Here is a 144,179-nt window from a genome sequence, read left to right as displayed (position 1 = left end):
AGGAAAGCAGGTACCTGGTAGCAGAACAATTGCAGAATCATCTGATCTGTGGGGTGGCAGAGAAGCAGCGCGTGTCTTTCTGAAAACTTCACAGAGGTCTGCATATTCTGAGGGGACTCAATTTGCTCTCAGGGCTCATTGGTCCCAACTGCTCTCTGTGGCTAACATGCGGAACTCTATAGCAAATTTGGCTACACTTCTTGTCCCTTGAGAGATGTGAAGCAGCCTGTGGTCAACCTCTACCCCACTAGCAGGGTGATGAAAGACGCTGCTCATCTCTGCAACAAATAGGTCACAGTTGTCAGTAAGTGGGGATTGTTGTTTCTACAGAGCCGTAGCCCAGTCCAGTGCTTTTTTGGTGATGCTGGGTACACACCACAAGATAATTGGGCTGATTTTGGGCCGATTTCCCCCTTCCGACAACCCTAGCGATGTCCTGATTATCTTGATGGTTTTACAGAATATTTTATCAGATTTTCCCTTGGTGTGAGGTGTGTTAAGAGTGTCCAAACCTGAGCGGAAGAACGTTGGAGCTGCCCCGAGTGTGAATTGTAAGTATTCAAACTGTTTAATATTTAATATCAGAAACCCTGATGTGTGGGGGAACCCAGAGGACAAACGCGTGCATGCTCTGGAGATTATAACATGAAACAAAAAAAATTCCAGTCAGAATGTGAGATGATGGAAGCAGTGATGGCGCAGCACAAAGTTAAATTGATGTGGACCGCAGAGATGGAGGATCAGCTTGTTGATTTGTGGAAACAACACAAATCTTTATACAACATGTATAAAATAATTCCAAACACTATCGTTGCAATTTCTTCCTGCGTCCTGCATCGTCCGACATGCTTATTCTGAAGTCTTGCAAGATTTTGCAAGATATCCTGTGTTCACAGTTGAGACTCTGGTTGAAAATCTGTGTGGTGTGCTGTCTTTGTCACATCGTGGCACAACACACACTCTAGGAGCAAAATCTAGGATTATTTATCCCAGGGCCGTGCACAGACCTTTTGAGGGGCATGTGCTGAAACTGAAAAAGGGCACCCCCCCCCTTTTTTATATCAAGATTATTTAGTAAGCCTGCATAAAAGGAAGAAATGGTCACATCTTCATGACAAATTCAATAACACAAAATAATAGTCTCAAAAGCTTTAGATTTATTCACGATTAATAACAACCATAATAATAATATTAGATAATATAGATAAACAGGGTTTTAAGGGCTTCTTTAAACCTAATACAACAGCAACCTTCTGTGAGCCATGTATCTGGCAAAAATTTGATACTGTGGTGGACCAGGGATGTTGGTCTCTCGAAGGTCTCTTATTCACTACAGTTTCCATAAAATAAGCCAGCAATGAAAAAATAAATAAAAATAGTGTGAAAAGTACAGTTGCAGTGAAAAGCATTTCTGAAGGATCACGTGACACTGAAGAGAACTGGACTGGAGTAATGATGCTGAAAATTCAGCTTTGATCACAAAAATAAATTACATTTTAAAATATATTCAAATAGAAAACAGTTATTTAAAATTGTAAAAATATTACACAATATTACTGATTTTGCTGTATTTTGGATCAAATAAATGAACCCTGGGAATGAATCATGAATTACATTCTGTATGATAAAATATAAAGATTTCAGTGATCTTCTGTAATTTTTTTTTTTTTAGTTACTACTACATTACTGTAGTAAAACCATGTTTTACAACATTTTATAAAGAGAGTATACAGAGAGTATACCATAACATGATTAGCCTAAATGTTAATAAATTAAGTGTATCAGCAATCATAAATCAAAGAAGAAATTTCTTAGAAATATGTTATCTAGGTGACGAGGATCACTCGTCGCTTTGTGTAAGTTCCAGTACGAAACAGCGGGGGGCGCACCTGTTATGATTTCCCGATAGTAAAAACAAATTATATGTTGTTGTATTACTTATCAATATATCGTTTTTGACCAGCGAATGTGTGCAAATGTGATTTTTTTTTCTGTCCGTCATTTAAACGGCGATGGCGCCTGCCGCTGCGGGCATCACATTACATTTTCATCTAGGTTACAAACTAGTTTTTTTTAGCTATATAGACGGAGCGCTCAGTATTTCCTGTGGTAAAATGCATTTGGCCAAATTAGCATTTTATAAAAGATGAAATGCTACTATCTGCACAGGCTATTTAAGTGTTGGCTATATATTGGCTATGACTAGATGGCAAATGCTAGCCCTCTCTCTCAGGCGACGTCCCACATGTCTCAGTCAGTCAGACATCAAATAAATAAAATATGAGCCTTTATAGACAGTGTTTAGTAGTACTTATTCAAACAACAAGATATTTATTTACCCTTCGCAAAACTTTGTTCAGCTCAGCTGTTGTCTACTGTGCGGCTGCTGTGGAACTTCAGTTGATTCAATGAGAGGGGGCGGAGTTATCAGCTTATTGACAGCTTGATGATCGAATAAGATTTACACAAGCTCGTTTTAAGAACTTTCATTTGGTAAAACAGACAGACAGATGTAAAGGGTGACCAATAGCATTGATTTAAAAAAAAAAAAACACCACCAAGAAAAGGGCACTTCGGAGTGTAAGGGCAAAAAGGGCATGTGCTCTGCACAGGTTGAGCCCTACCTGTGCACGTGCCTGATTTATCCTCATGTTTGTGGTCTATCACATTTTGAAAAATCTTATAAGATGTAAAAAATCTTTTGTGCAATCAACTCAAATCGTGCATGTTGCCAATGGAGACAACACGCTGTGGTGGTGATTAAACGATTACAACTAAATTAGTAGGCCTACTACTATACACAAAGTCTTTCGTTAAGCGTTTTCCTCCTGTAGAAAAAAAACAAACACTTAAAATGGCATAATGTATTAGGAAACGTTAAGTTCAATTAAAAGACCAAATTCGATATATAGTTTTATTTAATGTGCAACAAGACAAGCAGATGGCTATGAACACAATGCGAACGCTTAATGTGGCCTAATAACAGACTAAGATGATAAAGACAATTCAGCAGGCATAGCCTAACTGTCTTGTTGTTGACTCAACATATATACAGACCAGCAAATATGAACGTGCATTATGAAATGCAATAAGTGATTTTAAAAGGATCAGCTCCGTACAGGCAAGCAGATGATTACAGAACGCAGTGCGTTAAATTGTACATTAAACGTTTTCCTCCTATAGAAAATCATTATAAATAAAACACATAATGTAGATTAATGGACAAAGACAGCGAAATAAATGAGTTGCAGACTCTTTATTCTATATGGAAAAATGTTTAACGCGAAACTTTGAACGTTGCGTTTATTCACCACCACAGCTTGTCTCCATTGGCAACAAGCACGATTTGTGTCGATTGCAAGTGTCACAGGTAGCAGAGAGTGCAAGTAGCGATTGCAAGTGACATTGTAATTTAGTTTATTTTTTTCTTGTCTTCGCCACCTGGCTACTGTTATAAAATGTTAAGAAATTCAAACAAAAAGTAAAAAATAACCCAATAAAATAAAAAATAAAGACTGCAAGTGACGTCACTAGCGGAAGTGCAAGTGTCTGAGAGTGCAAGTGCAAGTCTACAGCCAGACCCTCTTGGGCAGTTCACACCTCACCACCACGCTCCCTTCTCAGTCATTTTCCCCATCCTTTCTCTCTCCCCTAAAACTCACTCTAAATCTATGCAATGCTAAGTGTATACAACAGGTGACAATATATGTTTGGTATCATTTGAAATGTCTCATTATGCCTGGTAAAATGGTCTCATTTTCTTGACTCCCAAGAATCATGCAAACTGCCTTCTGTATGTAAATAATTGCCCTCCTCTACAAGTATCCATTCAAATTCTGATTGCCCACTTGTGACCTCCTGAATAGGGGACCAAAACGTAATCATAATGACAGACACCACCATTTGGCAAGATTGAATTATCTGAGTATTTAAGGAGAGATGGCAAAGGGTTCAGGCAATCTGTAAACAGATCTCCCGCACAACTGCTATGTGTAGTCCTTTTCATTGCCAGGTAAATACATTTATATTCTCTGATTTCTGAATTTATGTATATAATGGATTTATGTTTTGTTCTTGGAATTGGATTTGAATTATTTTTCTATTGCCTGGTTAATAAATTGTTATATAATTGAATTTATTCTAATTGACTCTGAAATGATTAACTCTAGTATATTATATTAAGCCAGTAATATCACAAATCTATGCTCAGGTTAGTAAGGGACTAAAACTCAGTTTGTGGAACATTGGGGCACGTTGACTGAAGTTTTAGAGCTCCGACTAACACATTGGCATTAGTCATGTGTACTTAATAGTGGCTAATAGTGGGTTTTCCGTTCAGAACAACAGAGTGTTGTTAGATCAATCTTAACAGGGTGAGCCTCAACCTCTGGTTATTGTAATGTTATTGTAACTAAGTGTACATGCGAAACTACGGCATAATTATGTAATGTTACCATTAGAGGAAGTTAAATTGATCAGCTTGGTTCTATGGTAATGGTCATGACCTCTGGATAGATATAGTCTTACTTTAATTAAGTGTGTACAGATCTGGGGACTGAATAACATACTTTTAGAAATAAGCAAGCATGGTGCAGCTTATAAAAGTATCAGTCAATTGCCTCTGTCTAATGACCAAGACTGGCAAATTTGTGATTAAGAGATCCTAATCCCAATTTGTGCGAGACTCAAAAAGGTTATACGTTTCCAAATGAACAAGTATAATTCAAACTAAGGGTTAAATAGAATAATCAAACACTTAGTCAATTTGATAAATAACTAAATGTGGTTAAACCCTTTTTTTAATTGTAGTCAGATGTAATCACAGAGGTAATATACATACAGAGATGTATTGAATTTAATTTTGTGCGTTGCATAAATGAAGACAGTGACATGCAGGAACCCTTCGACCATGCCATTGGCTACCATCCTTAGACCAGTGGACGGACCTTACACCTGTGTCCCCACATTTTGCTTACTACTGGGTAGGGAACATGTGCAAATTCTCATAGGTAAAATATTTGGGTGATATTCCCAAGGTGGTGTAGTCAGGCATTGTGTCCCTGGATTGGGGTCAAAATTAATAATAAATCTTGTAGTGACACAGTAAAGAGGCAATCGCTTCAGGATTGGGCAATGCCAAAATAATAAACAAAACGTATAACTAACTAAACCCAGGGACTCTAAGTAGAGTATGCCAAAGAAAAAGCAAACAAATGTCAGCAGTCTTCCCCGAATCCCAATCTAAAGCATAAACAGGAGAAAAAATGACATTTACAATAAAGAAAACTGGCACTGAATCCCTACAGTAGCATTTACAATATTTACAAGAAACAAAAGAATAGTGGCACACTAACCAGCTCGCAAAACTCAGCAGAGAGAAAAAAATGGGGATTTAAAAAAGTAACTGAATGGCTTAGGCCAGTGATCCTCAAATCTGGCCAGCGAGAGCCACTTTCCTGCGAAGTTTAGCTCTAACCATAATCAAACACGCATGAGTTTGCTAATGAGTGTCTTCAGGATCATTAGAAAATCACAGGCAGGTGTGTTTAATTAGAGTCGGAGCTAAACTCTGCAGGAAACTGGATCTCGCGAGCCAGATTTGAGGATCACTGGCTTAGGCAATAAAAACACAAAGAAAAATAAAGGTCTAGATAATCTCAGACAGGGATGTACTGGGACTTAAAACGGCCCTGGACTTTGATTAGGTTAACTACGTTCCAACGTAATTGTGCATTGCTGCCACCTACAGTACTGGAGTGTAGAAACAGATTAGTGGGGGGGAAAAAACAGGTGATGACTGCACGTGTGGCAGTCTCCAGATCACACAGATGGCCAGTCTGCCCCTGATCTCAGATATACACAACAGAATTCTCAACACAATAATAATATGAGAGTCTAATTTCCAACAATTCTGCTCTCTTCTCCTCCACCTCGTTACATTCTGATATTTCAAAAGATGCTGGACTTCAGGTGATGAATCTGCAGGTGCCTCTTTTAACACCCAATTTGGGCGCAGTCAAGTGCAAGGAGAGAAAGACAAATATAAACAGAGATCTATAAACTAATACAATCACCAGATGTATCAGATGGAAATTCTTGTAACATCTATGCAAATCACCAAGAACAAAGTGTAGACATCTGTAAAAACATGATTTTGTAATGGGTCAAATTAGTGTTGTCATACCGATACCTAGTCAAGAATTGCGATTTCGATACTTTTTCGATACTTTTTCGATACTTTAACTGAAAAGGGAAAATACACTCTCAAATATCATTGGTGTGCTTTATTTTAAAACCGGGACAACATTCTAATTATATAACACACTAATAAATGAACATATGGAAAGCAGATATATTAAACATTAGAACAAAATATGAAATATCAAAATATAAAAAATAAATTAGAGCAATGGCATTCAAGTGTAAAGAAAGAATCAATTTAGCAGCATTATCTCAGTTATTATAAGAAACATAAGAGTAATAAATGTATCTTGTCTCTGAACTTTGAATAAAAATATGAACAGCGATTATATTAAACAATGTTTCTGAACTCAGAAGATTAAAATGTCAAAATATAAATAATATCAATTTAAGCAATGGCATTCAAGTAAAAAAAAAAATATTGTAACTTATTCTGTCAGTTGTGCAACCTTTTCTTTCAGAGGAGAAAACTCAGCCAGTGAGCTTTAATGACCATCATCTTTAGTGAGCGTCATGTTTTTCTACAGTTGTGGACCGGCAGCCACAACAGTATCACTTGTGAACAGCTCTGTGAACTGTTTCATCCTGTACTCAAGATTGTGACGGAGCATGTGATTTGTTGAATGTAGTGAACGAATCTGCCCTTCAATGAACGAGATCGAGAGATCTTCTCATTCATGAAGAGTTGAATGAACTGATACATCTCGTTTATGAACGAAATGAATGAGTATACAGGGTCAATGTATGTAGCATGTAAATCTCGATCAGCAATCAGCAGATACAAAGCACAGTTATAGGTGCTGTGCAGATACGCTCGCTTTCATATTTAGCATACAAAACATAACTCCACATTTAATCGCAGATTAATGTGAATATTATATATGAACTGTCTGACCAAACAATTAAAATGTTAATTATGCAAGAAAACCTCGTGCTTTGTTCATCTGAACAACTTATTTATACTATTTAATGCATTTATACACACATTTTAGTAAAGCCAAATCAGTTTAGTAAAGCCACTAATGGAGCATCTCGCTGTAGTGTTTTTTTCTGCTTGCGTGAGGAGAAAAAACAGACGTCCATAGGGAGGCACTGGAAGTGTGCATTGCACACACCAACATAAAATACGTCTATTACAAATCTGGAACGCAGTCATTCTTTGAAGTACCGATACTAATAAATTTAAGAATCATGACGTTTTTAATTTCCGAGAATCGCGATACTTTTGAAGTATCGGTGCACCGTGCAACACTAAGTCAAATGATGAATTAGACTGCATGTCATAATATCTTCTGTATGTTGACTAGGGTTGCCACCTTCAATACAGAAAAATAAGGGACACCCCTTGGGGCCACTATTCACTTGTTAAGCCTGATGTCACATAGCAGCGCTTCCGTGTCCAAATGCTCTATCTGTTACCATGAGACAACAACAAAAGGTGCTAATTTAAACTCACAGTGTGATAGAACACTAGCGAAAAAGTTATAATCTTAACCTTTAACTCCATACCGAAGTCCCAGATAGCCAGACAATGAAAATATAAATATAAAAAAAATATCTAAAAATTATTTGTGTTTGGGACGCTGTGAGCACGGAGACTGTAGTGTATACCGTAAGTTTGAAAGCGTTTAGCTTAAATTATTAATATGAATAAACAGTGCTCATAAACGGCTGCTGAGGTCATATTCTCAAGTGAAGCGAGTTGAGGCCTGGACCCGGAAACAGCGCTTCTTACGTCATAAATTAACCGAATAACCACAGGTCTGATGACATGCCAGTGGTGGTAAATCACAACTTAAAACATGTTTTCATAAAAATATTAACTGCTAATGAACTTTAGTAATTGTATAAGGTGGCATGAACACATATTTTGGATAAAATATTTGTCATTTTTTGCAGACAGTAACACCATCCAAACAGTGAAACTACATAATAAATAACCGATCTATAAACATTTCTAAATTCATGTAAAACACACAATTTTTTAAATTATTATTAGTAAGTTAATGTTTTTATATAGTGTATTGTTAATTCTACAGTAGCATGTTGAAGCCTATTGCAATCATTTAAATTAGTTAAGTTGTTTATTTGCTTCACATGAGCACTGTATATTTATTATTAAATATATCTGTCTTATCTCTTATTAAAATAATGCTTATACTGTACACCCTAACCATAATAAACAAACCGCTAACACTTTAAAATAAGGTTAATTAGTTAAGTACATTAATTAACATTAACTAATAATGAACTGCACTTATACAGCAATTGTTCATCTTTGTTCATGTTAATTTCCACATTTAATGATACTTTATTAAAATCTTGTTAATAGTATTTAATGCCCTGTGAAGTAACATGCAAACATTTCTATTAACTAACATTAACAAAGATTAATAAATACTGTAACAAATGTATTTCTTACTCATTGTTAGTTCATGTTAGTTAATATGCCAATGTTTAATAAATGAACCTTATTGTAAACCGCATGAATGTTGTTCTCCCGAGGCATGCTATCGCACATCTGACAAGCCACCGTGCGCAACAGGAACATTCAACGATGAATTGTGAAATTGGCTTGATACACATTTCCGCGGACACTTTCCAGCCAAGTATTCGATTCCTCCCACTTTCGTCTCCCACTTTTGCATCCGCATTCTTTTTAGCGCTGGAAGAGGGGGGTATCTGGAGCAGCCTCCGCCATTCTTTCAAATCGCTCTCTGCCAAGAGACCTGCCCTCCTCTGACTCTGATTGGCTGTGAACCTGAAACAAACCAATCAATCCACTGATGGCAGCGAGTATTACCCAATCGGGGCAGAATAGGACGAGTCTTCACAGAATGTCGTTGGGATGATTTGTATGGGATGCTGCATCGAAGCAACTCCGAAAATATGGGACAAACCCCATCCCGTATTGATTCAAAATGGGACGCGATATTTTATTCTCAAATACGGGACGATTCCGTATTTTAAGGGACGGGTGGCCACCTTAATGTTGACTTGACTCTGTGTCAGAACAAAACTCAGCAGAGCTCCGGCCCTCGAGGAATTGAGTTTGACACCCCTGCTCTAGATGAACCCACAGACCTTTAGTTCATGATTTCCACTCCATCAGTCTGATCACTGATCATTTCCATGTTGTTTTGTGTGTATTGAAATGATCTCAGGCAGGATGTAAATCAAGAGCTCCACAGGAGTCCATCATCTGCTCAAAGCTCAAACCAAGTGTCGTCACTTCACACAGATCTCAGACTTTACTGTGTTTTGCCTCAAACATACATTAGTATTCACATTAGTGGTCAGAAAAAAAATGAACTGGAATGTTTTCTTTCAACATTATTTTCTTTCACATGACTGATTTTTTTTTTGTGAGGTCAATCGCACATCATTCAAAATATGTTTAGGTCTAAACTGAAGATTTATGTTTTTGAATTACAGTTTTAACATTAAATTATAAACGTATTTGCCATAAATAAAACAGTAAAGTTTTTATCTCTAAAAAACTACAACAACGTGGTATTGTTTATTATTAACTATTTATATATATTTGATCCAGTTAAATATTATGCAAAAAAAAATATGAGTTAAAACTATTGTGTTTAAAACATGTTCATTTTATTAGTACGATTACAGAAATGTGACCTGTTTCATGTATGACCAACAAATATGCATTACATTAAGTTTGTTAATTTGTTAAAACAGTACTATTCAAATGAAGGGTAATTTTATATGCAATTCAAATACATAAATCTGTGCAACTTCATTAAAATTTGATTGTTTTTTTATAGTTTTATTAGTTCATACTATAACTAAAAAGCATAATTCTCATGCCAGCTTGTGCTTGTCTAATCATTTGTAGAACTATTCTGAGGTTCTTCTCATGTCATCATTATCTTGTGTTGGAGTACTTCTCATTGGTACAGGTGTGTTTTCCATCCTACAATCAATTTCAGATGTAAAAGAGAACTCTTTTGAAGATATCCCAAGCATTTTTGCAGCTCATAATTAAAATAAATTGAGAGAAATTCAGTTGAAGAGCTGTTAGCATCATTACAGTGTTAGATCCTGATTATGCATAATTTTAATGCATTTCAGAATTTCTGCAGCTAGAGGATTTACCTGTAAAACTGTGTCACTAAATGTGCCTTGACCTGTGACCTTTCAAACTGTAACTTGGAGCAATTACGTGTGGACCTGAGGTGATTGTTTAAAGCCTGTGATGATCAATGAAGTATCTGCTGACACAAACAGAATCGTTCTCAGAAACATTTTTCTCATTCTGGAGTGAAATTGCTGACACTGAATTCAATTTAAGGAAAAGGAAAAGGCATACATCTTGTGTTTCATGCATGTCATCAGCAGTCTTTTTCTCAGCTTGCTTCTTAACTATCAATAAAGGAAGTGAACATTATTTACATAGGCAAAATAATTTGAGCTAACTTTTACATCCAGTCCAATGATTTGCACAATCAGGTGCAAAAAAATAAAAAAAATAAAAAAAGTGTAGGGAAATGTTCACATGGATGGTGCGGCCAAATGAGGACAAGATCACAGGAACCTTGTGATCATGCTGCATTTGATTACCTGTGCCCTGAAGGACAAAACAGCTTATTCAAATTTGATCAGAGAACACTTGAGAATGTTTGCTGAATATTATGTCATGTAATAACTAATCAAAATATATTTGGTAAAATACAAATACTAATTTCTGCACCAAAAACATTTCCAAGACCCTTCAATTTGTTGCCATGTAATATCTCATTAATATAACTGCTGATGTAAAAAAGAACCTGATGGAGCGTGTAATTTTTTTTTAATTCATGCAAAACCCTACACACGCACGCACACACACACACACACACACACACACACACACACACACACACACACACACACACATACACACACACACACATACACAATATAATATGCTGTTATACTCCATATAGCTTCATATACTAGTCAGAAACTAAGCTTTTTTGCAGGCCTATCTAAAGGGTTAATGGTCCCACCTAGTGATCAACTGTAAAAATAAAAAAATGTACCTCTTCCCAAAAGGGAAAACCACCAACCATCAAGAATGCATGATTTTGTGGTGTCATGGCTTTGCAATAAAAAAAATTGTTATAATGGAAGTCAACGGGGCAAAAACAGGCACGAACAATAAATAAAGGAGAAAAAATTTAAATCTAATGCTGCACAAAAACTAACAATGCATCAAAGTCAATGTTGCTACTAATCTTTGACATTTCCAAGCCTATAAAAAGTAATAATAATAATAATAATAATTTCCAGCCGCAATAACTTTTATATTGAAAATAAGTTTTTCAAATCAGTGACATAATTTATGAACTTGGGAATTAAAGAGTTAAAATCTTGGAAACATTTGGTAGTTTTGATCAGAACTGAGGATGATTAATATATTTATGAATATATATTTATGAATAAATATATTTATGAATACATATATTTATGAATATATATACATATATATATATATATATATATATATATATAGGTAGATCTTAATGCTGTTAGCAATTCTTCAATAGAATGCTAGAAGTCTGATTTCAAATGGTCAATAATTTAAGAAATTTGTGGCAGATATTAGTGATTAAACCTCAGGTCATTTGTATTCTAGAGTCATGGCTTAAGCCTCATTTGATCTTTGTGTTAAAGGGTATTCAGTAGTTAGAAGGGATAGGGAAATTGTTACTGGTGGCGGAGTGATAACGTTTATAAAATCTGAGGTAGTGTATAAGAAAGCTGATGTGGAGGAAGAATGCGAGTCAGTAGTAGTAGACATTTGGGCAGGAACACAAAAAGATTTGAATAATAGATTTTGAATAATAGAATCTTTGTAAATGATTAAATAATGAAGCTTTGTGGAGATTTTAACACACACAACACATAATAGGGTAGTAGCATATAAACAGATAATAACAGAAGAGAAGTGGAGGAATTTTTGGAAACAAATATTCTGGTATGTATAAATGATGGAAGTGCTACTCGGTTGGATCTATCCAAAATGAAATATTCTGTTTTCGATTTAACAATTATGTCAGACTATCTAGCCAAAAGAAGTATGTGGAACATAATTGATCACAACATCATTTTCCAATTAATTGAGTTAGAAATATCTAAAATGGATATTAACTTAATTTGTTTAATAGAAGATGTAGAGTAATATAAATATATCTGTGAAAGTCTTTGTAATGTTTCAGAGAAGGCACTAGGAAAAAGTATAGGGAGAATAAAGAAGAAAAATGTACCTTGGTGGACTGTTGAGTGTAATGAGGTAATTAAAATAAGGAATCGATATGTAAAGAGAGCAAGGAAATCATATTCATTTGATATTTTTATATTGTATGAGCACTGGCTTTAGTAAGGAAAGTTTTACGTGAGGCTAAAAGAAAGTACTTGAAAGAATACTGTGCAAAATAGGTAAAAATATAAATATTTGTGAAATATGGGGAATGATAAGGAAAATGGTGGGAATGCAAAAATCGAATAGAATTCCTGTTTTAGTAAGTGGAAATAATCATATTATTAGTAATAAAGAAATGGCTGAGGTGTTGGCAGAAGCATTTGTAAAGATGCATAGCAATAGCAATGTATCAGATGATATGAGGGAATTAAGAGAGAAAAGGGAAAGAGATAATCAAAACATGTTGGATAAAAAAAGAATTATCAGAAGGCACTATGGATGCTGTTTTACATTATATGAACTCAAGCAGGCCTTGGAAGGAGTTAGGCATACGTCACTGGGAAAACATGAAGTATGTTATGAAATGATAAAAAAATATTTTAGATAACGGATTAAATGTTATTTAAAGACTTTATTATGAAATATGGAGGTAAGGGAGACTTCCTAACTTGTGGAAATTAGGTCTAGTGGTGCCAGTAGCTAAACCTGGGAAAGATAATACTGTTCCAACAAATTATAGACCAATAGCTTTAACATCTAATCTTTGTAAAATAATGGAAAAAAATTGTTATATCGCGTTTATTGTATATTTTGGAAACTAGAAAGTTATTAAAAGCATTTCAGAGTGGGTTCAGGAAAGGACACAGTACGATTGGATTATGAATTTCTTAAAAGAACGATAAATACAGATAGAGTAGGTAAAGAATACTCTGATACCTACATAATTGATAACGGAACTCTGCAAGATAACATTTGCAGTCCTGTACTTTTCAGTACTATGATAAATGGTATATTTGAGGAAATAGGATCAGAAATAGCAAGGTCATTATATGCAGATGATGGAGCCTTATGGGCAGTGTTTGGAAAAATGCTGTTTAAAAGAACGGCATTAGGTAACGACGTTATTTTTCAGTAATGGAGTAATCTAATTAATTACTTTTCCCGTTATTATAATGCCGTTAACATTACTAGACGTTAAATGCGGTGCGTTACTATGCATTGAGTGAATAAACCAAACGCACCCCTGGCTCACACAGCTAGTGAGGTTAATAATGAGATAAACAATTATGATTGGCTAAGGCAGAGTCATGCGTTTCATGGTAGCCAATCAGAGCCAGTGTTTTTACACACATGCCAGCACACGCGCCAGCAGCGGTACACACACACGCAACAGCTAAATAGTGTTGGGAAGTTTGATTCTTTTCCGCGAACTGGTTCTTTCGGACGGTTCGATCCAATAAACGGAAGAAAACGGTTCTGCGGTTCTTTTACACTGAACGTAATGACGTCATTGGCGATGACGTAATGGCGTCACATCTATCAAACATTCAAATATATAAAGTTAGTAATCATAACTTTAGTCAGTTAAAAACCTCATAATCATGAAAAGTTTACATTTGAGTTTTGCAACAAAACCCAAATACAGTAACAGCAATAATGTGCATATGAGGATTTAAGTCTTGAAGATATAAAGTAAATAAATTAGGTGTCATCACCGCAGAAACCATGATCCACTTACTAAACATAATCCATTGCGATGTATTTGTTATTAAATGAACTTACGTTTCGCCAGATTCCCCTTCATCCAAGCCCTGATTACCCACGCTCATAACATTAGCACAGAATCAGAATCAATCACCAAAATAATCACTTCGGTTCAGACATGCTGTTTGTCAGTTGGCTTCTTGCTGAATCGCGCATGCGCAGTATAATCAGCTCCTGGGTTTTAGAATCGGACGCGTCCGAAAGGAATGGTTTTCGGTTGAGTGTATTGGTGACCCGAAAACCGATGCAACCAGTTCTTGACACGAGAATGAGGATCAGCCCATCGGTTCTCAAATCGGACTCGTCCGACAGTAACGATTCACGGTTGAGTGTACTGGTGATCCGAAGACCGAAGCAACCGGTTCTTGACTCGAGAACGAGAACTGCTCCAGCAGTGGGCATGTTCGTTCATTATCTGGCTCGGCTAGGTGTTCATATTCAGTTCAGTCTTCACAGCAGTTCAGTCAGTGTACTGTTTGAGTAAATGAATTAAAATTGAACGATTCGTTCACGAATCGGCCATCACTAACAGACATTCGCAGCAGAGATGGGGAGTCTGGAGCAATCTGAAGAAAAGTTGGCATTTTCAAGTTGGAGATTTAAGCAATAGATATTGTTGAACGCTGGACTAACCAGTGGGGATTTCTTATTTCAGTAGCAAAGAATTTTATTTTTTTTTCTCAAAAAAAAAAGAAACTCCTGAAGTAAAATTAAAATTGTATGAGCAAACTTTAAAGCACATATTTTTTATTAGATATTTAGGAGTATGGATGGACTCGAAAGGTTCAAAATTCAAAAGGTAATTGATAAATGTAAGAAAGGGGTTAATGTACAGTATTGAGATGTTTGGCAGGACTGGACTGGGTTGCCACAAGACACTCACTAAAGAGATTATATTGTGCATTAATTAGATCATCGATTGATTATGGTAGGTTAATTTATGGATCAGCATCAAACGCTTTGCTAATAAAAACGGATACAATTCTAAGTCAAGCACTAAGAGTTTGCTGTGGAGCTGTTAGATCATCTCCTGTAGCATCACTGCAGGTAGAGATGGGAGAAATGCCTGTGGAATTAAGTGAGCTACAGCTTATACATGCTATACAGATCAGTTTTTCAAATCATCCAGTTAAAATTTTTTTGGGATACTGCTGGGAATATGAACAATAGAAAAGCAAACTCAGGAAACAGGTATTAAGAATGTTAATATTAGTCCTACAGTAGCATTGACAGTATCTCCACCTTGGTTTCTCTCAGTGCCTTCTGTGGATCTCAAGATATTTAAAAATATAAAGGGTAAACAAAATCAAGTTCCACTTTTTACAAATATATACAGATGATTCCAAAGACCCAGTAACTGGAAGAACAGCTGCAGCTATGTATATCCCTCTTTCTAAGTATAAAACTGCCAAAAGAATCACTAATAATATATCTGTATATACTGAAGAGATGGTGGGAACTTGTTGACCTCTTCAAAAGTTGCACTGTGGCTTAAATTCAGGCACACACACACACACACACAAAATAACAAAAAAAAAATAGGGCAAGTAATACACTAAATCGAAGTATCACAGAAGTTTGATATTTATTTTATTATTTTCAAAGATTCTCTGAGATGTAATAACATTTTTCAGAGAATCATGCTTATGAATCAACTTTTTTTTTTTGTTCTTTCTATTTATGACGAATTATGTTCATACCAAATAATATTGCCTTTTAATGTAAAATGGTAATTTGTAACATTAATATTTAGCAACAATTCTCAATAATTCAGTAAAACTAAACAGTTGATCCTTATTTTTCATCATTACAAAAGGACAAATGTAATCAGTGTTAACATTAAAAATATAGAACCCAGTAGGCTACCTCTCGCTATTGTGTTTTGAATGGTCCGTCAAACCAGCAATGCACATCAGGCTGAATGAATTGTGTCAAACGGAGGATTCTGAATCCATTTTTAATGGTCTAGTATTTATATGCATTGTGAGTTTTTATGCATTTTTTATTGTGATGCTCATATATGCAATATGATATATTTTTGAAAAGGTGAAACAAACCTTTCCAAAGCTTTGAATCATTTTAACCAATTTCTCCACAAAAGGATTCACTTTGAGGAGATCGGATGATGACAGAGTGGCTGCTGACACCTGCTGCTCAAAACAAAGAAAATGTTACAAAACTGGCTGAATTAAAAAAAATAATAATAATAATAAAAAAAAAATAACGCTTTTACAAACCAATTGAAATGTTTAATTTAAAGTGTAATCTACTACATGCAACCACAAATCAACAAATACCATTAAATATGAAGTATCTGTATAATATGTACTATAGGGCTTGCTTTGTGTTAATGAGAGTTTGGTTAATCAGGCTAAGACTATTAACTACAAATCTTTTTTTTTCATTATATATGTATCATTAAAATGCCTACAAGTTTAGAAATGATCTAGGATCAGTTAAAAACCATATATACATTGGTCCATGGGTTCATAGAGATTGCCCTAGTGCCGAACTATTGACATGACATAACAGTTGTGTTTAGGAATTGTGGTTAAAATCTTCAAACTCAATCGTTTGAAATGGTTTTGTGTTTATTGAAAGCACAAGTATCATGCAGACGTATGGAAAAGTATAAACGGCATGCAAACAGCTTTTCAGAAGACTTGGAATATAACTTTGCACAGGTTGCATGGAATCTAACTCTCTGTTAACACATTCTGTTTTGTGTAAGGGAAATATGACGTCAATTCTGTACTCATCAAGGAATATTACACAGTCTGGTACTAAACACTTCAACTTTATTAATCAAGAGTGATATACAGAGAAGCTGTAGTGATTTATTTAGCGTCCCACTGTGGAGGTTTGTGATAACTTGAGTGAGAGAAATCTATATTAATTTAAATTCATAAAATGAAGTTCTTGTAAAATATGCATGGTAATTTATTGACTATTATATTTGCTTTCTTTCTTTATTTATTAAGCACTTTTACACTACTTGTCATTGAACAAAGTGCTGTACAAACACATAAGCAATCATTAAAACATACATCATTAACACCACATATAAATAATGAAATAAACTCTCAGTTTGATAACCTAAAAATGTAACTACTATACCCCATTGAATGCTAGAGCTAGGAGATATTCGTTAAGCTTATGTTTAATAACAGTAAATGTACGTTCCAATCTGATAGAAAGGGATAGATCATTGCAGAGTTTAGGAGCTATCACTACTTCTCGGCTTTGTTCTTGTAGTCGTTAAAACCAGCTGGTCAGCTGACCTCAAGGACTGTTTTGGTTTGTATCATTCGAAGAATCACTGTGGAAACTTTTGTTGCCCTCTGAAGACATCTGTGCATCCAGGTTATTGGATTCTTTGACATGGACCTGTAAAAGAAGCATGTTAAGGTTTAAATAATTATGCACCAAATAATAATTATAAACTTTAACCAAATAATGTTTTTCAAGAGCTGGGTTTTATAAATGTGTTTACCTTGCTCAGTGTCCCGTTGCACCTCTTGCTTTGGAGGTTTTGTCCAGGACAGTTTGACATTTTGGATCCCTCTTACTTCCAGAGCAGACTGCAACTAAACAACAACAACAAAACCAAAAACATTTTCATTAATATTTTCTGGTAAGTAATTGTACTTGTCAAACATGCTGTATTAGGATTACTTCTAAAGGGCATTTATGAAATGGATCTGCAAACAGCTGACCTCTGATTTTAACAGTCTGAGGTTGTTCAGTAATTTATTCAGCAGATACTTTTATTCAAACAAGGAACACTGTGAGTAAGTTGTTAGTAAGTGAGTAAGTGACTCAGTTAATGATTGTGGATTAGATGGAAGAGATGTATTCAGTTGTTTCTGTAAACTTTTAATGGTCTCAGCAGATCAGGAGAAGCAGCTCGTTTCACCACAGAGGAACAGAGAGAGTGAAGTGTCTGGAAAGTGACTTCATCATTGAAGCTCAAATTGTTTTATACATCTTTCTTTTCTTTTCTCAAAATTGTAAGGACTGTAAACCAATCATTCATGAATTGGTGCAGGGGCGTAGCCATCTTTTCAGAAGTGAGGGGGACATAAATTATATAAATATATACAGTACAGACCAAAAGTTTGGACACACCTTCTCATTCAAAGAGTTTTCTTTATTTTCATGACTATGAAAATTGTAGATTCACACTGAAGGCATCAAGGGATATTTGACCAAGAAGGAGAGTGATGGGGTGCTGCGCCAGATGACATGACCTCCACAGTCACCGGACCTGAACCCAGTCGAGATGGTTTAGGGGTGAGCTGGACCGCAGACAGAAGGCAAAAGGGCCAAAAAGTGCTAAGCATCTCTCGGGGAACTCCTTCAAGACTGTTGGAAGACCATTTCAGGTGACTACCTCTTGAAGCTCATCAAGAGAATGCCAAGAGTGTGCAAAGCAGTCATCAAAGCAAAAAGTGGCTACTTTGAAGAACCTACAATATAACATATTTTCAGTTGTTTCACACTTTTTTGTTATGTATATTATTCCATATATAATTCCACATGTGTTAATTCATAGTTTGGATGCCTTCAGTGTGAATCTACAATTTTCGTAGTCACGAAAATAAATATATATATATATATATATACACACACACACTGTATATATATATATACACACACAATGTATATATACACACACACACACACACACACACACAAACACAATATAATATTAAAGCTGCAAGCAGCATTTACGGGGTTCAAGCATTTAAGGCATCTTAGGTGGTCAGAGCCAACCTGGACGTATGGATGACCGTTAAACACATCCAAAATGGAGAATAGGCTAACAGACAGACACACACACTGAAATTAAATGATTAAACTTGTTTTTAAGATTTTAGATGTCATTTTCAGGTTTCACTGTAATCATAATGTGGCAAAATTTTAAAAACTGATATGTCTGAATGAACAAAATGGAAAAATTTAACTCAATGAGATTTGAAATGTTGTAAGAGTGTTTTTTTTTTATTGTTTAGGCATTAATTCATACATCCTTTCAACTGTACTGTTTAAGTTAGCTGAATGAGCCCATTAGTGGTTTTCCGCTGCCATCTAGTGGTTATAAATGGCAATTTCTCATACATCCATGTGTTAATCCTTTATAACTCTTAGTGTTTTTTTGCCCAATCTCTCTTAAATTTTGCATGCTTGTTTAGAATGAAATTATGCATTATTTTACACAGTTTTGATAACTTGTGGACATTCTGTTTGTATTAATAGGCCTTTGTGTACACTATGCAAATAACATATTATAAAATACTGGTTTATAGTTGTCCAAATGCAATTGTTCAACATGTTTTTGATAATTATTGACCTTCAGAGTCTAGAGAATTGTACTTCAGTGGTTTTATTGATTTTCATCTTAAATCCTATCAGTAGTATGCCAAAGTAACTTTTTAAAATAATCTTGAATATTTAATTAACAGCTTTATTGACAACATTGGTCAAAGAGGCAAAGTTGTTCAGAATGAGGAGATTTATCAAATGATATGAAGATTTAATGTTTTTGAGTGAATATATGAGCATTTTCAAACAATTTGTGGCCATTTACCATATAAATCTTGTGTTTTGAGACCTTTTCTACTGTTATAGCGCCACCTATGGTCTGATCTCCATAAAACTTTGCATGCTTGTTAAGAGTCACCTGTTACATGATTTACCCGAGTTTCATAAAGTTTTGAGTTTTCGTTTAGGTTTTATAGGCTTTGGGGTATGTTTGGCCACACCCCTTTTTCTAAATTACCCCTTTACAGCTAACCAAAGGACAAAATTCAATTTTTTTTTGATGATTATTGATCTAGAGAGTCCACAGAATATTACTGCTGTGGTTTGATTCCGATCGGGCAAAAAACCTAGGACTAGTTCGCAAAAGTAGGTTTTTAACATATTTGTGAATAACAATTGAACGATTTGATTGACAGCAATGGTTCTTGAGGCAAAGTTGTGCATTATGAGGAGATCTATCAAATGATATGCATATTGTGTTGATATGTGAAACACCACGTGATAACAGAGCCATAAAACTCGTTAGCGCCAACTAGTGGCCGATTTCTTTCAAAATTCTTACAGACCTTAAGGTTCATGAGTTGAACGTACCCAGCGAGTTTCGTTCCGATCAACATCCATTAACCCTTTCAAATAGGAGCTTAAAATTGTTTGGCCAATGGCGGCCATGTTTTTTGAGATATGCAAATGTCCTCATAGGTACTTGTGCCCGTTCAGACCAAGACACTGCATACCAATTTTCAAGTCGATCGAGCCAACGGTTGCCTAGTTATAGCCATTTATGTGTTTTTTCTATCTTATTGCGCCCCCAAGTGGCAGAGATGCGCAATTTTTTTTATTTCACCAAAGATTGAGCTCATACATATGTGTACCAAGTTTGGTGAAGATATTTCATTCCGTTCAAGAGTTATAGTTAAAATAGCATTTGGCTAACGTTAGCATAGACGCTTTTTGGCGTATAGTTTTGCGTAAAAATTGAAATTTCAACTTTTTTTTGATAATTATTGATATTGAGTGTCGAGGGAATATTTCTGCAGTGGTTTGGTTTCGAATGGTTGAAAATCCTAGGACTAGTTCGCAAAAGTAGGTTTCGGATATAGCTCGATTTTGCACGAAAACGGTGCGTCGTAGAGCAAAAAATGCAGCTGTGCACTTTTGTTCGGACTAACCCAAGGATTGCAATGATGCCATGTTTTTGAGTCTACGACTAACGGTTTACGTCCTGCGGCCAAAAATGTCAAAAATTTTAGTTTTTTGCGCTGTAGCGCCCCCGTTAGGCCGATTGGGCCGGTTTTTTGTATCTGAGTAGCGAGCAGGACTACTACCATCTGACCAAGTTTCAGCTCTCTAGGCCTTACGGTTTGGGCTGCACATTCAGTTTTAAGGCGGAAGAATAATAATAATAATAATTAAAGCTGCAAGCAGCATTTTACCGGGGTTCAAGCATTTAAGGCATCTGAGGTGGTCAGAGCCAACCTGGATGTTTGGATGACATTTAAACACATCCAAAATGGAGAACAGGTTAACAGACAGACACACACACTGAAAGTAAATGATTAGACTAATATATGTATACTCTATAAGCATATGCACACACACACACACAAAGACACACATATACATGCACAAACATTTTGTTGCAGATATAGGTATTTGAAATAAGTGATAGGTGACATACAATTATTGCAAGTCTTCTCTTTTTCAGAGTTTAGATGTCATTTTCAGGTTAAACTGTAATCATAATGTGGCAAAACTGATACATCTGTATAAACAAAATGGAAAACATCAATTCAATGAGATTTAAAATGTTATAACAGTTCATTTATTAATGTTATGGCATGAATTCATGAAAACAGTACTGTTCAACTAGCTGAATGAGCCCATTAGTGGTCTTCCGCTGCCATCTAGTGGTTATAAATTGCATTTACTTAAACAACACTGTGTTTTAAAACATAACTGTTATAGTGTTGTAATTTTTTTTTTGCCCAATCTCTCTTAAATTTTGCATGCTTGTTTAGAATGAAATCATGCATTATTTTACACAGTTTTGATAATTTGTGGGCTTTCTGTTTGTATAAATAGGCCTTTGTGTACACTATGCAAATAACATATTATAAAATTATTGGTTTATAGTTGCCCAAATGCAATTGTTCAACATGTTTTTGATAATTATTGACCTTCAGAGTCTAGAGAATTGTACTTCAGTGGTTTTATTGATTTTCATCTTAAACCGTATCACAAGTATGCCAAAGTAACTTTTTTCAATAATCTTGAATATTTAATTAACAGCTTTATTGACAACATTGGTCCCAGAGGCAAAGTTGTTCAGAATGAGGAGATTTATCATATGATATGAAGATTTAGTGTTTTTGAGTGAATATATGAACATTTTCAAACAATTTGAGGCCATTTACCATATAAATCTTGTGTTTTGAGACCTTTTCTACTGTTATAGCGCCACCTATGGTCTGATCTCCATGAAACTTTGCATGCTTGTTAAGAGTCACATGTTACATGATTTCACTGAGTTTCATAAAGTTTTGAGTTTTCCTTTAGGTTTTATAGGCTTTGGGGTATGTTTGGCCACACCCCTTTTTCTAAATTACGCCGTTACAGCTAACCAAAGGACAAAATTCAACATTTTTTTAATAATTATTGATCTAGAGAGTCCACAGAATGTTACTGCAGTGGTTTGGTTCCGATCGGGCAAAAAACCTAGGACTAGTTCGCAAAAGTAGGTTTTTAACATATTTGTGAATAACAATTGAACGATTTGATTGACAGCAATGGTTCTTGAGGCAAAGTTGTGCATTATGAGGAGATCTATCAAATGATATGCATATTGTGTTGATATGTGAAACACCACGTGATTACAGAGCCATAAAACTCGTTAGCGCCAACTAGTGGCCGATTTATTTCAAAATTCTTACAGTCCTTTAGGGCTATGAGTCAAACATGCCCACCGATTTTCGTTCCGATTGACATCCGTTAACCTTGTTAAATAGGTGCTCAAACTTCTTTGGCCAATGGCGGCCATGTTTTTTGAGATACGCGAATGTCCTCATAGATACTTGTGCCACTTCTGACAAAGACATGACATGCCAATTTTCAAGTCGATCGGACCAACGGTTGCTTAGTTATAGCCATTTATGTGTTTTTTCTGTCTTATAGCGCCCCCAAGTGGCAGAGGTGTGCAATTTTTTTTATTTGACCAAAGTTTTTGCTCTTACAAATGTCCAGCAAGTTTGGTTAAGATATCTCATTTAATTCACAAGTTATAGCCTGTTGCGTAAAATTGGTCCTCGACTTTCGAACGTTTTGGCAGCCCATTACAACAGTAAGTCGAAATTTCAACTTTTTTTTGATAATTATTGATATTCACTGTCCAGAGAAAACTTCTGCAGTAGTTTGGTTCCGATTGGGTGAAAAACCTAGGACTAGTTCGCAAAAGTAGGTTTTGGACATACTTCAAGTTTGCGAAAAAACGAGGCCTCCTAGACCCCAAATCAGAGTGACCGTTTTTAATTTCGCTTGACCCAAGGATTCCAGAAATGTTAAATTTTTGAGTCTACGACAAGCGGTTTAGGAGCTATTAGCAAAAACGCATTTTTGATCGCTGTAGCGCCCCCCACTGGCCGAATGGGCTGGATCTTTGTATCTGAGTAGCGAGCAAGACTACTACCTTTTGACCAAGTTTGAGCTCTCTAGGCCTTACGGTTTGGGCTGCCCGTTCAGTTTTAAGGCGGAAGAATAATAATAATAATAATAATTAAAGCTGCAAGCAGCATTTTACCGGGGTTCAAGCACATTAAGGCCTCTGAGGTGGTCAGAGCCAACCTGGATGCATGGATGACAGTTAAACACATCCAAAATGGAGAACAGGCTAACAGACAGACACACACTGAAAGTAAATGATTAGACTAATATATTAATACTCTATAAGCATATGCACACACACACATAAACACACACACACACAAAGACTCACGTATACATGCACAAACATTTTGTTGCAGATATAGGTATTTGAAATAAGTGATAGGTGATAATAAACTTATTGCAAGTCTTCTCTTTTTAAGAGTTTAGATGTCATTTTTTAGGTTAAACTGTAATCATAATGTGGCAAAATTTTAAAAACTGATATATCTGTATGAAAAAAATGGAAAACATTGACTCAATTAGATTTAAAATGTTATAACAGTTCATTTTTTAATGTTTTGGCATGTATTCATGAATCATTTCAACAGTACTGTTCAACTTTACTGAATGAGCCCATTAGTGGTCTTCCGCTGCCATCTAGTGGTTATAAATTGCATTTACTCCAACAACACTGTGTTTTTAAACATAACTGTTATAGCGTTAATTTTTTTTTTGCCCAATCTCTCCTAAATTTTGCATGCTTGTTTAGAATGAAATTATGCATTATTTTACACAGTTTTGATAATTTGTGGGCTTTCTGATTGTATTAATAGGCCTTTGTGTGCACTATGAAAAGAACATATCATAAAATGACTGGTTTATAGTTGCCCAAATGCAATTGTTCAACATGTTTTTGATAATTATTGACCTTCAGAGTCTAGAGAATTGTACTTCAGTGGTTTTATTGATTTTCATCTTAAACCGTATCACAAGTATGCCAAAGTAACTTTTTCAAATAATCTTGAATATTTAATTAACAGCTTTATTGACAACATTGGTCCCAGAGGCAAAGTTGTTCAGAATGAGGAGATCTATCATATGATATGAAGATTTAGTGTTTTTGAGTGAATATATGAGCATTTTCAAACAATTTGAGGCCATTTACCATATAAATCTTGTGTTTTGAGACCTTTTCTACTGTTATAGCGCCACCTATGGTCTGATCTCCATGAAACTTTGCATGCTTGTTAAGAGTCATCTGTTACATGATTTCTCGAAGGCTAATAAAGTTTTGAGTTTTCGTTTAGGTTTTATAGGCTTTGGGGTATGTTTGGCCACACCCCTTTTCCTAACTTACCCCTTTACAGCTAACCAAAGGACAAAATTCAACATTTTTTTAATAATTATTGATCTAGAGAGTCCACAGAATATTACTGCAGTGGTTTGGTTCCGATCGGACAAAAAACCTAGGACTAGTTCGCAAAAGTAGGTTTTTAACATATTTGTGAATAACAATTGAACGATTTGATTGACAGCAATGGTTCTTGAGGCAAAGTTGTGCATTATGAGGAGATCTATCAAATGATATGCATATTGTGTTGATATGTGAAACACCACGTGATTACAGAGCCATAAAACTCGTTAGCGCCAACTAGTGGCCGATTTCTTTCAAAATTCTTACAGACCTTAAGGTTCATGAGTCGAACGTACCCAGTGAGTTTCGTTCCGATAAACATCCGTTAACCCTTTCAAATAGGTGCTTAAAATTGTTTGACCAATGGCGGCCATGTTTTTTTGAGATATGGAAATGTCCTCACAGGTACTTGTGCCCCTTCAGACCAAGACATTGCATACCAATTTTCAAGTCGATCGAGCCAACGGTTGCCTAGTTATAGCCATTTATGTGTTTTTTCTATCTTATAGCGCCCCCAAGTGGCAGAGATGCGCAATTTTTTTTATTTGACCAAAGATTGAGCTCATACATATGTATACCGAGTTTGGTGAAGATATCTCATTCCGTTCAATAGTTATAGTTAAAATAGCATTTGGCTAACGTTAGCATAGACGCTTTTTGGTGTACTGTTTCGTGTATGAATTGAAATTTCAACTTTTTTTTGATAATTATTGATATTGAGTGTCCAGGGAATATTTATGAAGTGGTTTGGTTCTGATTGGTTGAAAATCCTAGGACTAGTTCGCAAAAGTAGGTTTTGGATATAGCTCGATTTTGCGAGAAAACGGTGCGTCGTAGACCCCAAAAAGGCGCCTTGCACTTTTGTTCGGGCTAACCCAAGGATTGCAACAATGCCATGTTTTTGAGTCTACGGCTAACGGTATACGATTTACGGCCAAAAATGTCCAAAATTTTTGTTTTTTGCGCTGTAGCGCCCCCGTTAGGCCGATTGGGCTGAGACTTTGATAAGTTCTCCCCAAATTGAGCTCTACGATCTGTCCAAATTTCAGCTCTCTAGGCCTTACGGTTTGGGCTGCACGTTCAGTTCTAGGGCAGAAGAATAATAATAATAATAATAATTAAAGCTGCAAGCAGCATTTACCGGGGTTCAAGCACATTAAGGCCTCTGAGGTGGTCAGAGCCAACCTGGATGTATGGATGACAGTTAAACACATCCAAAATGGAGAACAGGCTAACAGACAGACACGCACACTGAAAGTAAATGATTAGACTAATATATGTATACTCTATAAGCATATGCACACACACACACACACACACACACACACACACACACACAAAGACACACAAAGATACACATATACATGCACAAACATTTTGTTGCAGATATAGGTATTTGATAAAAAGTGATAGGTGACAATAAGCTTATTGCAAGTCTTCTCTTTTTTTAGAGTTTAGATGTCATTTTCAGATTAAACTGTAATCATAATGTGGCAAAATTGTTAAAACTGATACATCTGTATGAACAAAATGGAAAACATCAATTCAATGAGATACAAAATGTTATAACAGTTAATTTATTAATGTTTTGGCATGAATTCATAAAAACAGTACTAGCTGAAAGAGCCCATTAGTGGTCTTCCGCTGCCTTCTAGTGGTTATAAATTGCATTTACTCAAACAACACTGTGTTTTTAAACATAACTGTTAAAGTGTTGTTGTTGGGTTTTTTTGCCCTATCTCTCTTAAATGTTGCATGCTTGTTTAGAATGAAATTATGCATTACTTTACACAGTTTTGATAATTTGTGGGATTTCTGTTTGTATTAATAGGTCTTTGTGCCTCTGGGGTGGTCTCGGCCAACCAGGATGTATGGATGACATTTAAATACATCCAAAAGACAGACACACACACACTGAAATTAAATGATTAAACTAGTTTTTAAGAGTTTAGATGTCATTCAGGTTTCACTGTAATCACAATGTGGCAAAATTGTAAAAAATTATGTGTCTGTATGAACAAAATGGAAAACATTGATTCAATAAGATGTAACATGTTATAACAGTTAATTTATTAATGTTTTGGCATGAATTCATGAATCCTTTCTACAGTACTGTTCATTTTAACTGAATGAGCCCATTAGTGATCTTCCGCTGCCATCTAGTGGTTATAAATTGCATTTACTGAAACAACACTGTGTTTCTAAACATAACTGTTATAGTGTTGTTATTTTTTTTATTTTTGCCCAATCTCTCTTAAATTTTGCATGCTTGTTTAGAATGAAATCATGCATTATTTTACACAGTTTTGATCATTTGTGGGATTTCTGTTTGTATTAATAGGCCTTTGTGTACACTATGCAAATAACATAATATAAAATTACTGGTTTATAGTTGTCTAAATGCAATTGTTCAACATGTTTTTGATAATTATTGACCTTCAGAGTCTAGAGAATTGTACTTCAGTGGTTTTATTGATTTTCATCTTATACCCGATCACTAGTTTGCCAAAGTACCTTTTTAAAATAATCTTGAATGTTTAGAGGCAAAGTTGTTCAGAATGAGGATATTTATCAAATGATATAAAGATTTAGTGTTTTTGAGTGAATATATGAGCATTTACAAACAATTTGAGGCCATTTACCATATAAATCTTGTGTTTTGAGACCTTTTCTACTGTTATAGCGCCACCTATGGTCTGATCTCCATGAAACTTTGCATGCTTGTTAAGAGTCATCTGTTACATGATTTCACTGAGTTTCATAAAGTATTGAGTTTTCGTTAAGGTTTTATAGGCTTTGGGGTATGTTTGGCCACACCCCTTTTTCTAAATTACCCCTTTACAGCTGACCAAAGGACAAAATTCAACATTTTTTTAATAATTATTGATCTAGAGAGTCCACAGAATATTACTGCAGTGGTTTGGTTCCGATCGGACAAAAAACCTAGGACTAGTTCGCAAAAGTAGGTTTTTAACATATTTGTGAATAACAATTGAATGATTTGATTGACAGCAATGGTTCTTGAGGCAAAGTTGTGCATTATGAGGAGATCTATCAAATGATATGCATACTGTGTTGATATGTGAAACACCACGTGATTACAGAGCCATAAAACTCGTTAGCGCCAACTAGTGGCCGATTTCTTTCAAAATTCTTACAGACCTTAAGGTTCATGAGTCGAACGTACCCAGCGAGTTTCGTTCCGATCAACATCCGTTAACCCTTTCAAATAGGTGCTTAAAATTGTTTGGCCAATGGCGGCCATGTTTTTTTTAGATATGCAAATGTCCTCATATGTACTTGTGCCCCTTCAGACCGAGACATTGCATACCAATTTTCAAGTCGATCGAGGCAACAGTTGCCTAGTTATAGCCATTTATGTGTTTTTTCTATCTTATAGCGCCCCCAAGTGGCAGAGATGCGCAATATTTTTGATTTGACCAAAGATTGAGCTTATACATATGTATACCGAGTTTGGTGAAGATATCTCATTCCGTTCAAGAGTTATAGTTAAAATAGCATTTGGCTAACGTTAGCATAGACGCTTTTTGGTGTACTGTTTCGCGTAAGAATTGAAATTTCAACTTTTTTTTGATAATTATTGATATTGAGTGTCCAGGGAATATTTATGAAGTGGTTTGGTTCTGATTGGTTGAAAATCCTAGGACTAGTTCGCAAAAGTAGGTTTCGGATTTAGCTCGATTTTGCGAGAAAACGGTGCGTCGTAGACCCCAAAAAGGCGCCGTGCACTTTTGTTCGGGCTAACCCAAGGATTGCAACAATGCCATGTTTTTGAGTCTATGGCTAACGGTTTACACTTTACGGCCAAAATTGTCCAAAATTTTTGTTTTTTGCGCTGTAGCGCCCCCGTTAGGCCGATTGGGCCGGTTCATTGTATCTGAGTAGCGAGCAAGACTACTACCATCTGACCAAGTTTCAGCTCTCTAGGCCTTACGGTTTGGGCTGCACGTTCAGTTTTAAGGCGGAAGAATAATAATAATAATAATTAAAGCTGCAAGCAGCATTTACCGGGGTTCAAGCACATTAAGGCCTCTGAGGTGGTCTGAGCCAACCTGGATGCATGGATGACATTTAAACACATCCAAAATGGAGAACAGGTTAACAGACAGACACACACACTGAAAGTAAATGATTAGACTAATATATGTATACTCTATAAGTATATGCACACACACACACACAGAAAGACACACATATACATGCACAAACATTTTGTTGCAGATATAGGTATTTGAAATAAGTGATAGGTGACAATAAACTTATTGCAAGTCTTCTCTTTTTAAGAGTTTAGATGTCATTTTCAGGTTAAACTGTAATCACAATGTGGCAAAATAGTAAAAACTGATATATCTGTAAGAACAAAATGGAAAACATTGACTCAATGAGATTTAAAATGTTATAACAGTTACATTTTTAATGTTTTGGGATGAATTCATGAATCCTTTCAACAGTACTGTTCAACTTAACTGAATGAGCCCATTAGTGGTCTTCCACTGCCATCTAGAGGTTATAAATTGCATTTACTCAAGCAACACTGTTTTTAAACATAACTGTTATAGTGTTTTTTTTTTTTTTTTGCCCAATCTCTCTTAAATTTTGCATGCTTGTTTAGAATGAAATTATGCATTGTTTTACACAGTTTTGATAATGTGTGGGCTTTCTGTTTGTATTAATAGGCCTTTGTGTACACTATGAAAAGAACATATTATAAAATTACTGGTTTATAGTTGTCCAAATGCAATTGTTCAACATGTTTTTGATAATTATTGACCTTCAGAGTCTAGAGAATTGTACTTCAGTGGTTTTATTTATTTTCAGCTTATACCCAATCACTAGTTTACCAGAGTAACTTTTTAAAATAATCTTGAATATTTAATTAACAGCTATATTGACAACATTGGTCCCAGAGGCAAAGTTGTTCAGAATGAGGAGATCTATCATATGATATGAAGATTTAGTGTTTTTGAGTGAATATATGAACATTTTAAAACAATTTGAGGCCATTTACCATATAAATCTTGTGTTTTGAGACCTGTTGTACTGTTATAGCGCCACCTATGGTCTGATCTCCATGAAACTTTGCATGCTTGTTAAGAGTCATCTGTTACATAATTTTACAAAGGTTCATAAAGTTTTGAGTTTTTGTTTAGGTTTTATAGGCTTTGGGGTATGTTTGGCCACACCTCTTTTTCTAAATTACCCTGTTACAGCTAACCAAAGGACAAAATTCAACATTTTTTTAATAATTATTGATCTAGAGAGTCCACAGAATATTACTGCAGTGGTTTGGTTCCGATCGGACAAAAAACCTAGGACTAGTTCGCAAAAGTAGGTTTTTAACATATTTGTGAATAACAATTGAACGATTTGATTGACAGCAATAGTTCTTGAGGCAAAGTTGTGCATTATGAGGAGATCTATCAAATGATATGCATATTGTGTTGATATGTGAAACACCACGTGATTACAGAGCCATAAAACTCGTTAGCGCCAACTAGTGGCCGATTTCTTTCAAAATTCTTACAGCCCTTAAGGTTCATGAGTCGAACATACCCAATGAGTTTCGTTCCGATCAACATCCGTTAACCCTTTCAAATAGGTGCTTAAATTTGTTTGGCCAATGGCGGCCATGTTTTTTGAGATATGCAAATGTCCTCATAGGTACTTGTGCCCCTTCAGACCAAGACACTGCATACCAATTTTCAAGTCGATCGAGCCAACGGTTGCCTAGTTATAGCAATTAATGTGTTTTTTCTATCTTATAGCACCCCCAAGTGGCAGAAATGCGCAATTTTTTTTATTTGACCAAAGATTGAGCTTATACATATGTGTACCGAGTTTGGTGAAGATATCTCATTCTGTTCAAGAGTTATAGTCAAAATAGCATTTGGCTAACGTTAGCATAGACGCTTTTTGGTGTACTGTTTCGCGTAAGAATTGAAATTTCAACTTTTTTTTGATAATTATTGATATTGAGTGTCCAGGGAATATTTATGAAGTGGTTTGGTTCTGATTGGTTGAAAATCCTAGGACTAGTTCGCAAAAGTAGGTTTCGGATATAGCTCGATTTTGCGAGAAAACGGTGTGTCGTAGACCCCAAAAAGGCGCCGTGCACTTTTGTTCGGGCTAACCCAAGGATTGCTATGATGCCATGTTTTTGAGTTTATGGCTAACAGTTTACGATTCACGGCCAAAAACGTCCAAAATTTTTGTTTTTTGCGCTATAGCGCCCCCGTTTGGCCGATTGGGCTGAGACTTTGATAAGTTCTCCCCAAAATGAGCTCTACGATCTGTCCAAATTTCAGCTCTCTAGGCCTTACGGTTTGGGCTGCACGTTCAGTTCTAGGGCGGAAGAATAATAATAATAATAATAATAATAATAATAATAATAAAAATCCTAACAATTACAATAGGGTTTCAGCACTGCGTGCTTGAACCCCTAATAATTAAAGCTGCAAGCAGCATTTACCGGGGTTCAAGCACATTAAGGCCTCTGAGGTGGTCTGAGCCAACCTGGATGCATGGATGACATTTAAACACATCCAAAATGGAGAACAGGTTAACAGACAGACACACACACTGAAAGTAAATGATTAGACTAATATATGTATACTCTATAAGCATATGCACACACACACACACAGAAAGACACACATATACATGCACAAACATTTTGTTGCAGATATAGGTATTTGAAATAAGTGATAGGTGACAATAAAATTATTGCAAGTCTTCTCTTTTTAAGAGTTTAGATGTCATTTTCAGGTTAAACTGTAATCACAATGTGGCAAAATAGTAAAAACTGATATATCTGTAAGAACAAAATGGAAAACATTGACTCAATGAGATTTAAAATGTTATAACAGTTACATTTTTAATGTTTTGGGATGAATTCATGAATCCTTTCAACAGTACTGTTCAACTTAACTGAATGAGCCCATTAGTGGTCTTCCACTGCCATCTAGAGGTTATAAATTGCATTTACTCAAGCAACACTGTTTTTAAACATAACTGTTATAGTGTTTTGTTTTGTTTTTTGCCCAATCTCTCTTAAATTTTGCATGCTTGTTTAGAATGAAATTATGCATTGTTTTACACAGTTTTGATAATGTGTGGGCTTTCTGTTTGTATTAATAGGCCTTTGTGTACACTATGAAAAGAACATATTATAAAATTACTGGTTTATAGTTGTCCAAATGCAATTGTTCAACATGTTTTTGATAATTATTGACCTTCAGAGTCTACAGAATTGTACTTCAGTGGTTTTATTGATTTTCATCTTAAACCGTATCACAAGTATGCCAAAGTAACTTTTTAAAATAATCTTGAATATTTAATTAACAGCTTTATTGACAACATTGGTCCCAGAGGCAAAGTTGTTCAGAATGAGGAGATCTATCATATGATATGAAGATTTAGTGTTTTTGAGTGAATATATGAGCATTTTCAAACAATTTGGGGCCATTTACCATATAAATCTTGTGTTTTGAGACCTTTTCTACTGTTATAGCGCCACCTATGGTCTGATCTCCATGAAACTTTGCATGCTTGTTAAGAGTCACCTGATACATGATTTCACTGAGTTTCATACAGTTTTGAGTTTTCCTTTAGGTTTTATAGGCTTTGGGGTATGTTTGGCCACACCCCTTTTTCTAAATTACCCGGTTACAGCTAACCAAAGGACAAAATTCAACATTTTTTTAATAATTATTGATCTAGAGAGTCCACAGAATATTACTGCAGTGGTTTGGTTCCGATCGGGCAAAAAACCTAGGACTAGTTCGCAAAAGTAGGTTTTTAACATATTTGTGAATAACAATTGAACGATTTGATTGACAGCAATGGTTCTTGAGGCAAAGTTGTGCATTACGAGGAGATCTATCAAATGATATGCATATTGTGTTGATATGTGAAACACCACGTGATTACAGAGCCATAAAACTCGTTAGCGCCAACTAGTGGCCGATTTCTTTCAAAATTCTTACAGACCTTAAGGTTCATGAGTCGAACGTACCCAGCGAGTTTCGTTCCGATCAACATCCGTTAACCCTTTCAAATAGGTGCTTAAATTTGTTTGGCCAATGACGGCCATGTTTTTTGAGATATGCAAATGTCCTCATAAGTACTTGTGCCCCTTCAGACCAAGACACTGCATACCGATTTTCAAGTTGATCGAGCCAATGGTTGCCTAGTTATAGCAATTTATGTGTTTTTTCTATCTTATAGCGCCCCCAAGTGGCAGAGATGCGCAATTTTTTTGATTTGACCAAAGATTGAGCTCATACATATGTGTACCGAGTTTGGTGAAGATATCTCATTCCGTTCAAGAGTTATAGTCAAAATAGTATTTGGCTAACGTTAGCATAGACGCTTTTTGGCGTACTGTTTCGCGTAAGAATTGAAATTTCAACTTTTTTTTAATAATTATTGATATGGAGTGTCCAGGGAATATTTATGAAGTGGTTTGGTTCTGATTGGTTGAAAATCCTAGGACTAGTTCGCAAAAGTAGGTTTCGGATATAGCTCGATTTTGCGAGAAAACGGTGCGTCGTAGACCCCAAAAAGGCGCCGTGCACTTTTGTTCGGGCTAACCCAAGGATTGCAACAATGCCATGTTTTTGAGTCTATGGCTAACGGTATACGATTTACGGCCAAAAATGTCCAAAATTTTTGCTTTTTGCGCTGTAGCGCCCCCGTTAGGCCGATTGGGTCGAGACTCAGTATCTGAAAAGAAGGCCGGACTACTACAATCTGACCAAGTTTCAGCTTTCTAGCCCTTACGGTTTAGGCTGCACGATCAGTTTGAGTGGAGAATAATAATAATAATAATAATAATAATAATAATAATTAAAGCTGCAAGCAGCATTTACGGGGTTCAAGCACATTAAGGCCTCTGAGGTGGTCTGAGCCAACCTGGATGTACGGATGACAGTTAAACACATCCAAAACGGAGAATAGGCTGACAGACAGACACACGCACTGAAATTAAATGATTAAACTAGTTTTAAGAGTTTGGATGTCATTTTCAGGTTTCACTGTAATCATAATGTGGCAAAATTGTAAAAACTGGTAAGTCTGTATGAACAAAATGGAAAACTTTAACTCAGTGAGATTTAAAATGTTGTAACAGTGTTTTTTTTTTTTATTGTTTAGGCATGAATTCATAAATCTTCTCAAAAGTACTGTTTCAATTTGCTGAATGAGCCCATTAGTGGTCTTCCGCTGCCATCTAGTGGTTGCATTTACTCAAACAACACTGTTTTTAAACATAACTGTTATAGTGTAAAGTTTTTTGCCCAATCTCTCTTAAATTTTGCATGCTTGTTTAGAATGAAATTAGGCTTTATTTTACACAGTTTTGATAGTTTGTGGGCTTTCTGTTTGTATTAATAGGCCTTTGTGTACACTGTGAAAAGAACATATTATACAATCACTGGTTTATAGTTGTCCAAATGCAATTTTTCAACATGTTTTTCATTATTATTGACCTTCAGAGTCTAGAGAATTGTACTTCAGTGGTTTTATTGATTTTCAGCTTAAAGCCTTGGACTACTTTGCCAAAGTAACTTTTTTAAATAATCTTCAATATTTAATTAACAGCTTTATTGACAACATTGGTCCCAAAAGTTGTTCAGAATGAGGAGATCTATCATATGATATGAAGATCTAGTGTTCATGTGAATATATGAGCATTTTCAGACAATTTGAGGCCATTTACCATATCAATCTTATGTTTTGAGACCTTTTCTACTGTCATAGCGCCACCTGTGGTCCGATCTCCATGAAAATTTGCATGCTTGTTAAGAGTCACCTGTTACATGTTTTCACCAAGTTTCATAAAGTTTTGAGTTTTCGTTTAGGTTTTATATGCTTTTGGGTATTTTGGTCACGCCCCTTTTCTAATTTAGCCAGTTAAAGCTAACCAAAGGACAAAATTCAACATTTTTTTGATAATTATTGATCTAGAGAGTCCAGAGAAAATTACTGCAGTGGTTTGGTTTCGATCGGGTAAAAAATCTGGGACTAGTTCGCAAAAGTAAGTTTTTAACATATTTGTGAATAACAATTGAACGATTTGATTGACATCTTCGCTCCTTGAGGCAAAGTTGTTCACAAAGAGGAGATCTATCATATGATATGAAGATCTAGTGTTTGTGTGAATGTATGAACATGTCCTACAAATTGTGATCATTTTCTATTGAAAATGTTTGTTTTTGAGGCTTTTTCAACTGTTATAGCGCCACCTATGATCCGATCTCCATGAAACTTTGCATGCTTGTTAAGAGTCACCTGATACATGATTCCACGAAGTTTCATAAAGTTTTGAGTTTTCGTTTAGGTTTTATAGGCTTTGGGGTATGTTTGGCCACACTCCTTTTACTAAATTACCCCTTTACAGCTAACCAAAGGACAAAATTCAACATTTTTTTGATAATTATTGATCTAGAGAGTCCACAGAATATTACTGCAGTAGTTTGGTTCCGATCGGACAAAAAACCTAGGACTAGTTCGTAAAAGTAGGTTTTTAACATATTTGTGAATAACATTTGAACAATTTGATTGACAGCAATGGTTCTTGAGGCAAAGTTGTGCATTATGAGGAGATCTATCAAATGATATGCATATTTCGTTGATATGTGAAACACCACGTGATTACAGAGCCATAAAACTCGTTAGCGCCAACTAGTGGCCGATTTCTTTCAAAATTCTTACAGACCTTAAGGTTCACGAGTTGAACGTACCCAGCGAGTTTCGTTCCGATCAACATCCGTTAACCCTTTCAAATAGGTGCTTAAAATTGTTTGGCCAATGGCGGCCATGTTTTTTTGAGATATGCAAATGTCCTCATAGGTACTTGTGCCCCTTCAGACCAAGACACTGCATACCAATTTTCAAGTCGATCGAGCCAACGGTTGCCTAGTTATATTAATTTATGTGTTTTTTCTATCTTATAGCGCCCCCAAGTGGCAGAGATGCGCAATTTTTTTTATTTGACCAAAGATTGAGCTCATACATCTGTATACCGAGTTTGGTGAAGATATCTCATTCCGTTCAAGAGTTATAGTCAAAATAGCATTTGGCTAACGTTACCTTAGACGCTTTTCGGCGTACTGTTTCGCGTAAGAATCGAAATTTCAACTTTTTTTTGATAATTTTTGATATTGAGTGGACAGTGGAGATTTCTGCAGTGGTTTGGTTCTGATTGGTTGAAAATCCTAGGACTAGTTCGCAAAAGTAGGTTTCGGATATAGCTCGATTTTGCGAGAAAACGGTGCGTCGTAGACCCCAAAAAGGCGCCGTACACTTTTGTTCGGTCTAACCCAAGGATTGCAACAATGCCATGTTTTTGAGTTTATGGGTAACGGTTTACGATTTACGGCCAAAAATGTCCAAAATTTTTGTTTTTTGCACTGTAGCGCCCCCGTTTGGCCGATTGGGGTGAGACTTTGTCAGAATGTCCCCTCGGGGAGCTCTACAATCTGGCCAAGTTTCAGCTCTCTAGGCCTTACGGTTTGGTCTGCACGATCAGTTTTAGCGGAGAAAAATAATAATAATAAAAAAAATCCTTACAATTACAATAGGGTTTCAGCACTGCGTGCTTGAACCCCTAAAAATCCTAACAAATACAATAGGGTTTCAGCACTGCGTGCTTGAACCCCTAATAATAATAATAATAATAAAAATCCTAACAAATACAATAGGGTTTCAGCACTGCGTGCTTGAACCCCTAATTAAAGCTGCAAGCAGCATTTACCGGGGTTCAAGCACATTAAGGCCTCTGAGGTGGTCTGAGCCAACCTGGATGCATGGATGACATTTAAACACATCCAAAATGGAGAACAGGCTAACAGACAGACACACACACTGAAAGTAAATGATTAGACTAATATATGTATACTCTATAAGCATATGCACACACACACACACACACAGAAAGACACACATATACATGCACAAACATTTTGTTGCAGATATAGGTATTTGAAATAAGTGATAGGTGACAATAAACTTATTGCAAGTCTTCTCTTTTTAAGAGTTTAGATGTCATTTTCAGGTTAAACTGTAATCACAATGTGGCAAAATAGTAAAAACTGATATATCTGTAAGAACAAAATGGAAAACATTGACTCAATGAGATTTAAAATGTTATAACAGTTACATTTTTAATGTTTTGGGATGAATTCATGAATCCTTTCAACAGTACTGTTCAACTTAACTGAATGAGCCCATTAGTGGTCTTCCACTGCCATCTAGAGGTTATAAATTGCATTTACTCAAGCAACACTGTTTTTAAACATAACTGTTATAGTGTTTTTTTTTTTTTTTTTGCCCAATCTCTCTTAAATTTTGCATGCTTGTTTAGAATGAAATTATGCATTGTTTTACACAGTTTTGATAATGTGTGGGCTTTCTGTTTGTATTAATAGGCCTTTGTGTACACTATGAAAAGAACATATTATAAAATTACTGGTTTATAGTTGTCCAAATGCAATTGTTCAACATGTTTTTGATAATTATTGACCTTCAGAGTCTACAGAATTGTACTTCAGTGGTTTTATTGATTTTCATCTTAAACCGTAACACAAGTATGCCAAAGTAACTTTTTAAAATAATCTTGAATATTTAATTAACAGCTTTATTGACAACATTGGTCCCAGAGGCAAAGTTGTTCAGAATGAGGAGATCTATCATATGATATGAAGATTTAGTGTTTTTGAGTGAATATATGAGCATTTTCAAACAATTTGGGGCCATTTACCATAGAAATCTTGTGTTTTGAGACCTTTTCTACTGTTATAGCGCCACCTAAGGTCTGATCTCCATGAAACTTTGCATGCTTGTTAAGAGTCACCTGATACATGATTTCACTGAGTTTCATACAGTTTTGAGTTTTCCTTTAGGTTTTATAGGCTTTGGGGTATGTTTGGCCACACCCCTTTTTCTAAATTACCCGGTTACAGCTAACCAAAGGACAAAATTCAACATTTTTTTAATAATTATTGATCTAGAGAGTCCACAGAATATTACTGCAGTGGTTTGGTTCCGATCGGGCAAAAAACCTAGGACTAGTTCGCAAAAGTAGGTTTTTAACATATTTGTGAATAACAATTGAACGATTTGATTGACAGCAATGGTTCTTGAGGCAAAGTTGTGCATTACGAGGAGATCTATCAAATGATATGCATATTGTGTTGATATGTGAAACACCACGTGATTACAGAGCCATAAAACTCGTTAGCGCCAACTAGTGGCCGATTTCTTTCAAAATTCTTACAGGCCTTAAGGTTCATGAGTCGAACGTACCCAGCGAGTTTCGTTCCGATCAACATCCGTCAACCCTTTCAAATAGGTGCTTAAATTTGTTTGGCCAATGACGGCCATGTTTTTTTAGATATGCAAATGTCCTCATAAGTACTTGTGCCCCTTCAGACCAAGACACTGCATACCGATTTTCAAGTCGATCGAGCCAACGGTTGCCTAGTTATAGCAATTTATGTGTTTTTTCTATCTTATAGCGCCCCCAAGTGGCAGAGATGCGCAATTTTTTTGATTTGACCAAAGATTGAGCTCATACATACGTGTACCGAGTTTGGTGAAGATATCTCATTCCGTTCAAGAGTTATAGTCAAAATAGTATTTGGCTAACGTTAGCATAGACGCTTTTTGGCGTACTGTTTCGCGTAAGAATTGAAATTTCAACTTTTTTTTAATAATTATTGATATTGAGTGTCCAGGGAATATTTATGAAGTGGTTTGGTTCTGATTGGTTGAAAATCCTAGGACTAGTTCGCAAAAGTAGGTTTCGGATATAGCTCGATTTTGCGAGAAAACGGTGCGTCGTAGACCCCAAAAAGGCGCCGTGCACTTTTGTTCGGGCTAACCCAAGGATTGCAACAATGCCATGTTTTTGAGTCTACGGCTAACGGTATACGATTTACGGCCAAAAATGTCCAAAATTTTTGCTTTTTGCGCTGTAGCGCCCCCGTCAGGCCGATTGGGCTGAGACTTTGATAAGTTCTCCCCAAATTGAGCTCTACGATCTGTCCAAATTTCAGCTCTCTAGGCCTTACGGTTTGGGCTGCACGTTCAGTTCTAGGGCAGAATAATAATAATAATAATAATAATAATAATAATTAAAGCTGCAAGCAGCGTTTACCGGGGTTCAAGCACATTAAGGCCTCTGAGGTGGTCTCGGCCAACCTGGATGTATGGATGACAGTTAAACACATCCAAAATGGAGAACAGGCTAACAGACAGACACACAAACTGAAAGTAAATGATTAGACTGATATATTTATACTCTATAAGCATATGCAAACACACACATACAAAGACAAAGACACACATATACATGCATACACATTTTGTTGCAGATATAGGTATTTGAAATAAGTGATGGGTGATAATGAACTTATTGCAATTATTCTCTTTTTAAGAGTTTGGATGTCATTTTCAGGTTAAACTGTAACCATAATGTGGCAAAATTTTAAAAACTGATATATATGTATGAACAAAATGGAAAACATCAATTCAATGAGATTTAAACATTTTGTAACAGTTAATTTATTAATGTTTTGGCATGAATTCATGAAAACAGTACTGTTTAACTTAGCTGAATGAGCCCATTAGTGGTCTTCCGCTGCCATCTAGTGGTTATAAATTGCATTTACTCAAACAACACTGTGTTTTTAAACATAACTGTTATAGTGTTGTTTTTTTGCCCAATCTCTCTTAAATTTTGCATGCTTGTTAAGAATGAAATTATGCATTATTTTACAATGTTTTGAAAATTTTTGGGCTTTCTGTTTGTATTAATAGGCCTTTGTGTACACTATGAAAATAATATATTATAAAATTACTGGTTTATAGTTGTCCAAATGCAAATGTTCAACATGTTTTTGATAATTATTGAACTTCAGAGTCTAAAGAATTGTATCTCAGTGGTTTTATTAATTTTCAGCTGAAAGACTTGGACTAGTTTGCCAAAGTAACTTTTTAAAATAATCTTGAATATTTAATTAACAGCTTTATTGACAACATTGGTCCCAGAGGCAAAGTTGTTCAAAATGAGGAAATCTATCATATGATATGAAGATCAAGTGTTTCTGTGAATATATGACGTCACAATATCAAACAGCTTGATTTGAGACAGGAGGAAACATACAAGATAAAAAAAAAAAAAAAAAACACTGGATGGATTTTTATCATTTTATGATGGTTGTGTACAGGCACTGCCAACACACTTCTCAGTACGATCAACTTGTAAAAGTGCATGTACAATTATATGACCACTTTAAAGTAACATTGACACAAATTTTAACTGTAATGCAAAATGGTTATTACAATATTTGGCATTATTTAAACGTGAGATTTCTTTTTTTTAGCAAATGTAGTAAACAGTTGAAAGTAAAACAAACTGTGTTTGGACAAAATGTTTGTGAAGGAGTTTAAAGAAAATATTGTGACATTGAATATTGTTGTTTAATTTTTTTTATTTTTCAGAAACAGATCATTTATGAACATTAAATAACATTAAGGAACACATGAATTATCAAGTTATCAAAATGAATGGAAAAGCAAAGTGTTAGTTTAAACAATTGTGTAAAAAAAAAAAAGAAAGAAAAAATATTCATTGCCAGGGTAAAATTGGAATCACTTCAAATATTAAGTGAACAGAAGTTATAATAAAACGATAAATTAAAGTGTAAGAATTAAAGTGATAGAACAAAAAACATTTGTACATTAACATAGACTGAATTATAAAACATACAATTATAGAACACGTTAGTTTTATGTATCAGAGTATAATCAAAACAGTTTAACAGTTAATAATAATAATAATTTTCAGGTTGTACAATAAAATAAAATACCATGAATATGTATTAATGTATGTTTGTGTATGTTATGTCTGTAATGTGTATGTCTAAAGGGTTAGTTCACTACTAACTCTAACCCTAACTAAAACCTTTTTTGTGCCTTAAAGGGATTGGTCACCTAACCATGGTGACGTCTAGTGATCTTTGGGGGTTTTTGTTTGTTTTGGTTCTACTTCTATGTGTTGTGTAGGAAAATAATTTCTTTTATCACCTGGTACTTTTGATTCTGATGTTTGAGAGAATGACACTAAATCTGTGACGGTGCAAAGTTCGTCATCTATGTCATGTGTTGAGGTGACTTCAATTGTGTTGATTGATTTATTAATTTCTATGACATGATTGTCATCTGTGTAAGTCACAGTCACAGGTCCACATGTTAAAAGAAATTCTTCAATGTCCTGTGCATCTAGGAATTGTGTGTTTTGTTTTCTAATGAATCTAGTCAGCACAGAATTTGCAATTGTCAATGACAGCTCATTTTCTTCAAGCTTGAAAATCAATGTGCCATTACATTTTGAAATGTAACTCTCCTGTTTCCTCAGTATCTTACAGGTAGTGCACCTGTGAAAATTTAACTTTGTGTTGAAGTCTAATTGTGTGCTGTGACACTTAGGACACAGTTTTTTCATGGAAATTGTGCTGCCCTCTATTGTTTGTGTTATTGTGTTTGTTTGTGTATCAACATCTTCTGTGTCTGATGTGGTAGGCAATAAAACTGCTGTGTTTTGTTGTGTAATTTTTGTGTTTCTTGTGGTTGTCAAGTATGTTTTTCCACTAAATGTTCTGGTTGACAGGTTTGTAAATTCGTAAGTTGTACCAATTTTTACCATATCTATCTGATTGTCCCATAGGGACAGCTGAATCATTCCTGTTTGGTCTCCTATTCTGCAGGACTTGACTTCGCTCTCTGTGTCCCGGATGGTCATCATGGTGCTTGGTTTGTTGAGGCTCGAAATTGTTGCGTTGAGTTTCAAAACCTGTAAAGTAGAGTAAATAGTTAATAATGTATTTAAAACAAACAACCTATAACCAGTGTGTTTGAGTGCCACATTTTAAACTATAAGGTGTCACTGAAGAACAGTGAGCAGTGAAATTCCTCAGGATAAACATGTTATTCACAACTATCAGAAATCATAAAAGCTGTGGTACTTGGATAAACCACAGCTATTATGGTTTTTGATATTTGTGTGCAGTTTACTACTATATATATATATATATATATATATATATATATATATATATATATATATATATATATATATATATATATATATATATATACACACAAAATTATTTTAATGAAGACTGTTTTTTGTGGACTAACATTTGTGAAATACTTTATTCAAGGCATACTGTAAGTTAAAACCATGTAGTTTTTTTATGCCTCTTTACAAACATTTTGCAGATTCTGTAAATTGTATGTAAACATTTGTTACAATTTGTATTTCAATTTAAAGCAGTACAGTTATGATGGTTAAATATTATGGTTTGGTTTAAAAGATAGGGTTAAAACTAAGCCAGGATTAGGCTTTAGTTCAAATAGGAGTTTCAAGTAGCTTTTATAATTGTGCCTTTTTAAAAACATACTGGTGTGCGTCTTGAGACAAAACAATGGCACTGACCTATTTTAATGTCCTATTTGTTTTCTAAAGTAAGGCATAATTCTGGCTTAATATAAGCCCTGTTTGTGAAACTTTGTTTGAAAGTTTTAGTATATAAACATTACATAATATTAATAATAAAAAAATCATATTATAAAACATTTATTGTATCTAGGCTACAGCTTTATAATATATTAGTTAAATGGATCGTTTAATAAGCTTTATTTTTTAGTTCTACATTATTATATCACAACTTTTCACTTACCGATTGGCGACTTGGCATTTTGGATATGTCAGCTATGTTCAGCTGAGTCTCTTGAGGAGGTTTGCAGGGGAAGTCCAGTCCACTTGTCACATCTACAGTTGTTTCTCGTGTGCATTGTATGTCGAAATCTTCGTTGTGAGCTAAAAAGTAGAGTACGTAGATGTATTGTGAGTTCATTTATATGGGAACAATAAGAAAACAGGTAACTTAGTCCATTTTGTAATTGTATTCATTATAAATGTAGCATTTATACTGGGTACAGAAATGTAAATGTAACAACTGATCAGTATTAATTTAATATAGAATAAGCTTTGCAGCTTTGTTTGATTAACATAAATTACAGTAAGACAGTAGGTATTTATATTGTGAAGGCAATTAAGATAGAATTAATGCACAGATTAATACACCTGATTTATTTTTGAACACTTCGCGATCACTTGAGTCAAAATAATTGCAGATATGCGTATTTTGACATGTTGTGTGTCCATCAATGTACATGGATACGCAAAAGATAATCAATTCGGACTTCGCGCTCTATCTGAATGTGATCCACTTTGTGAGTGAGCGCGCTTTTGGGTGCGGTTGTGAGCGAGTAATTAAACACCACTGTCTTTTCTAGATGTAGTGTCGTTTCAAATCATTAAATGGGTAACAGTTAACCGACTAAGAAAAAAAATTCAAATGATAACGTTTCTTGAATCACATGCTGAACCGCAAGTGGTTCACGGATCAAGTATGACCGTTTAACTCCTTATTGAAAGTGGTACAGTTTGCAGGAACTATTCAAAAAAAAAGCCCACTGTGTAATAACGAAGAGATATTCGTTGGATAAAACAACTGTTGGATAAAACCGTGGTTTCTTGTAAAGACAAAAAAGTTCGTTTGACTTTCCCAATGCTAGACATATATCGTGTTTAATAGCTTTACAAAATATGTAGGTTATTTCTTGTAATTTAGGTTAATTGTGTATTAGTTAATAAACATTTAAATGTGTATTGTTTTTGGTACCAATTAATACATTTGTAATAGTTTGCATAGAATAAAATATTATGTAGACTAATGTTGATAAATGGGATAATAAAAAAAATTATTATTATTATTGTAAAGTTATAGAACACATACTTACCAATTGTTTTTCTTGCATTTCTGAGTTTGATCGGGGTCTTGTTTCTCTCAGCTGTGATGATGCTGTTATGTTTTTCAGGCGTGAAGAATACAGCCTGATGGTATTCTTGTCTCGATGTTTGTATTGTACAATTAAAATACCGGTTATTTTTTTTAGATGTTTTTATTGGCGAAACTGAATGAAAATATCCAGTTATTGGGTCGTCGTCTTTGTTTGCGTTCTTCTCCATTTCTAAATGTTTCTTTAGAAGTGTTGGCGATTTGGCGGGCTGGTGTCTTCTCGAGCGCAATTGAAGCTGTTTTTGAATATCGCGGGTTTTATATTCGTTTTTTTCAAATTGAGATGACGTATACGCGTGCTTGTTTTTGATTCGCTGAAATCCAGTTAATGTTTTTTTGTAAAGAAATGGTAGCCTATCAGATTAAAACTACGTTAGTTTGAATATAACATGGTAAGATTTACCGTTGAAATTACGTTTATAAAATGGATACAGTTTAAGAATAATGTATTTAATTGAAGTGTTTTTTAGTTTTTTCAATGTAGATTTAAAAAAAAGGTATATGTTTGATTTAGGCTATTTGATTTGTTATCAGATAAACTGATGTTAAACATTTTATAAAAAAAAAAAAGTTTTTGGGTTATTGGTGATGGAAGATTCGCATAAAATAGGACACAGGTTTGTATTATAAGAATGGGATAAATTTGAAATATTTGAGTAAGGTATAATGTCTTGGTGGACCACTTATGGCTCACTTTAATTTTAAGCGTTTCCCTGCTAACACACGACATAACATGTTACGTAACGTATTGGTAATTTTGGTAATTCCATGATTTACCAATTGACAAGGTAACTACAACGTCGCATGCCGGTAATTGTATTGTATTACCATCACATTACCAACTCACAACGTCGTCAGTACCTCCTTTCAACGTAACAAGATAACCAAGAACATCCCAGATAGGTCCTCTATTCGTAATATATTGGTAACTTCATGACTTACTGGCAACGTAACTACAACGTCGTATGCACTTAATTTTAATTAGGCTACCATAATTTTTGTACATTCTTTATATGCTCCCTGAGTATAGTGCTATTTATAAAGTGTAATTAAACTTCAGACACACGATTAAACGTTCCTTAAAGATGAAATGTGTTTCTTTTCACCAAGTCAGAATATGGACATGCTTTTAATATATAGTGACGTGCCATACAGCGCGCGCGCGTTTCCACAACTGACGCACCCGCGCGCACAATATTGACAAGAAAGGAAATACATTTTTCGGAGTTGGGAAACTTTATATTTCGTAAGTAGTTGTGAACTTGAAATAATGACAGACTGACTACACCATCTCATCTGCCGCAGATACAAGTATCAGGAGCACAGCGCGTTTGTTTGAAGCACTTTTCACTTCAACTGTGTCTGACAGGAGAATTGGCTTTTCTGAGGTGAGTCTTACAATGTATAATAAATAAAGAGGTTGATAAAATTTATGAAACAAAAGTCTTGATCTCCGTAAAGACGCTAAAACCATTTTTTTATATTTTTGTTTTTATTAGGCTACTAGCCGTTGAGAGTTACCATGGCAACCGCGGACACATCAGCTGCTGGAGAGGACTCGTCTGACAGTTTCTCTGTTTCTTGTCAGTTTGGTTATACCAAAGAAAAGTTAAACAACTGCGACAGATTGGTTAAGTAACATATGTTAATATTATCCAGAGTGTACTTTAAATACTTTTGTTAACATTATGGCATCTTAATTATCTGATATGTCTGCTAGCGAGGGTTGTCTTCAATGAGCCAAAAAAAAGCTCATGTTACTCCTCTCCTCATCAGGTTACACTGGCTACCAGTAGCTGCTCGCATCAGTCTTTACTCATTTTCAAGAGACATCTAAAGATTCATCTTTTTCGCCTGCACTTAACCTACTAACACCAGTACTTTTCCTTTTCTTGTCTTTTTCATTTGATAAAAAAAAAAAAAAAAAAAAAAAAAAAAATTATATATACCTGGCTATGCGTTCTATACTAGACTAACTGAGACTTGTCATGGCACTTGTATTCTGTTGTTGTTCTCTTTTTGACCTGACTGCTTCTATTGTTCTCATTTGTAAGTCGCTTTGGATAAAAGCGTCTGCTGAATGATTAAATGTAAATGTAAATGCTAGCAAATATTATGCTAGCTTAGAAGCGTAAGTATAACATAACAGATTTGAGCTCTTATTAATAAAAATTTGGGCTTTTAATCACATCTTATGTGTAAAGGAGCGGTTTTGATAGCTTTGTAAACGTTTTTGATGATAATATGTCAAAAGATAAATGGAAGTAAGCTAATTAATTAAACCTAAAAGTGTGCACTGTAGAGTCTATCAGTGACGTCACTTGTGGTCTAAAATGGGCTGACACTATTTCAAACCAGTGTTTCAAACACGTTTAGATTTTTCATTGTAAACACATATTGATTAAAATTGTACTGTGATTTCAGGAGTGTCTTAAAAACCCTCTAAAACAGAGGGGAAGTTCCAGGAAAATTTGTAATGGAAGCTCCTGACAGATAGAAAACACAGGTGATTCGAGGAAGCTTATTAAATAACTTATATTTATATTTATTTTAAACAACATATCATCATGCATCTGTAACATCAATGTGAATACTGGTATCTTAAGATTTTTATTTATGTTTTACATTTTGTTATTTTTCTTTTCTGTATTTCCCCTATTCTCTAGTTTGTTTATTTCTAATAAGGAGCTGGAGGCTGTGCAGAAGCAGATCCGTGACCTTGTGGAGAAGCAGGCTCAGCTGAGCGAGTGGAGAGCTGTTATGGAAATATTCTGGGGTTGATGCTCATAAGTCCAGGGTAAGTATATAGCTAACCCTACTACCACCTCTACTCTGTGTGGTTCTCTGCACAGGTTCGGTGCACCGAGGACGCGATCTTCCCAAATGTCTTCAGCATTAAGACATGAGCCAGGAACTGGGCGATGACCTCTCTACTTCCAACGCCTCCAGTCTTGAGGATCTCCACCCGCAGGAGCTTCACTTCACGAGACAGAACACGACACTGTGATCATCGGAGACTCCATCGTCCGACACGTCCGTGCTACGTTAGCCGAAGATAAAGTGCACACTCATTGTTTCCCTGGTGCTCATGTTCTCCATGTTTCTGTGCAGATACCTGTGATCCTGAAGGCCGACGAGAGCCCCAGAGCGTTCGTGCTTCACGCCGGGGTTAATGACACCACGCCGCGGCAGACGGAGACGCTGAAGAGGGACTTCAGGAGTCTGATCGAGACGGTTCATGTCAGGACCACTGTTCACATATCGACGAGGACACGAAAGGTTCAGTAGACTTGTTGCTTTAAATGAATGGTTGTTGTCATAGTATAGATATCATACCTCAAAATGTAGTTACTGACCACTTCCTTGTATCGTGCATGCTGCATATTACTGATATTAAGTAGATTTCCAAAATGAGCATTATGAATGTAAGAGCCTTACGTTACATTTATAACAATCATTGTTAATGTTTGAATTGTATTTCAGGGCAGTTTGTGAAGACAGATAATCAAGAGAAGTCAGTTCCAGATCCACCCTCCACACCAGACCTCTCTCTCACGAGGATTGCTGTCTACTAGCATATTGTGTTCTCTTCAGACTTCGGGGGATGCAGATATTACTCAGGGACACGAACACTTGAATATTGAAAGAATAAAGAAAGTAAGAATTACTTAAGATTTTAGAATTTAATGTTAATTTCTTAATCATATATATATATATATATATATATATATATATATATATATATATATATATATATATATATATATATATATATTATTTTTTTGGCAGTTTGAACTGGCCATAATGTTGTATGATAGGTGTGAGATTCATTAAACTTGATTTGCTATAATACATCTGTTCATAAGCTATTGCATATTATTTTCAATGAATTATTTGTAGTGGTTTGGTTAAGGGTGTGATTAGCTGACGTATTATTGTGGGAGCTTGTGATTAGTTACCCAGATAGCCTATCGATCACCGCTTTAAAACTACAGCAAACTACGTCAAGTCATCAAAATATAAAACACTTTTTTTTCGTGGTGGTTCTACAAATGGTACAATTACATACTGGTAGTTTAAGTGTTTAAAAATATAATTTGTTTATAATTTAATTATATATTTAAGTTTTATGTTGTTATTACATATATTTTCTATATAATCTAATTTAGCAGTGTTGCTGATGTCATTGAAATGAAAATAAAGTACTTTTAATAATATTAATGTTAAGTATTAATTTGTCCCAAAAGGGATAGTTAACACAAAAATCTAAATATAAATTCTGTTATTTACTCATTTTCAAGTGGTTTTAAATGCGTATGAATTTTTTCTTCTGGTGACCACACAAGATATTGTGAAGAATGTTAAAGGGATAGTTCACCCAAAAACGAAAATGATGGCATCATTTACTCTCTCTTAAATTGTTCTAAACCTGTATGACTTTCTTTCTTCTGCTGAACACAAAAGAAGATATTTTGAAGAAAGTCGGTAATCAAACGACTGATGGACTCCAATGACTTCCATAGTAGGAAAAAAAAGTCAATAGGGACCAGCAACTGTTTAATTACCAACCTTCTTTAAAATATCTTCTTTTGTGTTCAGCAGAAGAAAGAAAGTCATACAGGTTTGTAACAACTTGAGGGAGAGTAAACGATGAAAGAATTTTTATTTTTGGGTGAACTATCCCTTTAATAATGAAATAGTTGACAGTAGCCTTTGAATGCCATAATATTTTATGGCTGCTGTCAACTCTTTGATTACCATAATACTTCAAAAGTTTTTCTTTTTTGTTCAATTGAATGGAAAATAAATGATAACTGACTGTTCATTTTTGAGTGAAATAAACCTTTAGACTTGTTCTATAACATGCATTGGTATGTACAATGGATTGAGTTAAATTAAAATGCAGGACTTGGTACTATAATGTCATTCCTGTCTGTGTATTGCACATAAATAGTTTAAATAAAGTTATTTGACATTTTTTATGGATGCTGTTTTATTCTATTAGACTATTTATATGACATATAATGAATCAATTTGTCCTATAGCCTAGATAATAGGTGTATTTGTGTTCAGCCAATATAAAATTTAATTCTGTAATTCATTAGGTAAACATGATTATGTTGTCATAATTTATGATTTTAATGTAATATTTCAAGTTGTGTAAAGTTCAGTCTCTGTGTAGTTAACTTAAAGAGTTTGTGATGTGATGCCATATAATTTAAAGCTGGCAACTTTTTTTACAGCTCAATAATGTAAGGGGTTAAAGAATATTACTTGATACACACTTAACATGTGTGCACTTTTGTGTGCTTACACACACATATGTTGGTACACTCATTATTAGGATATTTAGGTATAATGTGTTATGCTAATGACATTTTCTTGCCCCTTAAGTGCACATCCCAGAAAACTTGACCATTTTCATCCACTAGATGGCGCGAGCTGTATTGTTCTTCCGTTTTTACCGGAAAGGGAGCCATTTTGTGTACTTTCGGGAAAGGTAAGGCATGCGGTGTGGTTGATCTGTTTGTAATCTTAATCATCTGTGTATTAATCTTTATAATATTTAACATTTTAGGGCAGTGTAAGTTGTTTTTTGTCTGTTTGAATGTTTAGTGGTTGTATTTTGTGATTAATTGTATAAAGGAAGCGTTTTGTTACCGTGCTAAATTAATCTTTATTCATTTTGTCAGCATTTTGACTAGAACAAGAAATAAGTTACTGTTTGAAACATGTTTGGTGTTGCGGTTGTTCTTATTAGTTTAAACGTTAAATTAGTTGAAATTAAAATTTCGATTCCTCTTATCGATTCCTTTGTGAGCATTTCAATATGACAATATTTCAATTCAAGTGCAAGACTCGCGACTGTTTTTTGTGCTGTCTGCTGTGCACACATCCACAGCTAGCTCACAGAAAAAGTTATTTTATAAAATTGATCTTAAACGATTCAAGCGCGGTTGAAGACTCCTGCGTTGTTTTCTATGATGTAGCCTATGCACATGTCAAGTACGTGAGCGCGAGTGTGTGAGTCTTCAGTGCTGTAGGCGTATTGGCCAAGTCTTAAAGTGAAAGCTGTCTTTTTAATAACAGTAATCAAAGGACAAAGATAAAATTCACTCGTTCTTGACTAAATAACTTTTGTAACTGTGTTTGTACCTTATTTATATAAAAAAGTGTACTGTTATTTTACCTGTGGCAGAACTCTTTGCAGTATAACTTAAGTAGTTGAAATAAAAAAATCAATGTATATTTAATTCATGCATGCACAGATTATAATTCTATTATGTATAATAATGGGGGAATATTAGTGGGTCCTGATAATGCTTATGTTATAAGTATTATGTTACCAGTAAAAAGTGGCCTACATTATTTCAAATATAGCTAGCCAGTGACAGAGTGCAAGCATATTAGTCTAAAATAATTCTGTATTTTCAGGTTCAGAATCATGAATATTTATTCTGGTGTCACCATTGTCCAAGCCTATTCATTTACACCCACAATGTTATATCAAATTTAGCATTTAATCAACATTACGTTTTTTCTTAATCTTTTATTATATGTCTTGGAGTATTGCAATAATATCGTATCGTGAGTTCAGTATCGTGATATGTATTGAATCGTGAAATTAGGGTATCGTTACACCCCTAATATTTTTGTAAAATGTAATGCTTTTGTTTTAATCAAATTGTGTGTTTTTTTTTTTTTCTTTTATGTTGCAGAAAAGTGAAACCTGATTTTGAGGTAAGATGATACTTTTTTGATAAAATATAGTTATAACAGTCAATAGTGTATAGTATAAGGAAACAGATCTCGGTCCCCATTGACTACCATATAATATATTTTTTCCTACTATGGAAGTCAATAGCGACCGAGATCTGTTTGATTACAAACATTCTTCCAAATATCTTCCTTTGTGTTCAGCACAACAAAGAAACTCATAAAAGTTTGGAACAACTTGAGGGTGAACTATCCCTTTAATTGTGCAGCAATAGTTGAGGTTATAGATAGATAAATAAATATGGGAAAAATTGATTTATGGCGTTTGAGAATCGATTTTAAATCATTTTGAAAAACGATTAATCGAAAAAAAAAAAATTAGTCGTATGTGCACGGTAAAGCTTTAATCAGTCGTTTCAAATTATAGCTCAGAATAACACATTTCAGTGGAGAAACTAACAGATGAAACGGAGTGAGCTTCTGCTGTAAACGTGCGTGATCCAAGCTGATCAAAACATGAGGAAAAATGATTTGTAGCTGAACTAATGCATTAACTTAATGTTAAAGGAATAGGTCACCTCAAAATGAAAATTTCCTGATAATGATTTATATATAGTATATACAATTTTTTTTTTTTTTTTTTTTTTTTTTGGTAAATGATTGAAGGGTTTGCTAGATAAGACACTGTTCCTAAGCTGGGATCATGCGGAGCCATTTGTTTGACACACGTTTATATTTTAGGACAAACAAACTTTATTTTTTTAATATGCCATGTGCAATGCATGTCTATTTCATAGCACAATACTGTTATTTGGTAATTTTATTTTGTGAATAGGGGTGCGTCAAAATATCGATCTGGTGATATCTTGCGATATTTTCTCCTGCGATTGAGATCAAATTAAACAGCAAAATTATTGTAATTAATAAAAGACCTTGTTTTAATGTGAACAAACACTAATTGATATTTTAATGCATTTTTTTTTTTTTTTTTTTATTCTTTATTGTACTGTTTGTGAATTGTGATGCCCAGTGTAATTTAATTTGTTTTTATGTTTTTGTGTGTACAGATGCCTCGCACAAAGCAAACCCGGCGCTCCCAGGCCGCAAAGAAGAGGATGGCAGACCGGATGGCTGCTGATCCTGAAGAGGCTCTGCCACCTCTTAAAAAATTGGCAGAAGTAACAGAACGTTGTGTACATCACAACGGGGCTATAAAACTGGGTCATAACAGTGGTCATAACCGTGGTCATAACCTTGGGCAAACAAGTGGTCAAACAAGTGGTCAAACAAGTGGTCAAACAAGTGGTCTAACAAGTGGTCAAACAAGTGGTCAAACAAGTGGTCAAACAAGTGGTCAAACAAGTGGTCAAACAAGTGGTCAAACAAGTGGTCAAACAACTGGTCAAACAACTGGTCTAAACAATGATGCTAAAAACACGGATCATAATAGTACTGTTAACATGACCATGAAAGCTGTTTCTGATTTGTGTCCACAGAAATCGTACATCAGTGGCTCTTTCCATCAAGGAGATTACCGTTTTGGCCGGAATAGGGGAAGTCAATGTGGTGCAAACTGTTTAACTGCAATTGTGATGTGTAAGATGAAAAATGTGTTGCAGTGGACGAGAAGTGACCTGGATGCTGTTTTGATCCATGGAGATGACCTGTACAGTGCCATGAGAGACGCAGGGAAAATCAACGATCCTGAATCCGGCTTCATAGCTGTTCATGAGCTACCAGACACACACACACTTAAAGATTGTCGGTTTTCAATAAACTATGGTGAAACATTGACTGGCTTGTTTGGTATCAATAAATATGATGGGGAACTACAAGGGTATGCTATGTCATTTGATGAAGCAGTAAATCGAGCATTCCAGAGGTTTGATACTGTTTTAGTTAATATTAAGCTAACCATATGTGCAGCTGTCAGAGAAGGTTCCTGGTATGCAGTGATTGATCCACATTCAAGACGAGGTGATGGCAGATGTGTAGCTGACGGTAAGAGTGTAGTGGTTTACCATCGTGACTTGCACTCGCTGATTGTTCATTTCCGGAAACTTGCCGCATCTATAAAGGCACGTTATCAGGAGTTTGAGGTAACTGGGGTCAATGCGGTTATGACTGGCGGAAAACGTCCATTTTGGCAAGTGATAGAGAACGCTGGTCCAGCAGAAAATGAGCGTGAAGGTGATGTTAAGTGCAGTCAATCTCCGGGTGATTTCATGGACGTAGATGAAACATCTGTGAAAGAAACTTGTGCACGACAGAGACCAAAAACACCATACCCATCTGATGAAAACGAAGGTGATGTTGAATTTATTTCACAAGCTGCTAGTGCTTCTTTACAGTTTAGTCCATTAACACATGAGAAGCAAAGGGCTGTTTGCTTAAAGCTAAACATTGCAAACATTGTAAAACAACAAAACAATCCACCTGAGACTCTTGAAGTGGTTGAGCCTTGTGAAACAAAGAAGATTTTTGAAGATAGAAACTCTTTTTTTAGAGCATTAGCCTTTGCTGTAAGTGGAACGGAACGAGAACACAGAAAAGTGAGACGGGCTGTCGTTACACACATACTGCAGAATGAAGAAAAGTACCTACAGTATCTCAGACAAGGATACAGCTCTGTACCAGACTACATTGCCAAAACAAGAATGAAATTCGTTGGAAATCGGGCAACAGAGATGGAAATACAAGCAGCCAGTGATTTAATTGGCACAGACATATTTACATACAGTCGAGAGAAATGGTTTAGATTTTTATCTTCAAATGCTTCCTTTAATGCACATGGTTGTCAAGACAGTGGCATATATTTGAAATATGTAAACAGCTGCCATTATGAAGTTGTTGTATGTGGAAAGAGCAAGGATGGTAACTGTGCCTTAATTTGTCAATCACCATCTCAACATTCACTGTCTGATGCTTTAAAGTCACTTGAGGATTCTAGTGAGAAACTTGACTGCAACAATATTCCCAAGTTCAAAGAAAAACAAATGAAGCCAAAGAAAAGATCCCATGAGGATGAAACTTACATTTCAATGATGAAATCCATCAATAAAAAATACAAGAAAAATGAACAGCATAAAGGAAAACTGAAGAAAAGTGTGAACAACTCAAATGATTTACACTGCAAAGCTGTGTCAGAAATGGAATCGTATGTTGACGGTAGTCAATCTTTGACTGATTTCACAAACACAGATAAGATATCTGGGAATGAAACCTGTGTAGAACAGAAAACAGAAACGCCTTCTTTATATCCAACAAAAGAAAATTCAGGTGATGTTGAATTTGTTTCAGAAACTGTCAATGTTTCTTTAAAGTTTAGTCCATTGACATTACAGCAACAAAAGAATGTTTGCTTGAAGCTAAACATCGTAAACATCATAAAAGAAGACAATAATTCAAATGAGATTATTGACATGGCTGAACCTTGTGAAACAAAAAGTATTTTGGCCGATGGTAATTGCTTTTTTAGATCAGTAGCTTTTGCTGTAAGTGGAAGTGAAGAAGAACACCGAAAAGTGAGACGAGCTGTAGTTACACACATACTGCAAAATGAAGAAAAGTATGTACAGAGTCTCAGACAAGGATACAGCTCTGTACCCGAGTACATTGCCACATCAAGAATGAAATATGTTGGAACTTGGGCGACAGAGATGGAAATACAAGCAGCCAGTGATTTAATTGGTGTAGACATATTTACATACAGTCGAGAGAAATGGCTTAAATTTTCATCTTCAAATGTGTCCTCTAATAGACACAGCTGTCAACACCATGGAATTTATTTGAAACATGTTAACAGCTGCCATTATGAAGTTGTTGTATGTGTAAAGAGCAAGGATGGTAACTGTGGCTCCTTTTGTAAATCAACATTTCATAATTCAATGTTTAATGCATCATTAAAAGGTTCATTATATGCATATAGCCTTAACAAAAAGAAACTCCAATATGCTACTAATATTAATGTAAAAGAGAGGAAAAAAATTCAAGTAAACAAGAGATATCATGATGATGAAACTTACAGAGTAAAAGTAATGACATCCAGCACTGAAAAGTACAAAACAAATGAACAACAACGAGAAAAAGTAAGGAAGTGTAGCATAGATAAATACAATTCAAATGATTTGCATCGTGAGGCTGTTAAAAAATATAGCATCTCAAAGTACAATACAGATGAGGTACACAAAGAATCTGTGAAACGCTACAGTAGTCAAAAATACAGTAAAATCGAAAGACACAAGGAGTCTGTTAAGCAGTACAGCATGGACAAGTATCAACAGGACGAGACCCATAGAGAATCTGTTAAGCAGTACAGCATGGACAAGTATCAACAGGACGAGACTCATAGAGAATCTGTTAAGCAGTACAGCATGGACAAGTATCAACAGGACGAGACTCATAGAGAATCTGTTAAGCAGTACAGCATGGACAAGTATAAAGAGAACGAGTCACACAGAGAGTCTGTGAAACAGCAAAGTGTCCAAAAATATAATAGAAATGAAATACATAAAGACATGGTGATACATTACAATATAGAAAAATATAAAAATGATATAAATTTTGCCAATAGCATTAAAATGAGAAATATTAAAACACAACATGAAGCAGAAATCAAAAGAAAGGTAATAGACTATGTAATTGAAGAGTTTAAACAAAAAATATCTTCAGGTCCTGAATATGTTTGTGCAGTGTGTCATCGTTGCTGCTTCAAAACACAGGTCAAACGCTGCAGTAAAAATAAATATTATCAAAAGTCAAATCAAGTTGGCTGTATTGCAGAAAAATGTATAACACTTAATTATGTTCATAAATGTAACAAACACTGTACTCACAATTGTGTATATAAAAATAGCCCTGCTGAATCTCTGTGGATTTGCCACACATGTGACAGAAAAATTTGTGAAGGTAAAGTACCTGCTGAAAGTGTTGCAAACAATCTTGCTCTGGATCCTATTCCTTCTGAACTGAACTGTTTAAACTCTCTTGAGCATCATTTAATAGCAAAGAATATTCCATTTATGAAAATGCTGGCTTTACCACGAGGAGGACAAAATGGAGTCCATGGGCCTATAAGCTGTATTCCATCTAATGTTACAGAAGTGGTGAATGTTTTACCTAGATCTGAAAATGATTTGATGATACGTGTAAAGCTTAAGAGAAAACTGACATATAAAGGGCATTACGAATATAAATATGTGCAGTCAGAGAAGATAAAAAAAGCTTTGGCATACTTGAAAGAAAATAATAAATGGTATACAGATGTGGAGTTTAACGACAGTTGGACCAATCCTCTGAGTAAAACAGAAGAAGACAGTAATGATAAAAGCAATAATGTGTCTGATTTAGACATTTGTCAGGATGTGTGTGTTGATAATGAACACAATACTGAAAATGAAGATGAAATCACTGATGAAACGCTTCATGATCGACAACAGCATGGTCTATTTATGGATTCATGTTTGCAGCCAGTGGATATTGCACAAGAAGTTTTAGATCAACATTTTGATGGAGTTATGTCACTTGCACCAGCAGAGGGCAATAATCCAGTGAGAATGTTAATGGATGAAACTAATGAAGCCAAATGTTTTCCAGTTCTTTTTCCAAAAGGAACAGGCACATTTCATGATTCACGACCTGAAAAATTAACACTTTCTAGGTATTTAAACAACAGAATTTTAAATGCAGATGGACGTTTTGCACAAAATCTTGACTATATCTTTTATGGACAATACTTATCTGAGCTCAATCAAGTTATCTCTAATGTATCTATTGCTTTGAGGAAAGGCTATGATCCGAGCAACAAAACAACAATTACCTCAGAAATGTTGACAAACAAAGACTCACTTCAAAGGATTTTGAATTATGACGAGGGTTATAAATTTTTAAAGCCAGTGAGAGGCAGTCCTGTTTTTTGGCAATCTGTTCAAAAAGATTTGTTTGCAATGGTGAGGCAACTTGGGATCCCAACATGGTTTTGCTCATTTTCCTCAGCTGACTTGCGATGGCAAGAGTTATTGCAGTGTATTGTGAAACAAGAGGGTTGTCAAACTCCTATTGATGAACTGGATTGGTCTGACAGATGTGGGATGCTGAAACGAAACCCAGTAACTGCTGCCAGAATGTTTGATCATCGATTCCACTGTTTTCTGAAAGATGTGATTATGTCACCAGCTCAACCTATTGGAAAAGTAATAGATTATTTCTATCGAATTGAATTTCAACAACGTGGATCACCTCACACACACTGTCTGTTTTGGGTTGAGAATGCACCTCAAGTGGACAGAGAGGATGATGATGAAGTTGTAGAATTTGTTGATCGTTATGTCACTTGTGAAATGCCACCTGAAGATGAAACAGAAATGCATGAAATTGTGAGCACTGTCCAACAGCACAGCAAAAGACATGCAAAAACGTGTAGAAAGAAAGGTACTACATGTAGATTTAACTTTCCACGTCCACCGAGCCAAAATACGTTCATTTCAAGAAGCAGACAAACAGATAAGAATGAAAAAACAACAGATGATGGACAATGTGAAAGTAAAGACAAAAGAGTAAACTATTCTAAAGAGATATCAAAAGAATTAGCTGAATCTATAATGAAAAGAGTTAGAGAATGTTTGCTGAACACTGATGCTGTCTTTGACTCTGTTGACTCTATGTTTGCATCTATTGGTATAAATCAAGAGATATTTGAATGCGCTTATAACAAAATGACAAAGAAAACAAATGTTGTGCTGAAAAGGAAACCAAGTGATGTGTGGGTAAATCAGTATAATAAAGATCTTTTGCAATGCTGGAATGCAAACATGGACATACAGTTTGTTGTTGATGCTTATTCTTGCATAGTGTATATAGTTTCCTACATTTCAAAAGCAGAGAGAGAAATGGGATTGCTGCTGGCTAATGCACAGAAAGAAGCACACAAGGATGGCAATATGGATGCAAAACAAGCTTTAAGAAAACTTGGAAGTGTTTTCCTTCACAATAGAGAAGTGTCCGCCCAAGAGAGCGTTTACCGTTTGACTAATATGAGATTAAAAGAAGGATCGAGGAAAGTGGTCTTTATTCCAACTGGTCTTAATACAGTAAAAATGAGTTTACCTTTAAATATTATAAATAAAAAGGCTGAAAAGGAAGAAACTGACAATGATGAAATATGGATGAAAAGCATCACAGACAGATACAGAGCTCGTCCAAAAACCCAAGACTTTACAGGAATGTGTTTAGCGTCCTTTGCATCAGAATACAGAGTTCTGTCCAAATCTGAAAAATCATGCTCAGACCGAGTAAAACTGGAAAATGACATGGGGTTTGTGAGAAAAAGAACTCGTACAGATTTTGCAGTCGTACGATATGCTCGTTTTTCACCAACAAAAAATCCTGAAAATTATTATCAAAGTATTTTGGAATTATTTTTGCCTCATTTTTTGCAAAATCAACTGAAACCACCAAATTTCACTTCATATCAGGAGTTTTATGAGACTGGATTTGTAACATTGTATAATGATGAACTTGAGTCAGTGAAAATAATAGTGGACACAAACAGGTCAAAATTTGAAAAAGAAGCAGACAGTATACAAAAAGCTCAAGATGACTTAGAACAACATGGACCAATGGAAGACGCATGGGCCCAAATCTGTCCAGAAGCAGAACTTGAGCGCTTAGAATGTCTAGATACTAGAAAAGAACAACCAATAGAAACAGAGGAAGGTGATGATGTCATTCCTGATCTATTACCAAATGTTCATGGGTTCACATTAGAAAAGAATCCTTGTGCTATGACAAAGAAAGATGCAATGTGTTTGCTGCGTTCTTTGAATGAGAAACAGTCACAAATCTTTTATAAAGTGCGACAGTGGTGTCTAGCAAAAGTACAAGGTGAAAACCCAGATCCATTTCATGTGTTCATATCTGGGCCTGGAGGAGTTGGAAAATCAGTGTTGATTAAAGCTATGTATTATGAAACCTCACGCATTCTATCAAAGTTATCAGAAAACCCAGATGAGACACATGTGCTCTTAACAGCTCCGACCGGTGTCAGTGCCTTTAACATTAGTGCAAAAACTATACATTCAACTTTCTCTATTGGAACGAATGCCACATTGCCATATCAGCCACTTGGAGATGAAAAAATTAATTCCTTGAGAGCAAAATTGGGAAAATTGCAAATATTAATAATTGATGAAATTTCAATGGTTGATCATAAACTTTTGGCATATATTCATGGCAGACTGAGACAAATCAAACAAACAGGAGATTATTCAGCATTTGGAAAAATCTCAGTAATAGCAGTCGGAGATTTTTATCAACTTTCTCCTGTCAAAGGAAAACCTCTTTATACTGAACCAGTGAACAGTGTGAATCTTTGGGAAACTCACTTTAGCTTTGTTGAACTCACAGAGATCATGAGGCAGAAGGACAAAGAATTTGCTGAATTACTAAATCGTTTAAGGTCACGTAAAAAGGATGAACCAATGCGTGAAGCTGATGTTGCTATGCTTAAAAAATGTGAAACAGGTGATGGTGATGATAGTACAGACATCCACATTTATGCAACAAACAGTGAAGTTGATGTACACAACATACATATGCTGCATAAATTATGCTCAGACACAGTTACTGTGAAAGCACAAGACTTTGAGAGAAATGCTAAAACTGGCCGAATGGAAGAAAAAGATGGGCATCATTTCCGAGTTCATAACAGCTGTTTAGAAAAATCCCTTGAATTAGCTATTGATGCTCGAATAATGCTTATAAAAAATATTAATGTTTCAGACGGTCTTGTCAATGGAATTTTTGGCACAATTAAAGAATTCTGTTATGATGTTAATGAAACATTTCCCTCGAAAATATATATTGAATTTGACAATGAGCAAGTTGGTAAAGAAGCAAGAGCCAAACATCCGTGTTTAAAACCTGGACTGGAGAAAGCAACACCAATTGAACCTGAAGAAGAGAAAGTAACCAATGATGGTGGTGTCAGAAGGCAGTATCCTATCAGACTAGCTTGGGCTTGCACAGTTCATAAAGTACAAGGCCTAACAGTGAACAAAGCTGTTGTTTCAATGAAAAAGATATTTGCTGCAGGACAAGCATATGTAGCATTAAGTCGAGTGACCTCTCTTGATGGGCTCATCATTGAAGATTTCAAAGAAAATGTTATTTTTGCAAAGGATAACATTGAGCAAGCACTACAGAATATGCCTCCATTCATTCTTCCATGTGAAACAACAGAAACTTTCACATACACAATGATGTTACATAATGTTGAAGGACTAATCCCACATATATTAGATATTCGCCAAGATAACAGATACTTTGAAGCAGATATGATATGTGTAACAGAGACATGGTTGAAATCAAACAATGTGGACAATGAAGTGAGTCTTGATGGGTACTATTTCCATGGAAAAACACGTGGTGCTGCATATGACACAAGTGAGGATGTTTTTGCTAAACTAAAAGAGGAAAATCATGGTGGTGTTGGTATATATCACAAAGAAAAAGTCAAAGTTGCTCTAATGGATTTACCATGCATTAACATTGAATGTATGATGTGCAGAATAGAACATCTGGACACAACTGTGGCAGTTGTATATAGACCACCATCATATAACATTGCTTTGTTTCAAGAGAAGTTGACTAACTTAGTTCATGAAATTAACTGCTTACCAGGTGGGAAAATAATTCTAGGAGATTTCAATGAAAACATTTTCAATTATTCAAGCATTTATCATCTTATGCAACATTCTGGTTTCACACAAATTGTTGAGAAACCAACAACTGAAAATAATACACTAATTGATCATGTGTATGTGAAAGACATTGACTTGGATAAAATAAAGATTGATATTATGCCCACTTACTTCAGCTATCATGATTGTGTTGTGCTGAAATGGTTAGAATAATCAAATCGTCCAACAAGATGGGGGGAGGGGGGATACAGAGGTGATTTTAAAATGTGGACGGCCTCTGTGGGAAAACATACTGCCTTCACATGCTATCGGAATTAGTGGTGTGCACCAAACTCCCTCTAAATCAGCGGTTCTTAATTCTGGGGCCTCATTTATATAATGTGTACAGAAATCTTCCTAAAGTTAATCTTATGATTACTTGTCAAATTTGCAGCTTACATTTTCAAAAGCCTGCTATACTCAAAAAATAAAAACTGTGTACATATGCTCCTACAAATATAAATGCTGGCTTGTATTTAGGCATATGCACACAGGGTTTATAAATGACATCCCAGCTGTTTGTGACCCCCACTGTACATATTTTGCATGTCTCTGTTCTTTATCAAAGCTGATTCAAATCACAAAAATGTTACAAAACAGCTGCATATATGAACAGTGTTTCAACTGACATGCTTCGTATGAAGTGTTCATTGCTCTACCCATTTAATCTGTCTTCAGAATTTTCAGGCAAACGTAAACCCTACTACAAAATTTTGAATTTTATTGTGCAGAGCAGGGGTTATGATGAACAAGATTAAGAACTGCTGCTTTAAAAGGATTGGCCTCAAACTCGGTACCCTATTTCACTACTAACTCTACCTGAGTCTGTCTTCCTAACTAATAATTGTAACATGTGTTTCTTTATCATATGTAATGCCACCTGAATGGTACTTGACTGACATCTATCTTTGTCCTCTTTAAGTTATTTTTATGAATTACTGTTTTGGTAGTATCAAGGCGCCTCTCTAATGTAAATACCGTTTTAACTGTGAAATATCTGATTTTGTTCTGGTCCCTAAGTAGGCCTATGCATGCCACTAATGAGAAGAAATATACATTTCCTAGTTAAAAATTTAAAACCAATATAATATTGAGTAAATGTCTTCAATAGCAACAAATAAGCAAAAAATCATCTTGTCTACCAACAAAATTCATATTGTTTTACACATCAAAATACATAAACATGAACAGGTCATGATTTTCTGTTCAAACATAAAAGGTACATTGCCGATAGCATGTGAAGGCAGTATGTAGCTCTGTACATTCACTGGGTGTTAAGGCCATGAATGTTTTCATACTGAAATTGCAATTATAATATTCAGCTGTTAATATAATTGTGTGTGTGTGTGTGTGTGTCTGTTTGTGCATATAAATGATTGTTTTTTATTATATTATCAGTACTTTTCATTAATTTATTAATTAATTAATTCATTCATTCATTTTTTTCTTTCATATATTTTTGTTGTATAAAATGTTTATGCAATGTTCTTTTACCATGGATGTATATGCAAACTTTATTATACTGTTACTGCTAATGAAATTCCTAATGAACTGCTTAAAAAAATTATGTACAGTAAAAATAGTTTCCAGCAAAATGATAAAAATATGAAATATTTGCAGCTTCAGCCTCATCAACACTGAAAATATTGAGAAAGAGGTAAGATGATTTTTATCATTTAATATAATGATGAGTTGTATTATATTGATATAATGTAAAAAAAAAAACATTTTGCAATGTTTATATTTGAAACATAATGTCTTAAATCATTACAGTTAAATTGACTATTTACTCATTTAAAACATTTAAAAATTTAGCATTTCTGAGAATTTTTTTTCTCTCTAATCATCAGGTACACCACAGCATGTTCACAATGATGACAACATTCTATTCAATGTAACTGCATGGATAACTACGCAAGAAAGAATGCTTTGACTGCACAGAACTTTTGATACACCACCATGGACATCTTTGGACAAGTAACTAAAGGCTGGCTGCTTTCATGGATTCATTTTGTAGACACCAAATATTGACTATCGTCTGTATGCCTCAATTCAACACCAACTGACATTCATGGGATGATACTACAATTTTTCTCTGTCCAATTTTATTGACTTTGCACTGGCTGGAGCTTTAGATTTCTGATCTTGGATCTCATCAGTGGAAAGCAACATAGTACTGTGCTCTTATACTGGCATTAATTTCAAATTCTGTTGTCCTGGACATTGTAAAATGGTAATCTTTTTGATTATCTTAGTTAAAACTCTATTTGAATTGGATGCAACTATTGTTTATTGCTCCATAAATGCACTCTCTAGACCTGGAACTACACCTGACACCATTCACCTCAAGGCAAACTACTTGAGGAGACAAGTAGCACAGATACTCTGTGGTGTTGGTATTATCTGGATGTCTAAATGATGCATGTGCATTCCTGATACGTCATATCCACAGTAAACACCAGTGACATGTTGTCCTTTACTCTAAACTGATATAATCTTGATTTACGTATGATTTACGTTGATTTACTTATTTATTACTTTTTTAACTTTTTATTTGTTTTATTTAATTTTATTTCAAAATTCTGTAATTTCAAATGTTTCCAATACTTCACAACCATTATTTAATGTATCATGTATAATTTTTCATGCAGTGTGTTAATGTGTCATAGTTTTCTAGCATATCTATTAACAAAAGTCTTTGAATTTAACTGAATTGAACTGAACTGAATTAAGCAAATGAATGAATGAAAAAAAAGTAATAAATACTGGACATATTTTATAAGCTACATTTTAAATAATTTAAAAACTATTTAAATAAAATTGTGAAGATATTTTCATATTGTCATATAGACCTCTTTTAAACTCATAAACGTATGGGTTTATAATTCATATATAAATTATTTTATTGCCAGTGTCATATTAAAAATGCTTGTTTCTTTCATATGATAATTTGTTTGTTTTTCTACAAAGAAAAAAAGAAAAATGATATGAATTGTGCAAAGATATTGTGTTAAATAAATGTTGTGATATTTTTTTAAGGAGACTTGTTTTAAATGTACTTTTTTACAACAGTCCAAAAGTGTTTGTCTGAATATATGATATATATATATATATATATAATATATATATAACTGTTACTGTTATAGTGACACATATGGTCTGATCACCATGCAACTGTAGATGCTTGTTAAGAGTTTTGAGTTTTCGGTTTAGTAAGCTTTTGGTTGCATGTGCCCCCCTCCCCCACTCCTTTCTAAATGATCTCTTAATACTAACTAAGGGACAAACTTTTCAGGTTTCACTGTAATCATAATGTAGCAAAATTGTAAAAACTGATGTGCCTGTATGAACAAAAACTTTGACTCAATGAGATTTAAATGTTGTAACAGTGTTTTTTTTTTATCGTTTAGGCATGAATTCATAAAACCTTTCAACAGTACTGTTTAATTTAGCTGAATCCAATTAGTGGTTTTCCGCTGCCATCTAGGTGTTATAAATGGCAATTTCTCATATATCACTGTGTTAAACCTTTATAATTCTTAGTGTTATTTTTATACCCATCTCTCTTAAATTTTGCATGCTTGTTATGAATAAAATTATGCATTATTTTACACAGTTTTGATAATTTGTGGGCTTTCTGTTTGTATTAATAGGCCTTTGTGTACACTATGAAAATAACAAATTGTAAAATTACTGGTTTATAGTTGTGCAAATGGAATTTTTCAACATGTTTTTGATAATTATTGACCTTCAGAGTCTAGAGAATTGTACTTCAGTGGTTTTATTGATTTTCAGCTTAAAAACTATCACTAGTTTGCAAAAGTAACTTTTTTAAATAATCTTGAATATTTTATAACAGCTTTATTGACAGCATTGGTCACAGAGGCAAAGTTGTTCAGAATGAGGAGATCTATCATATGGTATGAAGATTTAGTGTTTTTGAGTGAATATATGAGCATTTTCAAACAATTTGAGGCCATTTACCATATAAATCTTGTGTTTTGAGACCTTTTCTACTGTTATAGCGCCACCTATGGTCTGATCTCCATAAAACTTTGCATGCTTGTTAAGAGTCACCTGTTACATGATTTCACCAAGGTTCATAAAGTTTTGAGTTTTCGTTTAGGTTTTATAGGCTTTGGGGTATGTTTGGCCACACCCCTTTTTCTAAATTACCCCTTTACAGCTAACCAAATGACAAAATTCAACATTTTTTTGATAATTATTGATCTAGAGAGTCCACAGAATATTACTGCAGTGGTTTGGTTCCGATCGGGCAAAAAACCTAGGACTAGTTCGCAAAAGTAGGTTTTTAACATATTTGTGAATAACGATTGAACGATTTGATTGACAGCAATGGTTCTTGAGGCAAAGTTGTGCATTATGAGGAGATCTATCAAATGATTTGCATATTGTGTTGATATGTGAAATACCATGTGATTACAGAGCCATAAAACTCGTTAGCGCCAACTAGTGGCCGATTTCTTTCAAAATTCTTACAGACCTTAAGGTTCATGAGTCGAACGTACCCAGCGAGTTTCGTTCCGATCAACATCCGTTAACCCTTTCAAATAGGTGCTTAAAATTATTTGGCCAATGGCGGCCATGTTTTTTGAGATATGCAAATGTCCTCATAGGTACTTGTGCCCCTTCAGACCAAGACACTGCATACCAATTTTCAAGTCGATCAAGCCAACGGTTGCCTAGTTATAGCCATTTATGTGTTTTTTAAATCTTATTGCGCCCCCGAGTGGCAGAGATGCGCAATTTTTTTTATTTTACCAAAGATTGAGCTCATACATATGTATACCGAGTTTGGTGAAGATATCTCATTCCGTTCAAGAGTTATAGTTAAAATAGCATTTGGCTAACGTTAGCATAGACGTTTTTTGGTGTACTGTTTCGCGTAAGAATTGAAATTTCAACTTTTTTTTGATAATTATTGATATTGAGTGTCCAGGGAATATTTATGAAGTGGTTTGGTTCTGATTGGTTGAAAATCCTAGGACTAGTTCGCAAAAGTAGGTTTTGGATATAGCTCGATTTTGCAAGAAAACGGTGCGTCGTAGACCCCAAAAAGGCGCCGTGCACTTTTGTTCGGGCTAACCCAAGGATTGCAACAATGCCATGTTTTTGAGTCTACGGCTAAGGGTTTACGATTTACGGCCAAAAAAGTCAAAAAATTTAGTTTTTTGCGCTGTAGCGCCCCCGTTAGGCCGATTGGGTCGAGACTCGGTATCTGACAAGAAGGCCGGACTACTACAATGTGACCAAATTTCAGCTTTCTAGGCCTTACGGTTTGGGCTGCACGAACAGTTTGAGTGGAGAATAATAATAATAATAATAATAATTAAAGCTGCAAGCAGCATTTTACCGGGGTTCAAGCATTTAAGGCATCTGAGGTGGTCAGAGCCAACCTGGATGTTTGGATGACAGTTAAACACATCCAAAATGGAGAACAGGTTAACAGACAGACACACACACTGAAAGTAAATGATTAGACTAATATATGTATACTCTATAAGCATATGCACACACACACACACACACAAAGACACACATATACATGCACAAACATTTTGTTGCAGATATAGTTATTTGAAATAAGTGATAGGTGACATAAAATTATTGCAAGTCTTCTCTTTTTCAGAGTTTAGATGTCATTTTCAGGTTAAACTGTAATCATAATGTGGCAAAATTGTAAAAACTGATACATCTGTATAAACAAAATGGAAAACATCAATTCAATGAGATTTAAAATGTTATAACAGTTAATTTATTAATGTTTTGGCATGAATTCATGAAAACAGTACTGTTTAACTAGCTGAATGAGCCCATTAGTGGTCTTCCGCTGCCATCTAGTGGTTATAAATTGCATTTACTCAAACAACACTGTGTTTTAAAACATAACTGTTATAGTGTTGTAATTTTTTTTTTGCCCAATCTCTCTTAAATTTTGCATGCTTGTTTAGAATGAAATCATGCATTATTTTACACAGTTTTGATAATTTGTGGGCTTTCTGTTTGTATAAATAGGCCTTTGTGTACACTATGCAAATAACATATTATACAATTATTGGTTTATAGTTGCCCAAATGCAATTGTTCAACATGTTTTTGATAATTATTGACCTTCAGAGTCTAGAGAATTGTACTTCAGTGGTTTTATTGATTTTCATCTTAAACCGTATCACAAGTATGCCAAAGTAACTTTTTTAAATAATCTTGAATATTTAATTAACAGCTTTATTGACAACATTGGTCCCAGAGGCAAAGTTGTTCAGAATGAGGAGATTTATCATATGATATGAAGATTTAGTGTTTTTGAGTGAATATATGAACATTTTCAAACAATTTGAGGCCATTTACCATATAAATCTTGTGTTTTGAGACCTTTTCTACTGTTATAGCGCCACCTATGGTCTGATCTCCATGAAACTTTGCATGCTTGTTAAGAGTCACCTGTTACATGATTTCCCTGAGTTTCATAAAGTTTTGAGTTTTCTTTTAGGTTTTATAGGCTTTGGGGTATGTTTGGACACACCCCTTTTTCTATATTACCCCTTTACAGCTAACCAAAGGACAAAATTCAACATTTTTTTAATAATTATTGATCTAGAGAGTCCACAGAATATTACTGCAGTGGTTTGGTTCCGATCGGGCAAAAAACCTAGGACTAGTTCGCAAAAGTAGGTTTTTAACATATTTGTGAATAACAATTGAACGATTTGATTGACAGCAATGGTTCTTGAGGCAAAGTTGTGCATTACGAGGAGATCTATCAAATGATATGCATATTGTGTTGATATGTGAAACACCACGTGATTACAGAGCCAATAAACTCGTTAGCGCCAACTAGTGGCCGAGTTCTTTCAAAATTCTTACAGACCTTAAGGTTCATGAGTCGAACGTACCCAGCGAGTTTCGTTCCGATCAACATCCGTTAACCCTTTCAAATAGGTGCTTAAATTTGTTTGGCCAATGGCGGCCATGTTTTTTGAGATATGCAAATGTCCTCATAGGTACTTGTGCCCCTTCAGACCAAGACACTGCATACCGATTTTCAAGTCGATCGAGCCAACGGTTGCCTAGTTATAGCCATTTATGTGTTTTTTCTATCTTATAGCGCCCCCAAGTGGCAGAGATGCGCAATTTTTTTGATTTGACCAAAGATTGAGCTCGTACATATGTGTACCGAGTTTGGTGAAGATATCTCATTCCGTTCAAGAGTTATAGTCAAAATAGCATTTGGCTAACGTTAGCATAGACGCTTTTTGGCGTACTGTTTCGCGTAAGAATTGAAATTTCAACTTTTTTTTGATAATTATTGATATTGAGTGTCCAGGGAATATTTATGAAGTGGTTTGGTTCTGATTGGTTGAAAATCCTAGGACTAGTTCGCAAAAGTAGGTTTTGGATATAGCTCGATTTTGCGAGAAAACGGTGCGTCGTAGACCCCAAAAAGGCGCCGTGCACTTTTGTTCGGGCTAACCCAAGGATTGCAACAATGCCATGTTTTTGAGTCTACGGCTAACGGTATACGATTTACGGCCAAAAATGTCCAAAATTTTTGCTTTTTGCGCTGTAGCGCCCCCGTTAGGCCGATTGGGCTGAGACTTTGATAAGTTCTCCCCAAATTGAGCTCTACGATCTGTCCAAATTTCAGCTCTCTAGGCCTTACGGTTTGGGCTGCACGTTCAGTTCTAGGGCAGAAGAATAATAATAATAATTAAAGCTGCAAGCAGCATTTTACCGGGGTTCAAGCATTTAAGGCATCTGAGGTGGTCAGAGCCAACCTGGATGTTTGGATGACATTTAAACACATCCAAAATGGAGAACAGGTTAACAGACAGACACACACACTGAAAGTAAATGATTAGACTAATATATGTATACTCTATAAGCATATGCACACACACACACACAAAGACACACATATACATGCACAAACATTTTGTTGCAGATATAGGTATTTGAAATAAGTGATAGGTGATATAAAATTATTGCAAGTCTTCTCTTTTTCAGAGTTTAGATGTCATTTTCAGGTTAAACTGTAAACATAATGTGGCAAAATTGTAAAAACTGATACATCTGTATAAACAAAATGGAAAACATCGATTCAATGAGATTTAAAATGTTATAACAGTTAATTTATTAATGTTTTGGCATGAATTCATGAAAACAGTACTGTTTAACTAGCTGAATGAGCCCATTAGTGGTCTTCCGCTGCCATCTAGTGGTTATAAATTGCATTTACTCAAACAACACTGTGTTTTAAAACATAGCTGTTATAGTGTTGTAATTTTTTTTTTGCCCAATCTCTCTTAAATTTTGCATGCTTGTTTAGAATGAAATCATGCATTATTTTACACAGTTTTGGTAATTTGTGGGCTTTCTGTTTGTATTAATAGGCCTTTGTGTACACTATGCAAATAACATATTATAAAATTATTGGTTTATGGTTGTCCAAATGCAATTGTTCAACATGTTTTTAATAATTATTGACCTTCAGAGTCTAGAGAATTGTACTTCAGTGGTTTTATTGATTTTCATCTTAAACCCTATCACAAGTATGCCAAAGTAACTTTTTTAAATAATCTTGAATATTTAATTAACAGCTTTATTGACAACATAGGTCCCAGAGGCAAAGTTGTTCAGAATGAGGAGATCTATAATATGATATGAAGATTTAGTGTTTTTTGAGTGAATATATGAGCATTTTAAAACAATTTGAGGCCATTTACCATCTAAATATTGTGTTTTGAGACCTGTTGTACTGTTATAGCGCCACCTATGGTTCGATCTCCATGAAACTTTGCATGCTTGTTAAGAGTCACCTGTTACATGTTCTCACTGAGTTTCATAAAGTTTTGAGTTTTCCTTCAGGTTTTATAGGCTTTGGGGTATGTTTGGCCACACCCCTTTTTCTAAATTACCCTGTTACAGCTAACCAAAGGACAAAATTCAACATTTTTTTAATAATTATTGATCTAGAGAGTCCACAGAATATTACTGCAGTGGTTTGGTTCCGATCGGACAAAAAACCTAGGACTAGTTCGCAAAAGTAGGTTTTTAACATATTTGTGAATAACAATTGAACGATTTGATTGACAGCAATGGTTCTTGAGGCAAAGTTGTGCATTATGAGGAGATCTATCAAATGATATGCATATTGTGTTGATATGTGAAACACCACGTGATTACAGAGCCATAAAACTCGTTAGCGCCAACTAGTGGCCGATTTCTTTCAAAATTCTTACAGACCTTAAGGTTCATGAGTCGAACGTACCCAGCGAGTTTCGTTCCGATGAACATCCGTTAACCCTTTCAAATAGGTGCTTAAATTTGTTTGGCCAATGGCGGCCATGTTTTTTGAGAAATGCAAATGTCCTCGTAGGTACTTGTGCCCCTTCAGACCAAGACACTGCATACCGATTTTCAAGTCGATCGAGCCAACGGTTGCCTAGTTATAGCAATTTATGTGTTTTTTCTATCTTATAGCGCCCCCAAGTGGCAGAGATGCGCAATTTTTTTGATTTGACCAAAGATTGAGCTCATACATATGTGTACCGAGTTTGGTGAAGATATCTCATTCCGTTCAAGAGTTATAGTCAAAATAGCATTTGGCTAACGTTAGCATAGATGCTTTTTGGCGTACTGTTTCGCGTAAGAATTGAAATTTCAACTTTTTTTTGATAATTATTGATATTGAGTGTCCAGTGAATATTTATGAAGTGGTTTGGTTCTGATTGGTTGAAAATCCTAGGACTAGTTCGCAAAAGTAGGTTTCGGATATAGATCGATTTTGCGAGAAAACGGTGCGTCGTAGACCCCAAAAAGGCGCCGTGCACTTTTCTTCGGGCTAACCCAAGGATTGCAACAATGCCATGTTTTTGAGTCTACGGCTAACGGTATACGATTTACGGCCAAAAATGTCCAAAATTTTTGCTTTTTGCGCTGTAGCGCCCCCGTTAGGCCGATTGGGCTGAGACTTTGATAAGTTCTCCCCAAATTGAGCTCTACGATCTGTCCAAATTTCAGCTCTCTAGGCCTTACGGTTTGGGCTGCACGTTCAGTTCTAGGGCAGAAGAATAATAATAATAATAATAATAAAAATCCTAACAATTACAATAGGGTTTCAGCACTGCGTGCTTGAACCCCTAATAATAATAAAAATCCTAACAAATACAATAGGGTTTCAGCACTGCGTGCTTGAACCCCTAATTAAAGCTGCAAGCAGCATTTTACCGGGGTTCAAGCACATTAAGGCCTCTGAGGTGGTCAGAGCCAACCTGGATGCATGGATGACATTTAAACACATCCAAAATGGAGAACAGGGTAACAGACAGACACACACACTGACAGCAAATGATTAGACTAATATATGTATACTCTATAAGCATATGCACACACACACACACACACACAAAGACACACATATATATGGACACACATTTTGTTGCAGATATGGGTATTTCAAATAAGTGATAGGTGACAATAAACTTATTGCAAGTCTTCTCCTTTTTAGAGTCTAGATGTCATTTTCAGGTTAAACTGTAATCATAATGTGGCAAAATTTTAAAAACTGATATATCTGTATGAACAAAATGGAAAACATTGACTCAATGAGATTTAAAATGTTATAACAGTTCATTTTTTAATGTTTTGGCATGAATTCATGAATCCTTTCAACAGTACTGTTCAACTTTACTGAATGAGCACATTAGTGGTCTTCCGCTGCCATCTAGTGGTTATAAATTGCATTTACTCCAACAACACTGTTTTTAAACATAACTGTTATAGTGTTATTTTTTTTTTTGCCCAATCTCTCCTAAATTTTGCATGCTTGTTTAGAATGAAATTATGCATTATTTTACACAGTTTTGATAATTTGTGGGCTTTCTGATTGTATTAATAGGCCTTTGTGTGCACTATGAAAAGAACATATCATAAAATGACTGGTTTATAGTTGCCCAAATGCAATTGTTCAACATGTTTTTGATAATTATTGACCTTCAGAGTCTAGAGAATTGTACTTCAGTGGTTTTATTGATTTTCATCTTAAACTGTATCACAAGTATGCCAAAGTAACTTTTTCAAATAATCTTGAATATTTAATTAACAGCTTTATTGACAACATTGGTCCCAGAGGCAAAGTTGTTCAGAATGAGGAGATCTATCATATGATATGAAGATTTAGTGTTTTTGAGTGAATATATGAGCATTTTCAAACAATTTGAGGCCATTTACCATATAAATCTTGTGTTTTGAGACCTTTTCTACTGTTATAGCGCCACCTATGGTCTGATCTCCATGAAACTTTGCATGCTTGTTAAGAGTCACCTGTTACATGATTTCACGAAGGCTCATAAAGTTTTGAGTTTTCGTTTAGGTTTTATAGGCTTTGGGGTATGTTTGGCCACACCCCTTTTCCTAAATTACCCCTTTACAGCTAACCAAAGGACAAAATTCAACATTTTTTTAATAATTATTGATCTAGAGAGTCCACAGAATATTACTGCAGTGGTTTGGTTCCGATCGGACAAAAAACCTAGGACTAGTTCGCAAAAGTAGATTTTTAACATATTTGTGAATAACAATTGAATGATTTGATTGACAGCAATGGTTCTTGAGGCAAAGTTGTGCATTATGAGGAGATCTATCAAATGATATGCATATTGTGTTGATATGTGAAACACCACGTGATTACAGAGCCATAAAACTCGTTAGCGCTAACTAGTGGCCGATTTCTTTCAAAATTCTTACAGACCTTAAGGTTCATGAGTCGAACGTACCCAGCGAGTTTCGTTCCGACCAACATCCGTTAACCCTTTCAAATAGGTGCTTAAAATTGTTTGGCCAATGGCGGCCATGTTTTTTGAGATATGCAAATGTCCTCATAGGTACTTGTGCCCCTTCAGACCAAGACACTGCATACCAATTTTCAAGTTGATCGAGCGAACGGTTGCCTAGTTATAGCCATTTATGTGTTTTTTAAATCTTATTGCGCCCCCAAGTGGCAGAGCTGCGCAATTTTTTTCATTTGACCAAAGATTGAGCTCATACATATGTATACCGAGTTTGGTGAAGATATCTCATTCCGTTCAGGAGTTATAGTTAAAATAGCATTTGGCTAACGTTAGCATAGATGCTTTTTGGTGTACTGTTTCGCGTAAGAATTGAAATTTCAACTTTTTTTTAATAATTATTGATATTGAGTGTCCAGGGAATATTTCTGAAGTGGTTTGGTTCTGATTGGTTGAAAATCCTAGGACTAGTTCGCAAAAGTAGGTTTCGGATATAGTTCGATTTTGCGAGAAAACGGTGCGTCGTAGACCCCAAAAAGGCGCCGTGCACTTTTGTTCGGGCTAACCCAAGGATTGCAACAATGCCATGTTTTTGAGTTTATGGCTAACGGTATACGATTTACGGCCAAAAATGTCCAAAATTTTTGTTTTTTGCGCTGTAGCGCCCCCGTTAGGCCGATTGGGCCGGTTCTTTGTATCTGAGTAGCGAGCAAGACTACTACCATCTGACCAAGTTTCAGCTCTCTAGGCCTTACGGTTTGGGCTGCACGTTCAGTTTTAAGGCGGAAGAATAATAATAATAATAATAATTAAAGCTGCAAGCAGCATTTACCGGGGTTCAAGCACATTAAGGCCTCTGAGGTGGTCTGAGCCAACCTGGATGCATGGATGACATTTAAACACATCCAAAATGGAGAACAGGTTAACAGACAGACACACACACTGAAAGTAAATGATTAGACTAATATATGTATACTCTATAAGCATATGCACACACACACACACAGAAAGACACACATATACATGCACAAACATTTTGTTGCAGATATAGGTATTTGAAATAAGTGATAGGTGACAATAAACTTATTGCAAGTCTTCTCTTTTTAAGAGTTTAGATGTCATTTTCAGGTTAAACTGTAATCACAATGTGGCAAAATAGTAAAAACTGATATATCTGTAAGAACAAAATGGAAAACATTGACTCAATGAGATTTAAAATGTTATAACAGTTACATGTTTAATGTTTTGGGATGAATTCATGAATCCTTTCAACAGTACTGTTCAACTTAACTGAATGAGCCCATTAGTGGTCTTCCACTGCCATCTAGAGGTTATAAATTGCATTTACTCAAGCAACACTGTTTTTAAACATAACTGTTATAGAGTTTTTTTTTTTTTTTTGCCCAATCTCTCTTAAATTTTGCATGCTTGTTTAGAATGAAATTATGCATTGTTTTACACAGTTTTGATAATGTGTGGGCTTTCTGTTTGTATTAATAGGCCTTTGTGTACACTATGAAAAGAACATATTATAAAATTACTGGTTTATAGTTGTCCAAATGCAATTGTTCAACATGTTTTTGATAATTATTGACCTTCAGAGTCTACAGAATTGTACTTCAGTGGTTTTATTGATTTTCATCTTAAACCGTATCACAAGTATGCCAAAGTAACTTTTTAAAATAATCTTGAATATTTAATTAACAGCTTTATTGACAACATTGGTCCCAGAGGCAAAGTTGTTCAGAATGAGGAGATCTATCATATGATATGAAGATTTAGTGTTTTTGAGTGAATATATGAGCATTTTCAAACAATTTGGGGCCATTTACCATATAAATCTTGTGTTTTGAGACCTTTTCTACTGTTATAGCGCCACCTATGGTCTGATCTCCATGAAACTTTGCATGCTTGTTAAGAGTCACCTGATACATGATTTCACTGAGTTTCATACAGTTTTGAGTTTTCCTTTAGGTTTTATAGGCTTTGGGGTATGTTTGGCCACACCCCTTTTTCTAAATTACCCGGTTACAGCAAACCAAAGGACAAAATTCAACATTTTTTTAATAATTATTGATCTAGAGAGTCCACAGAATATTACTGCAGTGGTTTGGTTCCGATCGGGCAAAAAACCTAGGACTAGTTCGCAAAAGTAGGTTTTTAACATATTTGTGAATAACAATTGAACGATTTGATTGACAGCGATGGTTCTTGAGGCAAAGTTGTGCATTACGAGGAGATCTATCAAATGATATGCATATTGTGTTGATATGTGAAACACCACGTGATTACAGAGCCATAAAACTCGTTAGCGCCAACTAGTGGCCGATTTCTTTCAAAATTCTTACAGACCTTAAGGTTCATGAGTCGAACGTACCCAGCGAGTTTTGTTCCGATCAACATCCGTTAACCCTTTCAAATAGGTGCTTAAATTTGTTTGGCCAATGACGGCCATGTTTTTTGAGATATGCAAATGTCCTCATAAGTACTTGTGCCCCTTCAGACCAAGACACTGCATACCGATTTTCAAGTTGATCGAGCCAACGGTTGCCTAGTTATAGTAATTTATGTGTTTTTTCTATCTTATAGCGCCCCCAAGTGGCAGAGATGCGCAATTTTTTTGATTTGACCAAAGATTGAGCTCATACATACGTATACCGAGTTTGGTGAAGATATCTCATTCCGTTCAAGAGTTATAGTCAAAATAGTATTTGGCTAACGTTAGCATAGACGCTTTTTGGCGTACTGTTTCGCGTAAGAATTGAAATTTCAACTTTTTTTTAATAATTATTGATATTGAGTGTCCAGGGAATATTTATGAAGTGGTTTGGTTCTGATTGGTTGAAAATCCTAGGACTAGTTCGCAAAAGTAGGTTTCGGATATAGCTCGATTTTGCGAGAAAACGGTGCGTCGTAGACCCCAAAAAGGCGCCGTACACTTTTGTTCGGGCTAACCCAAGGATTGCAACAATGCCATGTTTTTGAGTCTACGGCTAACGGTATACGATTTACGGCCAAAAATGTCCAAAATTTTTGTTTTTTGCGCTGTAGCGCCCCCGTTAGGCCGATTGGGCTGAGACTTTGATAAGTTCTCCCCAAATTGAGCTCTACGATCTGTCCAAATTTCAGCTCTCTACGCCTTACGGTTTGGGCTGCACGTTCAGTTCTAGGGCAGAAGAATAATAATAATAATAATAATAATAATAATAATAATAATAATAATTAAAGCTGCAAGCAGCATTTTACCGGGGTTCAAGCACATTAAGGCCTCTGAGGTGGTCAGAGCCAACCTGGATGCATGGATGACAGTTAAACACATCCAAAATGGAGAACAGGCTAACAGACAGACACACACACTGAAAGTAAATAATTAGACTAATATATTAATACTCTATAAGCATATGCACACACACACACACACACACAAAGACACACATATACATGCACAAACATTTTGTTGCAGATATAGGTATTTGAAATAAGTGATAGGTGATAATAAACTTATTGCAAGTCTTCTCTTTTTAAGAGTTTAGATGTCATTTTGAGGTTAAACTGTAATCATAATGTGGCAAAATTGTAAAAACTGATATATCTGTATGAACAAAATGGAAAACATTGACTCAATGAGATTTAAAATGTTATAACAGTTCATTTTTAATGTTTTGGCATGAATTCATAAATCCTTTCAACAGTACTGTTCAACTTTACTGAATGAGCCCATTAGTGGTCTTCCGCTGCCATCTAGTGGTTATAAATTGCATTTACTCCAAGAACACTGTGTTTTTAAACATAACTGTTATAGTGTTATTTTTTTTTTTTTGCCCAATCTCTCTTAAATTTTGCATGCTTGTTTAGAATGAAATTATGCATTATTTTACACAGTTTTGATTATTTGTGGGCTTTCTGATTGTATTAATAGGCCTTTGTGTGCACTATGAAAAGAACATATTATGAAATGACTGGTTTATAGTTGCCCAAATGCAATTGTTCAACATGTTTTTGATAATTATTGACCTTCAGAGTCTAGAGAATTGTACTTCAGTGGTTTTATTGATTTTCATCTTAAACCGTATCACAAGTATGCCAAAGTAACTTTTTAAAATAATCTTGAATATTTAATTAACAGCTTTATTGACAACATTGGTCCCAGAGGCAAAGTTGTTCAGAATGAGGAGCTGTATCATATGATATGAAGATTTAGTGTTTTTGAGTGAATATATGAACATTTTCAAACAATTTGAGGCCATTTACCATATAAATCTTGTGTTTTGAGACCTTTTCTACTGTTATAGCGCCACCTATGGTCTGATCTCCATGAAACTTTGCATGCTTGTTAAGAGTAACCTGTTACATGATTTCACTGAGTTTCATAAAGTTTTGAGTTTTCGTTTAGGTTTTATAGCCTTTGGGGTATGTTTGGCCACACCCCTTTTTCTAAATTACCCCTTTACAGCTAACCAAAGGACAAAATTCAACATTTTTTTAATAATTATTGATCTAGAGAGTCCACAGAATATTACTGCAGTGGTTTGGTTCCGATCGGGCAAAAAACCTAGGACTAGTTCGCAAAAGTAGGTTTTTAACATATTTGTGAATAACAATTGAACGATTTGATTGACAGCAATGGTTCTTGAGGCAAAGTTGTGCAACATGAGGAGATCTATCAAATGATATGCATATTGTGTTGATATGTGAAACACCACGTGATTACAGAGCCATAAAACTCGTTAGCGCCAACTAGTGGCCGATTTCTTTCAAAATTCTTACAGACCTTAAGGTTCATGAGTCGAACGTACCCAGCGAGTTTCGTTCCAATCAACATCCGTTAACCCTTTCAAATAGGTGCTTAAAATTGTTTGGCCAATGGCAGCCATGTTTTTTGAGATATGCAAATGTCCTCATAGGTACTTGTGCCCCTTCAGACCAAGACACTGCATACCAATTTTCAAGTCGATCGAGCCAACGGTTGCCTAGTTATAGCCATTTATGTGTTTTTTCTATCTTATTGCGCCCCTAAGTGGCAGAGATGCGCAATTTTTTTTATTTGACCCAAAATTGAGCTCATACATATGTGTACCAAGTTTGGTGAAGTTATCTCATTCCGTTCAAGAGTTATAGTTAAAATAGCATTTGGCCAACGTTACTATAGACGCTTTTTGGCGTACTGTTTCGCGTAAGAATTGAAATTTCAACTTTTTTTTGATAATTATTGATATTGAGTGTCCAGGGAATATTTATGAAATGGTTTGGTTCTGATTGGTTGAAAATCCTAGGACTAGTTCGCAAAAGTAGGTTTCGGATATAGCTCGATTTTGCGAGAAAACGGTGCGTCGTAGAGCAAAAAATGCAGCTGTGCACTTTTGTTCGGGCTAACCCAAGGATTGCAACGATGCCTTGTTTTTGAGTCTACGGCTAACGGTTTACGACCTGCGGCCAAAAATGTCAAAAATTTTAGTTTTTTGCGCTGTAGCGCCCCCGTTAGGCCGATTGGGCCGGTTCTTTGTATCTGAGTAGCGAGCAAGACTACTACCATCTGACCAAGTTTCAGCTCTCTAGGCCTTACGGTTTGGGCTGCACGTTCAGTTTTAAGGCGGAAAAATAATAATAATAATAAAAATCTTAACAATTACAATAGGGTTTCAGCACTGCGTGCTTGAACCCCTAAAAATCCTAACAAATACAATAGGGTTTCAGCACTGCGTGCTTGAACCCCTAATAATTAAAGCTGCAAGCAGCATTTACCGGGGTTCAAGCACATTAAGGCCTCTGAGGTGGTCAGAGCCAACCTGGATGTTTGGATGACATTTAAACACATCCAAAATGGAGAACAGGCTAACAGACAGACACACACACTGACAGCAAATGATTAGACTAATATATGTATACTCTATAAGCATATGCACACACACACACACACAAAGACACACATATACATGGACACACATTTTGTTGCAGATATAGGTATTTGAAATAAGTGATAGGTGACAAACTTATTGCAAGTCTTCTCTTTTTTAGAGTTTAGATGTCATTTTCAGGTTAAACTGTAATCATAATGTGGCAAAATTGTAAAAACTGATATATCTGTAAGAACAAAATGGAAAACATTGATTCAGTAAGAGTTAAAATGTTATAACAGTTAATTTATTAATGTTTTGGCAAGAATTCATGAAAACAGTGCTGTTCAACTTAGCTGAATGAGCCCATTAGTGGTCTTCCGCTGCCATCTAGTGGTTATAAATTGCATTTACTCAAACAACCCTGGTTTTGAACATAACTGTTATAGTGTTGTTATTTTTTTTTTCCCAATCTCTCTTAAATTTTGCATGCTTGTTTAGAATGAAATTATGCATTATTTTACACAGTTTTGATAATTTGTGGGCTTTCTGTTTGTATTAATAGGCCTTTGTGTACACTATGCAAATAACATATTATAAAATTATTGGTTTATAGTTGCCCAAATGCAATTGTTCAACATGTTTTTGATAATTATTGACCTTCTGAGTCTAGAGAATTGTACTTCAGTGGTTTTATTGATTTTCATCTTAAACCGTATCACAAGTATGCCAAAGTAACTTTTTTAAATAATCTTGAATATTTAATTAACAGCTTTATTGACAACATTGGTCCCAGAGGCAAAGTTGTTCAGAATGAGGAGATTTATCATATGATATGAAGATCTAGTGTTTTTGAGTGAATATATGAACATTTTCAAACACTTTGTGGCCTTTTACCATATAAATCTTGTGTTTTGAGACCTTTTCTACTGTTATAGCGCCACCTATGGTCTGATCTCCATGAAACTTTGCATGCTTGTTAAGAGTCACCTGCTACATGATTTCACTGAGTTTCATAAAGTTTTGAGTTTTCGTTTAGGTTTTATAGGCTTTGGGGTATGTTTGGCCACACCCCTTTTTCTATATTACCCCTTTACAGCTAACCAAAGGACAAAATTCAACATTTTTTTAATAATTATTGATCTAGAGAGTCCACAGAATATTACTGCAGTGGTTTGGTTCCGATCGGACAAAAAACCAAGGACTAGTTCGCAAAAGTAGGTTTTTAACATATTTGTGAATAACAATTGAACGATTTGATTGACAGCAATGGTTCTTGAGGCAAAGTTGTGCATTATGAGGAGATCTATCAAATGATATGCATATTGTGTTGATATGTGAAACACCACGTGATTACAGAGCCATAAAACTCGTTAGCGCCAACTAGTGGCCGATTTCTTTCAAAATTCTTACAGACCTTAAGGTTCATGAGTCGAATGTACCCAGCGAGTTTCGTTCTGATCAACATCCGTTAACCCTTTCAAATAGGTGCTTAAAATTGTTTGGCCAATGGCGGCCATGTTTTTTTGAGATATGCAAATGTCCTCATAGGTACTTGTGCCCCTTCAGACCAAGACACTGCATACCAATTTTCAAGTCGATCGAGCCAACGGTTGCCTAGTTATAGCAATTTATGTGTTTTTTCTATCTTACAGCGCCCCCAAGTGGCAGAGATGCGCAATTTTTTTGATTTGACCAAACATTGAGCTCATACATATGTATACCGAGTTTGGTGAAGATATCTCATTCCGTTCAAGAGTTATAGTCAAAAGAGCATTTGGCTAACGTTAGCATAGACGCTTTTTGGCGTACTGTTTCGCGTAAGAATTGAAATTTCAACTTTTTTTTGATAATTATTGATATTGAGTGTCCAGGGAATATTTATGAAGTGGTTTGGTTCTGATTGGTTGAAAATCCTAGGACTAGTTCGCAAAAGTAGGTTTCGGATATAGCTCGATTTTGCGAGAAAACGGTGCGTCGTAGACCCCAAAAAGGCGCCGTGCACTTTTGTTCGGGCTAACCCAAGGATTGCAAAAATGCCATGTTTTTGAGTCTACGGCTAACGGTATACGATTTACGGCCAAAAATGTCCAAAATTTTTGCTTTTTGCGCTGTAGCGCCCCCGTTAGGCCGATTGGGCTGAGACTTTGATAAGTTCTCCCCAAATTGAGCTCTACGATCTGTCCAAATTTCAGCTCTCTAGGCCTTACGGTTTGGGCTGCACGTTCAGTTCTAGGGCAGAAGAATAATAATAATAATAATAATAATAAAAATCCTAACAATTACAATAGGGTTTCAGCACTGCGTGCTTGAACCCCTAATAATAAAAATCCTAACAAATACAATAGGGTTTCAGCACTGCGTGCTTGAACCCCTAATAATTAAAGCTGCAAGCAGCATTTACCGGGGTTCAAGCACATTAAGGCCTCTGAGGTGGTCTGAGCCAACCTGGATGCATGGATGACATTTAAACACATCCAAAATGGAGAACAGGCTAACAGACAGACACACACACTGAAAGTAAATGATTAGACTAATATATGTATACTCTATAAGCATATGCACACACACACACACACACAGAAAGACACACATATACATGCACAAACATTTTGTTGCAGATATAGGTATTTGAAATAAGTGATAGTTGACAATAAACTTATTGCAAGTCTTCTCTTTTTAAGAGTTTAGATGTCATTTTCAGGTTAAACTGTAATCACAATGTGGCAAAATAGTAAAAACTGATATATCTGTAAGAACAAAATGGAAAACATTGACTCAATGAGATTTAAAATGTTACAACAGTTACATTTTTAATGTTTTGGGATGAATTCATGAATCCTTTCAACAGTACTGTTCAATTTAACTGAATGAGCCCATTAGTGGTCTTCCACTGCCATCTAGAGGTTATAAATTGCATTTACTCAAGCAACACTGTTTTTAAACATAACTGTTATAGTGTTTTTTTTTTTTTTTTTTTTTTGCCCAATCTCTCTTAAATTTTGCAGGCTTGTTTAGAATGAAATTATGCATTGTTTTACACAGTTTTGATAATGTGTGGGCTTTCTGTTTGTATTAATAGGCCTTTGTGTACACTATGAAAAGAACATATTATAAAATTACTGGTTTATAGTTGTCCAAATGCAATTGTTCAACATGTTTTTGATAATTATTGACCTTCAGAGTCTACAGAATTGTACTTCAGTGGTTTTATTGATTTTCATCTTAAACCGTATCACAAGTATGCCAAAGTAACTTTTTTAAATAATCTTGAATATTTAATTAAGAGCTTTATTGACAACATTGGTCCCAGAGGCAAAGTTGTTCAGAATGAGGAGATCTATCATATGATATGAAGATCTAGTGTTTTTGAGTGATAAAATGAGCATTTTCAAACAATTTGAGGCCCTTTACCATATAAATCTTGTGTTTTGAGACCTTTTCTACTGTTATAGCGCCACCTATGGTCCGATCTCCATGAAACTTTGCATGCTTGTTAAGAGTCCACTGTTACATGATTTCACTGAGTTTCATAAAGTTTTGAGTTTTCGTTTAGGTTTTATAGGCTTTAGGGTATGTTTGGCCACACCCCCTTTTCTAAATTACCCCTTTACAGCTAACCAAGGGACAAAATTCAACATTTTTTTAATAATTATTGATCTAGAGAGTCCACAGAATATTACTGCAGTGGTTTGGTTCCGATCGGACAAAAAACCTAGGACTAGTTCGCAAAAGTAGGTTTTTAACATATTTGTGAATAACCATTGAACAATTTGATTGACAGCAATGGTTCTTGAGGCAAAGTTGTGCATTACGAGGAGTTCTATCAAATGATATGCATATTGTGTTGATATGTGAAACACCACGTGATTACAGAGCCATAAAACTCGTTAGCGCCAACTAGTGGCCGATTTCTTTCAAAATTCTTACAGACCTTAAGGTTCATGAGTCGAACGTACCCAGTGAGTTTCGTTCCGATCAACATCCGTTAACCCTTTCAAATAGGTGCTTAAATTTGTTTGGCCAATGGCGGCCATGTTTTTTGAGATATGCAAATGTCCTCATAGGTACTTGTGCCCCTTCAGACCAAGACACTGCATACCAATTTTCAAGTCGATCGAGTAAACGGTTGCCTAGTTATAGCCAATAATGTGTTTTTTAAATCTTATAGCGCCCCCAAGTGGCAGAGATGCGCAATTTTTTTTATTTGACCAAAGATTGAGCTCATACATATGTGTACTAATTTTGGAGAAGATATCTCATTCCGTTCAAGAGTTATAGTCAAAATAGCATTTGGCTAACGTTAGCATAGACGCTTTTTGGTGTACTGTTTCGCGTAAAAATTGAAATTTCAACTTTTTTTTGATAATTATTGATTTTGAGTGTCCAGGGAATATTTCTGAAGTGGTTTGGTTCTGATTGGTTAAAAATCCTAGGACTAGTTCGCAAAAGTAGGTTTCGGATATAGCTCGATTTTGCGAGAAAACGGTGCGTCGTAGACCCCAAAAAGGCGCCGTGCACTTTTGTTCGGGCTAACCCAAGGATTGCAACAATGCCATGTTTTTGAGTCTACGGCTAACGGTTTACGATTCACGGCCAAAAATGTCCAAAATTTTTGCTTTTTGCGCTGTAGCGCCCCCGTTAGGCCGATTGGGCTGAGACTTTGATAAGTTCTCCCCAAATTGAGCTCTACGATCTGTCCAAATTTCAGCTCTCTAGGCCTTACGGTTTGGGCTGCACGTTCAGTTCTAGGGCAGAAGAATAATAATAATAATAATAATTAAAGCTGCAAGCAGCATTTTACCGGGGTTCAAGCACATTAAGGCCTCTGAGGTGGTCAGAGCCAACCTGGATGCATCGATGACAGTTAAACACATCCAAAATGGAGAACAGGCTAACAGACAGACACACACACTGAAAGTAAATGATTAGACTAATATATTAATACTCTATAAGCATATGCACACACACACACACACACACACACACACAAAGACACACGTATACATGCACAAACATTTTGTTGCAGATATAGGTATTTGAAATAAGTGATAGGTGATAATAAACTTATTGCAAGTCTTCTCTTTTTAAGAGTTTAGATGTCATTTTTTAGGTTAAACTGTAATCATAATGTGGCAAAATTTTAAAAACTGATATACCTGTATGAACAAAATGGAAAACATTGACTCAATGAGATTTAAAATGTTATAAAAGTTCATTTTTTAATGTTTTGGCATGAATTCATGAATCCTTTCAACAGTACTGTTCAACTTTACTGAATGAGCCCATTAGTGGTCTTCCGCTTCCATCTAGTGGTTATAAATTGCATTTACTCCAACAACACTGTGTTTTTAAACATAACTGTTATAGTGTTTTTTTTTTTTTTTTACCCAATCTCTCCTAAATTTTGCATGCTTGTTTAGAATGAAATTATGCATTATTTTACACAGTTTTGATAATTTGTGGGCTTTCTGATTGTATTAATAGGCCTTTGTGTGCACTATGAAAAGAACATATCATAAAATGACTGGTTTATAGTTGCCCAAATGCAATTGTTCAACATGTTTTTGATAATTATTGACCTTCAGAGTCTAGAGAATTGTACTTCAGTGGTTTTATTGATTTTCATCTTAAACTGTATCACAAGTATGCCAAAGTAACTTTTTCAAATAATCTTGAATATTTAATTAACAGCTTTATTGACAACATTGGTCCCAGAGGCAAAGTTGTTCAGAATGAGGAGATCTATCATATGATATGAAGATTTAGTGTTTTTGAGTGAATATATGAGCATTTTCAAACAATTTGAGGCCATTTACCATATAAATCTTGTGTTTTGAGACCTTTTCTACTGTTATAGCGCCACCTATGGTCTGATCTCCATGAAACTTTGCATGCTTGTTAAGAGTCATCTGTTACATGATTTCACGAAGGCTCATAAAGTTTTGAGTTTTCGTTTAGGTTTTATAGGCTTTGGGGTATGTTTGGCCACACCCCTTTTCCTAAATTACCCCTTTACAGCTAACCAAAGGACAAAATTCAACATTTTTTTAATAATTATTGATCTAGAGAGTCCACAGAATATTACTGCAGTGGTTTGGTTCCGATCGGACAAAAAACCTAGGACTAGTTCGCAAAAGTAGGTTTTTAACATATTTGTGAATAACAATTGAACGATTTGATTGACAGCAATGGTTCTTGAGCCAAAGTTGTGCATTATGAGGAGATCTATCAAATGATATGCATATTGTGTTGATATGTGAAACACCACGTGATTACAGAGCCATAAAACTCGTTAGCGCCAACTAGTGGCCGATTTCTTTCAAAATTCTTACAGACCTTAAGGTTCATGAGTCGAACGTACCCAGCGAGTTTCGTTCCGATCAACATCCGTTAACCCTTTCAAATAGGTGCTTAAAATTGTTTGGCCAATGGCGGCCATGTTTTTTTGAGATATGCAAATGTCCTCATAGGTACTTGTGCCCCTTCAGACCAAGGCATTGCATACCAATTTTCAAGTCGATCGAGCCAACGGTTGCCTAGTTAAAGCCATTTATGTGTTTTTTCTATCTTATAGCGCCCCCAAGTGGCAGAGATGCGCATTTTTTTTGATTTGACCAAAGATTGAGCTCATACATATGTGTACCGAGTTTGGTGAAGATATCTCATTCCGTTCAAGAGTTATAGTTAAAACAGCATTTGGCTAACGTTAGCATAGACGCTTTTTGGTGTACTGTTTCGCGTATGAATTGAAATTTCAACTTTTTTTTGATAATTATTGATATTGAGTGTCCAGGGAATATTTATGAAGTGGTTTGGTTCTGATTGGTTGAAAATCCTAGGACTAGTTCGCAAAAGTAGGTTTCGGATATAGCTCGATTTTGCGAGAAAACGGTGCGTCGTAGACCCCAAAAAGGCGGCGTGCACTTTTGTTCGGGATAACCCAAGGATTGCAACAATGCCATGTTTTTGAGTCTACGGCTAACGGTATACGATTTACGGCCAAAAATGTCCAAAATTTTTGCTTTTTGCGCTGTAGCGCCCCCGTTAGGCCGATTGGGCTGAGACTTTGATAAGTTCTCCCCAAATTGAGCTCTACGATCTGTCCAAATTTCAGCTCTCTAGGCCTTACGGTTTGGGCTGCACGTTCAGTTCTAGGGCAGAAGAATAATAATAATAATAATAATAATAATAATAATAATAATAATAAAAATCCTAACAATTACAATAGGGTTTCAGCACTGCGTGCTTGAACCCCTAATTAAAGCTGCAAGCAGCATTTACCGGGGTTCAAGCACATTAAGGCCTCTGAGGTGGTCAGAGCCAACCTGGATGTTTGGATTACATTTAAACACATCCAAAATGTAGAACAGGCTGGCAGACAGACACAAACACTGAAAGCAAATGATTAGACTAATATATTAATTCTATATAAACATGTGCACACTCACACACAAAGAAAAAGACACACATTTACATGCACACACATTTTGTTGTAGATATAAGTATTTGACATAAGTGATAGGTGACAAACTTATTGCAAGTCTTCTCTTTTTAAGAGTTTAGATGTCATTTTCAGGTTAAACTGTAATCATAATGTGCCAAAATTGGAAAAACTGATGCATCTGTATGAACAAAATTGAAAACATCAAATCAATGAGATTTAAAATGTTATAACAGTTAATTTATTAATGTTTTGCCATGAATTCATAAAAACAGTACTAGCTGAATGAGCCCATTAGTGGTCTTCCGCTGCCATCTAGTGGTTATAAATTGTATTTACTCAAACAACACTGTGTTTTTAAACAGAACTGTTAAAGTGTTGTTGTTGTTTTTTATTTGCCCTATCTCTCTTAAATTTTGCATGCTTGTTTAGAATGAAATTATTCATTACTTTACACAGTTTTGATAATTTGTGGGATTTCTGTTTGTATTAATAGGCCTTTGTGCCTCTGGGGTGGTCTCGGCCAACCAGGATGTATGGATGACATCTAAACACATCCAAAAGACAGACACACACACACACACACACACACACACACACACACACACTGAAATTAAATGATTAAACTAGTTTTTAAGCGTTTACATGTCATTCAGGTTTCACTGTAATCACAATGTGGCAAAATTGTAAAAACATGATGTGTCTCTATTAACAAAATGGAAAACATTGATTCAGTAAGATTTAAAATGTTATAACAGTTAATTTATTAATGTTTTGGCAAGAATTCATGACAACAGTGCTGTTCAACTTAGCTGAATGAGCCCATTAGTGGTCTTCCGCTGCCATCTAGTGGTTATAAATTGCATTTACTCAAACAACACTGTGTTTTTAAACATAACTGTTATAGTGTAATTTTTTTTTGCCCAATCTCTCTTAAATTTAGCATGCTTGTTTAGAATGAAATTATGCATTATTTTACACAGTTTTGATCATTTGTGGGCTTTCTGTTTGTATTAATAGGCCTTTGTGTACACTATGCAAATAACATATTATAAAATTCCTGGTTTATAGTTGTCCGAATGCAATTGTTCAACATGTTTTTGATAATTATTGACCTTCAGAGTCTAGAGAATTGTACTTCAGTGGTTTTATTGATTTTCATCTTAAACCCTATCACAAGTATGCCAAAGTAACTTTTTTAAATAATCTTGAACATTTAATCAACAGTTTTATTGACAACGTTGGTCCCAGAGGCAAAGTTGTTCAGAATGAGGAGATTTATCATATGATACGACGATTTAGTGTTTTTGAGTGAATATATGAACATTTTCAAACAATTTGGGGCCATTTACCATATAAATCTTGTGTTTTGAGACCTTTTCTACTGTTATAGCGCCACCTATGGTCTGATCTCCATGAAACTTTGCATGCTTGTTAAGAGTCACCTGATACATGATTTCACTGAGTTTCATACAGTTTTGAGTTTTCCTTTAGGTTTTATAGGCTTTGGGGTATGTTTGGCCACACCCCTTTTTCTAAATTACCCGGTTACAGCTAACCAAAGGACAAAATTCAACATTTTTTTAATAATTATTGATCTAGAGAGTCCACAGAATATTACTGCAGTGGTTTGGTTCCGATCGGGCAAAAAACCTAGGACTAGTTCGCAAAAGTAGGTTTTTAACATATTTGTGAATAACAATTGAACGATTTGATTGACAGCAATGGTTCTTGAGGCAAAGTTGTGCATTACGAGGAGATCTATCAAATGATATGCATATTGTGTTGATATGTGAAACACCACGTGATTACAGAGCCATAAAACTCGTTAGCGCCAACTAGTGGCCGATTTCTTTCAAAATTCTTACAGACCTTAAGGTTCATGAGTCGAACGTACCCAGCGAGTTTCGTTCCGATCAACATCCGTTAACCCTTTCAAATAGGTGCTTAAATTTGTTTGGCCAATGACGGCCATGTTTTTTGAGATATGCAAATGTCCTCATAAGTACTTGTGCCCCTTCAGACCAAGACACTGCATACCGATTTTCAAGTTGATCGAGCCAACGGTTGCCTAGTTATAGCAATTTATGTGTTTTTTCTATCTTATAGCGCCCCCAAGTGGCAGAGATGCGCAATTTTTTTTATTTTACCAAAGATTGAGCTCATACATATGTGTACCGAGTTTGGTGAAGATATCTCATTCCGTTCAAGAGTTATAGTCAAAATAGTATTTGGCTAACGTTAGCATAGACGCTTTTTGGCGTACTGTTTCGCGTAAGAATTGAAATTTCAACTTTTTTTTGATAATTATTGATATTGAGTGTCCAGGGAATATTTATGAATTGGTTTGGTTCTGATTGGTTGAAAATCCTAGGACTAGTTCGCAAAAGTAGGTTTCGGATATAGCTCGATTTTGCGAGAAAACGGTGCGTCGTAGAGCAAAAAATGCAGCTGTGCACTTTTGTTCGGGCTAACCCAAGGATTGTAACAATGCCATGTTTTTGAGTCTACGGCTAACGGTTTACGATTTACGGCCAAAAATGTCAAAAATTTTAGTTTTTTGCGCTGTAGCGCCCCCGTTAGGCCGATTGGGTCGAGACTCGGTATCTGACAAGAAGGCCGGACTACTACATTCTGACCAAATTTCAGCTTTCTAGGCCTTACGGTTTGGGCTGCACGAACAGTTTGAGTGGAGAATAATAATAATAATAATAATAATAATAATAAAAATCCTAACAAATACAATAGGGTTTCAGCACTGCGTGCTTGAACCCCTAATAATAAAAATCCTAACAATTACAATAGGGTTTCAGCACTGCGTGCTTGAACCCCTAATAATAAAAATCCTAACAATTACAATAGGGTTTCAGCACTGCGTGCTTGAACCCCTAAAAATCTTAACAATTACAATAGGGTTTCAGCACTGCGTGCTTGAACCCCTAATAAATCATTACAATAGAACATTGCTGTAATCTATAGCCTACCAGTCAACAGTTTTTGAACAGTAAGATTTTTTATGTTTTTAAAAAAGTCTCTTCTGCTCACCAAGCCTGCATTTATTTCATCCAAAGTACAGCAAACGTTTTTTAAGTTTTTACTATTTAAAATAACTATTTTCTATTTGAAAATATTTTAAAATGTAATTTATTCCTGTGATCAAAGGTGGATGTTCAGCATCATTACTCCATTCTTCAGTGAAATCAAATCATTCTCATATGCTGATTTGCTGATTATCAATATTTAAAACATGAGTACTTTTTTTTCAGCATTCTTTGATGAATAGAAGGATCCAAAGATAAGCATTTATGTAAAATAAAAAGCCTTTGGAACATTATACAGTATATCATAAAAAAAAAAAAAAATATATATATATATATATATATATATATATATATATATATATATATATATATATATATATATATATATATATATTAGAAAATAACTTATAGATATGAATACTTTTATTTAGCAAGCTTTAAAATCTCAATTAATAACATTTTGAAATATATTCAAATAGAAAACAGTTATTTTCAATAGTCTAGTAAAAATATTTCAGTTTACTGTTTTGCTGTACTTTGGATTAAATAAATGCAGGCTTGGTGAACAGAAGAGACTTGACTGGTAGTGGATACTATAGGCAACTTTTATTATGTAAAATAAAAAGAAATCTATGTCAAACTGCTTGACAATAACAAATAATAATATAATTTTTAAGATTAGATTAGATTAGATTAGATTAGATTCAACTTTATTGTCACTGCACATGTAGGTACAAGGCAACGAAATGCAGTTAGCATCTAACCAGAAGTGCAATAAGCAGTAAGTACAGAATAAAGGTCTATAATATGTACAATAACTATACAGCTAAGTATTATGGACATAATTTACAGATATTAAATACTATAAGCACGATATACAGATAGGTGTACTATGAACATACTATACAGATGGGCTATGTAAAAGTGTATGTACACTATAGGCAGAACTATCAACATAATTTACAGTATTGCAATGGACAGTAAAGTGCATAGAAAAAAAATATTTCAATGTGCAAATGGATTATACAGTGTTCCTGGATGAACAGGCAGTAGTGCAAGTAATAACAAGTTACTTTTTGCTTGTTGTGAGTAAATAAATAAATCAGAGTGTTGAAGAGGGGGAGGAGTCTATGTGTGGTGTGGGGGTGTTGAGGGGTGTCAGAGGGCAGAGTTCAGCAAGGAGACAGCTTTAGGGAAAAAGCTGTTCCTGAATCTTGTGGTCCTTGTCCGGAGGCTCCTGAAACGCCTTCCGGAGGGGAGGAGGTTAAACAGTTCGTGGTCAGGGTGAGAGGAGTCCTTGAGAATGCTGCGAGCTCGACGTAGACAGCGTTTCTTCTGGATGTCCTCAAGAGCAAGAAGTGGTGTCCCTGTGATGCGCTGGGCAGTTTTCACCACCCTCTGCAGTGCCTTGCGGTCAGCCACTGAGCAGTTCCCATACCAGACTGTGATGCAACTGGTCAGGATGCTCTCGATCGCACACCGGTAAAAGTTCACCAGGATGGTTGAAGACAGCTGGTTCTTCTTCAGTGTCCTGAGGAAGAAAAGGCGCTGGTGAGCCTTCTTGACCAGGCTGGAGGTGTTTGTGGCCCAGGACAGGTCCTCCGAGATGGTGGTTCCCAGGAACTTGAAGCTGGAGACACGTTCAACAACCATCCCGTTAATGTGGATGGGGTCATGCGTGCTTCCTTTCTTCTTCCTGAAGTCCACAATGAGCTCCTTGGTCTTATTGGTGTTAAGGAGCAGGTTATTGTCAGCGCACCATGTGGCCAGGTGCTGTATCTCTTCCCTGTAGGCAGTCTCATCGTTGTCACTGATGAGGCCAATCACCGTGGTGTCGTCTGCAAACTTAATGATGGAGTTGGATCCATGCACAGGCTTGCAGTCGTGGGTGTAAAGGGAGTAGAGGAATGGGCTCAGCACACAGCCCTGTGGTACGCCAGTGTTAAGTGTGATGGTGGTGGAGTGGTTGTGGCCTGACCGAACATGCTGAGGCCTGTTGGTCAGAAAGTCCATAATCCAGTTGCAGAAGGAGCTGTTAATGTCCAGGTCTCCAAGTTTTGTGGTCAGCTTGGAAGGAATGACGGTGTTAAATGCTGAACTGAAGTCAACAAACAACATCCTAACATACGTGTTGTTATGGTCCAGGTGTGTGAGTGCAGAGTGCAGCACTGTGCATACTGCATCCTCTGTGCTCCTATTTCTGCGGTAGGCAAATTGGTGTGGGTCCAGTGTGGGTGGGAGGCAGTCTTTGAGATGTGCTAGGACCAGTCGCTCGAAGCACTTCATAATGATGGGTGTGAGTGCTACGGGGCGATAGTCATTGAGGCACGTTGGGGAGGAGTGTTTTGGTACTGGCACAATGGATGTGGACTTAAAACATGTTGGCACAGTTGCTTGGGTGAGGGACAGGTTGAAAATGTCTGTGAAGACCCCTGCAAGCTGCTCTGCACATGCCCTAAGCACACGTCCAGGAATGCCATCCGGGCCAGCAGCCTTGCGTGCGTTGATCCGGCTCAGTGCAGTGTGGACATCTGTGGAGGTGAGTTTGAGAGGTTGGTGGTCTGAAGAGGCTGAGATTTTGGTGGCCGTCTCCTTGCTGTCGCTGTTGAAGCGAGCATAAAAGTCATTTAGCTCGTTAAGGAAGGAGACGTCCGTGACCGTTGGTGTGGAGTTGCTTGACTTGTAGTCACTGATAATCTGGATGCCCTGCCACATGCGTCGGGGGTCAGAGTTGGAAAAGTGTTCATCTACCTTCAACTTGTAGCAGTACTTCGCCTTTTTGATGCCCCTTTTCAGGTTAGCCCTGGATTTACTGTAGGCCTGAGCGTCGTCTGACCTGAAAGCGGTGTTGCGGGCTTTCAGCAGAAGTCGCACCTCCTTGTTCATCCATGGCTTCTGATTAGGGTATGTTGTTATCTGTTTTTCTGTTGTTACACTGTCAATGGTGGAGTTGATGTGATCCAGTACAGAGGAGGTGTAGATATCAATGTCCGTGTGAGAGCCACAGGCAGCCTGTGAAGCAAACATACTCCAGTCAGTGTGTTGAAACCTGTCTTGAAGTAAAGAGTCAGCTCCAGTTGGCCACACTTTGATGGTCCTCACTGATGGCTTCACACGGTTGATGAGGGGTAAATACTTAGGGGTGAGAAACAAAGAAAGGTGATCAGACTGTCCGAGGTGGGGGAGGGGGCTCGCGATGTAAGCTCCATTAATGTTTGTATAAACATGATCCAAAGTTTTGTCTCCTCTGGTGTGGCAGGAAACATGCTGGTGAAATTTGGGGAGTACTGTTTTTAATTTGCAGTGATTAAAATCACCCGCGACAATAAAAGCAGCCTCCGGGTGAGCAGTCTGTTGTTTACTAATGGTTGCATGAAGTTCGTTCAAAGCAAGCTCGGCATTAGCATCCGGTGGAATATAGAATGCGGTTATTATGGTGGAAGTGAACTCCCGTGGCAGATAAAAAGGTCTACATTTAACCATGAGAAACTCTAGGTTAGCTGAGCAGTGTCTCCCAACAATGACAGTGTTCGTACACCAAGCTTTGTTGACATAAATGCACAATCCACCACCTCTTGTCTTGCCTGAGTCATCTGCCGTTCTATCTGCCCGGAGCGTGTAGCGTCCTGCTAGCTCAATGGCATTGTTGGGTACGTCGCTGTGTAGCCATGTTTCTGTGAAAACCATGACATTGCAGTCCAAAAGTCTCTTACTGTGGGTGATGCGGAGTCGTAACTCATCCATTTTGTTCACCAGTGACCGCACATTAGCGAGAAAAATGCTGGGTAAAGAGAGCCGGAGCGGTGTTAGCTTTAGCTTAGCTCTTAGACCTCCGCGCTTCCCCCGCCTTTGTTTACGATCTCGACGCCGCCTGCGAGCACTTCCGCCCGGCCGGGTAGAGTGCGAAGCTTCGGGTGTTCTAGCGATCTCAGGGATGAGTCGAAGATTGGTGATAAAACTGCTGGTAAAGTCCTCACCGATATCCAAAAGCTCCTGTCGGGTGTATAATGTTAAAGCAAAGCTGTTCAGTACGAACAGACCCGAGATGAGCAGGAATAAAACTGCAAAATTGCAAAAACTGGAGAGACGCTGAGCCTTGCGATGTGTTCGCGCCGCCATCTTGGTCTTATTTAATATACTACTTATTTATTTAATATACTACAAACACTTTTCACATAATAAGGCAGAATAGTTTATATACTGTAATAATATACTGTACTGTTTTGTTGATATACTTTATTTATCACCTGCTGGAGATTACTTGAAAAACCAAGTCGCAATCGTATATTAATGTCTTTGTGTTTCCAAAAGTTTCAGTTATTCTCTCACACCAGCTCTTGAAATCATCTATGCAAACACATTTGACTGAAAAAGTGCGGGGGACGAATTTCCATGATATTAAAAGTGGGGTGGGGGGGTGGGGGGGACACGTCCCCCGCGTCATCTATGCCCCTGAATTGGTGAGCTTGTACGTTCTAACCTGATGGAGGAGTTTGCTCTCAGGGCCGGCTAAATCAGAAGTGGAGGCAAATTTCATCCTCACAAAGGTTTTTCTCACTGAAAAGGAAAAAAAAAACACACACACAATAAGTAAACACAAGTCGTGGAACAAGATTTTTTTATTTTTTTTATTTATTAATTCACTTTTATTTATAGAGTACTCTACACCTGCAGAATAAAGTGCTGGACAATCAAGAAACACTTCATTAAAACACACATCTTAAAACAACACACATCCTATTAAACAACAAAGACTAGTCCAATCTCTCAAAGGCTAAAGGCAAGAAGTAGTTTTTGACTTTAACTTTAAAAGCATTTAAAGATGAGACCTCTCTCAGTTCCTGAGGAATATCATTCCACAGCTTCCGCCCTGCAACAGCAAAGGTCTGATCCCCAAATGAGTACGAGGGACAGTAAGACATAACTTATTATTCAATCTTAGAGACTTGTAAGCAGGGGCCAACCCATGCACTGCTTTAAAAACATACACACGAGTTTTATATTTTATCTGGTAGCCACTTGAGAGAAGATAAAATAGGACAGATATGATAACTTTTCTTAGCAACTAATAACCACTAGCAGCCCAGCTGCTGCATTCAGAACTAATTGCAAACATGAAATAGTATTCTGGCAGGACTCCACATACAACACATTACAGTAGTCCAGATACAAAACAATGGCATTAATAACCTTATCTAACCTTCTCTTTACAATATAAATAAATGAGATTCTGGACTCCTGTAAAGATGGACATCAAACTTAAACGAAATAAAGCCTGTGAGACATAAAACTGGGTCCATTTAGAGTTATACTGTTGTAAAGGATAACTTTGCTTCTAAATGTCTGTCTACTTATGTTGAAGTAGTTATTATGTATGTCTTCTACATGTACAACACAAAGACATATTTTTAACTCATAGCCTATATATTGTATGTATTTATTAATTTATTTATAGGGTGCTTTCCCGCCTGGCCCATTGTTTCGGAACCTGGCACGTTCCCCCCTTAGCTCAGTTCGTTTGGGCATACAATATGTGAATACGGCAATCATGCTCGGATCCGCGCCAAAACAATTGGTCCAAGATCGCCCGAATGAGGTGTTCTCAAATTGATGGAAACAAACTCTGGAGCAGTTCGGTTGCAGAGAGAAAGCAATCCGATCCAACGGACCAACAAACCAGGTTATATTACAATGTATAAAGTGTAACTACAGTGAAACACAGTAGATGATGTCTTTGTTGAGCATGTCTTCGCCATTCAAAAACAAAGTGCGCCTTTTCCTTTTATAATGTCGTCTTATTGCTCTTCGTAGTAGGTGCACTTTTTGCAACGTTTTCCAGACAAATCCTAAACTCCTGCTCAAACTGTTAAACTAAAAATGTATATAACGTCAGCCATACACCCACACACAAAATATATATATATATATATATATATATATATATATATATATATATATATATATATATATATATATATATATATATACAAACATCAATAAGCCTTGTAAGCTGTTGTAGTTCCATCAAAGCTGGTTCCATCCTGATGGATGAAGGCTGATATATACTTCTGCATCAGACATACGCCGTAGCCTTAATGGCGTAGGCTAAGCTTCAGTTTTCATACTTCTGCATTGTTGTCCGCGTCGACGTTATGTACACATGCAGACCGATAGTCTGCAGTGTTTACTGGCATGTTGCTGGTGTAACCTGCAATACCATGACAAAAGCCAAAGAAGAAGCGGCTCTTCAGAGAAGCATTATAGCTGTGCCGGTGTTCTGTCAATTTGTCCTACGCTGTCAGATTTTCCTACCTCACACTAAAACAGTGGGTAGTACAATTCGACAGCGAAAAATGCTACTGTAAAGTTATGGTTTACACCTACCACAACCTAAACCTACCCTTAAAGTACTGGTAATACAGTTATTATGTGTTATATTCGCAGTTGTAGATAGAAGGGATACAGCTACAGGAAACCAACAATAAATATTCTTTTCTACCAATTAGATTGCGTTTTTATTAAATTCTACACCTACCCTAACCCTAAAAACTACCCTTACAGTAATGCAGATACATTAAATATGTTTGTTTAGCATGAGAAAAAGGATGTGATATGTATGTGCATATGCGCATTAAACCCGGGTAGGAAAATCTGACGGGTAAGATAAAATGTCAGGACACCGGCGGCAACTAAATATCAAATCATTATTTCAAACTACAAAAAGAGGACAACAACAGAACAGGAGAAGATATGGCATTCTTTCAATCTCCACATCAGATCAACATTGTAGGTCGCAGACAATTAGTGATATTTATGATATTAATTTAATTAATAAATTAAAAGACACTTGTTATTTTGGAGAGTAGCACATCCGGCTATGCCATACTACACACAGCCTACAGCGCAGGTTCAACGCAGAAGTATAAATCAGCCTTGACAGCTATGAGAGGAATTCCGGAAAATAAACCGTGGAACTTTGACCAGAAGACAGTTTCCTCGCCCATGACATGTATTAACAGATTTCGTCCATTTAGAAACTTTGATCTGAGAAAACAAACTGCAACAAAAATAAAAAGCAACATTGAAATAATTTTAATTCCTACAGTATTTTGGAACAAAGCCATCGATCTACAGGCGTGAAAGCACCCTTATATTCATAGTGATTTACCTGGAAAACCCCCATAGACTTCAACCTCACAGAGCGTGAGAATCTTCCCATCTCCAGGAATAACAATGTTCACGTAACGTCCCTCCATATCGGGACACGCGTAGCTGTAGGACACTCCTAATGAAATATTAGCAATCACAGCACATCTAGAGAGAGTCAAAGAGATTATGGAAACGTGTCAAACATTTCAAACCTAATTAACGTAGAGGGTAATAAAGAACCACGTGGCTTTCTGAGCAAGTCTGAAAAACATTAGTAAAGGAGATAATATCTACTTAGAAAAATGAACTAAAGATAAATATGTCTGTAGTCCAGTACAGAATATACACAATGCAACAGCAGGGTATTTGCACTTATGTATTTGTATATCACAACATCATTTTCATGCCACGTAATGCTACTTCTAATAATACGATTAAGATAATTAGTAATAAAATAAATACTATTGAATAATGTTTTGTGAATAATGTAAAAATGAGGTTAATAAAACAAGCTATTTGTTATTTTTATTTTAATATTTCTCAAATTATGTCAGTCTTACAACTAAATACAAACAATGTGTTACATATTGCATTTTTCACCATCTTTAATCTGGTTTCACAGATCACTTTGGCCTCAGTTTAAGAGCTATAAGAAACAATATTTTTGTCTTTATTTTCAACTAATTTTGACTTTTCTCAACTTTAATCTCATTTGATTTATTTTACAGTTATTTTTTATTATTAATTTACATTTTATGTGACAACGTAACTATTTTACCTTTTGACAAATTGGTAGCTAAGCATACTTCACATCAACTCATCACCTCTTAAAACTTATGGCTAAACAGAGTAAATTTCTCACATGGGATTGTTGTTGCCATTTTCTTCGAGGGAGTTTCCGATGTGAATCTCTGCTCCGTTGAGTCGTTGTGAACAGCAGTCAGCTCTGCCTGTGATGGTCACGCTGCTGATATAGTAATTATCCAACAGATCCAGCCTCCACCATGGATCCGTTTGTGATTGTGTATGAGTACAAAATGATGCTGTTCCCGGGGCATATTTTATTCCATCGACAGCACGATCAGCCCGAAAGTATTCAAGTAGAGAGGACTGAACAGCACGACCCCTTATTTTCAAACTATCTGGAAAGTGATCAAGCTCTGTGTGAGTTTACATTTAAGTAAGTTATCATAAAATTAAGCAAGCAGACATACACTACCAATCAAAAGTTTGGAATAATTCAGATCTTCTAATCTCTCTCTCTCTCTCTCTCTCTCTCTCTCTCTCTCTCTCTCTCTCTCTCTATATATATATATATATATATATATATATATATATATATATATACAAGGCTGAGTCAAAGCTGCATTTATTACATCAAAAATTCAGTAAAAACAGGAAATATATTTCCACAAAATATGAGGCAGTTCAACTGATTTCAACATTGATGATGATCAGAAATCTTTCAGCAAATCAAGAGATTTCATTATTGTAAACTATTTTATTACGTCCTGTGACATACTTTTTGTGTATCTTGGGATATGGTCATGTTTTTCTCTCTCTCTCTCTCTCTTTCTCTGTCAAGCAGCACTCCACATTCACAGCTGATTGCCATTAGCGGCAGCATGGTTTCCCAGTTACACAGCATGCAACAGATATAAAGCAGCAAAGGGACACAATTCAATTCAGTTCAATTCAAGTTTATTTGTATAGAGCTTTTTACAAAACAAATCGTTACAAAGCAACTTTACAGAAAATTGTGTTTCTACAATATTTAGTAGTAGCTAGTAGTTTGTGCACATTTGACAGGATTTTAGAAAATAATAATAATAATAATACAAGACGTAGTCAGCTAGACGATGAACTATCAATATTATTAATTAAGTTATTATATGATTCAGTCACACATTTAGCATAATTGTTAGTTCTGTTTGTTGATTCAGGGTTAGCATCATCTGAGGTCCTCTGAGGGTCAGCATCATCTCTTCTCAGGTTTTTCTGGATCCAGACTGGAGCTTGTGTAAATCCTAGTTACCATGGGATGTAAAAATAGAAACAAAATAGAGACATCATTAGCATAGCTGCTGATCCAACAAAGTAAAATTAGTTTAACCCAAGCTAATGAATAAAAATGCACCTTTGAGCAGATGCAACTACACTCACAATTAAAAAGAAAAATTATTCGAATGCTTGGCGAAAGAGATGTGTTTTTAATCTAGATTTAAACAGAGAGAGTGTGTCTGAACCCCGAACATTATCAGGAAGGCTATTCCAGAGTTTGGGAGCCAAATGTGAGAAAGCTCTACCTCCTTTAGTGGACTTTGCTATCCTAGGAACGACCAAAAGTCCAGCGTTTTGTGACCTTAGGGTGCGTGATGGGTTGTAGCGTGGTAGAAGGCTAGTTAGGTACGCTGGAGCTAAACCATTTAGGGCCTTATAGGTAAGTAATGATAATTTGTAACTGATAACTGAACTTAATAGGTAGCCAGTGCAGAGACTGTAAAATTGGGGTAATATGATCATATTTTCTTGACCTGGTAAGGACTCTAGCTGCTGCATTTTGGACTACCTGTAGCTTGTTTATTGACGAAGCAGGACAACCACCTAGAAGTGCATTACAATAGTCCAGTCTAGAGGTCATTAATGCATGAACTAGCTTTTCTGCATCAAAAACTGATAACATGTTTCGTAGTTTGGCAATGTTTCTAAGATGGAAGAATGCAGTTTTTGTAACATTGAATATATGATTTTTAAAAGACAAATTGCTGTCTAAAGTAACACCCAGATTTCTGACTGTAGAGGAAGTAACAGTACATCCGTCTAGTTGCAGATTGTAATCTACAAGATTCTGTGTAGTGTTTTTTGGTCCAATAATTAGTATCTCTGTCTTATCTGAATTTAATTAAAGAAAATTATTTGTCAATCCAATCTTTTACATTTTTAACACACTCTGTTAGCTTAGATAATTTAGAAGTTTCATCTGGTCTCGTTGAGATATATAGCTGAGTATCATCAACATAACAGTGGAAGCTAATTCCGTATTTTCTAATAATATTACCAAGGGGCAACATGTATATTGAAAATAGAAGGGGACCTAGGATGGATCCTTGTGGCACTCCATATTTTACTGATGATAAATGAGATGACTTCCCATTTAAGTAAACAAAATGGTAGCGATCAGACAGGTAGGATCTAAACCATCTTAGAGCCTGCCCTTGAATACCTATATAGTTTTGTAATCGATCTATGAGTATGTCATGATCTATGGTGTCGAACGCAGCACTAAGATCAAGTAAGAGTAGAAATGTGTCTGACGCAAGGAGCAGGTCATTTGTGATTTTAACAAGTACAGTTTCTGTGCTATGGTGGGGCCTAAAACCTGACTGAAATTCTTCATACAGATCATTTTTATGCAGGAAGGTGCTCAATTGAGCAGACACAACTTTTTCTAAAATTTTAGACATAAATGGAAGATTTTAAATAGGCCTATAATTTGCCAGTAAACTAGGATCTAGTTTTGGTTTCTTAATAAGAGGCTTGATAACCGCCTGCTTGAATGGTTTTGGGACGTGACCTAAAGATAACGACGAGTTAATGATTTTGAGAAGCGGTTCTTTGGCTACAGGTAGCAGCTCTTTCAGTAATTTAGTGGGTACAGTATCTAAAAAACATGTTGTTGGTTTAGATACAGTGATAAGTTCATTTAGCTCTTCCTGTCATATGGTTGTAAAGCACTGCAGTTTATCTTTGGGTGCGATGGATGAAACTGAAGTGTTAGATGATGTAGAATCTACATTCGCTATTGTATTTCTAATGTTATCTATTTTATCAGTGAAGAAATTCATAAAGTTATTACTATTTAACGTTGGTGGAATATTTGAATCAGGTGGCGTCTGGTAATTTGTTAACTTAGCCACTGTGCTAAATAAAAACCTTGGATTGTTTTGGTTATTTTCAATGAGTTTGTGTATATGCTCTGCCCTAGCAGTTTTTAGAGCCTGTCTATAGCTGGACATACTGTTTTTCCATGCAATTTTAAAAACTTCTAAGTTAGTTTTTCTCCATTTGCGTTCAAGACTACGAGTTACTTTCTTGAGAGAGTGAGTATTACTGTTATACCATGGTACAGTACGTTTTTCTCTAACTTTTTTCAATTTGATCGGGGCAACAGCTTCTAATGTACTAGAGAAAATAGTGTCCATGTTGTCAGTAATTTCGTCTAATTCATGTGTATTTTTGGGTACACATAGCAGTTGAGATAGATCAGGTAGGTTATTTGCGAATCTTTCTTTGGTGGCTGGAACAATAGTTCTGTCCAGACGGTATCGCTGCAACATATAGTTAATATCAGTTATACGCAGCATGCACGATACAAGGAAATGGTCTGTAATATCATCACTCTGAGGTACAATATCTATAGCAGTAAGATCGATTCCATGCGATATAATTAAATCTAGTGTATGATTAAAACGATGAGTGGGCCCGGTGACATTTTGCTTGACTCCAAAGGAGTTTTTTAGGTCAGTAAATGCAAGTCCTAATGTATCATTTGCATTATCAACGTGAATATTAAAATCTCCCATGATTAGCACCTTATCAACTGTAACTAGAAGGTCTGAGAGGAAATCTGCAAATTATTTTAGGAATTCTGTATATGGCCCTGGTGGTCTATACACAGCAGCCAGAGCAAGAGATACATTAGATTTCTTTTGCATGTCTGACAGAGTAACATTTAGCAGAAGTATTTCAAAAGAGTTAAACCTGTATCCTGTTTTCTGGGTAACATTGAGAATATCACTATATATTGTTGCAACACCCCCGCCACGACCAGTCTGACAGGGCTCATGCTTATAGCAGTAGTTTGGTGGAGTAGACTCATTTAGACTAGTGATGGGAAGTTCGGATCATTTTACCGACTCAGACTTTTGAGTCTCGTTCAGCAAAATGAACGAATCCTTTTTCGAGTCATTTCGTTCATTTCGTTCATTTTAGCAAAATGTTATTAAAATATTAAGTGCTACCTCCCCAACATATCTAGTACTTATGCAAACGTTAATCACACTACAAACAATACAAAACTAAAATGCTATGAGATAAAGAAAAAATACTCATTCTTTACCTGGGTCTGCAGTCTGTGATAAGCTCATCTCACCTCTTATCTGACAAGAAGTCTTCGGGTTTAAGTCATTCCTTAATCACGTGACAGCCCCATACGCAAAACTAACGCGGTCTTGAGCCGGAAAGATAATTGATTAGTTCATCTCATGAGTCTTTTGGGTCGAGTTTGACTCGTTCCTTAATCACGTGACAGCCCCATACGCGAAACCAACGCGGTCTCGAGCCGGAAAGAGAATTGATTAGTTCATCTCATGAGTCTTTCGGGTCTCGGGTTGAGTTTGACTCGTTCCTTAATCAAGTGACAGCCCCATACGCAAAACTAACGCAGTCGTGAGCCGGAAAGATAATTGATTAGTTCATCTCATGAGTCTTTCGGGTCGAGTTTGCTTTTGCTTTTCCTAGGCAGACTTGACATATTCGTGTAATATATGTATAAGAAGATTGCTCAAAAAAGGACATAATGACACATTAAAAGCAAATAACATTTTGAATTTGAATTATTAATGTTAAAGACAAATGTTAAAGACATTAAGGTTATGATAACTTCAGCTTTAACAGTTTTAACCCAGCTCAGAGTGAGGAGTTTCAGATCCTGGTGCACTGCCAGTGCAGGGGCCATGTTTTGGGAAGACTTTGACGAGAGGGTAGCAAGCTTGAGGCCTTCTGCTACCTCTTCTAAGACCTCAGATGCTATGATGGCCAACCTTGCAGAGCCACTCTTACCCCGCACATCAGACCCTCTGGCCTGGTGGAGGAGATGTTCACCAGTATACACAAGCCTTTCTGAAGTCACAAAGACAAGACTTTGCATTGTTGCCACATCCGTGCCATCTGAATTTTTTTTTCTAAAACTGGGCAGATTATCTCAGATAGAAGAACTCACAGACTCAGCCCATCCAAGGTCAGGGAGCTTGTTTTTTTTTATAATGTAAACATGCCTTAAAGCAAGTCCTAAAAATATAGCCACAAATATAGATTTAAATTAACTTCAAATATAGTTTAAATTAACTTCAAATATAGTTATTTATTTTAAAGCTTATTTATTTAGAAAAAGACTAGCTTGTTGTGCAATATTTTTGTTGTTGTGATTTTAAAAGGTAATTTGTTATTGTTATAAGGCTCCGTAGCTTTAGTATTCTTAATTTTCATTTATTTTTTATTCAAATGGTTTAAAATTATTTTGGGAATAACTTGTTGTGCAATATTTAGTTTTTCTTTTTTTATATTGTACTTTTAAAGTTCATTTGTTAAGGTTATTAGACCCTGTGGCTTTATTATCTTTTAAATTTAATTTAATTTTTAATTATTTACATTTTTATTATTTTAATTTATTTTGGAATAGTTGTCCTCTTTGTTACAAAGCTTTTCTGTAATAAACAATAAACAATTATGCAAAAGTATGTACAGTGTTTTTAATGTTTATAAAGTGTCATATGTTACAAAAGTATGGTTTACACAGACAATCTGATTTAATAACTGCACAACTAAACAAAAACAAACAAACAGACAGAAAAAAAGATCAACATTTTAAGCATAACCAACTCTTTATTTCCACATTCAGTGTTATGGAAAAGTATCACCATGACAGAAATTAAAAACAATAATTTGAAACCAGAAATGCATCACGTTACTGTAAGAGTAAATAATACTACTAATAAATAAGTACTACGCACCCATTTTGTAAGGAAAGTTGTAAATGAACTAATTACTCTAGCCAATAAAAAAAAAACGATAGACTCGAACTATGAACTAATCAATTCTCTTTCAGGCTCATGCTGCATTGGGTTTAACGTATTGGGCTGTCACGTGATTGAGGAACGAGTCAAAAACCCGATAGACCCGAACTATGAACTAATCAATTCTCTTTCCGGCTCAGACTGCATTGGGTAAGCGTATGGGGCTGTCACGTGATCAAGGAACGAGTCAAAAACCCGATAGACCCGAACTATGAACTAATCAATTCTCTTTCCGGCTCAAGACTGCATTGACTGACAGGTGAATTACTGCTACTAGAAAAGAACCCATAGAATAATGCGCATGCGCGACTGAACGAATCACTCCCCGAGACGACTCGTTCTTCCCGAGTCACATTAAAGATTTGTTCAAAATGAACGAATCGTTCAAGAACGACACATCACTAATTTAGACCAAAATAATCATTTGGTTTTAGCCAGGTTTCAGTCAAGCAGAGTAAATCAAAACTATTATCTGTGATAATTTCATTTACAATAACTGCTTTTGGTGTGAGTGATCTAATATTTATGAGCCCAAACTTTAAAAATTGTTTTTGTTCATTTACTTTACATTTTTCTGGTTTAATTACGATAAGATTTTTTCTAGATCCTACATTATATTTATATTTTGACCTCACTATTCGGGGAACAGACACAGTCTTGATAGTTTTTACAGCGAAAGTACTTTTAGCATTTAAGCGGGTGGAACAAAACTCATCATAATGGTTATTTGACAATTGTTTTACTAGTCACATGGAGCGAAGTGTCCTGGAGATGTTGTCAGAGAGAAGCTCCGCTCCGATTTTAATGGGGTGTAATCCATCAGCGCGAAACAGTCTAGGACAACTCAGTAGTAATCCCTCCACTATCCCAGAGATGTTGTTTTATAGGCTCTTGAGCAACTTGTGAAATGTAAACTTAAAGTGTGATTGCAATTAGGGCTGTGCAGCAAATCCTTTATCTGTATCAATCAGACAGGCTGTATTTACACTTGGCATTAACATGTGATCAAGCCGATCGGATCATCAGTCAATCAGAACTCTGTACGTTTACACTTGGTAACATCAACTGACTTATTTTTTTGACTGACTTATGAATACAGTTTTTTTACTGGATAACTGATCGGATCTGTCTTTCCGCACAATATTACAAAATAAAAAAAAATTGCAGAGTACTGTATATCCCATACTCGGAATTGGTGCTCTCCATTTAACCCATCCAGGCGCACATACACAGCAGTTAGTAGGGAACACTTACACACCGTGAACACACACCCGGAGCAGTGGGCAGCTATTTATCCAGCGCCTGGGGAGCAGCTGGAGGTTCAATGCCTTGCTCAAGGGCACTTCAGCCATGGGTATTGAGGGTGGAAGAGAGCGCTGTTCATTCACTCCCTCCCACCTACAACTCCTGCCAGCACCGAGACTCAAACCAGCAGCCTACGGGTTTCAAGTCCAACTCTAACCATTGAACCACAGCTGCCCCAGTAAGTCTTCAGAGAATGGCCAGGTGCAAAGTCAACCTGAAGTGGCGGGTTTTCTTTTTAAAAGCATTTTCAGTCGCAGGGCATTTTACAAATCAAAGATAAGTGTAGGAGTTTCACTAGTCTCCACGGGTGTTCTCAGTCTTTTTTTCTGATGATTTCAATGCATCCTCAACTACCTCTGGAGCAGGACATGCTGATCAGATAACATTTATAAACTCCTTGTTTACACTTTTCTTTTCAATGTGTATCTGGAGAACATACAGATACAGGTTGCATGTTAATGGGAAGTGTAAAACGGAAATCTGAATGCTGTACAGTTACTTGATAAAACAATTAGACTATTCGATTTAGACTGTTCTTTTTGCGATTAGACTATTTTTACTTGTGACATACAATTATTTTATGATTATAACATTTCTCTGAAGGGAATGAGAGGCTGCGTCCGAAACGCTACGGCGTGGACCGCCCGGCTGCGTTGCAGATATCCTGTATATACACACCTGACAACAAGGCCTTGGAGGCTGCCATACTTCTGTTCAACTGAGCCTTGACTCCCAATGGTGAGGGGAGATCATAGGACTCAAGGTTTTAGGATAGCATCTTGATCAACCACTTAGCATAAGCTTCTTCTGGCCGGAGGCCTCAGCCTCAGTGCACCACAGAGGAAACATATAACCATAGCGTGTCTGTCCACTGAATGGTCACCAAGAGGGGCGCAGTAGATTGTAATGGCCGCCAAATAGACCCTCAGGGTGGATTGGGTCAAACCTGGAGAGAGAGGGGTCTGCAGGAACTCCAGAACTGTCCCAACTGCAAAATTAACTGGGTCGTGCTGGCAGTCTTCGCACCAGGAGGTGAAAGGTTTCCACCTCAAGGTGTACAGTTTCCTCATGGATGGAGTTCTGGATTGAAGGATGATCTCAGCAACCTCGGTTGAGAAGCCAAAAGCTACGAGATGTGCCCCCTCAGGGGGCCACTCCCATAACTTCCATAGCTCCGGGCGGGGATGGAATAACGGGTCCTCCGCCTGTGAGAGGAGACCCCTCCTGATGGTAATCTCCAATGGAGCGCCGTCGAGGAGAGAAATCAGATCCGAGAAACATACTCGGCCCACCCAGAACGGGGCTACTAATTGAAGATGGACCCTGTCCCAGCATACTCTCAGCAGAACTCCTGGGAGCAGAGTGATCAGGGGAAAAGTGCACAGACGAAGCCTCGGCCAAGTCAGCACCATGGCATCTAGCCCCAGTGGAGCCGGATGAGTCAGATAAAACCAAAGGGGACAGTGCAATGTTTCTGAGTCACAAACAGATCCACCTGACTAAATATTCTCCATATCTGTTTCACCACCTCGGGGTGCTTCCATTCCCCGGGCCTCTTCATCTTCAGGCAGTTGATATGCTATGTCAGATGGCGGTCACTCCACAGACCGTGGGCAGGGTGGCAACTCATGACCGCACCCCAGCCGGTGAGAGACGCATCTGTCGCTAGCATTACGCGGCGACATATTGCCCTTCCAGTGTCAGCATCCCAAAGTCTTGCTGTTGCTTCTTCTTTTTGACTTGTAGACTCCTGCCAAAATGAGCAACCCAATGTAGGCTTGCAAGTCAGTCACATCGAAGTCTTTCCCCATACACACGCCTACCCTCTAAGTTTATCATTTAAAGTACATTCTTTTCAATTGATGTCTGATGAAAAGATAAAATGCTGATTTTATATCTTGGACATTGCTGACAGCATATCTAGTGGGCCCTGGGACCATTTTCATGACATTAGCAGCACTAAGTCTACCCTGTTGTTCAGTTGGTGAGCTGGACCATGATAACTTTTCATTTTTGGAAGGTAATGGGTTTGTGGGTGGTTGACAAACAACAGTAGGGTCAACATTAGAAGTCTCCTTCTCATCTGAGGAGTTTGCACAAATACACAGATACACAATACACAAATATTAAAATATCTTCTAATTAAAACAGTAAGGGTTCCTACACAGTTTAGAAATATGGAAATTGATTTAAGTAATTTGCAGGTCTTAAAGTATGAAAACATGACTGAATTAATTCAAGGCACACATTTTCATAACATAACTATGTCTCTTTAGAGCGAGTCTTTTTTTAACTGTATAATGACATGGGTATGACACAGAAATTACAAAGAGAGGGAGACTTATAAAGACATAACCCATGTCCCCATTTTTCAAAACGCTTATAAATCATCCAGAATACGTTTTTTTGAGAAAGTAAAAATGCAGAAAGTTTCCTGTGAGGGTTAGGGTTAGGTGTAGGGTTGGTGTAGGGCCATAGAATAGGTAAGGTAAGGTAATTTATTTATAAAGCACAATTAAAAACAACAGGTAGTTGACCAATGTGCTGTACAATTTGAAAACATACTAACATACAATACTATACAAATATCTAGCTACTCTCATAAAACAAACAATAAACTTACTCAGCTATTTAATTTAGACAGGAAAGCCAGAGAAAAAAGATGAGTTTTTAAAAAAAGATTTAAAAGATACCACTGTGGAGGCAGTTCTAATATGCAAAGGCAGACTATTCCAGAGTTTCGGTGCCAACACAGAAAAAGAATGATCACCCCAAAGTTTGCGTCTAGACTTTTGGACAATTAACATTTTCTGGTCAGAGGACCTAAGTGATCTTGATGGAGAATATATCTGCAATAGATCTGAGAGATAGGATGTTGCCAGACCATTTAGAGATTTAAATACAAACAACAAAATCTTAAAATCAATTCTATAGCGGATAGGCAACCAATGTAAAGAAAATACAATCGGAGTAATATGGCTCCGCTTCTGAGATCCTGTCAGCAATCTAGCTGCGGGATTTTGAACAATTTGCAAACATCTAAAAGTCGACTGATTAATTCCTGCATACAAAGCATTACAGTAGTCTAAACGTGATGTCACAAAAGTGTGCATTACTCTCTCTAGATCCTCAAATGACAAAAATGACTTGACTTTTGTCAGGGTTCTTAATTGAAAGAAGCTTGATTGCACTACAGCGTTTACTTGTTTGTCAAATTTTAGGGAGTTATCAAAAATTACCCCCAAGTTTTTCACCATGGATTAACAATAAATAGATAAAGAACCTAGATCAACCCAGGGTGGCTCAGAAACATTAGAGGGTGCAAACACAACAATCTCAGTTTTACCTTCGTTTAGATGAAGAAAATTTGCAGCCAGCCAAGTTTTCAAATCATTCAGACATGTTAAAAGAGGCCCTAATGAATGATTATCTTCCTTTTTTTAGAGGCATACATATCTGTGTATCATCAGCGTAGCAGTAAAATGATATTTTGTGTTTTTGAAAAATAGCACCAATTGGAAGCATATATAATGAAAACAAAATTGGTCCCAAAATAGACCCTTGAGGTATCCCACATTTAAGAGGGGCAGACGAGGATGTAAATTCCCCCATGGTAACTGAAAAACTTATGTTTGTTAAATACGATTTAAACCAATTTAAAACAACGCCCTGAACTCCTACCAACCTCTCTAGCCATGAGAAAAGAATCTCGTGGTCTATAGTATCAAATGCCGCGCTCAAATCAAGTAACACCAAAACTGCTGCCTTTCCAGAATCTACAGTCATTAAACATCATTAAGAACTTTGAAAAGTGCATATTCTGTACTATGTTGTTCCCTAAAGCTAGACTGAAATTCTTCATCAAAAAGCAAATTTTCATTTAAAAAAGATTCCAATTGAATAAGAACTGCTTTCTCTAGTATCTTTGAGAGAAATGACAATTTTGAAATAGGTCTAAAATTATTTAACTCATTTGAGTTCAGACTAGTATTTTTAATTACAGGCTGCACCATAGCATGTTTAAAAATATCAGGCACAGATCCTGGTACCAAACAGCTATTTATTATATTTAAAACACGAGGACCAACTGTATCAAAAGCCTGTTTGATTATCTTTGATGAGACTATATCAAGTGGGGAGTCTGATGGCTTTAACTGATCTACTATTTTTTTCAAACTAGGAAGATCAAGAGCATCAAAGTGATCAAACACCACAGGAACAGGTGGTATAGCTGTGATATCATAAGTAGCCCAAGGAATTTGAGACCTAATTTTTTCAACAAAGAAACTTTTGAAATTTTCACACATATCCATTGACATATCTGGCACAATTTCAATGGACGGATTTATAATAGAGTTTATAGTGCTAAATAGTACTCTTGGTATAAAATAGTTTATCTCAATTATGTTGGAGAAATACTGTACCTTTGCTGCTCTAATAGCACCTTGATATATTTGCAGAGAGTCTCTTAATATATCATAGGACACTTGGAGTCTGTCTTTCAGCCATTTACGCTCTGCCCTCCTACAGATTTGTCTGAGTGCACGTGTATTATCATTTAACCAAGGTTCTATCTTAGTTTTTATACGCCTCACCTTCAAGGGTGCAATATTATCTAAAATAGTTATGCATACAGAATTAAAAGAAAACAACAAAGACAAAGGATCTGAAAAGGATAAAAGTGGATCATTCACATTATAGTTATTTTCAAACATCGTGGCGAACTAGTTAATGACGCTAGTGTTTATCCTACGACATAGGCGTACACTTGGAAGAGGTTTATCAGTCTGGCATGGAAGAGAAACCCCAAAAATAAGTGGTTTGTGGTCAGAAAATCACAAACATCCACTTAACATACAGAAATGCCATATGACAAAACTATATCCAGTGTGTGTCCATGCTCATGTGTAGGTACATTTACAGATTGCACAAGATTAAAAGAGTCAATGAGATTTAAACCAGAGGGTCCGCTGGACAACACACATGAATGTTAAAATCCCCCACAATTAGAAACTTATCAAATTTCAATAATATTTCCCCTAAAAATTCAGAAAACTCCTGAATAAAATCTTTGTTATATTTAGGAGGCCGATAAATCAGCCCACAAAACACTGGCTCATCCAATTTAAGATGAAAAGTTTACAGTTCAAAATTGCACACACAAAAAAGAGTTCAGTTTCCACTAGACGACAATGAAAGCGGTTTTTGAATACAGTTGCTAGACCTCCACCCTTGGCTGTAGACTGAGGAGAATTTATAAATTTACAGTGTGAGGGAACAAGGTCTGCAAACGGACTTAAGTCACCAGTAGATAGCCACGTCACAAATAAAACATCCAGTGATTTCGATGTAAGGAAATCTCTCAAAATAAACGTCTTAATTCAGAGTGATCTTGCATTAATCAGTGCCAATTTGATTAATAAAGAGTCACCTGCTGCTGACTGTGATGCATAACACAGTGGTCGAAGGTTTTGGAAATGTACTCCCCTACCTTTACGGAGATATGGTGTCGTATGTATAAGTTGTTGATTGGTGATGATTGTCGGTACAATTTGCTGAAGCGATACATATGCTGTGAAAGAATCGATGATCGTCCCACAAGCCACAGCCACAACAGTCAAAATTAGACCTAGACTCCATCAACAGTTTTGCCTTGAGTTTAACAGAACGCCCACCGTGTTTCCCACGTCTTCTTCTTCGCTTCTTCAGCGGAAAAGCGCAGGGGACTGAGAGCCGATACAGCGCCCGTGGCACAGCAGACAGATCTGGATGAGAGTATGAACACGATCCTCTTCGTTCCTAACCCGGCGATATATCCACACGCCGATATGTTAATAAGCATTTGCCGATCATAAACCAAAATAGCAGTAACATCCTTGACCAGGAGTAAGACGAACAAAATATACACAAATAGAACAGGTAGCAGACGGCCAGCCACACACAACAACGCCATCTTGGATGCACTTGGATGCATCTATACAGTTTGTACAGTATAAAAACCATTACGCATATGGGATTAACACACTTTTCACAAAAACGTGTGTGTGTGTGCGTGCGTGCATGTGTGTGTGTGTGCACAGAAAAAAGAAAAGAAAAGCTACAAACATTCATGTCTCATATTGTAACCATGGGCGGAGTTTGGGGGGGGGGGGGCAGACCAGAGCCAAATAATGCCTCTCTTGTGCTTTGAAAAATAAAAATAAATACAGAATTCATATTTTCTAATTTTATTTTTCCTATCATATAATTTTTGTGGATATAATGAGTAAGTTTAGAATTAATTATTTTTAATTACTATATTGAAAAAGAATATTATTTTGGTGGACTTCAAAGTATCGCGGTAAGATACGTGAGTGGACTCTCTTCTCATTCGGTTCCCGCTTTAGTCTACATGCTAAAGAAACAATATGGACATTCATCTTTTTTTTAATAAACCCACTAGTAAAAGTGTGGAGTTTTCTAACTCTGGCACTTCAACCATCAATTCCACTGCTGCTACTGACACAGCAACCGAGGCCGGTGTAGCAGTCGATTCTGTTCCCCTCTGAATGTCTGGTTCCCATCGGGTTGCCAGGTCCGTGTAATAAACCCAACAAAATAGTTAATCAAACATTTAGCCAAAGTAGCCTAAATTCCACGGATTTGGCAACGTACCCGCATGCAAAAACACCAAACACACATGGATGTAGGAAACCAAAAAGTGACAAATTTCTTGCTACACTGCAGCATAGTAAAATGATTCTCACACTCCCGTTTATGTTCTTTTTTTAAATTATTCATCTTGCAGTTGTTCCGTTATTTTTGTCTTATGTTTTTACATTTAAAGTTGAAAAACCTCTTGTCTTGAATTTATTTTCAAGTTTAAGATTTAGGACGGTATTTTGAATTATTTGACTTGCCGTACATCCAGTCACGCTTCTTGCGCACGCTAGTTCTGATCGTACGTATGGTAACTCGGCAACTATGCAAGAATTGTAGTAGGCTATGTTTGCGTAAAGGGAAACAGACATTCCGAGGGGAACAAAATCGACTGCTACACCGCATATGGTGGTAGGTGCCCCCCCCACGCACAAAAGTGAAACTCCGCCTATGATTGTAACCGCTAATGTTTTATTAATTGCCTTTTAAATATAGTAATAGTAGAATGTGTATGATGTAGTATTTTAGTTGACATTACTCTTGCCAAGTTCTGATATCTGAGAGATGCACGGAAAGGCAACCGCAATGCTGTAGATTAGCTTTTTTATTTACATTCGTTCATTCACTTTACACACTCATTGCATAACCTTAGGTGTTTGTGCATAATAATATTGTGCTATTCCCCTGGCTCACCTGTGAATTTAGGTTTATGTAAGGCCCTTATGAATATATATATATATATATATATATATATATATATATATATATATATATATATATATATATATATATATATATATATACAGTATTGTTCAAAATAATAGCAGTACAATGTGACTAACCAGAATAATCAAGGTTTTTCGTATATTTTTTTATTGCTACGTGGCAAACAAGTTACCAGTAGGTTCAGTAGATTCTCAGAAAACAAATGAGACCTAGCATTCATGACATGCACGCTCTTAAGGCTGTGCAATTGGGCAATTAGTTGAATTAGTTGAAAGGGGTGTGTTCAAAAAAATAGCAGTGTGGCATTCAATCACTGAGGTCATCAATTTTGTGAAGAAACAGGTGTGAATCAGGTGGCCCCTATTTAAGGATGAAGCCAACACTTGTTGAACATGCATTTGAAAGCTGAGGAAAATGGGTCGTTCAAGACATTGTTCAGAAGAACAGCGTACTTTGATTAAAAAGTTGATTAGAGAGGGGAAAACCTATAAAGAGGTGCAAAAAATGATAGGCTGTTCAGCTAAAATGATCTCCAATGCCTTAAAATGGAGAGCAAAACCAGAGAGACGTGGAAGAAAACGGAAGACAACCATCAAAATGGATAGAAGAATAACCAGAATGGCAAAGGCTCAGCCAATGATCACCTCCAGGATGATCAAAGACAGTCTGGAGTTACCTGTAAGTACTGTGACAGTTAGAAGACGTCTGTGTGAAGCTAATCTATTTTCAAGAATCCCCCGCAAAGTCCCTCTGTTAAAAAAAAGGCATGTGCAGAAGAGGTTACAATTTGCCAAAGAACACATCAACTGGCCTAAAGAGAAATGGAGGAACATTTTGTGGACTGATGAGAGTAAAATTGTTCTTTTTGGGTCCAAGGGCCACAGGCAGTTTGTGAGACGACCCCCAAACTCTGAATTCAAGCCACAGTACACAGTGAAGACCGTGAAGCATGGAGGTGCAAGCATCATGATATGGGCATGTTTCTCCTACTATGGTGTTGGGCCTATTTATCGCATACCAGGGATCATGGATCAGTTTGCATATGTTAAAATACTTGAAGAGGTCATGTTGCCCTATGCTGAAGAGGACATGCCCTTGAAATGGTTGTTTCAACAAGACAATGACCCAAAACACACTAGTAAACGGGCAAAGTCTTGGTTCCAAACCAACAAAATTAATGTTATGGAGTGGCCAGCCCAATCTCCAGACCTTAATCCAATTGAGAACTTGTGGGGTGATATCAAAAATGCTGTTTCTGAAGCAAAACCAAGAAATGTGAATGAATTGTGGAATGTTGTTAAAGAATCATGGAGTGGAATAACAGCTGAGAGGTGCCACAAGTTGGTTGACTCCATGCCACACAGATGTCAAGCAGTTTTAAAAAACTGTGGTCATACAACTAAATATTAGTTTAGTGATTCACAGGATTGCTAAATCCCAGAAAAAAAAAAAATGTTTGTACAAAATAGTATTGAGTTTGTACAGTCAAAGGTAGACACTGCTATTTTTTTGAACACACCCCTTTCAACTAATTGCCCAATTGCACAGCCTTAAGAGCGTGCATATCATGAATGCTGGGTCTTGTTTGTTTTCTGACAATCTACTGAACCTACTGGTAACTTGTTTGCCACGTAGCAATAAAAAATATACTAAAAACCTTGATTATTCTGGTTAGTCACATTGTACTGCTATTATTTTGAACAATACTGTATGTATGTATGTATATATATATATATATATATATATATATATATATATATATATATATATATATTTTGGTATATGGTATTCTTTTGTTTTATAGTGTTAAATTGAGGGTTTTGTAAGACAACATTAAGATTTGTTCAAACAGCAGTTTAATTCGGAACTAAGTAAATGGCTCTCTTTATGAATGGAAAATTGAATAATTGGCTTCTGATTCATTCATAATGCAGATTTATTCAGAAATGACTCACCATTGTGTGCTGCTCGGAGACACTCAACAGTTCTACTATGGCTTTAAATACGTATATAGCCTTATAGTTTTGTTTGCAAAATTGGCCAAAAACAGACATAGCTACTTTTCTGTAAGTGTTGTATAAAATCAATTTTGCATTTGCACCCGTTCTATCCGGGGAGAAAAAATCAAAAATAAACAACAAAAAACCGGCACTGTGATACTGAACTCGCTGCATGCGTGTTGTCATTTTCCTTGATAATATTCCATGTCCTCAAAAAACTATGTGCATTCTATAAGCTACATCATGAATGGAGTTGTTGCCTTGCATCATGTTTTTCACTAAATAACTGTAAGTGAGTGGGACTTGAAGCGGCACTGCTCAGACCGATCTAGAGAGCAGACGTTCCATATGCTTTTCAATCGCTGTCATCGTTGGACTTTTGTCATATTCTAAGCGGTCTGCTTCGAGTCAATCACTTCTCGTGTGGAATGACGTATCTAGTGTTCAATAACTAATTAGATTGATTAGATTTTCTAAGATTTTTTAGGTGTCAAGAAGTACCGTTTACGAAGACTTCAACTTCACACAGAGAGAGATTCTTCGAATCTCCAGGAATGACCACATTCACATAACGGCCTTGCATTCCACCGCATGAGTAGGAAACAGACTGACGTGCTGAAATACCAGAAATTTCTGCACATCTGGAGAGAAAGAGAGAATATGAAACAATCATTCTACATGAACTTAAGCAGTATCACATGAGCAAGAGTCTCATTCTCGTTTTTTAAAATCCTTTTATATAACATTGTACAATATGTTCCTATTTTACAATTAAATAACTGTTTTAAATTGTTACATTTATATATGTAAAGGCAAATTGTTATCACTTGGAATTGTTGTTGCCGTTGTTCTCCAAGGACATTCCAATGCGAATCTCTGCTCCGTTGATTTGTTCAAAGCAGCAGTCCATCCTGTTAGTGATGATCACTTTTTCAATGATTTGTAGGTCCATCATATCCAGCCTCCACCATGGGTTCGTCTCGGTTTTAGTGTGTGTGCAGTAAAAATATATATCATCAATTGCAGCGTCAGCCTTTAAGTAATATGTAGATGACTGTACAGCCTTTCCCTTGGTTGCAATATTCTCTAGAAAGGATAACAAGAAATGCAAATACCCATATTATTCTCTTTTATAATACATCTGCACTGGTATTTTTAACATTGCATTACAAAATAATCATACTGTACATAATAAGCATAACATTCTTAGAAATGTATTAGTAATCTAAAATGCGTTGGTTTCTTCAGAGAGCATGTCCTTATAATAAATGTATTAACAGATTAAAGAAACGTTAAGTACCTTTCAAGTTGTTTGTCATGGCGTGAATGGCAACGGTGCCTGTTTCAGAAATAAATAGAAAATGGTTATATATCTGGAACATTTTTTACAGTAAAGTTTATTATTAATTAACTGAATATTATTATAATTTTTTTTTTCTTTTTTTTTTTTACATGACACATCAATGTACAGATAGTAGTAGACCAACTTTTATAAATGAATACTCTAAACAAGATGACATAATCAGTTTAAGGTGCATCTGTGTAGATTTATCCAAATTTGTTATAGTATTAAAACCAAACCTACGCTCAGGGTTAACCATCAGCCCATGCAAAGAAATAATTTGCTTAAAACCTTATTTGAAAAAGAGATGATAAGATTAATCAAAAGAGGCACAAGCAAAGGATGCACTCTTATTTTATATAATAGAAAATCTGTTGTGTTAGAATATGGACTGAGCTGTCATAGTAATAAAAACGTTAATTACTCAGCTTCACAGTATTAGTTTATTTTTTTTAATATTTTTTTAAATAAAAATTATTTAAATTAACTGTAAGTGGTTACCAGTCAAGACTTTAAGAGAAAACATTGTCTATTATTAGTAAAAGAGATACTCACCAAGAAGTAAAAACAGGTTTAACAGGATCAACATCTCACTTTTAAGCAGGACTACACTCCTAATAAGAAAGATTATAATAATTCATCTTTAATTCCAGTCAGCATGACCAATGATGTAGAAAGGACGCAACCTACCTTTTGTTTACTCTTTCTTATTTTGTTGGCTTAATTGGTTCCATAAGATGTTTGTCTTTATCTCTTCTCTCATCAGCTTTCTCTTCATGTCTGTATTTTATACTCTTCATCCTTTAACTCCGCCCTCCGCCTTCTTGAATTAGCTCAAGTGAAATTGGCCATAGCAAAAAGTGTCATCACGAGGGACATCTATGCAAACATGGACGAGTATTAGTCTATAAGGCCATTTCAGATGCAAAAGGTGCTCATTTGTAAAGCAAAATGAGCTGGGACTGATGTAATTGCTTGGATTCTTATTGTTGGTCATCATTAGTTTGTTTTACGGCTATCAGATGGGGATGTGAGTAAAGTCCAGCATGAAAAAAGTAAAAGTTTGCATTTTAATTGACTGCTATTAGACACTGGAGCTTTAAGGTTTAATTTGCTCTGTTGTATGTACTGATTGGAAGAACAATGTTACACTAGACTTTTGAGGGGTTGGGACTTTTTATAGTATATTAACCATATCATAATATGATTAATCTCATTGCCCAGGGATGTGGTGGTCTCAACTTTTCCACCATCTGTCCATCCAATCCTGAGCATTTCAGAAAGATTGTGTTGGATACTTAACTAAGGAGCCTGCTATGGCCCAATTCTTTGGTCTATCCAGTTCCAAGGAACTTTCAACCAAAACCACAATATATGCACTTATATTTCTGTGCATGACCAGGCTTTACGAGACATAAAAGGGTTGCTCTGAAAATGATGTGACTGTTCCACCTGAAGGCCAAACATTGTATATGAATGGTTGTTAGTGATAACATTTAGGTCAAAAATCATCCTACTGATTCTTAGATTGAGTGTTGTTAAAACATATCTGCAGCAACTTACCGGGAACGTTCTCATAACTAAAGTTCTTGCAGTAACGTTAGTTGAATGTTTTCTTAATATTATCTGCCATTGATAAACTTTCAAAAAATATTAACATAAATAAAAACTTATCCTTGCATTGTAAGTAGAAAGTTTTAAAAACTTTAAAAACGAATGTTGCCAAAATGATTCTTACATAATTGTGTATCCAATGTCAAAAAATGACATAAATTGCATTTTTTTAAGTAAAATTGTATGTGTGTGTGATGTGTGTGCGCCATGTTAATCAGACTAATCAATTTATACTATTATAATTATATTACTCTATTTTCGAACTCAATAGCTCTTGTTGTAGAATCGCTGCTGTCTCTTTATGAATTAATGGAATGTTAAAGCCAGACAATGCAAAGTGATAAACTGCAGTGAATACTAAGCGCTAAAGTAAAAAAAGCTAGTGCTAAAGCGCTAAACAAAAAAAAAAGAAATGTATATATATATTTTTTATAATAAAATGTTTAACTTTTATTAAAATATGATAATTTTATAAAATGCGGAAGCAAAATTCTATATATATTAAAAAAATATTCTGAAAGCAGTACATGATATCCCGTAATATTTTAATATATATTTTATTATAGCCTATAATTTAATTAATGTCATATTTCTTTATATATATATATTTTCATTATAAATATGATGATTATCTATAAGGTGAACACCCAGTTTGATGCTTTGTCTCAAAAAATAAAATAAGTCAATTTTAGCGATTCTCATTTGCTTTATAAATCTAGACCATTTTAAAAACATTAAACATACCATCATACCATACTATATTTATTAAAGGTAGTGTAATAGATATATTACCTGTGCCTCAGTGGGCAATAATAGTATTTTATTCAACATATATTCATTCACAATTTTCACAGTCTTGAATTTCCGTTATCACATTTTTATGTTTCAGGTTGATATACACATTCTGTATTTAACTGACTCTTCAAATATTGCTCTTTCCCCTGAGCTAAACAGAGATTTTTGCAGCTTGGACCTAACTGACTGAGGGCATTATGAGCTTCATGGTGATGAACTTCAAGGCCGAGTAACAGCTTTGAATCAGAGTAGTTTCTCATTTGGTCAAAGGGCTTCGAGTTCACCATTATGTGTTGTCCTAGCTCACATGTGAAGGACAAAAACACTGGGGGAAAGACAAACATTAGCAGTGCATTTGTAATTTTGAGGATCTTATTATTGGAGGCCAAACTTCCAAATTCATGCGGTGGAAAGGGCTTCATTTAGACAGTGGCAGCACAGTAGGAGTCTGAGGTTTTGCAGTGAAATTATTATACATTTCCTGCAAATGAAAAAGCTTTTCAGCTACCCTTGTCAAAACATTTTTTGAAAATGTGAATATTTTATTTTAAGGTTTGTCACACTCACTTCAATTGCGTTATTGCAACCCAAATTTATTTTCAAAAATAAGTTTTGATGTGAGGGATAAGTGAAAATATTACATGTCGTAATCTTTCACAACATACATCTTTGAATTCAAAATGCGTATTACATGTGGAACCCCTCTCAGATACTCTTAATACATTATTATTATTATTATTATTTTTACTATTACAGCTGTCGAGATTATTGAATCGTGGAAGTGTTGATTATAGCATCATTTTTTCGATCTTTTCCCATCACATGAAAGTCTGCAGTGATGAGCATTGAGTAGACAGAGTCTGTTTATCGAGTGAATGCACTCATCTTGTTATTATTGCAATGCGTTTTCTCTCATAAAATGCTTTCACCACAACTAACAGCAAACACAATATCGACATGAATACAGTAAGAGCTTTGTTGTGCAGCATAACCGCATCCGTCATTATAACAGCAGTTTGGGCAAGTGTGCAGATATCCTCGCGATGTGTGATTGACAGCTCCGAACCATATAAAGGGAGCTTCTCTCATCGCTCTCTGTAGTTATATCACAATTTAAATAACAGATTTGTTTCAAGCTGTGCTACTAAGAGAAACAACGTGAAGTTGATAATTTAGTCACTGGCTTGATTCACTGATGCATAAACTGTATTAAACAACTAAGAAAGAAAGTCTGTGTGAAATTGAATAATTAGCTACACATCAGAAATCACTGATCACAGATCAGGCATTAATGAGCACTGTTACTCACTGTTTGTGACGGTGCTGTCGAATCCTAAAAGTCTGTTTGTAACGCCTGTGCTGACATTGTGACAGAATTATATGTAAATAGTTGGGTGGGCAAAGCAGAGAAAGGGGAGGTAACCTTTCCCAGTATGACAACATGAGTGGAAGATTCCAGATCGGCCCGTTTGAGCTCTCATTTTCTTAAAGGAGGAGCAGGACACCAAGGGCTTGGTGTACACCTATCGAAATTTCTAACCACCGGGCGACCATAAACCATAAAAGGTTAGGTGAACTAGTATTAATGTTAAAACACCTCATAAAGTGAAATGTTCATGCCATGAGACCTTTAAAGCCAGTCTTGAAAGAGACAAAAGCTGATACAGGCAATAAGAAGTGAAGCATCAGTATGAAGAATGGGTGAATTGTGGGATCCTGACACTAAAGTTTGGTTTCTCAATATATCTCCTATAATCATAGATGTTTCCTGTCACCGATTACAATTACATTTCCCTCCAGTGCATGTACTCTAGTTTTCTGAGTAATATGACACATCGTGCTCTACCTTTTATCCTTAAACACTTTTTTCTCTATGGTCCTCGAGAGATTGTTCGGGAACACCATGTTGAGTATTAAAGGGTTAGTTCACAGAAACATGAAAATTATGTCATTAATATCTCACCCTCATGTTGTTACAAACCAGTAAGACCTCCGTTTATCTTCTGAACACAGTTTAAGATATTTTAGATTTAGTCCAAGAGCTCTCAGTCCCTCCATTGAAACTGTGTGTACGGTGTACTGTCCATGTCCAGAAAGGTAAGAAAAACATCTTCAAAGTAGTCAAATGAATGTACTAATATAATTATATAAAAGGTGACTTGGAAATTACTAAGCATTTTATTTTATTTTTTTGTTACAGTCTGATGGCTGAACAGAAAACAAACCTGATGATGGGAGCAGATGAAGAAAGATCGCAAACATGTTGAATCATCTGAAAGCCCACCATCCTCCGGCTTATAAAGATACAAAGAAAGAGTGCACGGATTTGAGATATCTTTGTTCAATAAATGTTTTATTTAAGCAACTGTTTGTATCACTTCTTATTACTTAGCTGTAATTAACACATGTTTTTAATTACATAAGGGTGAGGAAATTAAGAAGTTTCTAGATTACATATAGATGACATTATATGATTTACAAAAAGTTGGGACACTGTACAGATTGTGAATAAAAATAAAATGCAAAGATGTGGAAGTTACAAATTTCAATATCGCAACAGAATACAACATAGATGCATATTATTGATGGATGCAATGTTTATGTTTTTCGACCCTGCTTTAAGAATTCATCTACAGGTCAACTGAGAGAAGGCCCACTTTTGGAAAAGTGTGAAAGCCCTTCAGAGCGCAGCCCTTCTTTTTCTGAATGTTGTTTGATATAGCATAGTGTTAAGTAATAAAGGCTTGATTTATTCATTTATTTCATTTCATTTTCTTAACAATTAAGATGCTGCATGTGTTTATCAGGTCTAATCGAGGTGTGCGTATGTCCACCGACTTCTCCACAAAAAATCACGGCCCCTATACATAAAACTGACATTACTGAGCTATATGCGTTTAAAAGTAGCATATTACAATGGTACAATGGCATTGCTCAGTTCAACGTGTTGGAAAATCGGGCATTTTGTTCCATGTCAGCATCTAAGCTTATCTAATATCGTCATTCTCTAAGTTCTTTAAATTACATTTCGCTTGTCACACAACATGTAGTTAAGATGTTGACTCCTAAAATAAAGGCTCATCACCTATTAACAGTGTTCTTACCTTGAAGGCCACCCTTTGTGAACACCCTCCAGAAAGAATGAGAAGGCAGTTGATCCCTTGTTGTTTTAAGCAGCATCAAGTTATAGGATCTATGAAAATAGGGGTTCAGGAGAAATATTTTAATATTTTTTAAATAAAACTTTCACTTTAAATATGCATTTTAGTGACCAGAGTTTCATGAACGAAATATTCCGTGATTATCTCCACCAATTCGTCATTGTCTACATAGACGATATCCTGATCTACTCCCGGAACATAGAAGAACACCAAACCCATGTCTGCCACATTTTACAACGACTCCGAGACCATCACCTCTACCTAAAAGCTGAGAAGTGTGAGTTTCACTGCACTACCGTCTCCTTCCTCGGATACGTGATCTCTGCGGAGGGAGTTCAGATGGAGTCAGCCAAGGTAGATGCTGTGGCCAACTGGGCGGAGCCCACAACGGTGAAAGAACTCCAGCGTTTCCTTGGCTTTGCCAATCTCTACCGGCGCTTTATCAAGAACTACAGCCTGCACTCGGCTCCTCTAACATCCCTCCTAAAAGGAGGTCAGCGCCAGCTGCGCTGGACACCCCAAGCTCGAGAGGCCTTCAGCCATCTTAAACACCTCTTCACCTCAGCACCCATTCTTCAACATCCTGACCCGTCCAAGCCTTTCGTCGTAGAGGTTGATGCGGCCAATCACGGCATTGGAGCCGTGTTATCCCAAAGGTCTGGTGAACCTTGCTCACTCCATCCGTGTGCGTACTTCTCTAAGAAACTCTCTCCTGCCGAATGCAATTATGGAATCGGAGACCGTGAGTTGTTGGCCATTAAACTCGCCCTTGAGGAGTGGCGGCACTGGCTAGAGGGAGCTCAGTTTCCATTCACTGTTGTCACCGACCACAAAAATCTCCAATATCTGCAGAACGCCAAAAGACTCAATGCTCGTCAGGCTCGTTGGTCACTCTTCTTTGCTCGCTTTAATTTTCAGATCACGTATCAGCCCGGTCACAAGAACACTAAAGCAGATGCCCTGTCCCGTATGTACTCACCAGAACCAGACACCAACAAGCCTGATTCAATTCTACCACCCTCCGTTTTCCTCGCGCCCATCCTCTGGCAGATCGACGAGGAAATTCGAGCCGCCACCCTCGAGGAGCCTGCACCTCCGGAGGTTCCCACGGGTCTTATGTACGTGCCCACAAACCAGCGACTCCCTCTACTGGAAAGGGCGCACACGTCACCTGGCTCAGGACACCCTGGCAGCAGGCGAACCCTCTTGCTCATCCAGCAGAAGTACTGGTGGCCAAACATGGTTCGTGACGTTACCCGGTACATCCTCGGATGCTCGGTCTGCGCCGTTACCACCACACCTCGTCAACTTCCCGTGGGTAAATTACAACCACTGCCCATTCCTCGCCGACCCTGGACCCATCTAGGGGTGGATTTCGCCACTGACCTTCCCCCCTCACGGGGGTACACTACCATTCTGGTTGTTGTAGATCGTTTTTCTAAATTCTGCAAACTAATCCCTTTAAAAGGTCTTCCCACAGCGTTCGAGACCGCCGAAGCCCTCTTCACAAACGTGTTCCGGAATTATGGCACTCCAGAGGACATTGTATCGGACAGAGGTCCTCAGTTTATCTCCAGGGTCTGGCGAGCGTTCTTCCAACTCCTCGGAACATCCGTCAGTCTATCTTCTGGATATCATCCTCAGACCAACGGCCAGACCGAGCGGAAGATTCAAGAAATCTCACGGTACCTCCGTACTTACTGCTCCCAACACCAGGATACCTGGAGCCAGTATCTGCCGTGGGCTGAGTATGCCCAAAACTCCCTTCGCCAAACCACTACAGGCTTAACCCCTTTTCAATGTGTTTTAGGCTATCAACCACCGCTGTTTCCCTGGTCAGGAGAAGTCTCTGAGGTGCCCGTGGTAGATCACTGGTTCCAGGAGAGCGAGAGGGTGTGGGACTCAGCTCACATCCATCTCCAAAGGGCAGTTCGGAGGCATACAGAGACCGCTAACCAACGCAGATCGCCTAATCCCGTCTATCTGCCTGGAGACAAGGTTTGGCTCTCCACTCGGGATATCCGCCTCCGACTGCCCTGCAAAAAGCCCCGCTACATAGGGCCGTTCACCATCCATTCCCAGATAAATCCCGTCACCTACCGCCTGGACCTACCACCACGCTACCGGATTTCACCCACGTTTCACGTCTCACTGCTAAAACGTCACACTGATCCAGTTTCTCCTTCCTCCACAGAACCAGAACCGCCTCCCCCTCCAAACCAACCCGAGATCCTCGGAGACAACATCTACCAGGTCCAAGAGATCCTCGACTCCCGGCGGCGGAACGGCCACCTGGAATACCTCATAGATTGGGAGGGGTTCGGTCCCGAAGAGAGGTCGTGGGTACCACGCAATGACATCCTGGATCCGGCTCTCCTCGAAGAGTTCCACCGACGACACCCGGACCGCCCGGCTCCCAGAGGTCGTGGTCGTCCCCGTCACCGCTCTAGGATGCCTGGAGTCACCCGTGGGGGGGGGGGGGGGGTAGTGTCACACCCTCAGCTCGTTCCCTCAGCCCCAGTCACCATTGCCAGTCACCATCCACTCAATCTCCCATGCACCGCCCACGTGAACCGTCACCTGAATACTAATTACCTGCACCTGCACCAGCAATCACCACACCTTTAAATACTCACCTCACTCACTCACTCACCGGCTGGAATCAAGATTGCATGGACACTCTTTGTGGATCTTCTGCCTGCTCCTTGTGGACCGTATTGTGACTCTGTGGAGATTCAGACACAGCGATTAAGGGAAGTGACTCTTTGTTGTCTGGCCTAGCTTTGTGCTTGAACTCACCAATTGATCAGTGCTTGAAGATTCACCGTCTGTGACCACACTTACCTGCTCTGTTAAAGTCCTATGTTAATAAAGCTTCACGAAAATACTTACCCGTCTTCTCCTCCCCTTGTGTGGATGTGACAGTTGTAAGCAGTATCACAAATTTTGCCCAGTTTCTCAGACAAGGCTTAAAAGCCTAGTCTCAGATTAAAATGCATATTTTACCTGATATATTATATTTTTGGGCAACTTAATGAATTGTTAATAGTTTACGAGGCTGTTGTATAGCAAATGTCTTTGCTTGTGTTTGTGTGTTGTTTACAAGGCAAGGCAAGGCAAGTTTATTTATATAGCACATTTCGTACACAATGGTAATTCAAAGTGCTTTACATAAAAGAAAGTAAAATAAATATAAAGAAAAATAATCACAAAAATAAAACAAGCAATTTAAAAACTTGAAAAATTGACTTTTAAGACAGTTTAAAAATAAACATTGATTTACAAAGAATTAAACAATTAAAATAGAAAATTATTTTACATAAAATACAGTGAATACATAAAATATAGTGCAATCAGTTCGGACATTGCACCGTGCTCATTCAATAAATGCACAGCTAAACGGGATGAGTTTTGAGTCTAGATTTAAATGTGACTAGTGTTTTAGCACATCTGATCTCTTCTGGAAGATGATTCCAACTGCGGGCAGCATAGTAACTAAAGGAGGACTCCCCTTGTTTTGTGTGAACCCTTGGCATTTCTAACTGACTCGATCCTAGTGATCTGAGTGCTCTGTTTATATTCAGTGATCATATCTGTGTATTTCGGTCCTAGATCATTGAGTGATTTATAATCAAGTAAAAGTACTTTAAAATCAATTCTATATGTAACTGGTGTGATATGCTCAGATTTTCTGGTTCTAGTCAGAATCCTGGCAGCAGTGTTCTGGATGAGCTGCAGCTGTCTAATGGTGTTTTTGGGAAGGCCGGTGAGGAGCCCATTACAATAGTCCACCCTGCTGGTGATAAAGGCATGAACAAGTTTCTCCAAGTCTTGACTGGAAACAAAACATCAAATTCTTGCAACGTTTTTTAGATGATAGTATGCTGATTTAGTTACTGCTTTGACATGACTACTGAAACTAAGGTCCAAAATCATTATTAACTTGGTGAAATGTTTGCTGCTATAGTGCTTGTAACACGCTATCACAGTAAAGGTGGATCTTAATGAATTAGAATGTTGTGGAAAAGTTCATTTCAGTAATTGAACTCAAATTGTTAAAATCGTTTATTAAATAAATTCAATGCACACAGACTGAAGTAGTTTAAGGGCCATATTTTAATCATCTAAATGCAAAGTGTAAAGCGCACGCCGCAGGTGCACTCAGGGCGTGTCGAAATCCACTTTTGCTATTTTAACAACGGAAAAACGATTTGCGCACCCAGACGCATGATCTAAACGGGTTGTCCCTATTCTCTTAATGAGTAATGGGTGTTTTTTTGGGCGTAATATGCAATAAACCAATCAGAGTCTCATCTTCCATTCCCTTTAAGAGCCCGTTGCGCTTGTGCCATTACGGATTTACTATTTACACGGCGGAATTTGGCAAGCGCAAATGCATTTGCTAATTAAATGACGTGACGCTGGATGGGAAAATGTGAACGGCACCGGACTGAAACTAGCATTGCGCCGGGTGTATGATAGGGCCCTAAGTCTTTGGTTCTTTTAATTGTGATGCATTTGGCTAACATTTAACAAAAAACCACCAAATCACTGTCTCAACAAATTAGAATACTTCATAATGCCAATAAAAAAATAAAATAAAACATTTTAGTGAATTGTTGACCTTCTGGAAAGTGTTCATTTACTGTACATGTACTTAATACTTGTTAGGGGCTACTTTTGTTTTAATTACTGCCTCAATTCAGCGTGGCATGGAGGTGATCAGTTTGTGGCACTGCTGAGGTGGTCTGGAAGCCCAAGCTTCTTTGACAGTGACCTTCAGCTCATCTGCAGGTCTGGTGAGTTTGTTGGCCAGTCAAGCATGCCAACACCATGGTCATTTAACCAACTTTTGGTGCTTTTGGCAGTGTGGGCAGGTGCCAAATCCTGTTGGAAAATGAAATCAGCATCTTCAAAATGCTGGTCAGCAGCTTGAAGTATGAAGTTCTCCAAAATGTCTTGGTAAACAGGTGCAGTGACTTTGGTTTTCAAAAAACACAATAGAGCAATACCAGTAGATGACACTGCACCCCAAATCATCACAGACTGTGGAAACTTAACACTGGACTTTAAGCATAGCTTGGGCTATGAACTTCTCCACCCTTCCTTCAGACTCTAGGACTTTGGTTTCCAAATGAAACAAAACTTGCTCTCATCTGAAAAGTGGACTTTGGACCACTGGGCAACAGTCAAGTTCTTCTTCTCCTGAGCCCAGGTAAGACATATCTAACGTTGTCTGTGGTTCAGCAAATTCCTTGACACGTCTGTGTGTGGTGGCTCTTGATATCTGACCCCTGCCTCAGTCCATTCCTTGTGAAGTTCACTCCAATTCTTGAATCCAGTTTGCTTGACAATCCTCATAATGCTGCGGTTCTCTCGGTTGGTTGTGCATCTTTTTCACTAAACTTTCTGTTAACATGCTTGTGAAGGGTGTTGATGATTGTCTTCTGGACAACTGTCAGATCAGCAGTATTTCCCAGGATTCTGTAGCCTAGTGAACCAAACTGAGAGACCATTTTTAAGGCTCAGGAAACCATTGCAGGTGTTTTGGGATGATTTAATGATTGGCATGTCACCATATTCTAATTTGTTGAGAGTGTGAATTGGTGAGTTTTTGTTAAATATGATCATATAATCATCACAGTTAAAAGAACCAAAGACTTAAACTACTTCAGTCTGTGTGCATTGAATTTATTTAATACACAAGTTTCACAATTTGAGTTGAATTACTAAAAATAACTTTTCCATGATATTCTAACTTATTGAGATGCATTTTTATACAGCTTCAGCAGCCCTTGTTGTTTAAAATGTGTATCTTGATTTGTTTAAGTCTCGATCAAATTGCATCACATGTTTGCATTGATTTTCAACCGACTCAACCAATAAGTACATTGTTACATTCCTATTACTCACAAAAGCAGCATAGGGAAACTTTAAACCAGAGGTGTCTAAACTCGGTCCTGGATGTCCACTCTTCTGCAGAATTTAGCTACAACTTACCTTGAAATTTTTGTTATGCCTAATAAGACCTTAGTTAGCGGATTCAGATTAATTTAATTAAGGATGGAGCTAAACTCTGCTGGACAGTGACCCTCAGAGCAAGATTCGATACCCCTGCTTTAAACCATCACTTTTTTATCCAAAATATTTAATGTTTCTTAATTTATGCATATTGAAGTCTGTCTGTGTGTAGTGTACACAAATTTTTCCTGATTTTATAGGCCCATAGTGAGACACTTCATACACACAAGAAGGGCGAGCAAGCTGGCCTCCTAATACCAACACTACGATCATTCACTGCAGGACACCTTTCTTTTTTAAAATGTTCAAGAAAAAAAGTAATTGACTGTAATTGACTATATATATATATATATATATATATATATATATATATATATATATATATATATATATATATATATTATTTTTTTTTTTATTTTTTTTTTCAAGCTTTGCTCAGCGGTTGTTTCTCATGAGATATGAGTATATTTTCAACTTTGTATGACAGTTTCTTGGCACCTTTTTGCAATTGTTTTGCCCTGATTGTATACATATACTGGCATTCACACATTAGCATGCACAGGCAGGTTCCGTACTGTTCTTTATATTTAAAATCTTTTTTATAAACACTCCAAGAAAAAAACAAAAAAAAACTAATGAATGTTTCAAAGAGGTGTTATAAAATAAAGTTTACATTATCATTACAAGAAATTTAATGTAAAAACTTTTGAACTTAAGTTGAAACAGCAAATATTGTAAAGTCAATTTAACTTCAATAAAGCACTTCAGCACTCGGCAAGATTTAAATGAGTTGAAATTATTTGTACTTTTAAGTTGATTTAATATCAAATTTTAAGGCTGCCACAAAACGTTAAAATTACTATTATTATTGAAACGGCTGGAAAATGTTTATCAAGACAAATGATTAAATAAATATCTAATAAATACCTACAAAAAAAAAAGTCTTCTTTCCCTGACAACCCCTACCCACAACAGGTGTTTGAACTCTCAGTGACATTTTCCCACAGTCACATGACATCGCACATGAATGAACAGCACTCTCTTCCACCCTCAATACTCATGACTCACCACTGCTCCAGGTGTGTGTTCACAGTGTGTTCACTTCTCACTGCTGTGTGTGTGCACTTGGATGGGTTAAATCCAGAGCACCAGTTCTGAGTATGGGTTACCATACGAGTCAAATGTCATGATCACTGCAAAATGATCAATTTCTCTGGATTTATTATTTATATGAATTGTTTCAGTATCCTGCAAACGATTGACATTTCTTCCAAATTTCAAATAAAACAAATATTGTAATTTAGAGAAATTATTTCAAGAGAAACAGACGATCCAAAAGTGAAAGCAGGTACAGAAACATAAACTTTATTGCTCAAAGAGAACAAAGGCAGTCTGCCGTTCACGGTGGACTCAGATCTGGAAGAAACTCAGGGTAAACTACCCGTTTTAGACTTACATTCTACTCATTTACTAACTACTTTGTTTTCTTAATACCCTGCTCTATTTTTTTTTCTATTTTATCAGATTTCCTTTTATTTATTATGTAATAATAATAATAATAAAAACCTTGCTACATGTACTGTGTTAAGCTAACTGAGACTTGTAGTAGCACTTGCATATCATTGCTCTCTTGTTGATTTTGATGGCTTTCATTGTCCTCATTTGTAAGTTGCTTTGGATAAAGGTTTCTGCTAAATGACTAAATGTAATGTAAATGTGAATTAACTTGTCAGGCTAAGTCAGTAGAAGAAAGTCTAGGGTTGGCAGCCACATGCAAAGAAATAAAGAAACATCAAAGCTGATCCGAAGAGAGTTGTTAGTTTAGGTTTCCCCATCATCATCATCATCATCATCATCTTCTCTTTCTTACAGCACATTAAACTGCAAATAAAAGAGTTCATTAAATCATAAAAACATCACTTTCCAGTTCATTTATAATATATGCATTTCCATTTAAATAGTTTTAATTGAAAATCAACATTCCTTTTCAGTTTTCCAGTGTTTGTATGAACACACTCACCTGGGTCAGCTTCCTTCCGCATCACTTCCTGTTCTGGCGGTTGAGTCCATTGCAGCTTCACGTCAGAAAACCCTCGTTGCACCAAAACAGACTGGAGCTGAAATGAGCAGATCTCTTAAAAGTGCTCTCAGTGAGCTCAGATATCTGTGTTTCCTGAGCTCTCTCACCTGTGACAGGAGCTGGACTCTCACCGCAGGATCAGACAGACTCCAACTGGACTTCAGTTTCATCTTCAGGAAAGTTCTCTTCAGTAAAGGACCTGAAAGGGCACATGAGAGTGAACATACAGAGAAAGAAGGGAATTTTGTGTAATTAGAGGTTGTGTAGTGATCCCCAAAAATCTAGAACAAAAGTAATCTAAAACAATACCAACAAAAAAGACCTAGACCTAGATTAAATTAAATACAGGTACAATACAATAAGACATGGTTTAGTGACAAATAAATGTGTTTCATGTAGTGAACTAATGAAAGCTGAGAGCATGCAACTGTTGTAGTTTCACATTTTCAACTAATAAATTGCATAAAAAATAATAATAAAGCTGTTAGTAGCCGTTTCCCAAAACATTAAATCTGTTTGATCACACCTTCTCCATAGACCTCCACCTCACAGAGAGTAAGAAACCTTGAATCTCCAGGAATGATCAGATTCACGTATCGACCCTCCATATCGTTACAAAAGTAGGTGGAGGAAACACCAGCTGGAATGCTAGAAATCACAGCGCATCTAAAGAGAATCAAAGAAAACATTATTTAGACTTCTAGTCTTTCTTTATGTGTATTTTCAGGGATTTTTATGGATATTAAGCCACTGAAAGAGGATCTCACATGGGATTGTTGTTGCCGTTGTTCTCCAGAGAGTTTTCGATGCGAATCTCCGCTCCATTTATTCGTTCAGGACAGCAGTCTAGTCTGTTTGTGATTACGACACTACTTACTCTGTACACAGAACTCAGATCCACCCTCCACCAGGGGTTAGTCTGAACATTGGTTGAAGAACATGCTGATGACTGTTTTATGATTCCTGGATTGAAATCAATGGCCTGTTCACTGATCCAGCTGCCATTGGTTGACGACTGTTTGACGTTTCTTCCAGTCGCCAAATTACCTGGACGATGTCATAGTGTCAAGAAACGATTTTAGTCTGCATATTTGATACTCCTTCAATTCATTTTGGGAGGAGATTTTCTTCAATCAGTCATCTAAAGGCGGGCGTACACGGTGCGATTTTTGCTGTCGTACGAGTTCGCATGCGAATTTTTTTTTCAATCGTGTGGAAATTGCATATTCTTGTATGGTCGCAGCTTGTATCATTTGCGATGAATTACGAGTAGAGTGGCTTACGAGCACTTCCCGACCTCCCGATCATTTTTAAACATGTCCAAAAAGTTTGTGAGCTATCGGTTTGAATTTGTGCCATTTGTGTGGTTGAACGAGCCGATTTGTTGATTTATCTGAAGTTGACCAATCACGAACTAGGAAAACCACAGAAGAAGAAAGACGAAGACGGCAGCGCCACAGCGAATGTGGACTATTTACCAGGAGGATAAACTCGCTGAAGTCTGACAACAGCAAGCGCTGTATGATGTTTCTAGCAACTTATTCCAATGCCTTTTTAGTTCTCTCTCGCTCTCTCTCTCACACACGCATATGTAGTTTACAGGGACACTCCATAAACGTAACAGTATTCTATACTGTACATCCCCGTACACTACCTCTATCCATCACGGAAAATGCATGTTTAAAATTTCTATTAAACACCGTATAATATTTTTTAAAGCCATTTGGTTTACGAGGGCACAGTAATTGTCCTCACAAACCATGTTTACATTTTAATACCTATTTCAAATATTTATAAACCATATACAAGAACACACACACACAGGGTAACCAACCATCCCAGTTTCCTATTGCTGAAAAATAACCTGTACGTGTAGGAAACAGTCATGGCTCGTATCAATATTTTATATGCAGTTATGAGAGAGGGAGAGCAGTTATATTAGGTGCGTTCGACTTGAAGCAGCGCTGCACAGAATGATCACCTGTATGACATCAAAGTACCGCGAGAGCGATTCGAATGCATTGGGTAAGTGTGCTTTCTTAACACTCTCGCGGTACTTTAATGTCACACAGTGATCCTTCTGTGCGTGCAGCGGTGCTTCAAGTCGAACGCGTCTATCGACTTTGTGCAATTGCTTCTGGAATTCGCAGGTTGTAAAATCGTGTCGTATATCAACTCGTCCGTACGATTTTCAGATAAACTCACTCGTGCCGTATGCATGGACCTACGATCTTCCGACCATCCGAATTTGCACCGTGTACACCTGCCTTAAGTCCTATCTACCTGAGTGGAGAAATCCTGAAAACTCAAAAACTGCCTGCCACACATGCATTTAAATAACATTTAAAATCAGCAATCTAACACGACAGTCCCATAAATGTTGTGATATGCTCCAATAACATTATAAAAGCTTTTATTCCAGGCTGGTCCAGTCAATGTGAATGTGTATCCTGTCTCAGGAGTAAAGACAGATGCAGTGACGTGACGATGCTTATTTATGTGGAACTATATTAAAAAACACTTTAATGATATGAGAATTTCTTAAAAAGTCAAATTTGCATGGAAAGGGTTTAGACAAGGGCCCTTAATCACAATAATAATAATAATAATAATAAAATATATGGCTGAGAGTAACTCATAACTCTCCTATTTAAGATAAAACCTTAAAAATAATGGGCGTCAGTCCTAAATGTATTACTCCTAAATTTTTGCTCTAATTCACATTGATCATTTGCTGAAGAAGCTTAAATCAAAACTAGGGTTTTTCTATCGTTTAAAAAATTGTTTTCCCTATGAGGCCCGAAAGAAGCTGGTTGAGAGTACTTTTTTAACAATAATTGATTATGGTGATCTTTTTTTACATGTATGCAGCTTCCACTGTACTAAGGAAATTGGACTCTGTCTATCATGCAGCGTTACGTTTTGTATGTGGAGCAGAATACCGTACGCATCATTGTATTTTGTATGAATCTTTATCATGGTCCTCTTTGTATCATAGGAGAAATTTACACATGTATGTATTTATTCCAAAGGCACTCCTTGGTAAATTACCATCTTACATTACAAACTTTTAAACTTTTTATACTAATGGTTATGGTACCAGATTGCAGCTGCATCTTTGTTTAAAAGTCCCAAGAGTATTCACTGAATTTGGAAAGCATGCTTTTTCTTTTTATGCCCCTAGGGTTTGGAACGACCTACAAAATGTATTGAAATTTGAGTCTTTGCCAACTTTGAGCACTTTTAAATTTATTCTGTATTCTACATTTAAAGAGTCTTGTAAATGCTTTTCTTGAACTTCGATCTATTTTTGATTTGTTGGATTTTTTGTGTTTTAGTTATTTATTTGTCTGAAACTATGTGTGCTGCCGTTTTTGACCAGGTCTTCCTGGAAGAAGAGATTATTATATCTCAATGGGATTCCTGGCTAAATAAAGGATAAATAAAAATAAATAAATAATAAATGGTTTTTCACAAAGCATTTTAGTGCTAAAACTAGCTCCTAAATCTGTGTAACGGTAGGAGAAGTGAAGTGAAAACTCCTAAGTCACTAAGACCAAAGCATAAACTATTCCTAAAATGGCTGTTGCCTTGGATTGTTAACATTTTAGAAACATTTGATGATAATGAGCTTTTAAAAGGGTATATCACTTTGAAGAGATACTCCACTGCAAAATGAAAATGTTGTCATAAATCACTTACCCACATGTCGTTCCAAACCTGTAAAAGCTTCTTTCATCTTTGGAAAACAATTTAAGAAATTTTGGATGAAAACAGGGAGGCTTGTGACTGTCCCATAGACTGTCAAATAAGTAACATTGTCAAGGTCCAGAAATGTATGGAAAGCATCGTCAGAATAGTCAATCTGCCATCAGTGATTCCATCGTAACATTATGAAGCGACGACAATACTTTTTGTACACAAAGAAAACAAAAATAACAACTGAATAAAGTCGCTATTTTTGACAAAACAATAATTTTGCAGTTGAGTATCCACCAGCCATTCCTCACTCAAGCCAACCATGTGTGACACTGTGTGACGCATCTTATGGAAGACTGTTTCCTGAATCTGCGCACTAGCCTACAGTGGGTCTGTGATCTAAGGCTGTTCTTTAAAGTGGGGCAGTTCCATCTTTGCAAAGACAGTCTGGCTTTTCCGGCTCACAGCTTGTAAGTACATTTTTTATATTTAAAGAATTTACAACTGATGATTCAAACATGAGTTTTGGGCAGTGTAGAGTAGCACTGAGTACGGTGAGGGGTGTAACATTTCCGTGACATGCTCGAGGTATTCAGCAAATCAGAACACACCTCGCTTTTCAGAATGATTATCTTTGTAAAAATCAATGCATTTCAGAAAGGAGGGCCAAAGAGGCACAAATGCACAACAAAATGTTAACAGCTCTTCTTGCATCCAGTTAGGTTTTAATTTACATCGCGTGTCTTACTATCAGCCATGATTATTCCACTCTGTTAATTAAAAGGCTATTCATATGCATATCTACTAATTGTTTAGAAGAAGCATACATGTAAGATGCTGTGAATTATCTGAACATATACTTGTTTAATTAGTGACACTTAGCCTTCATTTTAAAATATTTATTTGAATGTGACAATTAACATTTTTATTTGAAACCTTTATTTCAATCTGGTTATAAAATATTGTGTTCTACACTATTTCCATGAATAAATATCACTATATGCATAGTTATTAAACATGCTGACAACATCCATAGCAATGAGGTCAACCCTTTCTTCCTTAATAAAAGTTTGTCTCAGCAGCTTTGTGAATAGGTTTTAAGAGAAAACTCTCTTAACTAGCTAAACTAGCTAAAAACCTTCACTGTTATTTAAGATAACTCTTTGTGGTAAGATAAAATGTTTTGTGAATACAGGCCCAGGTTGTTAAGTAGCTCTGAATTACCTGGAAAAATAACATAGACTCCCACTTCACAGGGAGTAACACACTTTGAAGGTCCAGGATTATTCACAATAATATAACGTCCCTCCATCCCATGACACGAGTAGCTGTAGGTAGCTCCTGTTGGAATAGTAGAAACTACAGCACATCTGGAGAAAGATGAAAGAGTGAGAAGGCTGTTATTCATTCTGTGATCATCACTGAATACCCGGTCTAGTGCTCTGAGAGAATTGCCTGTGTGACGCGATCTGACATTTTAGAAAGATATTACCCTAATAGCACACTTCCATCATATGGACGTACTGTAAATGCAGACATCAATAGGGCTGTCACAAAAATAAAGTCTAATTTCAAATATTTGTTGAATTAAAAAAAAGGCCAATTCAAATGCAAAACCTGTGCATTGAAATTTGATGTGTGTCAAGAGCCGTGCGACATGATGATGATGTAACTGTTGCAGTTTGTTGTAAGTTATCTGTTGTAAGTTATCTGTTGTAAGTTATCTGGTACAGCACGGTGTGGGTGCTATTGATAGGAGAAACAAAACATTTCAAAGCTTCGAATCAATTGAATGAATTGAATTTTATAACGGGCCAATGCATTTTTTAAATAATTATTATTAATTTGCAAGGGCTTTTGTTTGTTTTCAGGAGAGTTTGTCTAAACATGCCCGTTAGAGTTTATTAATTACTACTCCTCTTTTAATTACACAAATGTCTCATTTAAAATGTCTATAAATTGATCAGACTGATCCGAGATCATATAACCATAGACTCTGACACAGTGGTTCTGTGGGGCGATCTCAGTGAACTCACATGATTAACGGGTTCACAGAGATTGCCCCTTAAGGCGAAATAATGAAATTTCTAAACAATTGTGACGTGACGAAGTCTCGTTTATTGAAATCACGTGACTTTGACATTTTGATATGCGCTTTATATACCACTGTTTTGAAACAACTGATTCACAAAGATTTCGAAGTTTCATAAAGCAGTGTTTCAAAAGCGGCCATCATTATCAGGTGCGTTGTTCATTTGAAAAATGGCGGGAAAAGACTCTGATTCTGAGAGAATCTTGCTTATGCCAAAACATCTAAAAGTGTGTGGTGTTTTCTGGAGCATCAGAGGTGAGAATATTGACAAAACCACACCCTTTGTAAGTTGTGTAAGAAACTGTGCTAATTCACTCCACAACATCTAAAGCCCCCTTTCCACTGCACACAACATTCGGACACGATTGTCGCATTTCTCCCTCTAGCGGCAGTCGCGCAGAACTTTCAAACTGGTCGTGCAGCAACCGTTACCTTGGCATATTCACCATGGTAAAATTAATCATTTTAATGAGCATAGTTAATGTATGAATGCATCGTCACAAATCAGGTGACCCCCAAAATAAAAACAGTAGGTTTTATGGGGCTAATCAAAGTAAATGGTTTAATAATTATTAAATAATTATTTCTGCCATAAGTGTTACAAACCACCATTTTACAGAAATAGTGTTTAAAGGATAATGTTAACAAAATATAGGTAATTCTGACCCTGCACCGATAGTTTTGATTAGAATACATCACATCTGGCGGGCGTTCGCATATGGTCTAGTCGCAGAAGTTCAAATATTTGAACGTATCCGAGGCTTCCGGTTTTGGAAAATGACTAAGTTCCACTTTATGTCGTCCTTTTTTTTTTTAAGGTGTTCATGTGGAAAGTGCAGTTTGATGACGACATCGCATGTTGTTTACTTGATGTGCTTACGCGCCGATAGCTAAGTTAACAACACAGAGATATTTGAAGCAGTTTTACTCACCGCCTGCGGTTCCAACACACGATTGTGACCCTTTTTCGTTGGGACTGCATTCCCATTAAGAAATAAACGATATGCAAATCCGGCGTCAAACTGGGCCTTGTTTGTAAAACAAGCATCTTCGAAATGCAGGGAGTAAACAAAAACACTTGCACAACTCCGTTGATGCTCTGTAAAAATAAACTCCATCCACTGGTCACTTAATGCTGTTTTTTTGGTAATCTGTGCAGGGTTGTCTTACCCTGGCAACCAAAAACACATTTCTTTTGTGACAATTCGGTCTCTCACTCTGATCAGTGAATGTCTTTGTTCTACTATACGGGAGTGCGCGCTCTTCCGGGAGAAGTGCCCTTAGGACCCATATAAGGAAATTCCGCTCCATTTAACGTCACACAGACCCATACTCAAAAAAAACTTTCCGAAACTTGTGACAAACCGGAAGAGATATTTTTGGAACAAAAATACTCCTTCAAACGTACAACTTAATTTTTGAAACTTTGTCCATGTTTAGCATGGGAATCCAACTCTTTAACAGTGTAAAAAACTCACTATGCATGAAATAGCATTTCTACCAGAAAGACTCGGGAGATAAAATGTACGAAGCATATATTTATTGACAGCTCAGCAAGCACAATTATAAATTTCTTTGGTGGAAGGCCCGTCCAAGGTTCGTAATCCGAGGGAGCGGATCTGCATTTCCTGCCTGAAGACGAAGGCAGGGGCGTAGCCGACCCCCAAAAGTAGGTGGATTATGAGACCTCCAGACGGGGCCAGCCTTCCCCCCAAAAATAGATGAAGTATACCCACCAGTTGTGAATCCTAAGGTTCCTGGAAGAAAATAAAAAGAGAGTTAGCATGATCAGCATGATGACGTAAGATTAAGCCTCTTATAAAGTTTTTTTTTATTTTTTTATTTACAGAAATAGCCGCAATAGGCCAGACAGAGACAGCCACGATAGGCAGACACGGACAGCCACAATGGGCCGACACAGACAGGCCTTGATAGACCAACAGAAATAGCCACGATAGGCAGACACAGACAGGCCTCGATAGACCAACATATGTAGCCACGATAGGCCAGACGCAGACAGCCACGATAGGCAGACACGGACGGGCCCCGATAGGCCGAACATAAATAGCCAAGATAGGCCAGACGCAGACAGCCACAATAGGCAGACACAGATAGGCCCCAATAGACCGTACATAAATAGTCACGATAGGCCAGACACAGACAGCCACGATAGGCAGACGCAGACAGGCCTCGATAGACCGTACAGAAAAATAGCCATGATAGCCAGACACGGACAGGCCTCGATAGACCATACATAAATAGCCACGATAGGCCAGATGCAGACAGCCACAATAGGCAGACGCAGACAGGCCTCGATAGACCGTACAGAATAGCCATGATGGCCAGACACAGATAGGCCTCGATAGACCAACAGAAATAGCCACAATAGGCCAGACGCAGACAGCCACGATAGGCAGACATGGACAGGCCTCGATAGACCGTACAGAAATAGCCATGATAGCCAGACATGGATAGGCCTCGATAGACCGTACAGAAATAGCCACGATAGGCCAGACATGGATAGGCCTCGATAGACCGTACAGAAATAGCCACGATAGGCCAGACGCAGACAGCCACGATAGGCAGACGCAAGACAGGCCTCGATAGACCATGAATAGCCACGATAGGCAGACACAGACAGGCCTCAGTAGACCGTACAAAAATAGCCACGATAGGCCAGACGCAGACAGCCACGATAGGCAGACGCAGACAGGCCTCAATAGGCCGTACAGAAATAGCCACAATAGGCAGACACAGGACAGGCCTTTATAGACCGTACAGAAAAATAGCCATGATAGCCAGACACGGACAGGCCTCGATAGACCGTACAGAAATAGCCACGATAGGCCAGACACAGACAGCCACGATAGGCAGACACGGACAGGCCTTGATAGACCAAACAGAAATAGCCATGATAGCCAGACACAGATAGGCCTCAATAGACCGTACATAAATAGCCACGATAGGCAGACACGGACAGGCCTCGAAAGACCGCACAAAATAGCCATGACATATACAGCCTTAATAGACCATACAGATGTAGTAACACCACCACCAGTAATTGCATGAATATACCTGATTAGTTACAGGAGAGCTTTCTGAGCTTCAAGAATGGTTTTGGAATCAGGTCTGATGTATGATTCGAATGCTGAGGAAGACCATCTGCCCATGATCTTAATAGCTGATGTAGAGATCCCTCGTTCAGCTGCTGAGGTAGCTGCACCAATTCTGAATGAATGGCCAGTATAGAGAGAGGGGGATAGACTGCAGCTTTTGAGAACAGTAGTTAAGTGAGATCTAAAACAGGCCTTAGAAAGGGGTGCTCCGTTAGGTAAAATAAAAAGTGGTGCGTTTTTTGAAGTTCTAGGTCGGATTTTAAGATATTTCACCATGGCAGAGAAGGGAAAGAATTTATTATTTATTTTAGAAATTGTTAAGGTGACACCAGAATCTAGCACATCGGTTTTTGAGTGCTTGAGGAAGAGAGTGAAGAATTTAGGTCCGAATCCTATATCAGAAAAGGAAATACCGCGAGCAGGATCAAATTGATTGGTTTCGGAAGTGAATTCCCCTAGACGCATAAACCCATAGAAGGCAGATAAAAAAAACTGCTTCGAGAAGAAAATTGAGGTACACAGAGAGATGTCCATAGCACACGGACGTAATTAATTTATGTAATATAGGCAGGGTAATAGGCAGACGTTTATCTTTAATTTTTATGGAAGATTTAGCTAGCCCTTTGAGAAGTAATCGAATGGAATAATCAGAAAAAAGGCTTTGAAAATTGGGATTATAAAATTTAGCGTAGAATTGGATGCCGGCGAGGAGTCTGCGAATAGACTAAATTTTGAGATTGCGATTTTTAAAATTAGAGACGAGAAAGGAGCAAATGGTCGAAATTAGAATAGGAAAAACAGAAATTTGGAAGGAAAAACAAAACATTAGAAAAGCGGACCATGCAGACGTGTAGGCTTTGAGTGTGAGGGAGCGACGCCTTTAGAAATGTAATTTCTAGCTGACGTAAGCAGGTCATTTAGTTCAGAATTATGTCTGCTAACGGAGGGCAGATTAAAGGATCCGGGTTGGCTGAGGGGCACAGCTGTCTGAACGTCTGAAATCGAAATCGAGAGAGCGCATCAGCAATAACATTGAAGTGACCGGGTATATGTTCGGCTTTGATAATAAAATTGAAAACAACTGATTGCCAAATTAACCGTCTCAGAAAAGGCATGATCATAAGGCAAGAGGATCTCCCTTTATTAATGATGGCGACTGTGGCTTCGTTATCGCAGAGCATCAAGATACGTTTACATGACTATTCTGGGCCCCAGATGACAATGCAAACCATTGCCCTTGGAAGAACCCCCCGAAACCAATTGAAGGGGCCGCGTCTGTGAATAATTGGAGTTGGAGCGATGATTCGAAATCGTCGTTGTAGAAAAAAGAAATACCGTTCCACTCATTAAGCAGTCTTTTCCAGAATTTAATGTCAGATAAACAGCCTTCGTCTAGTTGGATCTGATCGCTTAGTTTTTCCACGGAATGTGCGAGAGTTAACAATCGTGAGATAAAAGCCCTGCCTTAAGGAATGATTCTCATAGCGAAATTTAGGTGTCCAAGTAGTGAAAGCAAATCGCGTTTTGATATGGAATGTAGGGAGGGAAAAGATTCCAAAAACGACCTAATTCTTGTGAGTTTTTCGGGGGGAAGAGAAGCTTGCTGTAGCACTGAATCTAGGGTAATCCCCAGAAATTCTAATGAAGTAGAGGGTCCCAGAGTTTTCTCAGCGGAAAGGGGAATGCTGACGTCGCTAAAAATATTTCTTATAACGTCCAAAACGACGGATTGAGAAGATGGATAATCAATCAACAGAAAATCGTCAAGCAGATGTAAAACGAAAGGGAGCTTGCAGATATTCGGCAAAATCCAGCACATCGCTTCGGAGAGGCTATTAAAAATGTGAGGGCTACTTCTACACCCAAATGTAAGCCTAACGGCAAAATAGAATTTAGAATTCCATTTAACGCCAAAAAGGCCAGTCAGAGGGATGGATTGGCATAGTTTTGAAAGCATCTGTGACATCAGCTTTCGCTAACCAATCACCTTGACCGGCTACCTTGATTAAATGAATGGCATTATCAACCGAGGCGTAGTGTAAAGAAAAAGGTGCTAAAGGTATGCATTCGTTCACGCTCGCTGTGTAAGCGGAATGAGGGGAAGACATATCGAAAATAAGACGTTTTTTTACCGGAGTATTTCCGTGTTGCGACGCCGATGGAATTGATGCGAAAGGGCGAAAAAGGAGGGGAATCAAAGGGGCCAATGACGTAACCTTTATTTACCTCTTTCTCTAACAGATTAGAAACCACATCTGGTTCAGTAATAGCTGATTGCAGATTTTTAGCTATAAAGGAGGTGGTGAGATTAGAAAGGATGCCCACCCGAAACCCTTGAGACAGACCAGTGATTAGATAATCGACAAAATTCGGATCGGGATGAGAAGAGAGGTAGTTAGAAAGAATGGAAACATTAATGGGGGTAGATGGGTGGCTTTTCAGAATTTTCTGTGAAATGGGGCTTTTCCTCGGATTGGAGGTTTGTATCGGCGTGGACAGACAGATTTTGGGTGCGGATCCTTGCAGAAGCTGCAAAAGAAGCGTGCGGCACTTGGCTGGCAAAAGCTTTGGGGCAGAAAGGCGCCGAGTGTCCGTGAGCACTACAGATACTACAAGCCAGCGTTTTAGCGCCGCCGAAATGACGAACGCGCAGTTCGGTGTCCGTCACGGACCAGTCTAGTCTGGTGTTAAACAGTGAAATAAAGGAAGCGGATTTAGTGGAGAACGATTTATGATATTCGTAGAATAATGTGCCCCCGTAACGTTGATTAAAGTCTGCCATCATGGCTAAATATAAATCCAGTTCTTCCCTTCGATCTGGGAAAGCTTGGCACAGAATGTCTCTGAATACGCTAAAAGCGATGACAAACTCTGCGAATGTAAGATTCCTTTGTAACCTCGGATCGGAAGTTTTAAGCAAGACTGCCACGTCACCACAGTCGACCACCTTCCTGTCAGCAGCAGACGAGGGAAGCAGAAGTGAAACAAGGTTTAAATCCTTACCTTGAATGATGTTTGTTCTGATATGGGGAGATATCGTAGCAGCGGCTGGAGAAACGAAGCACCTACCGAATAGCTGGCCGGGGGTTGCTGTAGAAAGGTTAAATAATGGGGTTTCGGTTGGAGCAGGGACATCTTGGAATGGAGTCTGAGCCGGTTGGTGAGAAGTTGGCAGGGCTGAAGAAGTAGAAGCGACGCTCGAGGGATCGCTTGATCCACTGGCAAGAGGACGGAATTGAGGAGTTACAGCGAAGGTGACAGCCGGATCCGGGCCATTGGAACTAGCTGACTGTTTGAATATTGCCATGCTTGATTCCAGATTTTTTACGGTTTGGGAGAGGCTTTGAACCGCTTGGAGGAGTTGAATGTTGACTCCGTCAGGTTCAGTGATGTCCGGAAGAACAGGTGCCCGAGCATGCAGCGTGGTTCATTTGGCTGGATGTGGTGACGATGATTTCGCTGTTCTCTTCCTGCCGGCTTGTTTTGAGTGGCCGGGCGCTGGAGGAGTAGCGAGATTGGAGACGGACTCGGGTGGGTAACCCAGGGTATTTTGAGCGTGAAGAAGAAGATCCTCTCTTGACAGGTCATGGCTGACGGGAATGCCAGCTGATTCCAGAGTACTGTACACGTCTTCCGTAGACCACGTAGCCCACTGCGATTCACGATGTTGGAGGCGTGTGCTACATCGAGTTGGACGAGGAGAGGGCAGGACAAACTCGTCATCGGAGTCTGAGTAGTCACAGACGATTGGAGTTTTCTTGGACATGGTTGTTAGCAGTAACGCGAGCAATTGTTGTCGCGTCGGCATCTGCGAACTCAAACATGTGTAAGTACGATCTTTTATACAGGAGTATAAGGACGTGATTGGATAGTGATGAAGGTAATTGGTGACGAAGTGATTGAGTCTTCCTGGCAGAACTTAGGCTAAAGCTTCCATTTCACCCCCCCCCCCTTAAGGAAATTATATTTAAAGAACAAATGTTTGAAAAGTTATTCACATACAAAAGTTAATGTCATTAAATTTAAATAAAAGATGCTTGATTTGGTTTATAATTGCTTATTGTGCTCACATGTGCCCTCTTGTGGTATTATAGTTTGTTTAGGGTTAAGAGTTACACTGTCATTTGTCTTTTGAAAATTTGTTGTGACAAAAATTGACAGATTGTTTACCAGTTTCACATATTTGTGCTGTCGAAATTAATGCTATTAATGCATACATTTATTTACTTTATTTATTTATTCTTCAGTTTAACAAGTTAAACATAGTTGTTATTGGTTATATTTGTTGTCCGTTAATCAAAGTACAAAAGAAGAAGAAAAAAAGAGGAAATCAATAACTTTTGTAGATTAAAAGATTCAGTTTCTGTATATTTCCTACTTGTGAAGGGCACAGGTAGATAACTATGTGAAAATTAAGTTCGCTTAAATTAGAAGTTGTTATTATTTAAAGTCAAATACATTTTTAAAATTGATAGCTCTCAATTAAATTGTAATGTTGAATGGCTAGTCAAGACATCAGAATTGGTATTTGTGATACGCGGATTAAAAAGATGCCATTAAACAATTATATAAAATATACTGTCTTTGTTTTTTATGTATTAATATGAAGACTGATTGTGAAATTATTGCAAAAAAGTATATTTAAAAACTTGAATCTTAGGTTGGATTCATCAATTAATTTAAGAAAAACGTCATAATCGTTTTACAGGACAAAGTACATATATATTCAGTAAAGTTTTTATCCATTAAGTTAATTTATCTTTACTACTGTAGGAATTTTTATGAATACCTGCAATCTGATTCATCCTTTGCTCTTATTAAAATAAAATACATATGAGCGGATATCAGATCTTAAAAGAACTAAGGTCAGACTTCTATCACAAGAGTACTACTGGGGGTGCTACAGGGGTAAAGTAGTGCTGGTGTTGTCCAGGGTTGAGCTCCGGCGCACATAACAGAAGGCTCTCTCAAAATGTTATATTTTACAGTTTGTCAATTGACATAAGATTTTGTAGGATTTGTAGACATGTGCACCCCTCGAAAGCCTGAAAGCACAGAGAACAAGAACCCCCACCCCCACCCCACATAACAGATCCCCTGTATGTGTATGTAGCTACTGACCGACTGACCAAAATCACAATATAAGAATAAATCAGAGAGACTCACACTGGGTTGCTGGAAACATTTGAAGAAACATTCCCAACCCGAATCTCTGCTCCGTTTAACCAGCTTTCACATGAGGTACAGTCGGGTTTGCTAGTGATGGTCACTCTGTTCACACTGTACGTCTTCATCAGGTCCAGTCTCCACCACGGGTCAGTTTGCCACGGAGTACTGCTACAGGTGTAGATTGACCCATCCAGAGCTTTTTGGGCATACCAGTCAGAATATAACATCGATAGCTCGGCCGTTCCCCATGTTGCTACATTCACTGGAATAAGTTCAAAGGAAAACCTTATTTGCAATTGCAATTTAGCCCTGCTGGGATATTTAAGTGCATGAGTTTTCTAAAAAAAGTTTGTCTAAAAAAGTTTCACAGCAGTACAAACTCACTAACAAAAAATGAAATAGTGTTTAATTCACAAAATCTCACCTTCTTTTTCTGCCTCCGTTTGAACTGAGAAAAAGCCTTAAAATGAGAAACACAGAATGATTATAAGTATTTTGCAACTTAAATAGATTTTTCTTATGAATATAAACGTGTTCTGTTAGATTTATACTTTACAAATATTTGCCAGTTGAGTAAAATTTTGTATGACTTCTAAAATAATGTATTAATGTTTTATGTAATTAGCTTCTCAATAAAAAGTGTATTGTTTAAGGGTATTTATATAGCATTAAAAAAGAACAACACATTCAGTTATAATTGAGGGTCTTCTGTTAAGTGTTTCTGAAGATGAAGGTGAAAGCAGACTGAAGGCTATTAAGATATTAAACAGATTGTGTTTTACTTACCCAGTAAAAAACACAGACTCTTGTAGAAGTCCCTCATGTTCATTTCAGGTGGTTTGTGATTCTTTCTGCTTTCATTTGAGGAAGTTTGAATGAATGTTGTTCCTGGGAGACATGATACTGTTTTCCTCCCACTTTTCACTCTGAATGGTGCTGGAAAAATGTTTGCACACACAAACACACACAAATCAGTAGTTTGCATCTTTTAGCTACAAATCAAGTGAATGCATTTTCACTGAAAATATTGATAACTTGCAACTTCAACTTAGTAATTAATGATATTAAAATGTTAGTGTTGAAATTGTGGTGATCACTTTTATCTGAAGCAAGTCAAAGGAAGTTCATGTTGACATGCTTTCACTGAATATTACGTGTAAACAGCAATAGCAAAATCCACCAAACAGTTTGTCAGCTGTCCTCTCCTGAGAGAAATCTGAGGGACAATCTTCCTGAAATACATTAGAAAACTGAAACTGTGTTGTTATTCCATATCATTCTTACTTGTATGACATTATTTTAGTGAAGGATGAGGTTTTGAAGTGAATGAGAACTGAAACTGTCAAGTTCTGAAATAACAAAAAAAAATCCTAACAGTGCCACAGAAGGGGTTCATATGACCATTTCTCCAGTCTAGATCTGTCATACTGCATGTTGCTCCACCTGCCATGTTTCAGTTTGTTTTTTTCATTCACATCTTATGAACATCTTAAGATCAACGAACATTTGCATTTAGTTTTTTATGCATGAAAGCTGCCTGTCAAAACTACCTGAAATCACACAAACCGAGTCCTGCATCAGTTCTGACATGATGAGAAGATCTGTCTCTGATCATCTTTAAACTTTAGTTGTTCTTATAGCAATTTAATAAATCTTTGCCCCTCATTACCATTTGCCTCCACATCTACTGCTGTTCACGTCTTAGAATCTCACTGTTTTTTCTTATTCACTTAGTTTCTTTGAGTCGTTTGCCTAGAAAGCCTGTTCAAAAAACCATGAACATAAATGTAAATGTTCTCAAATTGCTTACTCAAGAACACAAACATATGAGAAAGCGCACTCTGATTGCATCGGTACTGGCGTCTTGAGCTTTGAAAGCAACAGCTCATCATTTTTTACTTTTTCATGTTTAAGCTTCACCATTATTAAATTTGCTGCAATTCGTACTTGCTTTTTTCTACAAATGCCTGCTCAGTGTTTTTCTTGGCCCTGATGCACTTGTTTGTGAAATTCATTTGACTAGGCGTAGATTATTTTGCCTATGTAAATCATGTGGATGCCTTTTTTTTTGTTATTGTTGAAAGAAGCTGAAAATTACACTTGATATAGATCAATGAAATG

At 36.6% G+C, this 144,179-nt stretch overlaps 2 protein-coding genes and 3 long non-coding RNA genes across 6 annotated transcripts; 2 read left to right on the top strand and 3 right to left on the bottom strand.

Moving 5' to 3' along the window:
• The first annotated feature begins 24,915 nt into the window (after positions 1-24,915).
• On the top strand, positions 24,916-36,932 carry LOC128017838 (uncharacterized). 2 transcript variants are annotated; one of them, XR_008184538.1, is made up of 4 exons: positions 24,916-25,044; positions 27,936-28,000; positions 30,388-31,496; positions 36,787-36,932. It is a non-coding gene; the product is annotated as an uncharacterized LOC128017838 (long non-coding RNA). The 2 variants fall into 2 exon arrangements; XR_008184537.1 differs by lacking the exon at positions 24,916-25,044 and having other exon boundaries at positions 27,854-28,000.
• A 29,785-nt stretch (positions 36,933-66,717) lies between these two features.
• LOC128017835 (uncharacterized) lies at positions 66,718-82,497 on the top strand. The gene is made up of 3 exons (XR_008184534.1): positions 66,718-67,192; positions 69,568-69,955; positions 82,267-82,497. It is a non-coding gene; the product is annotated as an uncharacterized LOC128017835 (long non-coding RNA).
• LOC128017833 (uncharacterized) lies at positions 70,986-87,052 on the bottom strand. Its single transcript, XR_008184531.1, has 4 exons — positions 86,655-87,052; positions 83,394-83,677; positions 73,903-75,991; positions 70,986-71,513 (listed from the first exon to the last, which is right to left on the bottom strand). It is a non-coding gene; the product is annotated as an uncharacterized LOC128017833 (long non-coding RNA).
• Positions 87,053-95,005: 7,953 nt separating this feature from the next.
• On the bottom strand, positions 95,006-113,921 carry LOC128017554 (fucolectin-like). The gene is made up of 5 exons (XM_052602958.1): positions 113,797-113,921; positions 113,471-113,610; positions 96,308-96,605; positions 95,465-95,610; positions 95,006-95,010 (listed from the first exon to the last, which is right to left on the bottom strand). Exons 1-5 carry the CDS (start codon positions 113,919-113,921, stop codon positions 95,006-95,008), a joined length of 714 nt encoding a protein of 237 aa, XP_052458918.1.
• Positions 113,922-127,656: 13,735 nt separating this feature from the next.
• On the bottom strand, positions 127,657-142,887 carry LOC128017553 (pentraxin fusion protein-like). Its single transcript, XM_052602957.1, has 9 exons — positions 142,845-142,887; positions 142,483-142,518; positions 142,056-142,320; positions 132,906-133,051; positions 128,750-129,029; positions 128,509-128,648; positions 128,090-128,181; positions 127,919-128,019; positions 127,657-127,783 (listed from the first exon to the last, which is right to left on the bottom strand). The coding sequence occupies exons 1-9, from the start codon at positions 142,885-142,887 to the stop codon at positions 127,657-127,659; spliced, it is 1,230 nt and encodes a 409-aa protein (XP_052458917.1).
• Positions 142,888-144,179: the final 1,292 nt, after the last annotated feature.

The sequence above is a fragment of the Carassius gibelio genome, chromosome A7, assembly GCF_023724105.1.
Source record: "Carassius gibelio isolate Cgi1373 ecotype wild population from Czech Republic chromosome A7, carGib1.2-hapl.c, whole genome shotgun sequence".
Classification (NCBI taxonomy): domain Eukaryota; kingdom Metazoa; phylum Chordata; class Actinopteri; order Cypriniformes; family Cyprinidae; genus Carassius; species Carassius gibelio.
Note: the sequence above shows the minus strand (reverse complement) of the source record. Positions and strands in the feature narration are given on the sequence as shown.

Excerpts from the sequence above, each read along its gene's own strand:
- LOC128017554 (XM_052602958.1), bottom strand. The coding sequence starts at position 113,921 with ATGGACCTACAAATCATTGAAAAAGTGATCATCACTAACAGGATGGAC. Across the intron at positions 113,611-113,796 it reads AACGGCAACAACAATTCCAA|ATGTGCAGAAATTTCTGGTA; the intron begins GTGATAACAATT and ends CTTTCTCTCCAG. Across the intron at positions 95,611-96,307 it reads AATGGCAACAACAATCCCAT|ATGTGCTGTGATTGCTAATA; the intron begins GTGAGAAATTTA and ends GACTCTCTCTAG.
- LOC128017553 (XM_052602957.1), bottom strand. The coding sequence starts at position 142,887 with ATGAACATGAGGGACTTCTACAAGAGTCTGTGTTTTTTACTGG. Across the intron at positions 128,182-128,508 it reads GGTGGAGGTCTATGGAGAAG|GTCCTTTACTGAAGAGAACT; the intron begins GTGTGATCAAAC and ends GTGCCCTTTCAG. Across the intron at positions 128,020-128,089 it reads GAGTCCAGCTCCTGTCACAG|CTCCAGTCTGTTTTGGTGCA; the intron begins GTGAGAGAGCTC and ends TGCTCATTTCAG.